Raw genomic sequence first — 143041 nt, forward strand, 5'->3', positions numbered from 1 at the left:
TTCCCCAGGGAACAAGTATTTGAGGAAGTGGTGAGCAGCAAGTAGCAATTTAGGGTGTTTGCAGCCAATCACACCAACTGCTTAATTAGATTTGTTTTCTTCATTGATTCACCGTTTCAAGCATGTCTGCCCCCACCATCTCATGTGTATTTTTAACTTAAAAATAATTTCCTCTGTGCTCAGGCTCTTTTTTTAAGAAACAAAGCAAACCACAAACCAAACTCGTTCTTTGGTGATTAAAAATTATCACTCTCACGGTAACGTTGACACTAAAATGTAATATCAGAGGGGAGAAGGAGGCTCCTGCTCTCAGCCAACTTCTTCCTGAAACTGTTCAATCTAAGAGAAAAGGGAAATAACTGTGTTTTTTTTTTTTTAAGTTATTATGGTCTGGATCCTCATTTTGCATAAAAAAAGCAAAGCTCTGTGATTTCAGTTGACAGCGTCAATTTGACTCTTTTATTTTTCTAACCCAACCCATGAGCTGCAATTAACAAAAATACTGGATTAACAATTTATTCTTGGCAGCTTTATTCCTTAATTAGGGAAAAATCTGGGAACTATTTGCCTTCAACCTGATGAGACTGTTGGGATCTGATGCAGCTCAAAGTGAAGGCAAGGGAAAGACTTGACATAGATCAAGTCTAAATTTAGGACAAAACCCTGGAGTGACTTAAACACACACTAATGAGCAGCAATGGAGTGAAAGTGAAGCAGCAATTGTTTTGTACCCTTAATTTCTCAATTAAAAATTTAAAAGGAACACATTTTTATTCTTTCCCCGCCCCCCTAAATAAACCTTACCAACATAAGACAACACAAAACCCCAAAGAGAAATCAAAATGCTAGAAGAAAATAAGATTTTTTTCTTTCTTTCTTGACACCTAGTTCGAGACAAGACTACAATTGTCAAAATACTTTCCCAAACATCAAAAAATATACTTTTTTTTTTTCTTTAAGAAGAGAGTATTTTACCACTACCTTCTCCAACAGAACATTCTTCTATATCACTATATGCAAAGAGCAGCTTGTACACTATTCAAATTGTGCACTCAGGTTTTGTTCCCTCTCTGTTTCATGCTTCTGCTTAAAAAAAAAAACCACTTCTTTTAATGTCACTTAACTGCAGCAGGGCCTGAGCAGCCTCCACTGCTTTGTACAGGCAATAAATACTATAATATAATGATTTTATTGCCTCCACTGCTTTGTACAGGCAATAGATATTATAATATACTACTATTTATTGCCCAAATTACATCTGGCTGGCCCCCAGCATGAAACAAAAAGCAATCTGGAGAATTCCACATCAGGAACCAAATTTCTTTTGGTGTGATTGTCAACTACTTAGTTTTTAAGCGTGGAGGAAAACAAGCCAGAAATGCTCTTCAGGATGTCTTTGCACAGCCCAAACCAGTTTAAATTACAATTAAAAATTAAACCTGACAGTGATAAACCTGCCCAGGAGCAGTTTGCTCTGTCATCCCATGAATTATCTCCCTGACTTTGCAGTTACATCCCTGGGATAATAATGCACTTACAAGTGGCCCAGGGTGTGTTACACGGGCAGAAAGGTCCAAATCCCAGAATATTCCTGTGGGTGGTGACAGTGGACAGGATTTTGCACAGGATGAGCTCTGTGCTGGCTGGAAATAGGTACAGAATCTGGTGGTCAAGCTCAATTAAACCCAGAGACAAGCTGAGCTTGTCTGAGTCTGGTGACATCTGAGTCTGGTGCATCCCGGTTTTGCCTCATTTAGGAAAAGGGAATTGCAGTTTGTGACTCCTGCTTCGTTCTGGCTGCTGGAAAGGCAGCTTGGGTGTGTCCTGGTGGAGGTGGGACCAGTCCTGCTGAAGGCTGGATGGCTTAAAATAAATCAACACGAAGGCAACTCTGAGCTAGGAATATTAAACCTACATCAAATTGACCCATGTGCCGTTCACACATTTCAAATGAGGGCTCTGACACTTTCTGCAGAGGAAAAGCAGGACAGAAGGATGCTGGAATGTCTCCCTGGTACATCTGAATGTGCCTTTGATGCTATTTTTTTTATTGTTACCTTGTTTTTACCCTTTGTTGCCCAGTGAAATTGTTGATGCCCCGTCCCTGGGAGTGTCCAAGGCCAGGCTGGATGTTGGTCCAGTGGAAGGTGTCTCTGCCCATGGCAGGGGGGTGGAATGAGATGAGCTTTAAGGTCCCTTCCAACCCAAACCATTCTGGGATGATTCTGTTTCTGGGAATACTCAGATTTATGGCTCAAACCAAGACAGGGCTATGCCTAAATAGCCTAAATCTCTATCATCCCACTTCAACACATTTTTAAGTACCTTCTGACAGTGATGAGATCCATACAAGTGTCTGCAGCAACATTTTCATCCAAGGCTGATGATTTAGATAATTCTAATCCAACAACCCCCCGCTCTGATGCCACTTTATTCTCTAAACTACCCACTGTGGTGTATTTTGCTTCTCCTGTGACACAGCTGGCACTGGCATCCTGCAGGCCCTTGCACCAGGAGGACTCCTCTTGTGATTCCAAAGATTTTAGTTAAAGATGGAAACTCTCCTCTTCCCCTTCTCCCAAAATCCTAACCCTTCCCCCACTGGATAAATAGCATCTTCATAGGCCAAAGCATGTTGCTCCTAAATTTAAGTGTACTGGGTTTATTTTTTTTTCAGCTGCTTTGTCTTTATGACAGATGGCACTTGGGAATTAAGGATAAGGAAGCAAAGCACTGAATTCCAGCATCTTTTTGAGTTTCATCATTCCCTCCTGGAGAGAGCTGCTTACTGCAGAATCTCACCAGGGCTGGCAAAAAAAAAAAAAAATAGCTTCCAGGGGACAGAAAGCCACCCCTGTGTGAATGACCAGTACAAAATCTCAGTAGAAAAGGGAAACCCCTTTTCTGAAGGGAATTGAAATGGCACAGATGCTTTAGGCTGTGTCTGTGCACAGGGATGGGTTTCAATAACCAAAGTAAAGGGAAAAAAACACCCAACCCTGAACTTTGTAAATCCTCCAGGTTTGGTTGAAATAGGTTTATTTTATCTCCCCTTAAAAGAAACTGCTCCCAGTCTTTGTTCACAACAACTTTTGATGCTCAAACTTCACCTGTAACTGATGGGAAATTCGGGATTGTCCTGTGGTGCAGGTCAACATCCCTCAACCTCTGCATCCAGCACAACACCCACCACAGTGCTCAGACACAGGAGAGGAACAACCTGCTGCTGGACCCTCCTTTGCAGCTGGGGGTGATGAAAAGGTGCTGAGAATTTGGGGGCTGTGAGCGCAGCCCCTGCTCACACGTGGGGCTGGAGGAGCCTGCTAATGCTCTGCAAAAATAGTAGTGGAAAAAAACCAGCCCCAGCCTCCTGAATGCTCCAGTGACACAGTGCTGGGTGTTCCTAACGGGGTGCAGATGGCAGTGAAAGTGTCACCAGGGCTCCCTCTGAGGTGGGAACGTGGCTCAGCACAGACTCTGTGCTGTGCAAGACCTTCAAACCTGTATTTTAATATATTTTTTCCCCCTGAAATCAGTCCCTTTCTGTATTTTAGTCGTAGGTGAGACTCTTTGCGTGACTGTGGCTGTGTGAGATACACCAGGACAGCTGCTTGGGTGACCCCCTGGGCATGGGATGACTGTTTTTCCACTGTCAATAAAACACAAGAGAGAAGAGACATTCTCCAACGCTTCCAAAGGCCATGGGTTGGGTTTTCCTGGCTGGGGTGGCTTTGCCTATTCCTGCAGTAAGGTTTCTCTCCAGTTAAAGCCTCCAGTTGGTCCATGTGTGAGAGGGAGGATGGGGGGGTCTGTGAGCTGCCAAACACCCGTGTCTCCCAGTTCTTCACAGGAGCAAAACCCCAGGTATGGAATCTGTGGGAAGAGAGATGGAAAGAGAGGTAATAACAAGCAGGGATTGAGCTGAGCTGCCTTCAGGGGTGAAGTCCTGCTGTGCTGCTGAATCATTTCACCACCTTCTCTCTTTCTCTCTCCCCAAAGCCCTTTTTCAGAAGGGGATTGTAGGACTCAGGTGTGACAGACACTGTGCATCTTTGTGTGTGCAAAACTCTGGGAAAGACAGATTATAGCCTTGTATCTTTGGTTTAAATATGGGCCAGAAATCAGCTGTGATTGACTGTGCACCTTTTTATGTGCAAAACTCGGGGAAAGACAGATTATAGCCTTGTATCTTGGTTTAAATACAGGCCAGTTCACACCAAAGGTGTTGGCTGACGTGGTTCCCAAACCCTGAAGGCCAGCACAGCTCTGCAGGGAAATATGGATCCTGCAGATCAGCTCAGGATACCCCAGTGGGGCCTGGCAGTGGGCAGTGCCCTCTCCCTGGGCAGGGCTGGAAGAAAGGAGTGAAGGTGATAAAAAAACTCATCATAGTTTTCAGTCCTTTCCTACGGCAGTGAGCGAGATGAGAAGGGGGAGTGCAGGTCAGAAGTGCCCTGGCCACTGTGGTGAGAGTGTTCTGGGCACTGTGGGAGTCTCTGCACAGCCCCTGGTCCCCAGAAAACCAGGGCAGAGTCACTGCCAGCCCACCTGGAGCTGGGCACCTGATCCCACAGTGACAGCAGGGATGCTCTCAGACCATCAGCCTCTTAAATCAACCTTCTGCACTCCCCTGACTGCTGAAAGGAGTGAAACTCGGGCAGAACAAAGTGTCTCTGTCTGGCAGAGCAGATTTCAAACTGCTTCTCCTCCTTGCAAAGCCAGAGCTTTGCCCCTTGGTGGGAATTACCTTTCGGACCATCTGCACGAAGTCCTTGGAGTTCTGTGGGGACAGCCCTTGGAGCTGGCAGGTACAGGCCTCCAGGGAGGATGCATGGGCCACTATCAGGATGTTATTTCCTGAAATAAAGGGAGAAAAACAGGTTAAAGAGGGAGATGAAGCCAAATTCAGGCACTGGTGCACAAGATCAAGCAGACCATTAAAAAAACCAGTTTCAACTTATCACGTAACAACACATCAAGCTGTGTATTAGGGAGGAAAAATGTGATTTATTAACATATTTAAAGCATTTCTCAATTTTCAGGATGATGGTTAACTCAGTGCTACTTAGTTTTTGATGCTTTCTGAAGAAAACAAGAATTGCAGTGAGATTTCATCTGTCTTGGGAAGCAGGTGCTTTTTGCCTACACAAACATCAATTCCTGTTCCAACAAACACTTTAATTCCTCTTGCTGTTTTTCCACTGTGGTAATTTCACATTTCCATTTCCAAGCTCCTTTACAACCAATGCCCCACTGTGCTATTGAAGTTTTGTGTGCAAACTATTAAAGCAAAAGCTTAGAGACAGATCAGTGAAATGAAATGAGTAGAAACACCAGACCTTAGAAACATCCCATTTCTATGTTGTGAATGAAAAATAACAACTAGAGGTTTGTTGTTTTTTTTTTTAAATCTCAATATTGTGCTTGGAGAAACGTTTTAAGGTCTTTCTGGGGGATATATTTCAGAGGAGGAGCTCAGCTAGAGGAGGGATGATGCCCCATCTGATGCTGGGAAGACAGCAGAGTGCAAAAATAGCTCATTTATTCCCTTGGGTTGGGCAGCAATCCCTAAAATACCTTGTTATTTAAGTTTATGGACCTTTCTCATAAGGTGAATGCATTTCAACTCATAGTTCTGACACTTGCAGGAGTTTCCAGTGTCTCTGGGAGAGGGATGAGAGATCCATGTATGGGAATTCCCCCCCTTAAGAGGGAAAGGCTGGTCAGGAATATTGGCATTCACATCCCAGCCAGCCTGGCTTGTTTTTTCAGCCCCTCTGCAGCACTTACCTTTGCCTTTACATTCACTGATGATTTCCTTTGTTACTTGGTAGCTTCTGCTTATGTAGGTGTCATAAGATTCAGAAACCACCAACTTGCTGACAGGAATATGAGGTCTGTGAGCAGAAAAACACACACAGTAAACTGGAAGAAGCAATATAAGTTCTAAGTGCAGGTTATGATTCATCTCAAGGTATCTGTTCTTTAACTCTCCTCTTTCCCTCAGTCCCCAGAACTTGTGCCAGGACCGCTGTGATGATTTTTAAACTTCAAGAAGGAATAATTGGGGAAAATGATAATTGTTTCCTCTGATGGGGATCACTTAGTGAAGGCAGCTGGGTGTGCTTGTGTTCCTCCTGCAGTAGAGATGCTCCTTTGTGTTTCTTTAGGCAGGTGTGTGGAAAAAATTTGGTTTATAATGAGCCATTTTCACGTCATGTTCAGCCCAGCAGCCTGGAACCTGCTCTGAGTTTATTTTGGGAGCCTCAGCAGCTCTTCCAGGCACTGCCTAAACTTGAAAAACACCCTTTCCCCTCCCTTTTTCTGCTACCTGTAGGTTGTATCAACGCTTAGAGTAGCTGCAGCTAAATCCACAGGGGGGATCCAGGCAGGTAGTGTGTTCCCAGAGACCCACTTGGTCCACTCGAACAAGCCTGGCTCTATCCGGATTTTCAGGTTGTTCTCCTGTTGCATACCTGGAAGAGGGAGAGAAGAGGCCAGGGATCAATGGAAGCAGCTGGAGAGGGAGGCAGCAAGACTTGGCAGCTTTAACAGTTCAGTTTGATTGTTTGTGAATTGTTTTAATCAGTTGATCGATGGCAGGTATGGAAGATGAAATATTTAATATATAAGGTAGGATGTGCCAGGGAATGTAAACCTCTGGCTGGCAGCTACATTAAAATTAAATGGCAATTAAAAAAGGGTTCTTTTGTGCTAATATAAAATATATTCCCACAGAGATAATCCTCACCCTGAATTCCCCTTCCCCTGGGTCTCCCATATCAGTGTTTTACCCAGAAAGTGAGAGGAATGTTGTGTGTTCTCACCTTTCAGGATGTTGTGTGCTGTCTGCACACACCTCAGGGATGGGGAGCTGTAGATGTAGTCTACAATGGTATTAGTTTCTAGCAAGGCTTCACCTGCAAGGAAGTTTTACCTCCTGTGAGTAAAATCAGACAAGTGGCACTGCAATATCAACAACAACAACCCGCAGCCACCCAGCAAGGAGCTGCTCAGGTCCTGCATCCCCTGGGTCCAGCCAAAAAGCAACCAGTGTGCTCAGAAAAACTGGGGAGGGCTTGGATTTGATTTGATTTCATTTATAAGCTGTAAATCAGAGCGATTCAACAAAACTCAACCCAACTTAATTCAATTGGCTCAACTCTAGTATAAATTACCATTTCATTACACAGGTGGGAGATCACTGAAAATTAGATAAGAATCAGCTCCACTCTCAGGGTTATTAATATTCTTGCAATGCCTCAGGGAACCAAAGGAGAACAGGGATGTGCACAGGCTTGTAGGAAGCAAGAATTACATTTTTGCTCTGTTTGAAGAGGCAGGACAAAGGAGTGGGAGCAAGAAGGGGTCGTTAACCCTGGCTCCATGTCAAGGTCTGTAAATCTCTTGAGAGAAGTGGGGTAATTTAGAAGGAGAAGGGTAATTTAGGAGGGATCTACCACCCCTCCCTCACAGGGAAGCTGCTCTTTGGCTTCAGTCATCAGAGGAATTCTGGCTCCAGCACCACAAGGTCACACTTGCAGCTGCAGTTGTGTCCTCAGCCCCCTCCAGTGCCACCAGCAAAGTGTGCTCAGACTGCCCTGCTGTCATGGGCATATTGCAAACCCTGGTGCCATGTGGAGCCCGAGCATCCTGCTGCTGCACGGGGATTTATTTCTGTTTAAAGAAGCAAGTGTAATTTTAGCTGCCCTACTTTGGCTGTGACCAAGGGGAAGGATCTGAAGGATCTGAGTCTGAGGAAATGCTGAGTGCTGAGGCTCGTGTCTTTGTGGGGCTGGGCTCCTCTAATCACAGCACTCTTGGGCCACCAAATGGTTTTCTGTCTATGCACAGAGAGGCTCAGAATTCAGGGACAATGATGGGGGGTGTGGGAGAACACTGGAAATAATTTTGACTTGATAATTTATGGTTTTGATGACATAAAGCCAGGCAGCTCGAGAAAAGAATATTGGGGAGGCAAAGGAAGATGGTGAAAATCAAGGCAGGAGCATATTTTGCATGAGGTGACTGTCACCCTGCTGGTAATAACAGTGTATTCCAAAGGCACCCACCCTGCTGATGGCTCCCATTTCATCCCATGCCCCAGATTTCCTGCTTTGCCTTTTCCCTCAGCTGCAGCAGCTGAAGGAGAAAAGGTTTCCTTTGAAAGAGGGAAAAATTGCTGGGGAAGGTGAAGGGACTTTGTAAAGCTCCTGGAAACGTCAAAATCTCCTTTGTTCAGGGCACCCAATTCATTTTTTATTGCCTTGCACTTTATCTTTCTCTTGGCTGAGTGTGTGGGAGGAAGACAGCAAAGCTTCCTGGGTAAGATCTCCACAGGATCTTGGAATGGTTTGTGTTGGAAGGGACCTCAAAGCTCATCCAGTCCCACCCCCCGCCATGGGCAGGGACACCTTCCACCAGCCCAGGTTGCTCCAAGCCCTGTCCAACCTGACCTTGGACACTTCCAGGGATGGGGCAGCCACAGCTTCTCTGGGAATTCCATCCCAGTCCCTCACCATCCTTGCAGGGAAGATTCCTTCCCAATATCCCATCTCTCCCTGCCCTCTGGCAGTGGGAAGCCATTCCCTGTGTCCTGTCCCTCCATCCCTTGTCCCGAGTCCCTCCTCAGCTCTCCTGGAGCCCCTTTAGGCACTGGAAGGGGGTCTCAGGTGTACCTGGAGCCTTCTGCCACCCCCAGCTCTCCCAGCCTGTCCCCACAGCAGAGCAGCTCCAGCCCCCAGAGCATCCTCAGGATCCAACAGGTCCACTTGACCCTCTTGTGCTTAAACTGGAAGGAGCTCGAGGCAGAAGAGTCGCACCCCAAAATTTCCACCTCAATCCTTGTGTTTCTGCATCCCTCTAAGCCCTCTCCAGCCCACTCTCCACCCTCACAGGGAAGAATTCCTTCCTAATATCCAATCCAAGCCTCCCCTGCTTCAGCTCAGACCCCTTTTCTGAGGAGGACTTACCAACCAGCCTGGCCTGCGTGCAGCCCAGCACGGTGATGGGAGCGTCCTTCTCGTAATCCCTGAACCCACCACTTCTCTGAGGTAAATTGTGAGGCATGTTCAGGTTGCTGCGCATGTACCTTCCTGGAGGGAAAGGTTCCAAGCTGGAATTAGTTCCTTCAGAGAGACACAGAAGCATCACACCTTCTCCTACCCTCTTCCACCACCCACGTCCTGCGGGCGCTGCCCAGCCCTGGCTCTTGAGCAGTTTTCCCCCCGTAAAAACCACCAGGAATCTCCCAAAATGAAGTGAAATGGCTTTCAGCGGTTCAAAAGCAGCAAAGGACGCTGCTGATGCTTTTAAAAGTTATCTTTAGGGCAGTTTACTCCATGGGAAAACGATTTCTGTCCCACAACAAAAGAAACCCCGAAGGTCACGCTCTCCCAGGAGGTCGAAATGTCAGAGCTCTTCTGCCAGAAGTTAGAAAGAAGGCAGTTGTGAAATCATCCTTTGGCTGCAAGATATTGCTTATGTTTTAAATATAAAAAAGACTTTTGGGACAAATTTCTGATTAGTTCTAATGCCAACAGAGCCTGGAGTTACAGTTCGTTAACTATAGTCTGAAACTCAAGCATATTACTGGGTTGAAAACACCAAAAAGCCACCCTGAGCTGTACTTTTAGTGGGGTTATTTTCACTTAGCACTGCGAGCCAGCTGTGCAAAATAAATTCCTGATGGCAGTAAGTGTTTTCACTGAACACTGATTACTAACATCATGACTACATTTGTTCTTTGGCCACGTAACTACAGCATAATCACTCCTGCAACAGCTTCCCAAATATTAGCAAACAAACATTTCCTCCCTGGCTTGTGTTTCTGCTTCTGACTGCAGCCCTGCCACCACAAAAAGCATCAATTTGTGTTAGGAAACCACAGGTTCTATGTAAGATTTGCCCCTCTCCTTCCTCCCTCTAAACCTGGGAGACCCCAGAGCAGACTCACCTTTGGCATCGAAACACTGGGACAACCAGTACTTCCCAAAAACCACATCCATCCTTTCCCCGTGCCTGCAGACAAACAGGCAGCGTTTCTGAGGCCCTGGCTGGCTGGTTATCCTCAGGGGCTGGAAGGGAAATCACAGGGTGTTTGACCTTCATCAGAGTGCAAAGGGTTGGCTGAGCTCTGGGAGTCAAGACCAGGCACTTCTTGCTTTACCCACTACAGGAAAGCCTTCTGTATTTATGATTTTTATGGATTTCTGGAACTCTTTATGAATTTTATAATGTTGGTAAATTTATGGTGGTACAAAAGTGCTGAAGGGAGCAGAGGATGGGGCTCTGCCACCCCCTCTTAAGAGCCAGTTTGGGGACAGCAATGTCTGCAATGCCTGTGGTTAATCGTGTCATTCAGAAGCTTGCAGAGAACTTTACCTTGTAACTGTGGTGAAAAGAGACCAGGGGATAAGTTTTTGGGGAAAAGCCAGTGGCTGGCAGCTTGTCCCTAAGGCTGTGTGGATTTAGGGGTGTGGGGGTCCCCACCTGCACGTTCTGGCAGATGATGGTGAGTGGCCCTGCATCCCCAGGTCCTTGGTCTTCCTGCTGTCTTCTCTCCAGAGCTCCATCAGTGAAGCCTTGAAGGGATGGGGAGGATGTAGTATTCAGGATTGAGTAGGACCTGCCAAAACCAGAAAGGTGTTGTTGGCTTTGGGAATGCTTTGTGTGCCCAGGCATTTCTGCAGCCTTCGGGAGCTGGGGAGAATTCCTGTTGTAATGTTATTTTATTATTATTTGTGTTTTATTATTATTTGTGATCTACACACGTGAAGAGACAAATTCCACCTCAACAGGCTGTTTCCTTGGAAACAGTTTAGGGAACAACAGTTCCCAAACTTTGGTCTGTGAGGCTCTGAATATTCTCATGGAAGTGCCACAACCTTCCTCACCACCACAGGATGCTCCCTACCATCATCTGGGGACCAGCTGCATGTCACTGACTGTGGTCTTGTGGACCAAAATTTGGGGACTAAAGCCTGCAGGGAGCTTTCCCTCACTTTTGCAGCACAAGCTGTTGCTGGGGCTCAGCCCTGCCTCTCCCCCTGGGCACAAAACAGCTCCTACCCCCTGGTAGGGACCTGGCACTATCAGCTTGGGTGGTTGTGTCTACATTTTTCAGTGCTGATTATTCTGTTTCTCACCTCCATGGGAATTTATTCTCACCAGTGCTCCCAGTTAAGTGCAGCCAAATGGATGGAATAGGTCCCACTCTGCCTCAAGGGGTTTATCTAATGATGGTGCCTCTGAATAAAGCCCAGACATGCAAGGACTTTGACCAAAACCCTTGGGACTAAACCCTGACAGGCAGTTACAGAAGCTGCAGTGCCTCTCTGCTGACTCAGCACATTGGGTGGGTTACCTTTGCTTAGTCATTAAAAAAACCCCCATTATCAGATAATGTACGTGGTCATTTGCTTTGACAGAAATAGTTGCTAGTGATTGCACTTTTCAGTGCCTTAAATATGCCAGCACTTGCTTCCTGATGGCATTTAGTTAGGATAAAATCTCAGAGGGGCTCCACAGCTGTTGAAATAACACTGAGTGCCTCTGCCAGAGGAACAAAAATAGGTCACCTGCGTTTTTGTTAAGAGCTGATTTGTGAGATCACACCATTTTCACCAGTTCAAAGGAGGAAAAAAGCCACCTTGTTGGTCCTGATAGTTTCTGCAGCCTCCTGCCCTCACTTCAGACCTGACCTTCTAGTTTATTTTAACTGTGTTTGTTTTATTCATGGTGAGTTTTCCCAACAAGGGCTGGCCCTGCTCCAGGGAACTTTTCCTCTCAGGCAAAGGTTCAACACAGATCCATCCTCCCTGACCCCAAAACTTGGTATCTTAATATGAGAAGAATCTCAATTTCTTAGCCAGACCCATCTCTACTGCTGCACAAAGTGAATCTTCTTCCAGCTTCCAGCCCCTCATCCTGTCTCAGCCCTTTCCTGCTTTGCCCATGTGACAGTTTTTTAAGGACACTGCCTGGAGAACACTAAGGAGTTTTTGGTTACCCCTCTTCCCTTTGCCCCCAGGAGCTGCCACACAATTTCTGAGACTTTCTTTCTCTCTAAGCCCTTATTCCAAGGCACCTATTTACAGATGGGAATGATGATGAGGCAAAGGCACCCTATGTTGCTGTGTCTGGAGAAGAGCCACCAGCTTGTCTTCTACCTCCTTCATGCTGCTGGAAAACAGAAACCACTGAAGCTATTTCAGCTTAGTCATCCTCTAAGCACAGGTCATTGTTTGGAAGCTTTTCCCAAAGGGGAAAAAAGAGGCAAACAGAGGCTGAAGGCAGAGAACAACATCCACTGTGTTCTGGATGCTGCCTCGTCCTCACTGCTCTCTCAGGGGTATCTCTGTGGCCCTGGAGGGAAAGGTTCCTTGGAGAGTGGGGATGGTTTAAGCAGAGGATGGAGAAAGGGTCTCTGTCACAACTGGTCCTGAGCTCTGGGTGGGAAAAGACCCCTCTGCCACATCCCTCATCATTATCCAGAGGAGAGGGATCGCTGTGGAAAATGAACCAGCCCTTGCTGCAGAACAGGAGGAAGAAAGGGTGGGGAAAAAACCTCCTCAGGTCCAAATATAGCTGGAAAAATTAGGGCTGTTTTCCCTCCCCTGGCACTTGTGCCAAGTCTGATTTCTCAGGGTTATTAAAGGGGCAGGGAATGGCTTTGGCATCTCACGAAGAGCTGAAATAGCCTGTGGTGGAACATCCACAGCACTCCTGTCCATTCTGGGGCAGAGGAGGTGACTATTTCTGGCTTTGCTGGGAATGAAAAAGCAGTGCAGGGAACCACCCTACCATGAGTGCCGTGGTAGGCTGTCCTTAGTTTGCTGTATGGCTTTGACCACATGACATTCCATTACCTGATATTCCCTGTGGGAAGCCCCTGTGTAAAACGAGACCGTTTCTGGGTGTGTCACAATGGTTTTGGTAAATGCTCCACATTTCATGCTCCAATTCCTGATTTATAGCCTTCAGTGGTAACAAGGGAAGGGGCACTTCCTTTCTTTGCTTGCCTGGAGGCAGAGGTGCTGGAGTTAGAGAACATTTGGCTTCCCTTTTAGTTGCTGCTGCTGCAACAGTAATTCTTGCTCATGCTACTCCCTGGGCATCAAAACTCTTGCAGGCACTGTAAGAATAAAAAGCAGGCTCCACTAGAGCAGAATGTGCAGTGTGAGTGGACCTGAGAGTATTTTTTTTAGGAGAAGGAAGGGTGGTCTTGCTGGATTGCAGATTGGAGGGTCTGAATTGAGTCCTGCCTTCACACAGACAGTGCAGGCAGAGGGGCAGCAGGCAGGATGTGCCTCTCCCCTCTCCTTACATACAAACTATTCCCTGTGCTCCAGGTTTGTCAAAGGCATTTGGCTGCTTAGATATCAACCCACTCCTCAAGCACTACTTTTTTTTGTCACTGTTTAGCTAATTCCCACCAAAATCAAGGGGCATAAGGCATAATCTCATTCAAAAGGTGAGGGCTGCCTTCTCCCTGAAGCCTTCTGAAAAATCTTGCTTAAGTATCTTAAGAAATGTTGCTGATCCCAAGCCCTTTTCCACAGAAGATGTCTCTTCCCGAATTAATGCTCAGATTTAAACCTTCCTGATCCTGGTCCCACCACAGAGATGTCTCCCCAGCAGTGTCTGCAGCAGCCATCTGCTCCAGCAGTGATCCTATGAGTGAGAAATAGCTGCTGGAACATCTCAGCTAAAAAAGTCACACTGTCCTCTAACCCCATGCCCGGGGGCAGCATCTGCTCTTCTTGGCTCAGGAGATGGGGCTTGGTGTGCCAGTTCCTTTCCCCCAGAGACCTTCTCAGCAGCACTGAGGAAATGATTCTGCCCCTGGACTCAGCACTGGTGAGGCCACCCCTGGAGTGCTGTGTCCAGTTCTGGGCCCTCAGCTCAGGAAGGATATTGAGGTCCTGGAGCAGGTCCAGAGGAGAGCAACGAGGCTGGAGAAGGGACTGGAGCACAAGTGCTGTGAGGAGAGGCTGAGGGAGCTGGGGGGGCTCAGCCTGGAGAAGAGGAGGCTCAGGGGAGACCTCCTCACTCTCTGCAACTCCCTGACAGGAGGGGGGAGCCGGGGGGGGTTGGTCTCTTTTCCCAGGCAACCATCAGCAAGACAAGAGGGCTGGGTCTTCAGCTGTGCCAGGGGAGGTTTAGGTTGGATATTAGAAAGAATTTCTTTCCAGAGAAGGTGCTCAGCCATTGGAATGGGCTGCCCAGGGAAGTGGGGGATTCTCCATCCCTGGAGGTTTTTAAGATGAGACTGGATGTGGCATCAGTGCCATGGGCTGGGAACCACAGCGGGGTTGGATCAAGGGTTGGACTGGATGATGTCGGAGGTCCCTCCCAACCCAGCTGATTCTGTGATTCTATGGTTCTGTGATTCTATAATTCTATGATTCTCAGCAGCCCTGGGAGACTCCTCACCCACCCAGGTGAAATCCCAGCTGCTGAGCCCCTTTTCCCAGCCCTGGGGAGTGGACTGAGCAGGTTTTCACCTACCCATGGAACACCCAGGTGCCACATTCGTCTGCCTTGGTGATGTAGTTCTCGGGCAGCAGCCCCGAGCAGCCGGTTGCAAGGGAAATGCCGTAAATCCAGCCCTCACTTGTGCTGGTTTGTTCCACTGGGGACATGAAGATGAAATCCCCCGGGACCAGCTCCAGTTCATCGTCGTTCTGGGGGGTGTAGGGGTAGATCACCTGCAGAGTCTGGGGGAGAAATAAAAGCACAAATGAACGAGAGGGTTGTTAAGGGAAGGGAACCTCTGGCAGAGTGGGGCAGGAACAGCCCCACACCACACCTTTAACCTCAGCAAGGTGTGAACAGCTCTCCTTGTGCTCTATCCAGGAAAGCTTCCCTTCAGGGAATTCCTGCTGCTTCCCCCTCTTTGCTGTTGGAAGGCTTTTCTAGGTATTTGCTCCTTCTTCCCTCTTTGATTCCAGTGGCATCTTTGACAACCAGGAGGGGAAGGGGGGATGATTTTTTAAATTGAGCAAAATCATGACTGTGTGCTTAGACCTGTTTAAAATGGAACTGAGTTCTTGTTGGGACCTGGAATTTAGACAGCCCTAGTGGTCAGTCACCATTTTTGATTTACCTACACGTTTGATCTGAAAGGGCAGTTCTTGTTGCTGTTGCTTTTGAATTCAGGGCAGAGACACTGCTGGGAGGGCAACAGGTTTGAATCTGTGACCTGCTGCTCTCAAAGCTGTTCATGGGAATGCACAGGAAAAAACACAGGTGATGAGAAATTGTGGCCACATTGTTTTCTTTGTATTTCCTGACACGAACAGGATTAAGTTAAAAGGTGGGAGAAAGATGAGTGAGTGTAGTTCTGTGACCTTCACCTGAGCATGAGGAATCCACATGTATTAAATGTCTATACCATTAAAGTTCCTTGGGAATGGCTACAAGAGTCCCCAGTTTAAAAGGGGAACAGATGTATTCTTGTCCCCTGGCCACAAATAACTTCTGGATTGTTGCAGAAAAGAAGGAAACCCCTCATGTGCTGAGCAGCTCTGCTCTCCTGGTGGTGTCAGCCCTCACCAGTCCTTCTAGACTATGTGTGGCATCTTCAAAGGAAGGTGGAAACAAGTCACTGTCACCTGATACCACATGGCCCAAACTTTCTCAGGTGGCTGCCTGAAGTGAGATATGCAAAGCTGGAGCTGGGTTTCAGCAGCAACTGCCTTTGCCAGCAGCAGGAGTGTTGACTGTGTGAAGCTTCTGAAGGTCACAAGGATGCTCTGGATAGGAAAGGAGGCTGTCACACAGCCTGGGCTGGCTCAGAGAGATGTCAGCTCTCCAGGAGCCTTGGCATTTGTGTGAAAAATTGCCTTTTCCCACTCGGCCACAGGTTTTGTGTGTCTGGTTCTGGGCAATGCACCTCGGTGGGGTTCATCACCCCAACCTTAGGAGCTGAGTTAAACACCCGAGCTGAGCAAGCACCCTCTGGAAGTTCCCTCCTCCAGACACTGATTCATCCTGAGATAGACATCTCAGATGGGTCAGATGTCTCGTGTTCTGGAGGTGCCTGTTTCTCTGCACTGAGCCTCAGACTACAGGTCTAACTCGGGTATTTACAGTGAGGTCAGATGAATCTCACCTTTGGTTTCTCAATGCCCAAGATCCCAATCTGTGAAATGGAATTAATATTGTTTTTCTGTGTGTTATGTGGAAAACAACACTATTAAGGAAACTATCTTAAAGGACTTAAATACTGCAGTTACAGAACCCATATGAGTAATTGAAATATATGAGGGTAAATGTTTCTTACATGATGGAACTAAGTGCTGTGGTTAATAATAAAGTCAAGGCTGTACAGCAAAACTGGATACTGGTCAGGTTAAAATACTGGTCTGGTTCTGGAGAGATCAGACCAGTTTATGTTGAGCTCAGAGGAGAGTCATTATTAGAATTAATTACTCCAGCAGGACACTGTTGCTGCAAGAAGCAAGGGATGAGGGGGGTGAAACAGCAAGTCTGGACAGCAGGAGTAAAAAGAAAAAAGAAAGGCAGTAAGGACTGTTTGTTAAGATGACTGGTTAGTTTGGGGTGGGTTTTTTTTTCTGAGACAAGCTCCAAACTTTACCTCGTGGTTGACGAAGCGAATGTCTCGGGAGAAGATCGCGGCCACCCAGTCACAGCCCAGCTTGACATCAATGTTCTGGGCCAGCTTCTCCAGCGTGGGCAGGTGGCTGCTCTGGAAGTGATAGGCCAGTGTCACGTGGAGCTGCTTCTTGTGGGGCTCCACGTGAACATCTGCAAGGAGAAGACGGGGGTGAGCAACCCCTGGCTGTGAGATGGGAGGTGAGACGTGCTGGGAGGGCAAATGTCACCTCTGCCAGGAGCCAGGAGATGGTGGGCTTTGAGAGACAGTCAGGAGGAACAAACTGCAGGGTAGTTTGAACAGGCTCGGAGGAAGGCAAATGTGAGTTCTCTGCATTGCACCTTGGATCAAATTATTAGAGGTTTGTGGTCTGGTTCAGCCCTGAGTCACCCCAGGGTGGGAGACGAGGCTTCCCTGCCCAACTGCCAAACGACTTGTTTCTGGGTGGTGTGATAACGGTTATTGCCATTCCGAACACACTGCCAAAAAAAGACACTTTTCCAGGTAACTGGTAGGCTTTCGTGAGCAGCCCAGGATCTCTCCAAAATAAGCAAGTTAAAAAGCACAATTTTTCCTCTCCCTCCTTTGTTCTCTCTGCTACACCAGCAATTACAAATCCATGGAATTTACAGGTTCATGCAAGGTGATTTAATGTTTTCCCTTGGGCATTAGTTGGATTACCAGTTTAGCCACTGAGGGTGTGAGGTATTCCCAGATTGTGGAAACAGACACTGATATAATAATGATTCAAAAATGATCCTGCAGGAAAAAAAAAAAAAAGAACCTGCATTAGGAAAAGATTCCAGGAAGCAGAAAGGTGAAGGTGTGTGGAATATTGGGACTCTTCCAGTAGATGTGGAAATCATAGGATACATTGTTTGCATGTAATTTATTCTTGCTTATTCAACCAAAAATTGCTATTAAATTTTACTGATTATTCAGTCAAAATTGCAGCTATTCAGAGACTTGGCTCCAAGTGCCAGCCAGGGGTAGCTTTGCAAGCTTATCCATCTTTTTTTCTTACTTTTCTTTGCTGATCAAAAAAAAAATGTTTTGAAAAAGCCCCAGAGGCTTTAATGTGATAACCTGCCCAAGCTGTGGGGGCTGCAATGCAGCAACTGCCTTCCCCTAAAAGAACCAGTTCGGTCTGAATTGGAGCAGTCACAGGGGCAGAAGTTTGTAGGAAGCCGTGGGTGCTTCCTTCTTCTGGGTCAGTGGTTTTTTTTTGGGGTAAGAATTGCCCCTCTGACTGTGCTGGTTTGGAGGGTGTGTCTGGGGAACACTCTGGAGGGGAACATTTGTCCCTCTCTCACGTGGCTGCAGCGTCCTTGGACCTGCCCAATGTCTCTGTGCCTGTCACTGCCTAAAAATGTGCATTTTTAAGGATAACATTCCCTCCCTCTTCCAAAGGGAAGGAAAATTCTAGGTCATTGTTGAGTGAAAGCAATGAATTTCAGAGGTGTGGTGAACCCACAGCACATCTGGATCTCTCCTCTGTACCAGGGGCAGAGACTTGTAGCTGTTGTGGATGGTTATGAGATGCCTGTCTAGCAGGGAAACACCCCAGGGATGCAGAATTTGCTGTATCTTGATGCATTTAAGCTCCACATTAAGCCTGTGACAGTGAAAGGCTAAACCAGTTGTGCTGTGACTAGTCCAGGCTGAGCCCTCCAGTGATGGAGGGTGGGAGGATTAGTCAGGGAGCTGTTCCAGTGCTCCCATGCTGTTCTGAGTTTGGGGGTCACTGGAGGACACCCAAAGAGCCTATTCAGCAGTGGGAGCACGGGGTGCTCTGGGTACTTCCCCCTCCACAAGCAGCAGAGGAGCAGACAACAGAGCCAGAGGTGTGAGCACCGAGGTTTGAAAAGGTTCTCCCCTGGGTTGCCAGGGGTCTTGGCAGAGTCCTCTTCACACCTCAGAAATGCAGTGACAAAACAAGCACGGCCTTGAAATGGTCAAGGGAAGTTTTGTGGTGGTGGCTTGAGGCAGGGAGAGGAGCAGGAAACACTCAGCAGACAGAGAGAAAGGTTAAGGAACCACCAAATGTCAACTTCCCTTTCGGGAGATGACACTCGAGATTGAGGTGATCTTTGAGCTGAAAACACTGAAACCCAAAGCACCTGATGGGGTGTTCCTCTCGAGGCTTTCAGTTTTCACTTAAAAAATCAACCACTGGCTTTATGAGCTTTGTTCCTTCGTGGCACCCAAAGTGAAAAGGCCCCAAATGCTGGAGCTCTTTGCAGCTCCAGCACAGCCACTCACCTGCCTTCGAAGCCGCCTCCGCAGCAAAGTCTGCAGCAAACTTCTTGAGCACCTCAGCACTCTCCTCCTTGACGAAAAGCCCGATGAAGTTGGAGGATGTGTAGAGCTCCAGGGGCAGGGGGGCAGGGAATTTGCATTTCCAGCGCATCACGGTGGCCTGCAGGGCTTCTGTGAGAGCATCCACCTTGCTGTCCTCACACTGCCGAGGCAAGGACAGGCACTTGTCAGGCAGGGAAAGGAAAGGAGTGGGTGGGTGGGTGTGAATGGCCTACCTTGGCTATAACACAGTGAGAAAAAGCACGGGGGGGGGGCACAGAAAAATCCCAGTTTAGAAATCCCCTGCCCCTCCCTCGGCCTCAAAGCGGGATCAGCTATCCCCAAGTGACCTTCCCAACCTCCCCCCTCATCCATTCTCGTGTTAACCATCACTTGGGATGATGAGAATTTGGTCCTCTGCTGCTGCTCTTGGCTGAAAACAACAGCTTAAAACCCAATTACCTCCTCAACAAACCCAGGCATCAGGCAAACCCCCCCAGCTCCCCAAACCCTCGTGCAGGGAGCGAGGGAAGCGTGCAGAGCTCCATCCTGAGCCTGGCCAGGGCTGCCCAGGAATTCATGCACAAAGGCAGAGAGGGAGCTGGGCTTTACCATGAAGAACTGGCACAGGGTGATATGTGGGAAAATGTTGTGAGCTTTGTTCTTCCCACAGATCTGCTTCGACTGCTGCCAGAAGTCAGAGAGCTTCTGAGCCAGGGGGCCCGTGGGGCGCAGGTACAGGACGTACTCCCGGGGCAGGGGGTCGTCCAGGAACGGGTCACCCACGTGGGAGAAGAGCCTGGGAGGGAGAAACAACTGTTAGATTGTCAGATAGTGGCATATTTTCTCCCAGCAAAACCAGCTTTCCCTCGTCCTCGCTCTTGTTCATTCTCCCTCCATGGGAAGAATCCCCTCTGGCAGGTCAGGCAGGGCTGCACTGTCTCCCTCCCAGCCCATCTCCACTCAGTAACACAGAAAATCAGGGCTTGGTTTCAGGCTGACGCTCTGAAGATCTAACCTGGGTCACTGCTTCTGCCTTCCTGCCTTTTCAGAGTGCAAAACACAGGGGGGAGAGCACTGGAAATGGCTCAGCATCTTTGAAAAGGCAGCTCTCAGCTTTCTGTTCATCAGCTGCAGATAGGGGGGGGTTCTTTCTCTCATCTGTTTCTGCTTTTACTCGAGACCACAAACTCTCTCAGACAAGGCTCGGTGCTGGATTGCTTATTTACAGCACCTAAATGGCATTCCACTAATTCTGCAGGTGCTTCTCAGATAATGCCCCTGTTTTACACTCCCCGTTCTAATGGCTAAAATCTTAAATTCCCTAATTTTCTTTTACTTTTTCGCATTTATTCATACCAACCAGTCGCATGCTGCTTGAACACTTCTTCCACCTGTCGATGCCAGTGCTTTTTGTCTGAGGAGAGAGCAAAATAAAGAGCATTTTAGTGTTGCTGGGTCATGTGGCTCCTGTCACAGATATTCCTTGGACCTTCCCTGTGGGAAGGGCTGTAACAGTGTGTTTGGAAACCTGTGGGATACCCTTTCCAGGCTGATTCTCTCAGCCCTGGGGCTTTTTTTTTTTTTTTTTGGTTGTGCCTCCTGCCAAATTGCTGCAAACTGTTTAAAGGGCAAAGTCTTTCAGCCAGGGCAAAGTATGAGACATGGACCCCTGGGCTTTCCCTGCTTCCCCAGTTTTATGGACAGTGAAACACCGGATATTGGCATTCAGTGACCTCTTTGCTGGTCATTTCACCATGAAAACCGAAAGGTTTGGGTCTGAAAGTGCAGACGTCGCACTGAGGACAAGAAAAATTCAACTGCCACGAGAGGGCACAAACCAGAGATTTTCAAGGTTAGAACAGTTCCCTTCAGCCCTTGCTACACGGACAGAGCTCTTCTGCTTTTTTTCCCCCTTCAAGATACCTCTAAATCTCTTTTCACTCCAGCTGGGAAGACCCAGGTCTCCTGTTCTGCAAGTTTTCCAGTTGCAGGACAGATTTAACACAGTGCTGTTTAACTCCTAGACGTGGAATTGTGCTTTCCAAATGCTCCACATCAGCACTGAAATGCAGCTGGGGATCAGGGAGGAACTCACTCAGAATCCACACGGCAGAAATGCTGAGGGGAAAAATGATGAGTGGAGGAGGCAGAAAAGGACAGAAACGTTGGGGTGGTGGGGTAGCAAACAAGCTTTCAGTTGGGTAAGGGCAAAATTCCCAATGAATGGGTGATTTTAAGGCTTCTTGCTTAAGTGAAGAAGGGCAGAGTCCAGGTGGGTCTGAGATCAGGGCAGTTTGGACCCTCCAGCACTTGTTGGTGTGTGACTGTGCTTCTGTCTCTCTTTGTGTTTGCAGCAATAACTCTCCAAAGCACCCTGATAACCATGGAGAATGTTCATGCCATGTCACCCACCAGTCCTAGACATGTGCTGTTGACTCAGCTGTGTTTCAGCTCTGCCCTTGCCTTCCCCACCCCTTGAATATACATATTTTTGCTCGTTTTGAAAGCAAGAGGAAGGCAGAAAGATAAGGCTGCTGCTGTAAAAAAAAAAAAGAGGGGCAAGGGGGGTGCTGTGTTGCAAATGTGTGATTATGAAAATACTTCCTCCTGAAGGGTTTTGCTGCCCTTATCTGCCAGGGGTCACTTGAGGGTACCTGCCTTCTGAAGGACAGATCTTGGGTGGTGAACACTGGAGGTTGGGGTGCTCATCTTGCTGACCCTGCCTCAGCTGGGCTATGCAAAGCAGCCACTGCTTTGCTTTGAAAAGTAGCTCAGGGAAAGAGCAAAAGAGCGAAAAAAAAAACCCCCAAAAAGCTCTTCCCAGCAACTTGCAGAGGGTGGGAACCTCTCAGGGAGGCTGGATGTTCCCTGCCCTGGTTTCTCACCCGTTTCTGTTGCGTTGCCTTTGCTCAGCTCACCTCCCCTCTTGCCTGGGTTGCTCTTTGCAACACAGGGAAATGTGTTTGAAGCGTCCAAACCATCCCTCTGCAACGTGTCTGTGTCAAACCCAGGGCAGTGAATTCCAGCTGCCCTCCCAGTAAAGCTCTGGCTTGGAAATGAGCAGTTGCTACTGTTGCCAAGCAGGCTCTCCCTCGGGATTCCCTCTCCCCAGATCCCCAGCATGGATTTCTGGAGGAGCCATCCAAAATCCAGCAGGACACACTGTCCTGCCACCCACCCTTGGTGACTTGTTCCCTTAATGAACTGATGTTTCCTTGGAACAAACCACACAGTGGGAGCTCTGCTGGAATAAACTGCAGCTCCTGCAGTGCTTGGGGACCACAAAGGGCACCACAGAACATCAGGCTGGACCCTCAGACGTTTGTTCATCCCTGATTTCCAAAGTTGCCTCTTTCATCCACAGGGACAACAAACTCCCTTTTCAATTTAATTTTCAGTGTGAGCAGGAAATGCTGCAGAAAGCAACCAAAAACCAAAGTATATTTTTATCCCAGGACCTGAAACTAAGATGCTCTTCTCTTTTTTTGTCCTTATTTTTTAATTTAGAGCAGGGAATGGTGATGGTGACTGATGGCCTCTCCATCCCTCCCCTGCAACCAGAACTTGGAGAGGGCTCATCTTCCACCTCCCAGGCCGAGATTAACTTTTTATAAGTTGAGTACTCAAAACTAGTCACAGCTTATACAAAACTGGCCTGGTTTTCACAACTGCTGAGTGCAGTGGGAGCTGGGAGACATATTCTGCTCCTGAGAAAATCAGGTCACTTAATTAGGTGACTGGGGGCTCAGATTTACTCATGCTGGGTAGCAAATGTTGGCTGTAGCATTGTAGCAAGTGATAGAAAAAGTGGGTTTGTGACTCAGATGAACCAGAAAAAAAAAAAAAAAAGAAAAAGGGAGAAAATAACTTATTTTTCGGAATCTACCAAATGGCATCGCACAGTAACCACTTCTGGTCATGCAAAAATGGCAGCTGTGTTCAGGGAGCACATGAAAAGCTTTGTGCAGAATTACCAGTCCCTTGAGCCACCCCAATTCCTGCATCTCTTGACTTCTGCTGCCTCTGAGATGAAGTGCAGGGAAATCATTTACCAGCAACACGTAACAACCCTTTGGAACAGACAGCAGGGGAGATGCTCTGTTCAGCTGCAGGTGGAGACTTTAGGGCAGGGCAAAGAAAATCCTGGTAGCAGTGTCTTCCAGTGCACAGCAACATTTTGGCCACCACAAAAAATGAGATTTATTTGATTCTTCAGCCTCTCTGTGACTCTCTTCAATGCCAAGTCACAAGGAAAGTCTTTCTCTACTCCCTGGTTAAACAGGACCAAAATATTGCTGGGAAGCACATCCCAGCTAAACAGTTGACCCCTTGGCACAGAACATTCCAGCAAATTGGTGTTGCTGCCCTGGTTTCCATGTTAATGTGTGAGTGGTGCCCATGTTAACCCCAACCCACCAAGGGGAGAGCACAGAGTTCTGTGTGCTGCCCAACTTAACTCCTCACCCTTGAAGGATTTTTGGCTTCCTGCAATTTCAGGGTAGGAAATAATAAAAAAAAAAGGCACAGGGGAATGTCAATTCAGCATGGAGATATATATATCAATAAACAGAAAGTATAATGGCCAAATCCCATTTACTTCAGAGGAAATGGCTGTAAAGGGGAATGATGCATTAACCAGAAAGAGAACCTTCAGTCTCAGAAGCACCACACAGAAACCCTCCCTCTGCTCAGTGCTCAGCTTTCTGATTTTAGTCCAGCACTTCAAAAAGGGCTCAGCTTTATTCAAGCCCAGTTTAAAAAAGGAAGGTGTGTGTGGCTGCCAGAGGCAATGAAATACTGCGTGGGAAAGTTAATGCAAACAGGGAATTAAAAGTTAATGCCAACAGTGCAAGAGCAAGGGATGGGAGGGAACTAATTTTTAAGATATTTCTTTATCTGCATTATATTTTATCACTAAAAAAGTATGCAAACTTCAGGGGGTCGATGCCCCCAGCAGGGATTTCCTTTGGCTCTTCCTTTACTTTGCCAAGCAGAGACTCCAGTTCTGCCCTGGGCAGAGCTGAGCTTTGTGTCTTTAAGGAGGACCTTGTTCTGCTGTGAGTTGCTGCTCTCAGAGGCAGCAGAAAATGCCAACATCTCTACCTCAGACCCACCTACAAACTGCCTGCAGAGGCACCAGGGGATTTGTGAATGAGCAATGGAAGGATGGAGGCAGCCTGTGAAAAAAAAAAAAAAGGGAATGACTAAATCTTCCCTTTCGTTCTCAAGCCCAGACAAACTTACCCAGGAACAAAAACCCCTTGGAGGGATGAATTCATCATCTTCAGTAGCCCTCAATCTCTGGCCCATAAAATATTTAGCTGAGTAAATACTGATTTTTTTTGGAAATGGCATTAAACATGATGGAATATTTGGCTCTCCTCGTTAGGTTCTGTTCAAAGGCCTGCCTGACATGATAAGATAGGAATTACAGATCATAATTTATGCCAAGGGAGTTTGAAAGAAGGATGCTGTCACACAGAGCTTTTTTCTTACAAATATAAAATAGGCACCTTTATTTTTGCTTGTTTGTGTGTATAAAATATGTATTTACGTAAATATGTACTTAAATAGGTATATGTATCTATTTAAAGCTTGACTTTTTCCGTCTTTGTTGGTTTATGGTAAAAGAATAGACAGCAAAATGCTTGTTGGCTCCAGGGAATGGGAAAAAATAGAGATTTTCTAGATGTGAAGCACGTGTGTCAGTCCAGGTACAGGTCAGAAGCTCAATATTTAACTCCTCCCTTAGTTTTTGTGTCAAGCTCAGCCATGGTGTGAGAGGTCCTAAATTCAAACCCAGCAATACCTCCAGGGAAACTGTTCTAAATCCTTCATAAACAGTAAAAATTCCCAGATTTTTCTGCGTGTTTGTTTCCAAATTGTTTCCAAATTGCCCATCTAAGTGACCTTTACAGACTCCTGAATTTTTGCAGTTTTCCTCAATTGTTTGTGCCACTATCAGTGCAAGAACAGAAACGTGGCTATTTTAGGCTTTCAATCAACAATTGCACGTTGAAGAAAAGTTCTGCCAGTGAAATTTCTGTCCATCTCATGACCTGACTGGGGAAAGACACCCGAATTCCAAAGAGCTGACTGAATTCCATAGTTTTCCTCCCCATAAAAATGGCCCCAGTGAGGTGTCCTTCCCAAAGGGTTTTCAGTGTGGGCTGTGCCCCTCGGAATTCTCCATGTGCAGGATTCAGCTGGTCACCAAAAAATCACGTGATACCATTTCTGTTCTTATTTGGGTGACCTTCCTTCTATAAATAGGGACAGCACAGGAAGATATCACCAGGGATCCAGTTCCTGTTTAGGGCAGGGGGTTGGGTATGTTCCTTTTCTGCAGGGGAAAAAAAAAACAACCAACCAAACCCTGTGTGTTTTTGTGAGACAAACAATTCTAATGCAAGTGTGTGGCAGAATAATGAATTTTTCTCCCTTCACTGAGCTTTGCTCGATCCTTAGAGCCCCAACTCTGGTTCTCCTTCTGTGGTTCTCATGCTTGATGATGGACATAAAGCCCTTCTCATCTTTACACTGAGTGGCTCTAATTGCAGCTCTACCCCAAGATCCCCTTTGGAACAGCCCTTTCTGTACCACATCCCTAATTTAGGCCAGGCCTATGAGTTGTGGAAAGACCCAGGTCTTGCCTGAAATACAGGAACTTTCAGAGGGGGCTGGGGAAGTGTCTGAGTGCAAGATCTCAAACTGGGCCGTGTCCTGGAGGTCATGTCAGTGTTGTGGGAGGTGCTGGGGAGGGGTTCCCTTCCTCCTCCTTCCCAAGTTTATTCCCAGCTAGTGGATATCAAACTCTGGTAACAGGAAAGAGAAAGAGAGAAATGGGAAATGTAATCACACACTGCTGTGTCTTCCTAGTCTCCATAATTTAAATATTCATTTTTTTTCGGGCACAGCCCAGCTGGCAAACTGCAGCCACAGGATGATGATGATGATGATGATGATTTTTAAGTGCAAACAGTGAGGGCCTGGGTGTGCCTCTGGTTTCCATGTTTGTTTTTGACAGTTATGTAAGATTCTGAAGGCGGATTTCTTTCCCCCCCTCCTTCTTTAGCACATGTGCACTAAGTCATCCCCCTAATCCTGTGCTCAGCCAGCCTGTTAAAGCAGAAGGAGAGGGAAGTACAGGCTCGTAAAAAGTGTTTGGGATAAAGGCAGGAATGTAGCAGCCATTTAACGTTTTTTAAAGAGATACACAGTTTAAAGAGGAAGCAGGATATTATTTTCCTTAAAACAATAACAGCCCAGCTTTTATGAGACGTGGGCTTAGATGGCCAAGTCCTGAGCTCACAGTTGTCACTCCACATCCCCGTGGGATGGAGGAGGAATGAGGTGCAGGTATTTGGGTTGATCACACCCCATCAAAATTCCTCTGTCCTTTTAATTTCCCCTTCATATGCAAAACCCTTTACTTTTGCTTATTATTGCTTATAAACATGATATCGGTTTTCTTTTTAATTTTTTGCTGTTGATTCCATTTGTTGCCTGGCTTTCTACTTCACTTCCTTAAGCTTTTCTCCCTGTGTGCTGATCTAGAAATGTATTGCCCAAACACAGAGCAGCAGTGTCTGAAAATAACAGGAGTCCTGAGGCTGGAAATTTAAGAAAACCATGCCTCACAATTCCCTAATAAAACCATAAAAGTTGGCAGCACCTCAGCTGGCTGGTTCAGAAAGCTCCAAAACTGTCATGCAGGGCAATCACTGGAAAATGAGGTCAGGGTTAAGGAAGATGGGGAATAAATGGTGCTGTTAAAGGGTTTGGAGAATTCTGACCATTAGCAACACAGTCCAACAAATAAATTCAAATGGAAGGTGGATATAACTGGAGCACATTGGTCTTGTCCCCTTCAGACCCCTGAATGCTGCAGAATGGCCACGATTTATTCCTGCAGGGAGCAGGAGCTTCCATCCCAACACCATTAATACATCTTTAGCTAACCAGGGAGACAATGTCTTTGTGAGGAGCCAAGTTAGAGGTTTAAGTAGGCTCGAATGTACCATCTGGAGGCCCAGTGATAGCCAGAAAAGGAAGCAGTTGTCACGCTGATTGCAAATAAATAAGTCCCTGGCAGCGCTGGAGACAAACACGGCGCTTTCTTCTTTCTAACTGCTCTTCTTCCTACACAGGGACGGGCTGGGACGGGACAGAGATTTGCTGCAGCTGTGTTTTTGGGATGTTATTCCTCTTTCTCTGCTCGTGGGTGGGTTTGGGGCAGTGTGGAGCTGCCACACGAGCAGGAGGCAGGGCACAGGAGTGGTGGTTGTCCCGCTGCCCCTCCATCTGTCACCTCGTGTGGCACAGCCCCTCTGCAGGGCCCAGCACAGCTCTGCCACCCAGAAGCAGAGAGCCACAGGGATGGATCACGCCCCACACCCCCCAGTTTGGTGTCTGATGTCACACAGGTGCTGTGCCAAGCCTGGCTTAAAGCTCCCTGGAGGGACATGAGCTGCTTTGCTGTCCCCGAGTCCTTAAGGCAGCCCCACTTCACTCCTCTGCAAGTAGAACTTTTTACTATCATTGTAGATCTTTAGGAAGGAGGAAAAAAAAAAAAAAAAAAAAGAAAAGCCACAACTAGCACTTTAAAGTGTCAGTGTTAACATTTTCCAGCTCCTTGGGGTTTCAAAACAGGAAGTTTGGGGGCGGTGCAGTTGCACAATTTGCCAGAGAGCTGCTGTTCTGTGAAGCTGGTGATGCTGGGCTGTACCAGGAACTTGAGCCCTGATGGCCACCAAGGCCCTCACTTTCTGGGCCCCCTTCTCAGTGAGTTTTCATGTGCTGCTCCTGTTAGTAGGAGCCTTGTTTTAGCTCCTCAGTGGAGAGCTGACCTGTTCTCCAGAGGCACAGCAAAGCCCAGAGCTAAGGGGAAATTTTCCCAGCCTGGCAGAGGTAACACAGCCCAAAGCCAACGTGGTGATGCTTAAGCCTGAAAACAAAGCATTGAGCTGTTTGGTTTGGATCTTGTGATGAAACCTGTGATGCAAAACTTCCTTCTAGGTCAGAGTCCAGGTCTTTGTATCGTGCACATCCTCAGAGGGAGAGCTGGAGTGTCTGCACCTGCTCTGCTGGACAGGGATGGGATTTGGATTGTATTGTCCATTAAGGTCCAAACAACAGATACCCCCAAAGTTTGTTCAGAGGGTGAAACATCAGGTTGGGTCCTGCAGAGCCAAATCACAGAATCACAGATTGGTTTGGGTTGGAAGGCACATAAAAGATCATCTTGTTCCACCCCCTTCCACTAGCCCAGGTTGCTCCAAGCCTTGTCCAACCTGGCCTTGGACACTACCAGGGACAGGGCAGCCACAGCTTCTTTGGGAATTCCATTCCAACCCTCATAGGGAGGAACTTCTTCCATAAACCCATTCACTGGTTCAGTCCCTTTCATCTAGTAGAGGAAGTATCTTGTATTTGCCAAAGACAGATGAGCTAAAACACCCTTCTCAAAAAGCTTAATCTGGTATTCTTTGCACAATTTTTGCATTATCTCCTGCATTTGGAAGAGCCTGTGTTCATTCTGACCCCTTCTTTTCTTCTCAAGCAGTGATTTTCTCTTCTTTGTGGGCACTGTCTCTCTACCCCGAGGAATCCTCCAGGTTGTGTGTGCCAATGGCCTCACAACTTTGCTGAAAAGGCAAACCCCAGAGATGGAAAATGGGAAGTGGATGCCCAGGGAGGAGCCAACCACGATCTCACACCCAAAATAGGCTCAAGCAAAGCAACAAGAAGGAAGTCTAAGAAATTAAGGAAGGTGGAAGGAAGAAGGGTGGGGTGCTGAAAGGGTTGGGTTAAAGGCAAAAAGAGAGACTCAAAATAGCCTCCTGCTCTAGACAGCTCTGTTCAGGAAATTTTTGAAGCCCTGCTGTTTTCAATAATACACATATTTCACAGTATTCCAAATAAGTATTCTTGGCTTAGTGTTTCTTGCCATCCAGGTAAGACCAGGTTATGTCAGTATTTGTTATGTCAAAATTCGTATGGGAGAACCCCTAAGTGCTGCAGGAAAAGGGGGAAAGGAGGGTTAAAGCAGCAGCTGATGAGGCATGTTTGCCACTGACTCAAGGCTAAAAGACCTCCCTGAAGAGTCTTGGGAGTGGGAGTCCCGTGGTACTCAAAGCTCCATTTTGGGGTGAGAAAACACACACACAGTTCTCAGTCTCTTGCCTCAGAGACTCTGAGGTGTGTGGTTAAAGCAGCCAGCGAAAGCTCAAGTCAAAGTTTCCATCAGGGGAAGGAGAAAACAAGTTAGTTTGCAAGCTCTGGTCTGAATTTCAACTTGGGTGTCTGTATTTCAGACCACTTTGTAGTCCTTGGGTGATACAAGTGATGGAAGCTGTAAAAATGCACAATACAATTATTTTGCTGTTCCAACAATGATAAGTCATAAACTCATGGCCAGACTTTAAACTTTAATACCAGATTACATGTTAAAAATGGCCTTGTGGTGTCTGGCTCAGTAATCTGGAGTTTGTACACGAGGTCTAGCCAAGAGACTCCAAAAGGTTTAAATCCTTACTAGAGAAGGGTTAAAAAAAAAGCCATATCAAAAATAAATATGTTTGAAGTCTAAAAGGGAACAGGAAATGAAGAACTGTGATAAACTGAGAAACAATGAGATAAAGAAGGATCTTAAGAATGTAATGAGAAAACTTTACCACAGACTGGGAATATTTCCTTGCCTACTTTCCTGATTTTGTTATGGCCTGTCAGCTCTGACTGTGGAGTCTTTATTCCTGGAGCTGATCATATTCCTGCAGAATATGTAAGTGAATTACAAAAAAAAGGAAGACTTTAATGAGACCTGGATTTAGTAATTATCCCTACACCAAAGAGTACTTCTGCATCTATTTAACTTCAAGCATGTACTTACAGACTTCACTGAGGCAGAAGCACACGCCAGCTGCTCTTATGCAAAGCATGTGCTGAAAGGTTATTGCAAATCAGGGCTTTGGGTCTATTCTTCCTTCCAACAGCATTTCTAAGGGCTTTAAAACAAGTGTTTGAGGTGATAAAAGGAACTTTGTTCAGCCTGCTGAAAACCTGGGGGGATTTGGTGCTGCTAAGTAACAAATGGATGTGTATTTGCTGGAGTATTTGCTCCCAAAAAGCCCCCGAAGCAGCACTACCTGAGCAAAGATCTGTCACAACCCTCAGCACCTGCACAGTCCTGCTCCATCCCCTCACCATGGGATTTTCCTTGACCCCATTCATAGCCTTTAATTTAACTTAAGCACAAACTTAGCAGGTATCACGATGCACTGTTTGCTCCAGTGCTTAGTTCTCGTGTTTGTGGAGGAATAACTTCACCTTCCTGTGCTCTTTTGCATTTTCACTTGCAAAATGCTCCTGCAGCTGCAGCATCTCCAGTACCTGGCACAAAGCATGTCAGAGACCTCAACAGGGCACAACCACAGCACAGACCATAAAATACCAGCTCAGCAGGATCCCTCAACCATTCCAGTCCCTTCTGAGCCACCTGGGTAAACACAAGGCTTAAAAAGTGCTCAGCACACGGTTCCATCCGACCACAAGGGATGGGAATTCCCAGGGGATGAGCCCAGCTGAGATCCTGCCAACTTCCCAGCACTGACCATAAAGGTGCTGGGCTCCAGCTCCATGTTTCCACATCCAGAATCGATGGGATGTGGGTCCCGTGCTCTAGTTAAGTCTCCTTCCTTCCCTTTCTCTCATCATTATCCTTTGAATTTCTGACACCTAAAAGGTGGGAGCAATGGGGTGGGAATAAGTAAGGAGGTAGTTCTCGCTCCTTTTGCCTGAGGATCAGAGACACAGTGTGGCCTGTCTCTGACTCTCTCCTTGTGTTCTTGGCCAATACACCTCCTGATGTTTTGTGACTGCTTGGCCATCCAAATAGTGGGAGATCTGGGGCTTTATTTAAGTTTTTAATTAAGTCAAGTCGTTAGCTGAGACTTTTGACCACAGGGATTCTCAGATGAGATGTGTTGGGAGTAAGAAGTGGTTCTTCCCACGGTTTTTCCCTCCCCGGTCCCCAAACACAGCCAACACCTCATCTTAGCACCTCACACTGGCAGGGTTGTGTAGGAGGCCTGGTCTCAGATGCTTCCCTTGCAGACCTTGTTATCCAGAATGATCTTTCCAGGCAGGTATTGTCAGACAGACACACACGAGCATCACCTCATTCCCACAGCCTCGCTCTCCCCCGCGCCGAGAGCGAAGTGCTGCTGTGGGGGTGTGTTTCTAAAATTACTCAGGATGAAAATCTTTTACAACTAAGCCCCATCTTCTTTGGGTTTGTTTTTTTTTTATGTGTGTCTGGTACCTTGAAAGCATCCTAAGAACTGTTTTGGGTTTGTTTTTTTTTTTTCCTGTTAAATGCAGGAGGAGTAGTGGTAATACTGCAGCCTTTCTTGCCGTGGGATGGAAGTCACTGATCCAGTGATCCAGTGACACTTCCAGCCAGGCAGGATTAGCAAGTGGTACCCAGGAATAACACCTTGTACTGTTGGTACAGCAAGACCCCTCTCTGCACCTGTCAGAGTGGGATCTTGGGAGAAACAACAAGGAAGAGCCATAAATTAATTCAGTGCTTAGTGTGGAGAAGGATTGGTTGTAAAGTCCTCTTGGTTTTTACAGACTGGTTTGTTCTTCAGGCTCCTGTGGTTGTGGCAGAGGATCCAGACTGGTGTGAGCTTCCCCCTTGGTAAATATTTAAGAGCTGCCTTGTGAAAAGTAGGCAAGAAAGGAGAATACTTGGTGTCAGTGCAGAATAATTCTTTGCAGTAAATTCCAGAGTCTGATGGCAAGGCATGTATAGAAGTCATAGGATCACGGAATCATGGAATGGTTTGGCTTGGAAGGGATCTTAAAGCCCATCTCATTCCACTCCCTGCTATGGGCAGGGACACCTTCCACTAGCCCAGGTTGCTCCAACCTGGCCTTGGACACTTTCAGGGATCCAGGGGCAGCCACAGCTTCTCTGGGCAACCTGTGCCAGGGCCTCCCCATCCTCACAGGGAACTCTTCTTCCCATTATCCCACCTAACCCTACTCTGTCAGTGTGAAGCCATTCCCCCTTGTCCTGTCCCTCTGTGCTCTTGTAAGTCGTGCATGTGTTTTGGAAGAGGTGGGAGAGCCCTTCTGGAGTCCAGGATCCCCTTCTTCCAAGAGACAAACTCATTCCAGTGTGTTCCACAGGAGCAGAAAGCTGCAGCCTTGCTTTTCTCCCTGCCCAGCACTGCCTGGTCTGCAGCCAGGGTCAGGCTTGGCATCACCACACCAGGAGACAGGATGAGAGACCCTCAGACTAACACAAACCCAGAAAATACAAAATTTTAAGAGGAAGGAGTTGAGGATATCCTGGGAACAACCTTTCAAGCTTTTCTCTTCAGTGAGGCCTCTCTTTAGTCTGGTTCTCAAAGGAGCTGAGGTTTATAGGACTGTGCTGCATCTGTGTGTGTGTCTGTGGGTCTCACCAACCTCCCACAATAATTTCTGAGCCTACTGGTTTATTTAAACCCAGTGTGACAGAGGTGTAGAGCTATCGAGGCTATTTCATGTCTTGCAGCTTCTGTGTAATATAACAAAATAAAGAATAAAAATAGGTTTTTGGACGGCTTTAAGAGTGAACCATCTGGAAAAGGCTGGGAGGTGAGCTTTTCTCCTTATTAGCCATCAGAGGATCCCCACAGAAGCAAGGCCCTAAAACATGCTGCAGTCAGAAGGAAAGCATCAGCCAGCAGACAGATGTGCACAAAACCAGCCTTTGTGAGTTGTTCTGGCACTCCCAGAGCTGGTTGTTCAAAGCCAGGGCAGGTTCAAAGGCACTACAGACACGCTCTCCACGTTTCTGTGCCGTGGATTCATCGGGGCTGTTGCTCAGACAGGGGAGGACAAGGCTCAGATCTGAGAGTGCAGGAACTGCACCAACACGAGCACTTTGATACTGCCACAGCTGCACAGGGGTTGGGAGTGTTTTGTAGGAATTGCTGCCCTGGGAAAGCCAAAAGAGCACAATGTGTGGCTGGTACAGGAGCTGAGGCTTTGAGAAATCCCAGCCACCCTGCAGGTAAAGGCCCCCCAGCTGCAGCTCTGCAGGACCCTGCACTCCCCTCCAGCAGCTGCTGGGTGGTGTGTGCACAGACCCAGGAACCAGCACAGCCCTTCCTCAGCCCTTCCCTGCTCTCTCCACAGCCCTGCTTTGCTTGGCCCTCACAGCAATTCCACAGCCCCCCCTTGGGAAGCAGAGATAAGGAGGCTGCAGGAAATGAGAACTGGGGTGTGTGTGTGTGCAGGGGTCTCCCCTGCCTCCCCATGTGACAATACAGGATTTCAGGCTGCAGCTGAAAACAGACCTTCCTTCAGTGCATTCCTCTTTTGTTCTGCAGTTTAACATTTAAAGCTTTATCTCTGCAAGGCACGTTGGCGGGCAGGGTGTAAATAAAGTGTGTGGAGTGAGGCTGAACCAAATATCAGAGTAAATTCTGTAGGTAGGAGACCACTGGGACCATTTTCTAAGCACAACTCTTCCCTGCCATTAAGGTTTTGGGATGTTTAGGGATGCTAAGCCCAGTTCTGCATAGATTCCTGTGTGGAAATTACTCTCCATCCTGCAAGACAGGTAAACGTGCTCTGTGCTAAACTGCATCAAGACAAGGCTTTCAGAAGAGCTCAGCATTAGCCTAATTTTGCTCCCAGTGGTATTGAATGAGGCAGAATTAGGCTGGAGCTGAGCTTCTGAAAGCTGCATCCTATCTTCCTACTGCCTAAAAATAAGGAGTCCAATTAAATCTACAGCAGCACAGAGTATGAGGGAATGTATAATTAATTAAAAAAATCAAAGGCTGTCTTGCAGTGCTGATCAGCATTTAGCAATCCTGCCACCAGCTCTCACTCTTCTCATTCTTCCTTTTTAATCAGTGATTATTGTTGTAGCTCCTGACATTGTGATCACATACTCTGGTAGTATTTCAATATGACTGCGTTCCCTGGGAGCAGTAAACCTGCTCACAGGAGGAAAATGAGAAACTCCATTAAATGAGGAAGGGAAAAATTTATTATCCCTTCCAGCCCTGGCCCTGATGCCTCACTGGAGCCCTGATATTGGAGAAGGATAAAAATTTGCTCCCTGTGACAGTCAAGGCTTTCATTTTTGCAGCACAGCCCTGATGAGAAACTAAAGGCTGAGGGATAAGAAATTGTGTGTCCAAGGTCATCTCTCAGAGCTATTGCTCTCTCTTATTGCTGTTTTCTTGTATCCAGCACTCCCAAAAATAAAAAGGGGGTTTTTTTTGGTCTACCAAGGGGGCATAAGGCAGCCACCTGTGAGCCCAGGGCTTTGTCACCTCCCAAACAAGTGTTTCACACTTGTACTCTCCCAGTGCAGAGTGAAGGGAGCTGGAGAGGATGTGCTCTTCACAGTTATCCTGGCAGGAATCCCCAGGAACTGGGCTGGATTCACAGCAAATCTGGAGTGACTCCATCTGGGTCCCCAGGAGCAGAATCTGGCTGATATTTTGAGTGCCAGCTGTTAGTGGGAAACAGTAAGACAGCAGCAAAGGAGGGTTTGTGTCATCCCACTCTGGTGGCTCTTGGTGGGGTTGTGCCTGGATCTGCCTCGTGGAATTCCAGGTTGGATCTATTCCTTTGAGTCAAATTTCAGGTGGAAACCGTTCCTCTGAGTGGAATTTCAGGTTGAATCTGGTCCTTTGTGGCAGCAAATGTGGGCAGTTAAAGAACCTCATGATGAGTAAGGACAGACTTCGCCCTCAGGGGAAGGCTGAGGGGAAATCACCCCAAAACCCAGCAGTGATGGCACCAATTGCTCACCCCGTGGGCCATTCCAGTGAGGTGAATGAATCTTGTGGTGGCATCACTCCTTTTAAACACAAGCACCTGCCTCTGGGCTTGTCCTGCCCTCAGTGGAGGCACTTGCAGGGCATGGTGTGGGCAGGATTTCAGACGGGGCTGGTGACTCACAGCCTGCAAGTGCCTCTTTCTCCCCCACTGCCTGCAAAAAGGGTGAGATGACCCCAGGCATCACCTCCTGCCACGACAGGTGATGTGAAAGCACTCCTGCCCTCTCTTTTCCTCTGCCTCTTGGGGTGCTCTGCCCTTTCCCCCTGGACATTCAGGCTGTGAACTCCTGACATCAGGGTGACGTTACCCCGGGTCCCTTCAGCAGCAACAGGGCAAAAATAACAGCACAGGACCTTCTAATTAGTACATGCAGACAGCCAAAAAATCAGCTGTGAGAGACAAACTATTCATAGTGTGGTCTCTATGCTCTGGAGGGGGAGGATCTTTTACCTTAAGCCATGAAAGCAGCTTTTACGTGTGACTCATAATTTCTTGATCAACTCCGGTAAAAAAGCCTGATAAAAATTATTAATAAAGGACCAGTCATCTCTAGGTTCAGTGAAATTCAGTAGGAAGTTATATCCTGCTGTGGGTTGGTGTGGAACAGCTCAAAGAGGATGAAAAGGGATCTCAAGAGACTCATATTTGTACAAACATCAGCCCCAGGGCTGCATTATAGTGGTGTGTCTGTTAAACAGAATTCTTTTCAGTCTGAAATACAATTTCAGATAGTTCCTGCACTATTTTGATATTTTATTTAGTGTATTCCTGAAGGAAAAGCCCCCTCCCAATGGATTCAGGGTTCCAGGAGCCAACTCTGCTGGTGCCAGATTTAAAAATAAAGATCCCTCCCAGGTTTTTTTTTTTTAATGTAAGGAAGAGCAATTTTTACTTCTCTGCTGCCTTTGCTGACTGGGCACTCGTTTCCAGCCATAGGCTGCTGCTCTGAGCCACGCATTTGAAGTTATTTTTGAAATGCATTATTACCCTGAAGTTGCATCTCTCCCTTTTTGATGCATAATTCAGATTTCAGCCTCTCATAAATTACAAGCCTAAGGAACTGCTGATGCTTCTGAGAAAAAAAACCAAACAACTCAACAACAACACAACAGAAATAAAACTGTACAAAGTATTCTTTGTGGAGACTGTTCTGCATAGAAACACATTTGTGCTTCTCTGAGTTATCCTTATTTTTGTCTCTGGGACGTTTACAGGGATACAGAACCTCTGTTGTTTGGTAATTTCCCACTGTATCAATGAGATCTCATGAATTCCCACTGCAAATCCTGAAATCACAGTTCTTGGTGGCGCTCAGAGGGATGGATGCATGGAATAGGGATGGAAAAGAACTCGGAAAAGAAACTCAGATAGGGGTTTTTTCCCCTCCATTGCAGAACTGGAAGACCAACAAAAACTCAGGGAGAAACATGACTTTGAAAATCATGAAGGGGCTTGAGTAGCTACATCTCAAAAGCTGGATCTCGTTCTCTTCTGCTGGTTGATGTTGACAAATCCATTTATTTCTGGGTGCATTTTATCCTGTGCCCAAAACAGAGGTAGTGAGGTCTCTGCCTGTCGCTGTCATTCTTTAGGTTATCACAGATTTCTTCCCAAAAATCTGCTGAAGAAAATCCCAGTGGCTGCCACAAATGTCTTTGGCTTTAATATTTCTAATTAAAGGGTGTAGGTATTTTGGACAAGATCCCACAGAATATGAAATGCCACAGCTCCCTACTGAACTTGGCTTAAAATTAGTAAGACCGAGCCTGAAGTTAATTAAAATCAGGGAAAAATAAACCTTCTGCTGCAAAACAACCAGAAGGGCAGAAGATTTAAGATGGCTCTGCCTTGTGTGTGATAGATAATTATAACTGAGTTCATCTGTGCTGCTCCTGAGGTTAAAAAGAAGAAGAAATTATTGCCTGAAAGGAATAAATATATGCAAGTAAAACTGAGATTCAGCAGGGGGGGCAGGGAAAAAAAAGTCTAAAATGGGATGTTTTTCTAAGTATTGGAGGCAACACATCAGCAGGTTTTTAAGTGTTTCATTTGTCAGGGAAGTAATGATGCACTTTTAAAAATCAGCAGAGTGTTGAGGACGTAATAACCTTTGAAGAATTTAAAAAGCCATTTCATATTCATATTATCAGAGTTCCTCAATCCCGTAATTTTACTTTTTTTGTTGTTTTGTTTTGTTTTAATGGCACAGCTCCTAATATCAAGTGATTATTTCGGAATCAAGGAGTCTCATTAAAAATCAATCCATATCCTTCCTATCTGGGGAGAAAAGCTCAAGAAAACAAGTGTATCCTAAATCCCTAGAGATTGTGATAAAAATAAAAATCTCAAGTTTTAATGTTCTGGTAATTAAATCTTACTGTCTTTAAACCAGTCCCATGAACTTCTGTCCTTAGTCATAAGCCTTGAGTTCTCTCCTGGAGAAGGTGGAGGATGGAGAGAAAAAAAAAAGCATCAGAAACTCCAACCCTTAAACTCTGTTCCCCCCAGGAATTAAAAATACATGGCAGTTTATGGTGAGGATAAGGCTATTTTTCTATATTCCATTAATAGGAAGACCTGCAAGAGAATTTTTGGGGGCAATCCGTTACCATTGAAAAATCTACACACTCTGTGAGTCCCCATCGTTTTCCTCCTCTCAGATCAAGGTGGCTCGAATTACTTTAGATATTTTTCACTCTGAAAAGTCTTCCTTGAGGTTTTTTTTCGAGCCTTTTGCCTCCTGCACCAGCCGTGGGATGCAGCAAATGTGCAAATGGTACCTGAGCCCATCAGAGTAAGACATCAAGGAGCTACAAATCCATGGGGGACTTTTGCTAAAAGCCAAATCAATGACAGCCTCGTCCCATTCCACGAGGATTAAACACTTTATGTAGCCTAAAAACCAACTTTTTTCCTCTCTGAGAGCCACGTGTTTGCAAAGCAAAAATGTCATTTTTTTTTTTGTCATTGTTGAGAAGAGATGAAAGTTTATTCAACTTGGATTTATTTTTAGGGACCGGCTTTTCTGATGGAAATAGAAAGTTCTGACAAACACCTCTCCTGAATATTTCAGCCCTTTGTAGTGGAAATTATGGTTTGGCAGGGGGGGGTTCTGGAGGGTCACCTGGAGGCAGGTTGGTTTTATTAAGGGAACAGCACTGCACAAAGTCCTCTCTGCCTCTGACCCAAAAGATTGCAGACACCCCTCGCAAAGGGGCTGGGATTTGCTTCAAAAGGAGTCAAACAATAACCTTTCAATGGATTCCATCACTTCCTCCATCAACAAAACATGATTCCCTCTCCAGCTTCCCCGAGTGCCAAGTTCTGGGGCTGCAGCACAATGGCTGCATTGTTCCCCCCGTGCTCCAGGCTAAAATGTATTTTGGTAACTGCTGCTCTTTATAACACAATTGTCTGCTGACAGTTATTCCAGCAAGCCATTAACTCCTTCAATCCACGGGAACCTCTGTTCCAAGCAGGATAAGCCTGGAGGAGTCGATTTTTCCCCGCTGGATAGAGCAGAGAGTAACCTAAACCTGGGACTCTCAGTGTTAGATAACATGTAAATGATGGTGACTCACAGTGGAAAATCGTAGATAAAAATTGCACAAAGGCTTATTTAACCACCATCTTGTGATTTCTTTCCCTGTGCTTGAGAGTGTGAGATAAACTCACACACGCTCCAGAATAATGCTGCTGTTTGTCCATCCCTCTGCCCTGCAGCTGCCTTGGAAGATATGAGAGACAGAATAAAAATGGCCATGCATATTCATCTGCATCTCACATTCCCCACCGAGGCATGAATGAACCCTCCAACAGCTTTGATTTGTGACAAATACCCCGATTCCCACAGCTACACTCCCATGGAAAAGCTTGCTGGATTACTAATGGGATATTCTCATTTTACAGCCTGGAAAACAGGCATAGGGGAAAACCAAAGAAGTTGGTGGGTGATCCTAAGCACCCAAAGACTGGGGAGGGATTTCAAGTGATGGTTTCCCAGACTTCCTTCCTTGGATTAAACTACAGGAACCACACAAGCCTGGAAAGAAGGTTGGAATAGGCAGAATACCTGACTTGTCATGGCAGGAAACATTGAGAACAAGGTGTTGGTTTTTTTTTTTCAGTGTGTGCATGTGGTATTTTTGTAATTCAAGTTCAAGTCACAGCCAAGCTCTGAAAACAAACCAAAAAGAAGAGTCAAATATTGAGCTGGGGACCAATTCCAGCAGTGACTGAGATATTCTTGAATCACTAAACCTGAGTAATGTCCTGTGCTGAGGGAACATCCCATGAGGAGAGAGAAAACAGCTGGGCCAGAACAACAGAAGAAGATCTGAATTTCTGAAGGACACAGGTTCATAAAGAAGTGCCAGAAACTGTGGCTGGATTTCCAGAGAAGGGCTGAAGAAGTGCATTAAGGAGTTTCCATATTACTCATCCTGCCCATCTCCCCAAGAGCACAGGATTGTTCCCAGGAGGATTGTTTCATTCCTTTCCCCAGCCCAGTGCTCAGAGGCTGAAGGAACAGGGCCAGGCGACCTCACAATTAGAAATGTTCTCCCTGATGTTCCCCTGCAATTTGTCTTTGCTCATTTTCACGCATTAGCCTTTATGAGCTCCACAAGCCAACCTTAATTGCATTCCCTGCTGTCTGCTTAAGGAAGGACTGGGTTTTTTTTTTTTGCCTGGATTGAAAGCAGGGTTTGGAGCCAGTGTCCTTGGAGAGCTTTGGCACTGAGTCACTCCAAGGGGCCGTGTCCACTCAGGGGTGACAGCTCTGGGTGCCAGTCCCACGTCCCAGGCACTGCCCCAGCACGTGATGCTCCATCCAGGGCATGAGATCCACAGCCCTGTCACTCTGACAATGCCCATTTCATTCCTTTCATCCCTTCTCTGCTGCTTTGCTCTGGATTTCCAGCTCTCCCCTCTAGGTACCTCAAGCACAACAAAGCCTTTGATGGTTCTTTTCTCCCTGGAGCACCTCAGCTCAGGGATTTTTACAGGCACCTTGAAGTGAGGGCTTCCTAAAATCAAAATCACCTTGCTTTGCCAAGAGCTGAATTGCTTAACTTCTGACAAGCCCACCCCTGAAAGGATTCCTGAGTCAGAGCTCATCTATATGGTCCCTGCTGGAACAGAGCTCAGCGTGGGGTCAGTGACTTCCAGAGGGAAATACACAGTGTTTTATGTGAAAAGAGCTAATATTCCTGGCTTTTTGGGAAGCTCTAGGTGCAGTCCTGCCAGGCAAAACCCACTCTGGGTGCAGGACAATGAAGCAGCCAATTCCTCCTGCACCTTCCCACCTTTCCTTGCCCTGTCTGTACTCACACGATGTTGCCTCTCCAGTTCTTAGGTGGAGGGTTTTTTATTAGCAAAGAGCATCAATATATGTATGAACAGTGCTCAGTAGCTTGTGACCTTGATGTCAGAGGGAGGCTTTTTGGTTCTGCCAGCACATGCATTATTAATGCAAATATCATAACTACTTGTGAGGAACCAGAATTCTCTTCCTTTGTGCTTTGGTGTATAAAGCTCTGTGAGGATGGATCAAGCTGCTTCATCTATATTTGCTGTGTCTAAGCTAGAGCTCCTTAAAAACAAAACAAAGAGAGCTCCTTAAATAACAGAAGTTATTTTCCCAACTTCCATAGGTTTTCTTATTAACTTGAGAAATTGCTTTTAAAACAGTGAGCGTTTTTTATAAGGAGGCAACAAAACCTGATTGTGGTCATGCTGGATGGTTCCCCAGAATCAGCAGATTGGGGGGAAAGGCAGAAAATGTATGCCAGGCTCATTTTAGGTTTGAGGGAGGCAACTCATCAACAAACACACATGAAGAGCCATTTGCAGGAATGATACACTCAGCTTTCAGTGTGTGACAGTGATGTGGCTGTTCTTGGTGCTAAGTCTCAGTTCCTTCTCAATCCAGATCTTAACCAACTGCAACTGTATTTTTCAATCCTGTAGGAACCTTTCTGATCAGTTTTTTTTTCAGGGCCTCCTTGCTTTCCATCTTCCAGCATTGCTACTTGCCTGATTCTCCCTGTAACTAAATCCTACTCATCCTGAATCCAGGGGTGGAACTTTGGTTGGTTTGTTTGTTTAAAAGAATCCTAGAATGGTTTGAGTTGGAAGGGAACTTGAAGATCATCTCATTCCACCCCCTGCCATGGGCAGGGACACCTCCCACTAGCCCAGGTTGCTCCAACCTGGCCTTGGACACTTCCAGGGATGGGGCAGCCACAGCTTCTCTGGGCAACCTGTGCCAGGGCCTCCCCACCCTCCCAGGGAAGAATCCTCCCTAATATCTGACCTAAATCTCCCCTTTTCCAGTTGGAAAAAAGTCCAATTGTCTGCTAAGAAATCTTCCTAACACTTTTAATTCCCAACAATTTTCAGAAGAGGAGACAGGAGGCAAAGAAGGGTGGGAAAATGGAGAAGTCAGGACTGTGAGGTTTATGTGATTCTCTCCCTCTCCTGCAGTGGGAAGGTTTGTACCTGAGATGTGTGATGGATGGGGAGGGAAATGGGCAGTGAACTTTGGGTTCATTTGGGAACATTCACAGGGCTGTAATTCAGGAGTGGTTTTTGAGTTTTGGTTGCAGACAGACGAAGTTTCACGAGAAAAAGAAAAAAAAAAGCCACGGGAATGATCTGGTTTAATACTTAAATAAAAAGGATGGAAGCCAAGAGTCTGAGAAGCTGCCTGAAGTGTGAGGAGTCCTTCCTGGGCTCTCATCACCTCACCAGCTTTTGTAGTGTCACAAAGTGACATTTCCAAGGTGCCTGACTTTGATCAGAACCAGCCCAATTGTTGTCTCTGACAAAGGAGTTAAAAAGCCCCCAAAAAAGTGCTTGTGCAGAAGCGGGGAGGGATGGAAAGGCTAAAGGCTGCTCTAACCACCAAGTATCAACTTCAGCGCCCACCCACCTCCCACACACGACTAGAAATAACCTTAAATAATTTATTTAAGCGTGCCTCTATTGCAGTTACATATTTAATGACTTAAAGGGACGGCGTCTCACTCAGGAACACATCTGAATTTCCCAGAATTTGAAGGGAAGCACCACTCCTGCACCCAGTTTTCTGAGAATTTCGGGATGTCTCACAGTGGATTAAACTCCAGGTTGCTGCCTCAGGTTGTCACTACCCTTATTAACAGGGAGAAAACCACAGCAGCTAAACTTAGAACGTGGTAATTCAGTGAGACAACAAGGTAATTCTCCTGTCCCGCTCGCTGAATATTAGAAGGAAAAAATACATCTCATCTTCCTCCTGCTCCTATTGTTTGTTGCCTCAGGCATTGTCTTTTTGTAGATAATAATATATTCAAGGACTTGAGGGCAAAAAAGTTAGGTAGGAATGTTAATGTTGGGGACATAATTTAGAAAGGGAGAATAAAAGGAAGCACACAGAGTAAAACTTCATGTTGGAATTATCTGAGGGCATTGGAGATGAAAGCATCTGAGTCAGGTTATAATTATGGTGAATAGTTCACGTCTCTGGAATTGTCTGTCCTTTTCTGTAAAGACCTTTGCCTTGACAATGGTCACATTTGGCCAAGCTACTTCCAGGAAATTCTAATTTTCCTGTGTTTAGCATACTGGTACATTTGTAGAATTAATTTGGTTTTATCAGCAGAGGAATAGTCCTGAATGTGAGAGGGTTTTTTTAACAGGCTCCATTCATTTTGACCTTGCAAATGGGCAGGAGAGCTGATAAAACCAAGTTGTGGAGTTCTTGCTTTTTCCCCCCCCACTGTGTTGACTGATTTGGAAGAGAGAAAAAGAGCTGAAAGACCCAACAAGCTTGTTTGGTCATTTCTGGGCTGACAGCTTGGTAGGGACAGCACATCCCAGAGAAGGGAGAGGACTTCAATTTATACTTCAGACATCATTTCCCCATCCTCCTGGAAGAGCTCAGTGCCCTTCCAACCCAAACCATTCCGTGTTTCTATGACTGTGGGGAATTAATTTGGTTTTATCAGCAGAGGAATATTCCTGAATGTGTTTTTTTTTGTTTATTTGTTTTTTTTTAACGGGCTCCAGTCATTTTGACCTTGCAAATGGGCAGGAGGGCTGATAAAACCAAGTTGTGGAGTTCTTGCTTTTTCCCCCCACACTGTGATGACTGATTTGGAAGTCATTTATTTCCCCATCCCCCTGAAAGATCTCGGTGCCTTTCCATCCCAAACCATTCCATGTTTCTATGACTGTGGAGAAAGCACTGCCTTGGCTGAGGGCTGGGATATCTTGAGGGAATATAATCCCCCTGAGCCTTGAGGTCTGGACGTGGAGTGGGACATTTGGGGAGTGTCCTGCCTTAGGAGGGTTCCCTTCTTGTAGGTGAGTAGGAAATATCAGAGAACCACTTCCTGTGCTGCCAGTGGGGTGAGGTGAAGGGCACTGCTGGTTTTGAATCCATCTGAGCCCCCAGAGAGCACCCAGCATGTGGCACAAGCCCTCTGTTTGCACAGGGAAAGCTCTGATCTCTAAAGCACCATTTTCCCCTGTATAGATACACGGTACAGAAAAGCTAATTATAGCCCCAAGGCTGACAACTATCAGGGACAAACACAAACCCCCCAAACCAACCCGAGAGCTTCTCATTTTCAAGGAGTTCCAGAAATGCTCTTTTAATGGCACAACACCTGAACTGGGTGGCAGCTTTCTTCTGCCTGGAACAAAGCAGAAAGCGGGGAGGCAGTGAAGCCCTGGCAGCTGCCTGAATCTCAGCATCCTGCTTTAATTTCCCTTTCAGGGTGGCAGATGGCAGCTTTGCAGGGGTGTTAAAATCTGCTCAGAACTAATAGGAGGCTGTTTCTTCGAATGCTCCATCTATTTCCACAGGAACAAACCATCCATTTTCACTATAACACAGCACAGCCCAACAGTCAAGAGACTGTAATGTGACTGGGGGTGAAAAAAATTAAAAAAAAATCACACCACCCACGTCCCTTAAAACCTCTCTCAAACAAACAGCATAACCAGGGTTGTTTACTACACTTTCTCATGTATTCTGTCAGTCTAAGAGCTGAACCCCGTGTGCTGCTCACAGCCAGGCTGCCCAGGCTTGCTAAAATATGCAGGCTGAGAGATGCTCTGACTTCCTCCAGGCCCAGAGCTGCTGTTTGTTCAGAGGATGAGACACAATCCCTGCCCTGGAGTACTCACAGCTTAAACAGAGGATGGAATAAACAGTATCTCATCCCTGGGACCTCCCAGACCACAGAGGGAGCAGGTCAGATGTGTTGAGTAGGTCTCAGCCCCTGTTTTATTAAGCTTTCCACTCCCAAAGCAGTGTGGTTTCTGCACTGTTATTTTGGATTTTCCCCTTTCACGTAAGTTTAGCACCTATCACAGAGGGTCCAGCTGCCCAAAAAGAGGGGTTTTTCTGGAGGTAAATCCATAATAGCTCAAGTTGTTACATGGAATTGAAAGCAAAGCTTGAACCAGCACTCTCAGGGACGGGCTTGGGGGGCAACTCCTGTGCCTGGAAAGCAGCTTTTACACAGGACACCCCGTTCCTCACACTCCAGGTGCCCCCTGACACCCTCATCCTGCACTACTGTAAAATGCTCTGTGGGTTTTGCATAAAGAAAACTGCATTATGCCAGTGCAATCATTCTTAACAACAGGCAGAGGGGCTCGATACGGCAAATATTGAGAATTACACCCCCAAAGACGTGCAGGATGTGTGACTGGGGGCTGGGGGGGAAGGCAGTGGTTATAAAACTGCCCAGTATTTGGTCATTCACGTGACTGTCACCTCTGCCCCAGAGCTGCACAGTGACCTGGGTTTGTGGGCAGCTTTTTCCACCCCGTCAGCAGCTGAACCTCCCGTCATCCCCAACCCCTGCTCGGGGCAGAGCCACCAGAGAGCACAGCAAAGCAGCTCCAACCCTGCTGAGCTCCAGTGGCCACGTTTAGGTGAGACTGTTTAAAAGAATCATGGAATGGTTTGGGTTGGAAGGGAACTTAAAGATCACCTCATTCCACCCCCTGCCATGGGCAGGGACACCTCCCACTAGCCCAGGTTGCTCCAATCTGGCCTTGGACCCTTCCAGGGAAGAATCCTCCCTAATATCTGACCTAAATCTCCCCTTTTCCAGTTGGAAAAAAGTCCAGTTGTCTGCTAAGAAATCTTCCTAACACTTTTAATTCCCAACAATTTTCAGAAGAGGAGACAGGAGGTGAAGAAGGGTGGGAAAATGGAGAAGTCAGGACTGTGAGGTTTATGTGATTCTCTCCCTTCCCTGCAGTGGTGAGGTTGTACCTGAGATGTGTGATGGATGGGGAGGGAAATGGGCACTGAAATTTGGGTTCATTTGGGTTCATTAAGGAACATTCACAGGGCTATAATTCAGAGCCACCAGAGAGCACAGCAAAGCAGCTCCCAAAGCTGCTGAGCCTCCAGTGGCCCACGTTTAGGTGAGGCTCTGCCTGCCCAGGGCTGCAGGGAAAGGTTTCAGTTCCAATCCCAGCCCCTGGTGAGAGTTTGGGTGCAGAATGAAGGTTCATTCCCACCACCCTGCAGATCTCAGCCTCCGCTGTCCAAGTGCTCCTGCCCAAACTCATCTGGGTGGAGTCCTGATCTCTGTAGCCCTGCAGTTGTCCCTGAACTTTTTGGCCTCTCCTCCTCTTTTTTCTTGGTCAGGGAAAATCCTCCTGCAGTTGAAGTGATGTGCTCTGAGGAAGGAGGGGCAGAAGGTGGCCTGAAGTCACTGGTGGTCACAGCAGGACCTCGTGGCTCCCCCGTGCCAGGGACCAGCCACAGCTTTGAGAAAAGCTCCCTTATCAAGTGTCACCACGAAGGAATTAAACAAAAGAGGCACCAACTCGAAGCAAGGGGCTCTCCCACCCACGGAGCAGATACAGTGACACCTTCTGCTGCTCCCAACAGACAGCCCAGATGTTCATGACTCTCAGTCACTTCTAAAATGTGACCTCCCCACCGAGGCCGAAGGAAATGGAATGGCAGGGATCCCAGGGATTGCACAGCTTGGCTCCTGTTCAGGTTTTGGGCTACACTAACTGCAGGGCTGACTCTGAGCTCCCTCCAGCTCCTGGGCTGTGCAGATGTGAGCCCACATGGGGCTACTTTCTTCGGGATCAAGGGGCACACTTTGCTTCCAACTATTCCTGTATCGTTTCCCCTCCACCTCCAATTAACTATCATCCATCCAATAATAAGCTCAGCTCAGAATCAAAGGTGTCAGGGCACTGGGATTTGCTTATATCCCACTTTTCTGTGCTTCTGGAAACTGGTTTGTAGTTGTGCTCATCCCAGAGCTGGCTCAGAGCAGGCACATGACTGCTGTGCCTGACAATGGCTCGCTCCTGTTCCTGCTGACTAATTTCTGGGGTGTTCCACCTCAGCTGAGCTCAGACTCATCCACAGTGAAGTGTCACACAGCCCTGGTTGCAGGAGGGAGAGCAGGGGAATACCACACCAGCACATCAGATTCTCACACTGAAACGTAAAGCTCATTTTTTTAATCTAAAAGGCAGAAGAGAGATTTCCCACTTCTACTGAGTGCCTTTGGCTTCCCATTAAAAGGGAATGAAGCTAAATAATACCCACCAGCCTCTGTCTGTCTGGACCCTTGTGTTGTATCCTTAGTTCTTTCCTTTTCCTTCAAGAATCAGTAAATTGGACTCTTCTAAACTGTATTGGCTATGATTTGATTGCAGGTCAGAACTGGGCTCCCACTGATTTTATGTGTCTTTGCAGCATTGTCTTTGAAATCTTTAACATGCTCGTGTCCTCAGCGTGCACTTGATGGGGTTACAGCAAACAGGTGAACTGAGGATCTGTTAAAACCCAGGGAGGGCCAGGATTAAAATCTGTCTGACCCATCACTTGCTGTGCTGCCAAATTAATAACTGAGTTCTGCCCCAGGCATTTAGAAGAGCTAAGGGCACATCTGTGCTTTTTCCCAGGTTTGTCCATTTAAAAAATATAAAAGCAGGACCCCTATGAGTGGCTGAAGAATAGAGGGCTCAGGGATCTTTGGGGAGAGAGGGAAGGAAGATGTTTGACTTTTTTTTTTAACCAGTAAAACTTAGTCCTCCTCTGCTGAATCATTTGCTAAACTCAGGTTTGGATGCTTCTAGACATGTTTTAAAATATCACCTAAAGGAGCCTTGGGCATCCTCTGGAGTTGGTTTAGATGGGTATTCAGACAACCTAAAACCTGAGCTTAGAGGAGTCAACAGCTTTTGTGCTTAAAAACACGAGCAAACACACTGGAGTTCTTTTAAGAAGATGCTCTGAGTGGTGGAAGTTACCGGCACAAAGTCTTGTGGCTGAAGTATAAATGCATCAAGAAAAGGGAATTTCAGTTAGGATTGGCTTAATGGTGGCTTTCAAGCATTTTGGGCCAAATGCAAAGTTTGGCTCAGGAAATCTCCTGAGCACAGATTAAGAAGAAAAGAACTCCTTAGTGGTGTATTCAGCTAAATCTAATAAATAATAAATCTCTAACGGGCCGGGCAGGTCCTGTATGTTCATGTGTGCACATTAGAGGAAGGACAAGCTGTTATTCTTTATGGGCTGGCTGGCTGATTGCTGACATCTGTGGCACTGCAGCAGGGCAGGACTGGTGGCTGCTGAGAGTGGCAGAGCCCCACTGGCACCGGGGGACTTGGGCTGCTCGTTTGTCACCGCGGTCAGAGCGGAGCCCGTTCACCTCCCAAAACCACCAGCTCACATCCTGCGTGTGCTCAGCCAGGCAGTGCTGGGAACCTTGGAGGTGAACCCACACAGACACACTCTCCATCTCCACAAGGCTCTTTTTAAACCCTGCTCTATGTATGGTTTGACAACAGCCCGCTGGTGATCCAGGCCACAACTTGCAAGGCGAGGGTGGAACAGCAACAGAATAAACTGTGCAAAGGTTAAGATTTCATTCACCAGGCATCAAATTCCTACAGAGTGTGGCTGGGCAGGCAAACCTCATCAGGACAAATATGTTGTAGGACAGGTTTTTAGTGCCAGCCCTTGCACATTCTTTGTGTCTGAACCGTTTCACCCCCCAGACCCTCCACAGCAGCTCCTGGGTGGTTGGGATGTGGGTTTACTTTTAATAGGTGACGTTTGTCATCAGTCTTCAGGTTCTTTTCCAAACCAACAAGCTCTCCTGGCTTCTGCTGCTAAATCTGATGGTTTGGTTTGCATTGTGGAGAGGGGAAAAAAAAATAAAGAAGAAAGCAAACCTGCCTCATTTCAACTGTCCATCCCCTGAATACTTCAATGTATGTATTGTAGGAACATATGCTTGTGCACATGCATATAAATGTGTGCATATGCCTGCCTATATAGAGTAAATAGGTTTATCTGTGTATTTTTACAGCCCTAAGGAATGTCAGGGATTTTCAGCTGTATTTGAATAGATTCCCAATTCCCTCAAGATGTTTTGGGCGAGCTGGATAGTTGCAGAAGGGCTGTAGAGATGGAAAAAGCCCTTTTCCTTTCCCTTCCCAGATTCAGAAACACACAGGAGACAAACTGCAGGGAGGAAAGCCCAGTACCAGTGTTTGGATGGACCTCCACTATCTCCTAGATCCTCTCTGCTTGTGTCATGGCTTGTAAAGGTTATGGAGACACGTCAAAGAAGTGCTCCAGGGCCTGCACTGGCCTGGGCAAGAAACCACAAGACTTATAAAAAGTCAGAGCAGCTTTAAAACTTGCCCAGTTCAGGGGGGAGAATTATTATTTCTCTCCTTTGAGTGCGTCATCAAGAGGAGGGGAGAGGAAGACATAAAAATCCCGTATTTCAACATTTCTTTTCACCTTAAGTGGGCCTGTAAAAATCACCTGTCACCAGAGCGTGTTTCTGTAACCAGACCTACACCCAGAAATAGCCACTGTTGGCAGATTTACAGCTCCACATTTCTGACCTTTGTTTCCTGCCCAGAGCAAGAACAGTTGTGTCTGACACGCTCCTGGGAGAGGGAAGGGATGCAGTGGGAGCCAGGGATGGTGTCTCTGGGATGTGTTCAGTGCTGCTCTGCTGGGAGCTGTCACATCATGGACAATACAAGTGGAGACCCTGAGAAGGGAAAAAATATGCTGCAGAGCTGCTGGTGGAGCACGGCTGGGAAGGGCTGGGGAGGAAAGGTTGGTCGTGTGTCTAGTGCTGAGCAACCTCAGTGGGGAGGGATGTGCTCTGCAGCTGGGTGGGAGCTCATCATGGCCATGCCCTGCTCCACAGCTGCTCTTCTTGTTTCCCCCAACACCACCCACAGAGGCAACCCTCTGCAAAGGTGTCCCCTGGCACGGTGGGTGACACTGGCAGCGAGCTGGGTGCTCAGAAACCTCCTAAAACTGAAACCCACCAGTTACTTTCTGCAAACTCTGACCAGTGTCGGTGAAGCACAGCACTCTGGGGCCTGGAGGGTTGGGTTTCCTACAGCCCTCTGCTGTCTGGAACCATTCTGAACACATGCAAAGTTGGGAAATGACTGCCCTGTGCTCAGCTGGCACAGGGAGGCAGAGAGCAAAATATTCCCCTACCTCAGTCAGAGAGCAAAATATTCCCCTACCTCAGTCAGAGAGCAAAATATTCCCCTACCTCAGTCCATCCCAAATCACTGACACGGGGTGTAAACAAGTGTTTAGGGCTTTCTTAAATCAGAACCTTAGAAGTCTTTGTGCGTTTTAACAGATCCCATTCAGCCACCAGCATGTAAGATTAATTTTCTCCAATTATTGCAAATATTTCTCTTCTCAGCCTGGTCTCCTGACCAGCTGAAGCCATTCCAACCTCGCTGGCCAGGCTTATCACACTTCCTGCCTGGAGTGGGGTTGGAGTTGACTTGGATATCACCAGCACACGAGTGAGGCAGGAAAATCAATGCTTACAAAGGCTGCTGAATCCAAGGGAATGATTCCTCTTCAAGCCAGCGTGCTCTGAATGAGGCTGGACAAAGGAAAGCTTTGATAGCCATTGATTTCTGAGGCAAAGGAGCTGCATCTTTGCTGGGCTTGAAAATGAGTTGCTTAAAAGTAAAGGCAAAAAAATCCATGCTGGCTCGGGGAAGGTGATTGGGGCTGTGCACAGGTTGTGATGATGAGAGGCAGGCAGGCTCCAGGCTCTAATGAAGAGAATTGAGAGGGGCTGTGCTGGAGATACAGAAGTGCTCTACTGTGAGAAACGAGCTGATAATGAGAATGAAGAACTTCCTTTGATTATTGCTTCTCATTTCCTATAATGCAATCTGCATCTTTAAAGAAGGCTCTTGTGTTAGATGTTAGATCCCCTTGCCTCCTCTGCCTGGTTAGAAGACCTTAAGCTGCAGTGTTGAAAAAGAAAGGTTAACCTGAATCAGGTAGAATATAAGCCTGTTTTTCTCCTGAATTATGTGCAGTGTAACAGCACAGGTATGAGTGGAGCCATTTTCAGATATGCAGCAAAATCTGGCAGGCAGGAAAGTGCAGGGCTTGGCTGTGGTAGCAGCCAAGACAGTGCTGAGAGAATCGAACAGGAGGTGATGGAATTGTGTGTCTAGATGCCTGAATTCTTCTAAAAATCTAGCCCCAAATCACCACTGAAAATAACTCCTGAATTCACAGGCTATGTCAGGCATCTCCTCTCAGGTTCTATATTCACACTGGACTGGTGGTTTGGAGAAATGTCTCAGTTTGCCACGAGCAGGTGCAGATTTTGGATGTTTCCCTCTCAGCTGTGCAAGGGTTTCCAGAGACGGTGCTGAGCTGCATCTGGGGCTGGAGGTGTGAGCGCTCACACATGCCTGCTTTTACATGGCTAAACCCCCAAAACTGACAGCCAGGTTTGAAAACAGCAGCTGAATCCTTCTGTACTTGCAGTTTCCCTCTCTGTGATAACACTTCTCACCTTGCTGATGGCCAAGGAAGCTGCTGGAGACCTCTCTGCCTTCCCCACGCCACAGTGGGAGGCAGAACAGTCACAGCTGTCACAGGGCAATGCCTGTCCTTGAAATCCTCTTCCAAGTAGGAGCTGAGGGACATGGGCAGTGGGCAGAGCAACGAGCAGAGCCAGAGGGTGCAATTGCACGTTTGAGAACAAACAGGATGCACAGACACGAGAGAAAACCCTTCTCGATGAACACCCAAGAGGAAATGAAATTAGAGACACTAATCCAGATAACCAAATCGAGCAGCTCTAATGTGGGGTGGCAGTTAGGCAATGGCAAGAACAACAGCACAGGGCCATCAGCAGACTCCACCCTGCACCACAGCACTGAAAAACAAAATTGTTTCAAGGCTGTGCATTCACCCGCCTGAGTAATCTCAGCTTAAACCAAAGGAACCACTCATGTGTTTGAACTTGAGCAGCACGTTTGAATCCCTTGCCAGGCTGGCACTGAGACCCATCCTGGTTTCCTCCTCGGAGCTGGGAGAGCCTGTGGAAACCTGTGTGGTTCCTCAGAGTGCACTGTTCAGAGGACGACATTGCCTCTGCTTAACGTGCTGCTGCAGAGCTCAGTCCTGCCTTAAACCTTCAAAAGCCACAGGGATGTTGTACCTTAAATACTCTTTTCAGGAGTGGAACCAACTCCCAAGCCTTGCTGGGATGCTGCTGACACTCCCTGCTTGTTTTCCCACCAATAACAATAACAAGAAAGCCACGGCTTTCAGGAATTTTCATTCCAACCAAAAACCCGTCTCTGCTTTGACTCATACCTCGAAGCAAAGGGACAATTATCTAATCACAACATTCAATCCCATTTGCATAATCTCATCTAAATTGTTCAACTGCTTCAGGTATTTTTGTGATTAGAAAGATACTCCACAAATAAACTGCCTGCGTGTTCCTGACACTCAGAACAGGGGTTGCAAGTAAGGGGAAGATAAAGCAGCGTGGAAAAAGGATTCCTTCCTTAGCAGCACTCACACCCAGCCTAAGAAACCACAAAATTTCATGTCTGTTACTGAAATGAAAGTCCCATCAAAGGCCCTGGAAGACTCGGGGATATTCTGCAGCAAAACTGAAATAATATTTAGTAGGTGGAAGGTTGAGCTCGATGCCTGGAACAGGAGCTAAGTGCCACCTAAGAGCACATTTTTGGCTTATTTATGGCCTGATGGCAAATCTAAATTACTGAGCTCCAAACCCAGTGCTGCAAGAGACTGTCTTTGTGTCCTCAGGCAAATACCTTAAAGTGCTTTCATGCTCATTAGGAGCTGCTTCACTTGCAGACACACTGAGCATCAGCTGGCCAAGGTTCTCCAAAGTGGCTGCTGACTTTGGGTCATTTTGGACTTCCAAAAAGGGTTTGGTTTCCACCCACTGCAAGGCCTTTGGGTTTCACAGTTTCTTTCAGTGAATAAACCCCAAACCCAGCAATACAACTTTCTCCCATGTTATATTTTTGAGAACATGGTTAAGATTTTCACATATTTAGATACTACTGGCTCTTAGTAAGAATTGTGAAGGAGAGGAGAGGAAGAACTTAAGAAGTTGCTTTTGGCCTTGTTACCATCTTGGATAACTGAATATTTGGAGGGGGGTTTGGCTTTTGGTGATCCAAGGGGGAATCGTGCCCTTTTTGTGGTCCGTACACAACTCCTGTGCCCCATAATTGTCATAGCTTGAACCTTTAATGTATTTATCCTCCAAAATATCTGTGAGACAGGGAGTTACTGTGCTCTTGGAGCCAAGGCACCTTGCCCTGGGAGCTGTTTGTGGCTCAAGGAACCTACTTCCAAATGTAGTTCTGCTAATCTGGCCTCAGGCTCTTTGGGAATGACACATCCTAAAGGACTTATTCACTTTTTCCCTCCTGTTGTCCAATTTTCTCTGGGCAGCCTTGGCTTTACCCTTTCAAAGTCGACTTTGCAGCAGATGGGCCTATTTGAAGACCAAAAGCAAGCACAGAAATCAGCAGCTGGTCACCAGAGATTCCCAGGAGGAGATGGAAGGGATCCCAGCAGGCTGCCCAGCACTCTGGCTCAGGCTGACTCACACAAGGAGCCTGGCAAGACACATTTCCTGGGCACTAAGACACAGCCAAGGCTAAAATCACACCAGCAGAAGTTCCTCTGTGTGGGATGCACTTCCAGAGGAGCTAAAGGCTGTGCCAGTGACTGCTGGCAAATGTTGGGAGGGATATCGGAATCCAACAGAACTCCAGGCACGCTGTGCACTTCTGACGTGCCATTCTCCCCCTTGGAATTCCCAAGGGCTGAAGCTGCTTTGATCTCAAGGAGGATCAGCAGCTCTGGGGCAGGAAGTGGAGGAAGCTGGGAAGATAAATTGACCCCCAAAGTCAGGGTCTTCCTAGGGAGTTAAGTCCTCTCTCTGAGATAACATCTATGAGCTTTTTTGGGAAGCTGGATGATGAAATGCGGCGTCCTTATAAAGGCTGATCTTCCCATGCAAGTAGAAACTATTACCTTAGGGAGAAAAGAGGAAATACCACAGGGAAGTGGGTCATTATCCCCCTCCAAGCTGCACTATTCTTACCCAGTCAAAGTGAGACTTTAAACACCCCCCAGACAGTTGTTTCAGGTTGGTGTGAGGGGTTTTAGTCGTGCAAGGCACCCCACACAGGAGAGCTCCTGGCAGAGGCTGAGAAGGGATGGTTAAACAGGATGGACAATGGATTCTCCTGCAAAAGTAAACCTGGAATTGCTGTGCTGCTGAAGGGAAGCAGCACCAGCTGCCCTGAGCCAGCCCAGCCCAGCCTCTCGTGCACCACTCGGGTCTCTGCGGAGCCATCCTGACTCATCCTCTGCCCAGCCTTGGCTGACGTGTTTCAGGCCCAAATAATCAGGGTATCCAGGGACCAAAATGCACCCCAGCTGCCTGGGAAAACATCATTACGTGCCCCAGCTCCAGGCACAGAGCTGGAGTCACTATTTATAAAATCCTCTGTGGCCCCAACATATAAATGTGCTGCAAACAGGCGAGAAACACCTGAGGTTTATATTTTTCTCCCAGAGGCTTTGGTACTGAGTCTTATTTATGAACAGGCTCTGAATGGCATAAAACCCCCTCATTTCTCTAAAGGAAGCTTTTTTTTGGGTTATTTCTGGGTAAGATGCTCAAAGCTGGTGTGCATTAGCATCACTCCAAGAAAGTAAATGGTGCTGGGCTGATTTACACTGCTGGAAGGCTTTGCCTCTCAGAGCATGAATGCATTTATGACACAGTTACACAGAGACTGTAAAGGGAATATAAATGTGTTTTCTAAGGTGCAGCTGTAAGCTGCATTTACTCCAAGGCTTGTTTCTGTTGCCCGTGGACAGTGTGAATATGAACCAGATCCAATTCTTGGTTAGGTTGAGATTTCTTTGAATGGGGCCTGGGAGAACTGACTGCAACTTATCCATGGCTGATACGTTGTGATTTGACACCTACTAGGCCTTGGCAGCTCCTCTCAGAAAGAAATATTGATTGGGAAGAAAAAATTCGATATAATTGTAGAACAAGGGAGCGGGACATCATTGACACCACTTAGAGCCTGCAGTTCTGGAGAGCCCTTTGTCTCAAGTGGATGGCAAATGTTAATTAAGGTGCCCTCTCTGGCATCAAGTGACTTGATGTATTGTCTCACGGTAAATTTTTCTGTCTGTAAAATGAGAATGATAGTTATTTGGAAGTGGCTGTTCCTGCCAGTGCCATTCTCATGCAGCTGTGAATTCTACCCATCAATCTAACTCTGCTGTAACTATGGGAAACACAGGGAGTGAGGGATTTTGGAGGCAATGCTGGGATCAGTGTGTGTGAGCAGGAGATGATCCTGTCTGGCCTCTCCCCATCCTCCTCTCCGGAGGAATTTGCTCTTTCTGCCTCCTGGAGCAGGGAGGGTGTTTGCCTTTTCTCTTTGCACAGCACAGCAGGACTGTGGGACATGAAAATCAGGCTTCTGCTCGCTGGGGAAAAAAATGATATTAGTGTTTCGTGTCAGCACAAACTCGGGGCTTGAAATTTGCATCCTGAAACTGCTTCAGTCGCTCTCGATAAAATGGGGAACAGCTCGGAAGAAAAACAGCCCCACCTTGTCCATGCCAGGTGTCCCCAGTGCCGCTCCACTTGGGAGAAATGTTTGGAACATCCTGGTCTCAGCCATTTTCCAGCACGTGCTCAAGGGCTTTGCTGAATCAGAGCATTAATGGGATCTGTGTCGTGTGAGAACTTGCTGTTATTTCATTAAGCAGAGGAGAAGGAAAAGAGTCAATTTAAAAATCGGGAGATGGAAAATCTCCCTGAAACGCGCCCGCCCCTACACTGGAATTGTGTCACAGTCACCAGCCTGGAGGGATTAATTCTGCACTGTCATGAAAGGGGGGACAAGTGGCACTTGCCCTGTGTTTGATAATAGCAGGGGGGTGATGGGTGTGAGTGAAATACAGTTTAAAACCTCTTTCCACGTCAAGTTCCCAGACTTGGGAACTTGAGTTCCCAGAGCTCTCAGTTTTTGGGTTTGCCTCTGCATTTCTAGCACACAAGGCAGACATCCCATGGTTTGCTCAGCCATAACCTTTCTCCAGCATTTCCATGCTGATCTCCTGCTGGCAGGGACAGGAGAATTCACCCTCAGGGACATGAATTTGGTGCCTGGGGAAAGCAAAGCCATCAAACACATCTCCTCTCACTCGTTCCATGTTCCAGTTCCTGATTGTTTGCTTTCTGTTTAAATTTTACACCAGTGGTGGGTGACACAAACCACCCAGGGCATTGTCACACCTGCATGTGCCACTCTGCTCTCTGTGCCCACCTTTATTCTTTTGGGAATCTGTGGGAAAAATGGGAAGGCTGAGGCTTCCCAGGGAAAGGAGGAGCTGCTCTCTGATTGTGGGAGGTTGATGTACCAGGAGTTGTGGGTATTCAGGAGGACCTTAAACAGCATCTTTTGCTGCTGGGGCTTGCCAAAGCTTGAGGAGAAATATCAGGGAGAGTGGATTTGAAGGGACAGCACCTTATGAACACAGACAGGAGGTACAAGGTGTCTAAAACTCTGTTTGTGTAGGTTGTCAGCTGCTTTGTTACGGTGACTTCAGCAATTCCCTCAGCCCGCTCTACTATTTCTTGTTGGTTTTCATTTTTTTTCCCCCTCCACTTTTTGCTGCTCTCTGGATTCATCTTTGTGCACAACACAGAATATGGTGGGGAACAGAATAATGCCAAGCAAAGCCCTGGCCTATTCTTTTTGGGTCTGTTTATAGAGGGGCTGAGTAAGACACAGGCTCGGCAGTGCACCCCATTGTACTGCACAAAGCCTGCAGAGAGTCTTGGTGATGGAATCCAAAACCCTGTCAGCTGCTGAACTACAGCTCTTTTGATGACTCTGCTTGTTGAGGATAATTAGACTGGTGCAGCACAGACACACACACGGATGTCTCTATTCTTCCTGCAATTGCAGAGCACATGCTGTGAATCCACTATGAGCTCTGGTGAAAACCCAGGGCAACGTTTCCGAGCGGGAGCAAGATTTGGGAGGCCAGGATTTGCTTTCAAAGGTGACTTAAAAACACGAGGGTCATCAGGAGCCAGCAGGGTTAGCACTTGATGTTGAAAAGCACTAAATTTTTAGTGTTTTGGGTTTTTTTCCAAATTTTCGCTCGTGACCTTTCAAAGGATGGAATTCCCCCCTGACTTGTGTCAGCGTAGTTATCCAGGAGGTGCTGAGGACTGGCAGCATCCTTTGAGCATGGGCTCCACAGCAAAGTGGGAGCAATAATTTAGGGATAAACTACCTTTATAAGGGGCATTGTGCAGAATTCTGCAGGAACAGGCTGACCTGCTGCCACTGCCACCGAGCCTCCAAGGGGGGGAAGGATAATCAGCATTTAATGCAAACAAGGCTCCATTCAAAGAGTCTGGATATCTGAAATCATGAGTTTCTCTAGCGAGCCTTTGTCTTGAGAATCTCATCAGTAAATTTAAACTGGCTCCTGACAGTGGTATCAGGTCTGTGAGGAGAGAGAAAAAGGGACAGGAAAGATAACACTGGTATCTGTATCACTCCAGACTGATATGAAGCCTGAAAGGGAATTGCATGCTAAGGATCAAGTTATTAACTGCCTGGGGGTTTGACACAGAAGGCACAGAGCAATTTTTCAGGCTCTCTCAGTGACATGGGAGGTCTGGGTTGCACTCTCTGAAGCTCCTCTCCTTCCCAGTGCAGAGAGTAGGATCAAGTTCAGGACCTTGGCTCCGAGACAAAAAACTCATCAGAGACACAGAAGCACAAGCAAATGTTTTCTTGTCACCATGTAATTTTAATACCCAAACAAACCAAGTACTCGGGGACTGGGAAACTTTCTGACATCTCCTCCAGCGTTTGCCAAAGTTAGAGAGCCCTGAAAACCACATCCCAGCAATCCAGGGATTGCTGGCTTCTGGCTGACTTGCCACTGAACTGGGGATTCACTGCACGTGGTGATGCTACTCAGACATTTAAATCTGAGCTCCCACTGCAGCCCGGTGTGTGCAGGCACTGGAAAGGGCTTGGGGTGTGTTCTCCTCCCTGCACACACCCAGCCTGTTCTCTGGCACTTATCCAGCCAGTACTGCAGTGACCTTGGCTGTCCTGGGAGCAATCTTTGTGTAGGGAGGCTCTGGCCTTAAACTGTTTGTGGCAGAAGCATTTTCTTTGCCCATATCAGACCTGAATATCTGATTGTTCCACTTCCCCCCCCCCCCCCCAGATATGATTAATGGCAGTTGTGTCCAGTATCCTGAGTCACTGAGGTAACACAGGGCACTGCTGCTGCCATTAGCATGTCAGGGGGTGATCTTATCACAGGAATGGCTTCTCCTGCCTCTGATAAGGAATGTCCCTCCATCTGAGAATTCTGTACAACGCCATGGAAATAGCTGTTCCATTTAGACCAGGCATCTGAGTCTTGTCATTAAGCTGTTGGGCTGAAACTCTCCAGATTTAGGAAGAATATCAAGTATCAGATTTAGGTGGGTGCAAGTATCAGCCTAACTATAGATCTGATGTATATATTTAAGCCTCTCTGTGCTTCAGTTTCCAGACTCTACAGTGGAAATAAAGAGCCCTGTATGGTTTATCACTTTAGATCTTTAAAGTTAGGATGGAGATCCCCCCACCCCCAAACCCAGCGGAGCCACTGGCACGGAACAGTCTGAATCCTGCAGGAATCATCTCCTGGCCCCAACAGCAGAAAACTGCAATAAAGCCAATGAAAAAAAAAAAATAAATCCATGTCCAGAACAGCCATGGGACTCAGCCCCAAATGCCTGTTTGCTCCAGCCTTCCTCCAGTGCACCTTCCTGGCAGCTGCTAATTCCATTGCACTCCCCGTGTCCCACTGCTCCGTGCAGACCTGCTGGATCCCTGCCAGCACAGATGTACAAAATTGTTCTGAGGCCTCAGTGCTGAGCCCAGGAATTGCAATAGTGAACTGGAGCAGTTAATTGCTCAAACTATTGCTCAAGTTACGATCTCATCTGTTAAACCCCGGCGTGGGCTGAGCTCAAAGGTCAGAGCTTAGACGGGCACGTGGAAAGGGAGGGTCATGTAGGGGAAGGGGGGGTCTCTTCCAAGCACTTCCAGCAGCTTCTTCCTCTTTCACTATTTGTAAACAGGTCACAAACTCTTGCTGTGAAGCTCCTGCTCACAAATGTCCATGGGCCTGATGGTTTTTATGCAGTACTGGAAGTATTTTGCTTAGGTGGTTTCTCTGTCACACAATCCACGGCTCCATCCAAGCCCAAAACTCACTGTCCCGAGTGATGAGCACAGGCAGAGCTTTAGGGGAAGCTTCTCCCTAATCCAACACCTGGATTTTCTGTTCAACAGCTGAAGCTGTTGTTAAAACTTGGAAATCCCCCTTCAGTGGAGCCTTCCAAGCTGCTGCTTCCAGAAACGTTTCTATGCATCAACTTCTTCCCTTGGGATGGGGTTTCCCTCCACACCTGGGCCAACACAAGTCCCTACAACTCATGAAAACCCTTCTAAGACTTGGGCTCAGTTGGAGCTTTGGGTATGCCCATGTTTTGGGCTGGTTCTTTGTAGCAGGATGAATTTCAGCCAAGAGCATTTGCAGAAAACTAACACCCTGAAGGCAAGGCCATGAAGGAAGAGAAACCACTTCAAAAGGGAAAGATCATCTGCCACACTTCTTTTTCCATGCTGTATTTTCCCAAACCCTAGAGGAAGGAGAGAGACTTCCAGCCTTGCTGTGTTGCTAAGTCTGTTACCAGGCAAAACATGTTGTAGCAGGCTAGAAAACGTTTTCAAAACACAGGAGAAGATTTTATTGTTTGTAAACTGGGTCTGAGCTGCTTTTCTTTGACAATAATGGAACCCTTAATACCCCTACATTCTCACAGCCACTGGGAAAGCAAATCCAAATCAGACTGCCTTGGTTTTATCCAGGGCCAGGGGAGCTGACACAGAGTTAAACCAGGTGGTCTTTTGTGGGAGGGAAGAAGGAGGAAATGTGCAGCACAGGGGAAGTGATGAAGCTGAATCACTGTAAATTGTCCAATATTCCTGTCTGTCCCATTTTTATGGGGGGGAAATGTTTGCAGTTGTGCTCAGATCCACCCAGGAACACAGCATTACACATTAAACCAATATTATCCACCTGTCTGCAGGAGATAATTCCCCTTTTCCAGGCTGAGATGATGGGAAGGAACATCCATTTATTTTTGGGAAGCTTTGCCACCCGTGTTATCCTTCACTCTTATCACAGAGAACACAGTGACTGAAAAAGCACAGTACCTCTAATTGAAGTGTTCTGGTTATGAACAGTGATTTACCCAGCTTGAGTAATGACAGGGGCCAGGGAATTATCTTCATTTTTCTAGGCCTGGATCTCTTCTGAAACAACATCTCAGGGCTGTGGCTTGAATTCAGAGTTGTATGAAACTGAAGTAACATTTTAAATGTTATGTATTTATATATTCCTGCACATATGTGCACTCAGAATTAAAAAAAAAAAAAAAGAAAGCAGGATTTTTTTTTTTTTTTTTTTTTGGTCTCATGCTAGAATTTTAACTTTCTGGTTTCGAGGATGTTTTGGAGGAGTTTAAAGTCTAACATGAAACTTTTAAAACTGTGAATCACTGAAGTTGCAGATTCTGGAGGTACATTGATTTCTGTACCGTGCAGGCCAGAATAGTTTCAATAATTTAAATTTGGTCAAAGGTCTTCTTCCATCCTGAAAGAAACTGCAGTCCATCACTAAATTTTCCTGTGTTTAGCATTTTATAGACACAGGTTATAGATTTTTTTTTAGTTGCTTGGACCTACATAATAGTTTTAAGTGATCCCCCTGTGGTTTTGATGGCCTGTAAACTGCATTGTGCTTCTCTCCTTTCACAAAGAATATCAGCACATATATAGGGATTATACACAATAGTTGTATTTAGTTGTAGTTAGATCAGAATTAGGTGCAACAGGAGATCCAGAATGAGATGCTAAACAATATTTTGGGGCAACTGGGAAATAACAGTTGTGTGAAATCCTTTTGTAGAGGAAGCCTGTTGTGTTTAGGACCTTGAGGCATTGGGGATCTGGTCAGGATTTGGGTAAAATGCTTGTCTTGGCACCCAAACTGCAAAATGGGAATTGTGACATCACCTTTGCCTTCCTTCCTTGTTTAAATCAGGAACTCCTTGGGGTAGGGGAAGCAGACAGCACTTAATGGGATGGGCTAATTGCAAAAGAAAGAAATAATGGTTGTGTGCTGGCAAAACCAGGCAAGGTAGAACTGCAGCTGCTGGTACCACTTCAAAGGGGTGACACACTGCAGTGGTTTGAGCAGCTGCCATGCACAGGTAAAGGCATCCAAAGGTGGTTTGGGCATCACTGTGTAATTTGGAGTAGCTCAGATGAATTGAAGCTGTTGCTGGGAAGGAAGACAGGCAGACCTGTGCCAACAAGGACTTTAGAGGTGAATGGGTATGTCCTTTGATGGACCTTTTATCCCCACAACCCACACTCAGGATGGAAAAAACCAGGCTTATTTAATAACACCTTGATCTGAACACAAGATCCACTTGATACCCGACAGCCTCTCTTGGTTCCTGCCTGGCTCACACGTTTTCTGCCCTTAACTGAGCTGGTCTGTACTAAGTTAGTCTGGACTAACCATCCTAGTAACACTTGGAAACCATATTTAGCCTTTCACCTTTGATTATTTCATCATACACTGGGTGGAAGTGGCTTGCCCAAAGTAACACAGAAGCAGGGAAATAAAAGGAATGTGAGACTCCTCAGCTCCTGTCAGCAGTGCAAGCCCAGGGTCATCCCGGCCATCTGAGCTTTTAAAATGTAGGCACAGAGAAACACTGTCAAATAACGAACAATATCAGTTTAGAAGAGACAAAAGGTGTTCTTTATCAGGGGGGTGGGATACATGAAGTTGCTCGAGCTGAATTAGAAGCTGAAAGTACTCCCCAGGATCTCAGTACTGGCTCGATACCAAACCCAAACCCTGTGTTTTCCAGCTAACTCCTGTGCCTCTGATCATGTCTCCAGGGGTCCCCTCTGTCCCCTGCCCCAATCAATCCCCCCCAGCTCTAACAGAAAGCCAGGAGGCCTCTGATGCCAACAGAGATGGCATTCTGTGACATGCCTGACAGACTCGTCTGACAACTTGGAGCTTTGTTTTGCATAAACCACCCAAACAGATGGTCACCACTTTTAAGTACCAGCCTGGCTTGTGTTTGTAGGCAGGATCTACAAGCACAGAACTGAAATTTCACTGAATTCCCTGTCTCCTGCTGTAACTGTGGCTTTGGGGTAGAAAACAGAGGAGGGAGAGTTTGGGGGGAAAACTCAAAAGGGCTTTAAGGGGACTTCTCAGTGCTATATTTGAGAGTGAGACGGTGGTTTTACCTCCTTGCCATCTCGGTATTCTCTTTCATTCACACTTACAGAGTCATCTTCTGTGAGTTAAAAAGCATTTTCTAGGGAGCAGTGACCTTTAGGGAATGTCCTGTGGCCACACAGTCCTGTCTCTCAGGCTTCCAAACCTGTGCTGTTCCTTGGTGGCACTACTGAGATGTCTGATTTCCGTTTTGCTTCCCGTCTGAATTTTAATGATGAATTATTTGTAGCATTTCCAGCAGGCTGGAACAGGGGCACTAATTGCTACTTCAGATGGGGAAAGTGGTCCCTCTCCCAGCAGAGAGCTGAGCTGTCAAGCAGGGTTATGTCACATTATCCTGAATTTAGTATCATGACAGCTTCACCCATCTGGCTGGTTAGATTTGCAATGAATAGTTTTTGCAGTTGGGGATATTTTACCCCTTTCTCTGGCTTGCTCCCCATGTTTAACCTTCTCTGGCTTGTCTGACGAAACTCTGAGTGCATTTTTATCAAATGTCAGTGTTTTCTTGGGCAAGAACATGACCCATAGACACAGTTCCTCAGCGAGGTAAGAGCAGGGCTGCCTGTCAGCCTTGATGGCACTGTTGTGCAGGTAATAACTAGTTTCATTCATAGGATCAGGCTGCTTTTTTTCTCTAGCTAGTCTGAAAGATGCACATCTGTTTTTCCAGCCGAGCAGAGCATGAAGTCACCAGTCTCCTCTGATCTGCATTTGCATTCACTGTATATAAATGCTGTGTGCTGATCTCAACAGACAACTATAGATCACTGACAGCCCTCAGGAATGCAAGGAGGACTGTGGAAAACACAAGATTTCCTGCGTGTGCTAGTGGATCCATGAATCCACAGATAACATATGTCCTTAAACTGCATCTGTCTGTCTGTATATTTAGAAAAAAACCTGCCCAAAGACAGGCTGCAAAACCACGGAGATCTGACCGGTACAAACGGGAAAACTTAAGGAGATCAAGGAACCATCCCGATCCTCCCTGGTTTCATTTGCATCCTAAAGCGCCGGGTCCCACTTCAGGAGTCACTCCGTTTCATCATTAAGTTCCCTTTACGTTGCTGCCTAATTAATTAAATGCATAAGCACGTGTAGGGAGATGACACCAGGGCATAAACCGGACAAGAAAACCCGAACCACTTCGGGCTACGCACGGAAATTTTCTTGCATTGCTCCGTCCCTTTTTGGGTGACTTGTACAGGGATTAAAGAAAATCCCCGGGGTGACCGAGCTAAAGTACTCGCGCCAGGGACTTCTTATTTTCACGGCGCGGGAGCGACGGGCTCTGATTTCAATTCAGGGGTGCAAAAACTGCCTCCGTGGCCATCCCCAACTTCCCGGCGGTGCGGGGGCCCTTCAGCACCGCGGCGGGTGGGGAGGGAGCCCGGGACGGCACCTGCCTCTCTCTCCCCGGCACCTCGGAGCCAGGCTGGGATGCGACCCGGAGCATCCCTCGGGTCCTACGGCACCGCCGGGCAGCTCCGGGAGCGCATCCCCCTGGCTCCGGGAGGGCATCCCCCTACTCCGGGAGGGCATCACCCTACTCCGGGATAGCATCCCCGCACTGCCAGGAGAGTATTCCCCGCTGCCCCGGCCTTTCCCAGAAGGCATCCCAGGGCCACTCCGAGAGCGTATTCCCTCGCTGCCCAGCAGAGCATCCTCTCTCTGCCCCGGCCGGCCGGCAGCGCATCCCCCCCGGCTCCGGGAGCGCATCCCTCCGCTGCCGGGAGAACATTCCCCGCTGCCCCGAGCGTTCCGGGAAGGCATCTCCGGGGCGCTCCGGGAGCGTATCCCATCGCAGCCGGGAGAGCATTCCTGCGCTGCCGGGAGAGCATCCCCGCTGCCGGGAGAGCATTCCCAGCGCCCGGGAGAGAATCCCCCGCTGCCCCAGCCGCTCCGGGAGCGCACCCCCCCCCGGCTCCGGGAGCGCATCCCTCTTCCCCGGGAGCGCATCCCTCTTCCCCGGGAGCGCATCCCCGCGCCCCGGCAGTGCATCCCCCCTCTCCTGCAGCTCATCCCTCGCCTCCGGACTGCATCCCCGCGCCCCGGCAGCGCATCCCCCCTGCTCCGGCAGAGCATCCCCCCGCTCCGGGACCTCATCCCCGCGCCCCGGCAGCGCATCCCCGCCTGGATCCCCGGATCCCCGGCGCTCCCTCCCGCCGGTCCGGAGCAGCGCCCGCCGCTTCCCTCCGCCGTAAAGCGAAAAGGGAAGGGAGGGGGAAGGGGCCGCTCGGGAGACTTACGCCCGTGCTTTCGGGAAGCCCATGGAGAGCAGGATCTCGAGCGAGGAGCCGTGTTTGATGGTCCCGGCGCGGTGCTGGCGGTTCCGCCGGGGGATGACTTTGCTGTACAGCTCGTCTCTGGCAGCCATGGCGAGCGGCGCGGGCTGGGCCATCAGCGCGCAGCCATCGCGGGCCGCGCAGGGCCATCCACGCACCCGCCGCGGGAGCGCTGCCGCTGCCCCGGCCCCGCGCGGAGCGACCCGCCCACCCCGCGCAGCCCCCGCGGAGCCTCCGCGGCCGAGCCGCCGCCTCCGGGTGGGGGAGAGGGAGGGAGGGAGGGAGGGAGAGGGAGAGGGAGAGGGAGGGAGGGAGAGAGGGTGGGGGGGGGTGGCCACGGGGGCGTGGGAGGGGAGGATGGGGGGAGCCCACCCGGGAGCCGGGGATGAGACACCCGGGGGGCGGATGCAGGAGAAAGGAAGGTTCCTTTAAAAAAAAACAAAACAAAAAAAACCCACCCAAAAACCCCAAAGAACACAAAAAAAGACCCACAAAGCACGTGCACGCGCGATTATTTCCATTTATTTATTTTTTTTATTTTTTTGTTAGATTTTTCTGCTTATTTGTAATTTCTATTATTATTTCTATTTCTTTGTCAAATTTTCCATTTATTTATCTGTCATTTCTATTATTATATTTATTTATTTATTATATTTATTTAATTTATTTATTCATTATGTTTTCCATTTATTTATCTATCTCTCATTTCCATTATTATTTCTATTATTTATTATATTTTCCATTTATCTCTCTGTCATTTCCATTATTATTTCTATTTATTTGTTTATTATATTTTTGATTTATTTATCTGTCATTTCTGTTATTATATTTATTTATTTATTATATTTTTGACTTATTCATCTGTCATTTCTATTATTATATTTATTTATTTATTATATTTTCGACTTATTTTTCTGTAATTTCTATTATTATTTCTATTTCTTTATTTGTTTATCATATTTTCCATTTATTTATCTGTCATTTCTATTATTACATTTATTTATTACATTTTCTATTTTTATCTGTAATTTCTACTATCATTTCTATTTATTTGTTCATCATCATCATGGCTGGGCTTTGCGAATGAAGATTTGGGAAATTTATTTGTTATATTTGCTATTTATTTATCTATAATTTCTATCATTACTTCTATTTATCTATATATTATATTTTTCTATTTATTTGTATTTATTTGTATTTCTATTATTATTTCTATTTATTTATTATATTTTCCATTTATTTATCTGTAATTTCTATTATTTCTATTATTATTCCCTGCTTTCTTCCCTGCTGTATTTCAGTTCATCCTTCTCACTGTCTTTTTTTTTTTCCCCTTCTTCCCTCTTTTCCCTTCACTTTTAAACACAAGCAGACCCCGCTCCTGATCACAGCCTGGAATCACAGCCCTGCAAGCAAAGAAAACCCATTAAGAGGCGTTTTTAAAAATAGTTTATGTCGGGGAAGGAAATCAATATTGGCAGTGACAAATCTATCACTACATTTGGGAAAACAAAGAGCCCATTTCCATTTTGCTGTATCAATGAAGGGAAAGAAAAAAAAAACCAAACCCTCCCATCTCCCTGCTCGTTCCCCTCTTGTGCCAGTTGATTTTCTGCCTCTTGATCCGAAGGCAGGAGGAGAACCAGCCCCTTGCTTTTCCCTTCCCACGGGGAAAGGCCGTGCCTGTACTGCCTGAACTAAGGATGCCACAAAAATTCAGGGGCCAGGAGGACGTGGCACAAAACACTGCTTGTTTTAATAGGTAAAAAGTTAAAAGGAGACACTTTTAACTCCTCTGGTGTTGCTGAGGCACCGGCTCTGTCCTTTACCCCCGCTGTTAATTGGCAAGGCCTTCATTAAAGTCAGTGGGTGAAACCGAGGGGTGTTCAGTCATGGATTTTAGCCCTAAATCAGGATCAGGCATCCAATCCACTCCATTTTAACAGAGGAGGAGACTTAAGGGTTATTAATAAGAATATTTGCACTGGAACATGGATTGCCAGAGCCCCCAGAAGGGTTTGTCCCCCATGAACTCATTGCAGCCATGCTGGGAGCACCATGAACGTGCTGGACCTGCCAGAGGGGAAGATGAAAATCCCAAATTAACACCAGCCCCACCTTCCCACCTCCCAGCCAAGCACTGCAGGCAATTCCCAGGGGAATGTGATCCCTGCCCAGGGATCTGCAGCCAGCAGAAATCTGGGAGGATTGCTGTGGTTTGACTTAAGTCACTGTGCCCAAATTAGGCGGGTTTTTGTGCTCCAGCTGTATTTCTCAATCAGGAAATAACAATAAAACCTTAATTTGCTGTGGAAGTGGCTCCCAGGGACTTTGCCCAGATGGGAATCTCTTCCCTGTAGCTGTGACAGATTCATAGAATCAATTAAAAAACCTAAATCCACGTTATAGAAGTTGCAATGTTGAAGTTTTGTTGGTTGGATGAGTTGCTGCAGCAACTCCACTGGAAGCATCAAAGATGTTACAACCAACAAGAAGGAACAGAAATAGGATTTCACACATCTAGGCTGTGTACAATTCCCAATCCATAGGTGAGACTGGCTGGGAATGATTTTCCCAAGAGACCACCTCATGTCCTTGTAACTTCTGTGTCTCTGTGTTTGATCTGGCTCTGCTTCTTTACATGGAAACCCTTTCCTTGGGAAGCAATTCCTTTTTTTTTCCCCTCAACAATCAAACATATTCCTGGAAATAAAGCTTCCTCCCACCTTTTCTTTTTTTTTGATGGAAGGCTGAAAACGAAAGCTGTCTCAGTGAGAAAATAGGGAAAGGAAAGAGAGTAAAAGCAGAAAGGAAATTTTTAAAAGAGCAAACACAGAGAAAACTGTGTTGCAGTCACCCAAATGAACAGTAATTTTCGTGAAAAAAATGGAAATCTATGAAAGGATTTGGCCTGTATGAAATCTGTGATATTCAGTTTATTTAAAATGCTGTCAGATTTTTACAGAAAACCTGTTGTTTTCTTTGTTTTGTTTTGTTTTTTTTTTTTTCACATGGCTATCCTGTTGCTGGTCTGACCCTGGATGTGCTCACTTACTGCTGCTGCTCACCATTTTCCTGAGCCAGGGCACCAGTTTTTGGGTGCCCAAAGGGTTCAAGTTCCTGCAGCAAAAGCCTCCTCTCTGTGCCCTCTGTGCTCCCCTACTATTTTCCCCAGTGAACTGAAAATATTCTCCTTTTACCTACAGGAAAATGCATTCTGAGGGGATTATTTTTATCACTTCCTTCAATGCAACACGGAATTAATTGAGGGGGGAGTGTTTAAAAATGTGCTGCTGGACAGTGAGTGGGAGTGTTGCTCCAGGCTTCAATAGGAAGAGGTCAGGCTCCTGAGGAATTGGAGCCAAATTTAGCCCTCTCCCCAGCCTGATGCTCCCTCCTTGCTGGCATGCAAAGGGTTTGCTCTCTGACAATGGAAATATTCTGGAATAACCAGCACAACAGCAGGAAACGGAGCAGGGGGTTTGCTTTCCTCCTCCTTTAAAAAAGAAAAAAGGGGTCAGATGCCTTCAGAAAGTCCTTGTTCCAGACTCTGCTTTTGAATTATTACCAGCTGAATTGTGGTGTTGCCCCCGGGGGGGAAGGAGGGAGGGACAGGGACAGGATGCAGAGCCCCTCCTGGGCCAGGAGGAGCAGAGGGAATGTTGTCCCTGCTCCCCCCTGCTCCCAGGGAGGAGAGAAAGGAGTCTGCCACAAGGCAAACATTGAGCCCAAGCTGAACAATGAAGGCAGGATTGCTGTCTCCTAGACTTTGGGCCTGATCTTGCAATAATTTGCATGCTTTAAGCCATTTTACACACTCGGATATTCCACATGGCAACTTCAGGCCCATGGGGGAGGGAGGGCTCCAGCCCCTCATCCCTTATCCATCCTTGGCAAATCCATCCTCCAGTTATTTCCCTGCACGTTGAAGTGGTGTCAACACTCAGCCTTTGGGGCTGAGCAGCTGAAGGTGCTAAAAAATTAAAAATAAAACTGACTCCACCCTCAGCACTTCTCCCCCCCCCCCTTTTTTTTTTTTCCCAGTCTCCTGAGTTTCCAAGTGTCAAGAAAGGGTGATTTATCGCTGAGAAAAATGAACAGCTGCCTCACACTTGATTCAAACCAGCATGAAAAAGGGAGGTAAAATTATTAGTCAGAGTTTTTACAAAGCTAAGACTAAAGAAACAGCAAAGTCCAGCCCACTTCCTATGCTACTGGTAACTGCTCCTGTTGGGAACAACTGCTGAGCCTTGCTGAAAAGTGGAAGAACAACATTCCTTAAAGCCTAAAACACCTTTGTCCAGCTATTTTACCTGTTTGGGCTGGATAATGGGGTCGGAATGAGCATTTATTCCTGGTCCCATCCCACAGGGATAGTTCCCTTCCTTTGCTAAGCATCCATCTGCCAAGGTACTTACATGAGCCTCCTCTCCTCTCATCACTGCAATATTTGAGTCCCTCCAGAGTGTTTAAAAAAGGAAAGAGCAGCTGGTTTGTAGAAGGGATCCTGTGCTTTGTCCAGAAAGCTGTGAAAGGACTTTCTCACCCTTCACCGTATCCACCTCACCTCAAACCTCTGCCACGAGGTTTGGGCTCTGGGAGAGTTATTAGGGCTGCAGAGCACTCCTGAAGGACCAGGGATTTTTTTTATCCATCTCCAGCTTCTATTGCTTCGGGGTTTTAACTCCAAATTCTGCTGCAGATGTGGAATTGTGGGGTGGGTTCGTGCTGGGCTTCATTAGAGAGCAGCAGGATGTTGGGCCATGGGCACAGGAGAATTTGCTTTTCCAGCTCGGGTTTCCTTCAAATTCGAAATGTATTTTCCTCATTTAAAAAGAAAAATCACTTTAATTTCATCACAATCCCTCTATTTGGGCACGGAGCTGTGGAGTCGAGCAGGAATAAGACAAGAGGCAAAACATCCTCCAGATATTCCAGGGCAGGGGATGACATCCAGTGCAGCTTGCTGAGCCTGCAAGTGAAAGGAAAACAAGATAACATATGTATTTTAAACCTCTTGGAGCTATTTTTGGTTAGGAGGCAATAGGGGATGCTGTGTGAGGAAGGATGGCAGCTTCCCTGGGCAGCTTTAGCAGGATGGCCTTTCATGGGTCATTAGAAACTGAACCAGGGGAGTAGCTGAGGCTTTGCAAAGAGAGATTCCACCTTCTCCTAACTGTGCAGAGCTGAGTTTTTTCCTATATATATATATGTATGAAATCAGTTGCATTCAGCAAATATCCCTTTGAATTTCTCCTGCAGACTTGTTGGAACAGCAGCACAGACTGGGAGAACTCCAGTGTGCTCTGAACACTTCCAGTCCCTGCTCAGTAACACAGGTGGGATTTGACTAAAACCACTGGTAAATCAGCACACTGGTGTGAAATCCACTTTTTCTGGGCTGGAGAAGCCTGGTTTGGCTGGTTCTGCTCTCTCTAAGCCTGGTCTCTGTCAGCAGAAGAACAGTTGAGCAAAAAAAAACCCAAAAACAACATTAACAGGCCCCCAACTTCCAGCCCATGTGCAAGAAACATCTTGATCCTTGGCTGTCTTATCTCTCAGATTCCATGTCTGTGTTCCTGCTGCACTTGCATGAATCCAGTTTATTGCCATGATTATTTATTTGCTGGGGAACGAGCCAGGGAATAACGTGATACAATAGAAAGCTGCTGGGATTTCCCCAGCTCCCCCACACAGGCAAATATGCTGAGCTGCAGGAGGTTGTGCAAAGTCTGCAGCCCTTTCTGCAAAGCCCTTTCTCTTTGACTTTTGCTTGGGTTGTAATTATTATTTTTGCTGGGATTTGTTTAGCTGCATTCCTGGGCCCTTGTCAGAGTCCCCGAAGGAAAAAAAATGCTTTTGTTTGGTGGAATATTGAAAGGGAAGGGAAGAAGGGGGTGTTTGTGGTCACTTGAAATCTTCCCAATTCCTTTGTGGAATTGTTTGAAATAATACAAGGATGGATGATTTTGTTTAGTCTCAAAAGCAGGAATGAACTGACCAAAATCAGAGGAGTGATACTAAGAATTGCTCTGGTTCCTTTTCTCATTTTTCTTTAGTTAGTTTTTGCTTTTTAACTTTCCTCTCTTTGGATACAACCACAGCCTTTGAATGGAGAAGAGAATGAAAGTGCTTCCAAACAGAAGTGGAAATGATCAGTCAGGTTCCACAAAGTTCATTGAAATAGAAATAATAAAACAGCAATAAGGCCAAAATTTGAAAAAAGTGTTGTTAATGCAGTCATCAAACATGCATAAGAGACCAATTTTTAATGTTTATGACAAGAACTTTATCTGGAAAGCAGCAGTTTAATAATGCACATCTTTTTATTAGAGCAGGGGATTATTTCACATGTCCGTGTGTGTCTGTTAGAGATATATTTATGTAGCTTGAGAGGAACTTAAAGATGTAATTTCAATATGAATGAACATCATCCAACATCCTGCTTCAGCTGGAAGTGCCTGCGATTTATTTCATATTTAAATCTTCATTAGATGAATGGCTAAAAGATAGAGGCTGCTCCCTGTAAATTAAATTCCCCCATCTGTGGCTCCACGTGTAACTCTTTGCAATCATTTACTCCAGTGTCACATCCCTACTTGGAGCATAAATTTCCGTGGTGCTTGGATTTCAGCTGCTCTTCATCTGAGTGATGTGGCGAGTTAAACACACTCAGTTCCAAACTGATCTCTTCTAATCATTCTGAGCATAAACCTTCTGCAAAACAGAGAATAATTAAGATTTACTGGTGAAGGCCACGGTCCTAAAAGTGCACCCACGTGTTTAACTTTGCTCTTTGCATTCCCAGCAGTGAAATGAAGTCCCTGGATCGGCATTTGCTGGGCTTGGAGCCCCAGGTGAGACTCGATGCCTTACCCAACACATCACTTAAAAAATAAATGCTTTGTCAGTGCTTCGTGGTTCTGTTCCTGCAGCTCTGCCGGGATGAAGCGGCCCTTGAAGTTGGATTATCCTGCTTGTGCTCCTTGTTAGGATTATGAGGGATAAACAAAACAGGGGAGGCAAACAAGGGAAGAAAAGAGTTCCTGTTTGCAAATCGTTTCCCATCTGTTTCTCGTTCTGTTTGACTCCGGGGAACGTTTGCACGCTGTGGATGTCTCCTTTGAAAGCTCACAGAGCCTGGGGGAGGCTTTGAGCTGCCTCCTCCCGGGCTGCATCCCTGTTTTCCCGGGGTCTGTGTGGATGGTTCCCGGCCCTGCAGGAATCCGGGGTGTTACAGGAGCTAAAAACAGCCCCGGGGGAGTGAAAACTGAGCTCTGAGCTGCTGCTTGAGGGAGGAGATGGTCCCTGGGGCACGGCCAGGGAAGGACAGACCTGCTCAGGAAGGGGATGGAGGTGTGGTGGCCACCAAAGGGATCGTCTGTCAGCCCAGCATCGCCCTGGCCAGGCAGACTGGGCTGCTTCGTGGTAATGAAGCATGAGGGACTTTCCTCTTCTGAGAAAACATCTTCTGACAACTCCTGGAGCTCCTGGGGCACAGTTGTCCCCCGAGTTTTCTGGCAGTTCCGAGGCATCCTGCAGGAATCCTCGGTACATCCCAAAACCAAATAATTTTTAAAAATTTTCATTTGACAAAGAGTTTTTGGACTATTCTGGAGCACCATTGAGATGGAGAATTGTTGTGGTTGTGCTCAAAGCACAGGCTGAAAGCTCATTATCCCCATTAAATCTGGTAGGATTTCCTATGTCAACCTCTGAAATGCTGAAGAAAAAGTCCTAAAGTGGCTGGATTTAGATTCCTGCTCCAGGGACTGGTCAGATTGTCATTTTAGAGGCATTGTGGCAAAGAGTAGCTGATGGAATAGTTGAATTTAACGAGAAAAAACACGGATAATTACAAATGGGGCTTCATGCAATCCAACTGAAGTTGAGCCTGGGTTTAAATGACAGCATTTTCTAAAGTATTGGGAGTAAAGTCAGAGGGCTCAGGGATTAGTGCAAGGGGAGGGGGAAATGTCCCAGGGTGTGAGCCCAGAGCTGGAAGCCCAGACCGAGGCCTGTTGCTCTTTCCCTGCAAAAAGCTGGATTTTGGTGCTGCACTTCCCTCTTGTGTTGGCTGATAATACTGTATTTCCTCTGTTTGCAAGAGCCTCACTCTGGAGTGTCCCCCTCACGTGATGCTGAGCAGCTTTAGTTTGCCCTTCTTCGATTTTCCCCTTTCCTAAGAGTTTCTGCAATAATCCAATAACTCCCCATGCCATTTTTGATTTTTCCCCCTGTTTTTGTGCACTGAATAACATGAGATGATCCTGGCCAGTTTGTCAACCCCGTGGCTGAGCACACAGAGGAGGAGTTGCCCCAGGACAGTGAGATTTTGACTTTTTTATGCACAAAAAGTCCATGTCAGGGAACAGAGATTTCTCCCAAGAGGGCAAGGTCCTGCCTGTCCTTCCACACTCCAACCCATGGAGTTTAAACCAGCCTGGAAACAATGGCAGAATCAGGGTCTGTCCCAGAGATATTAAATCTAAAGTATAATTGTATCCCCTGATTTTTTGCAGGCAAGAGATGGAGTGAGGAGACTTTCCATTGGCTGTTGTGTTCCAGCCCTTGTTTCTAATTTTTGCTGTGAAGAAAAACCACGTAATGGTAGAAAAATAATGAAAATTCCAATCAATTATTTCTCACTGGGATGAATAAGGAGGTTGAAGCTGCTTAATTAGAGTGTGACCAATAATGGCTTTTTTCCTGCTTCTGCTGTTCCTGAGCTTTTTTTGCTGGAGTCTCAGACCAGCAATATTCCTACAGAAATATTTCAAAATGTGGCATATATGGCATATATGGAAGTTCTGCTTTATTGCTGCAAGATTTCACTCCGTTCTGCACCATATTTGGGTACTTCTTTGACAAATCCCAAATGCCCAACACATCCAAACACGTGGTTTTTGTGGCAGATGGGGTGTACAGGACCAGACATCCTTGCAGCACATACACACAGATGCCTGTCTTCCTCCCTCAGCTCTGGAGGTGACACCATAAGGAAGCCAGACATGGATTGGGATCAGCTTCCCCTCACTTAACTCTGTATTCTGAATATTGTACAGAAATGTTTGCCAGGCCTGTCCTCAAAATGCTGGGACTTGCTCTGCTGAGGTTTAATCTGTCTCCGTGCTGAGGTGCAGTTGCTTTTGCTTGGCAAAAGTTCTCCACAGGTGTTTAAATGTGGAATTTCTTCCTGTCCTCCCCAGACAAAGTGGGTTTTCTCAGTGCTCTTTGGTGTGCACCCTGCTGCTCTCAGCTATTGATTTGGAAGGAAGTTTCCAGCAGGTCAGGTAGAGAGAGATGAGAGCACTTGATTTTAATGCAGACCTCAAATGACTTGTTTCCATTTATCCTCCTCCTTGAGAGCCTGGCAATTATTTATTACAAAACAAGGAGTGGGGGGGGGAAAAAACGAATCAGGGTCCAGTCTGTGGCCAAGTGTGGGATGTGTGATTGAAGATGAGGTTTGCAGGCATGACTTGAGACCTTTAATGGGGCTGCATTAGGATGTTTAGCTGGAATGGGATCATGAGCCTCTTAGAGGAGTGCAAGGTGCTCTGGCAGTGGTGGAGAAAGGGTTGAGGCTCATTAGTAATGAATTTCCCATCCTTGGAGTGGCCCCAGAGCTCTCAGCATGGAAATAAGAAACCCAAGGCACAGGCAAGGCAAAAGAAATGCTCTGATTGCACTCATCTGTGCTCTGCTTCAGCCTGGGAGGAACATCCAGCCTGGAGATTCTTATTCCCTGCCTTAAACTTAGCCTGCTCAGACCTCAGTGTCCTTCTGGTCAGGAGCAGCTGCATTTCAGTTGTACAGGATTATAGGGAGCTGACTCGGGTTTTGGGGGGCTCAATCAGGCTTTTCTGTGCCCTTCCTGGGGGTTTTCAAGAAGTCTCATGGATGAATCCCTGCAGGAGGGAGGGGAGCAAAGGCTGTGCCAGGCTTTGCACAGGTGTTGGGTATAACAATGATTAGGTGATCAGGCAGAGCTGGGCTTTAAAAACACCTCCAGAGACACCAGAGCTCTTTTGCTCAGTCAGACCTCCCTGGTTTCAGGGAGTGGAAGTTCCCAGTCAAACTGAGGGTTTCTTTTTTTTTTGTTTTATTTTCTGTGGAGCTTCACCACTTCTTATTTCGTTTCTTGTCCCGTGGTCTCGTAAAGCACAAAGAAGAGAAGAAGCCTTTTGAGGTGGGAGAATTTCATTTATCAGCTGCTAATTCTGGGTGTGGAGAGGAGGCTGTGGTGTGGTGGTTAGAAAGCTCGTTTTGGTGTGTGCTTACAGCAAATAACTGACATTATTTTGGTCTGTACTGGGGTCTAATGTGCACTCCAGTCTTGCAGGGATTGCTTGGAGGACAGATGTGGGATGAGTGTGCCTGTAAATCCTTGGTTTCTGTGTACTGAGCTGGTCTGGGATGGTGGGATTTGGATCAGAGTGCAATTGGTAACAGGGTTTCAGCCTGAAAAACCCCCACGTGTTTTCTGGGAAGATTTTGAGAAAGGACCATCCCAGTGTGTCAGCAACTTTGAGTTTCTCTTGTTTTCAATTCTCACACATTTCTAAAAGACCTTCTCTGTAGTCAGGGCCGGGTGAAGCTCTGAAAGGAGCTTTTTAATCAGAGTGTAGCTTTTTTGCCCCATCTAGTGGGTACACCCTGTATTGAGCCTGGAGTTTGTTGTGGTGTTTTAATTCTCGAAGTCCCTGGTTTCTGTTTTGCCTTCTGGCTGTTGGAGTAACAATTGTATGGGGGAAGTACACAGAGAAGAGTTGGTTATAAAAGTGCAAACTACTCTTATTTTCTTGGTTGGGAAAGAAAGCAATTACTTGTAGACCCTGTAATTCTCTTTTTCTATTTTATCCTTGCAAGTGCATGTGAATAGAGGTGGGCAGCAATTACACTGATAGGATGGGAAAAGGCTTTTCCAGTTTCTTTTGGAATATCTGTTATTTTTATTTTATATTCTCTTTGAATTCCCTTTGAGGTGGCAAGTTTAGTTTTAACCTGGTGTAACTTCTGTGTGAGAAAATCCCTGAAGTCAGGGGCTGTTTTCCTGGACTGGAAGTTTGAAGAGGGAAAGGAAGTTTTGTCCTGTTTTAACATTTTTGGGCTGTAGCTGCTGGTCCCTGACTGTGTTAATAAACTGCTCCCACATAGTGGAATTGCAAATCATCTGTTGGAAAAGGTGATCAGCTTCTGTTGTTGGATGGAATTCAACAGGGACAGGTTGCTTAAAAAAAAAAGCCTGTGGGCTTATCACTTTGCTCTATCCAGATGTAAGGCCCAGCTGTGATTTTTAGAGAACTTCCACAGGGAAATGATATTCCTTGAACATATTCCTGGGCTGCTGGTCCAGGGGGCCAAGTTCTGGGATGGGAAAGGCTCCTGTCTAAGTCTGGGTCAGAAAATAAATCTGAGCCTAAATGTGGCATTTTCATGGAATCCCAGAATGGTTTCGGTTGGAAAGGACCTTAAACCTCACCTAATTCCACCCCCCTACCATGGGCAGGGACACTTCCCACAATCCCAGGTTACTCCAAGCCCAGCCTGGCCTTTTTGAACAGCCTCAATCCAAGGTTATTGGGCTGGAAGGGCTCAGTGTCTCCATGATCCATCCTGTGGTTTGATCCCAACAGAAAATATCTGACCCAACATCCTCCACTACTTTTTATTCTTTTTTTTTTTTTTTTTTTTTTTGAGTTCTGACAAAATATTTCTCAATGGAAGTGTAAAAAAAAAAATAAAAAATTCAGAGCAGCTGCAATATCTCCTGCCAACCCCAAATTGCTTTGCTGGGTTTGATGATAGGAACACAGCTGCTAACAGGAAAAATAAATAAATCCACGAGGGAAGAGACTCTTGATTTGCATTTAAGTGGAGTCATTCTGGATTTGGACCAACCCTCTTACATTGGTGGACAATGGGACTCAGGTCACTGGATTTTTCTGTTGGGATTCACCAAGTGTTTGCTGTGGCTTTTTTGTCCTTAAACATCCTGGTGAAGCTGCTTCCAGCAGTTGCAGGGGGTACGAAACCAGATAGTAAAGAAGGTTACAATAATAATAACAACACCCTCTCTGTCTCATGGGCTGATCAAACATACAAGACTCAAGGGATCTCCTTGGTCAAAGTTCAGTTCCTCACACAGTCAGCTCTAGGACAGAGGGCTGATTTAGAATATCTGGTTTATTCTTCAGCAGTCACAAAATATCCAGTTACACACTGGAGAACTGCAGGAAAGATGTGAAAAGTCACAATCTTTAAAAAAAAAGCCAAACAAAAAGGAGGAAATCCGTGTTATTGCCAGTGTCTGAAGGCATTTCCATGGTTGGGATATGCATTAAATAATGTTCCCAGGTTTTCACAAGGACTGGGGGGTGGCCTGAGCTGCAGAGATGTGATTAACACACTAACACTGGGGACAGAATACATCTCGCCTCAGCTCTGTGGAAAGCTGCAAACTCACAGAAAACAACAGAAACAGTGGAAAAGAAACAATAAATCCTCTTCCTCAGAGCAGGACAGATGGGTCACCTCTGCTGCAGGACATGGCTCAGGTCTGTGGCCTCAGCAGTGTCAGGGTGAGGTGGCTGTGAAGCTGCTGTGATGCCAAAATTGGCAGAAATGAGGCTGCTCAGAGACAGTTTTGAGTCTTTAAGCAGCAAAGGTATTTATTTTGAGCAACGCTGGGGAGTGTAGCCAGCTCGTGCTGGACAAACTAGCTCCGAAGTTCTCAGTGAAAAGCCGGGTAATTTATGCAGTTTTTATGAGTGATTACAACAGCTATACATGCATATTCATTTAATTTCACAATCTAATTATCATATTCATAACAGGCGGAGTCTAGGCGGAGCTTGAGACAGAGTTGTCATTTTAGGGAGTCCTCTGGTGGTCTTTTTGCTCCTTCAGCTTCAAGAGGGTCCTCTTTGTCATGAACTTTTCCTGACTACGTACTGGGAGCTGGCAAAAAACCCCCCCTGCTTCAGCTTGCTTATCTCCCTGGATGTCCATTCTATCTAATTCATGACTAATAAGTTGTCCTTTCTTATGTTATCTTTTCATTAGTACAGAACATCCGTAGGCAGAGCTCTTGGAGCAGGGTGCCACTTGTCCCTTTAACATTAAAGTTGTATTCCTCAGGGCGAGGGTCTGTAACACCCCCTCAGAACAGAATTCCAGCAGCTCAGAACTCTTGCTCGGTTTCAGCTGCGTGGAATCACAAGTTCTTTTGTCACAAATGCTTCAGCCCTTGGTGCTGTCTGTCTGTCACCTGGGATGGGAGATCCTCTGTGCCAGGGTTTCTGGCAGGAGATGCCGCCTGTTCTTAGGGAGCTGGGTATAAATAGCCCTGCAGGAGCGACAGCCTCGGGTTGCTGGTGGATGGATGAGGAACACAGGGGTGGCTGAGGGTTGCCACTTGAAAGATGGAACTGTAGCCACCTTTAAAGCCTGTTCCTCTGGGATTTATTCAAGGTCATGCAAGGAGTTTGTAGCAGAGCCAGGACCTGCATCGGGCTCTGCCGGCTCCCAGCGTGATGCCTCGAGAATAAAGGCTATCTTTCATCTAAATTAAACCCCCACGATTTTACAGAAGCTTCAGGGCCTCTGTCTAATCTATTCACACAGCATTCATCACCATGGCATCTAGGTGCCACTCTCCTCATCTCTTAACCTTGCCAGAGTCTATCATGAATATTCTGAGCATCTCTCTGGGTTTCCAAATGAGGTGAACACGCTCTTCCACTCTCTCTGCCTCCACTTCCACTTTGCTGATAAACAACCCGCCCGTTATAGCCTGAAAAATATATGTAAAAAAAAAAAAAGGAGGGGAAAAAAAAAAAAGACAAAACACCAAGAGGATGTCCAATTAGCAAATCTCACACTTTGCCATATTTTGGAGCTCCTTTCCCCATTAGAACCTGTGCACTATAACAACATGGCCTGTCACTGCACAGCCTGCCAGCTGCATAAAATCAAGGCATCAGGCTTTTTTAATTGAATGCATAATGAGGTGACTGGCAGGTTTAATTAACAAAACTCATCCTGTGTATGCACCTGGAGGTGAAAATAAGTTTAATCAAGAAGAGTTGGCAAGTGCCAACAGCTCTGTCGTGGCTCCCCCCAACCCCCTCTTATTTTGGTTTGTTTCAGCCAGGCTTTGTATTTGCAAAAATGGCTCTGGGTGCTGATTAATTATCTTTAGCCCAAGATTGATGAGTTGTTGCAGCCTGCCTGTAATGAGAACCACTACTCCTGGAAAAGCTGCACTGGAAGCTTTAATAATCAGGCTGCCTTAGATAAACTACTTATGGCAAACATTCAAGGTGTCTGGACGTGGTCTTATTTACAGTAACCCTTGAGGACCTAATCCATGGGAGGAAAATGTGTCCTTAAAATGCGTTGCCTGGTTTTATTGCTAAGAGAAGGTGGGTTCCTGGTGAGGAGGAGGGTGTGGAGCTTTCTCAGAAGGAGATTTCTCAACCTCTTGATCGAGGCAGAAGCCACAAGGAATGTGGTTACTTAGGTTGAATTATTTCTGGTTTGAAATGGCAATTAGGCCACCTTTGGAGGGACCTCATGTTCATAGAATCATAGAATCAGCTGGGTTGGAAGGGACCTCCGAGATCATCAAGTCCAACCTTTGATCCAACCCCGCTGTGGTTCCCAGCCCATGGCACTGATGCCACATCCAGTCCCATCTTAAAAACCTCCAGGGATGGAGAATCCACCCTTTCCCTGGGCAACCCATTCCAATGGCTGAGCACCCTCTCTGCAAAGAAATTCTTTCTAATGTCCAACCTAACCCTCCCCTGGCACAGCTGCAGACCCAGCCCTCTTGTCTTGCTGATGGTTGCCTGGGAAAAGAGACCAACCCCCCCCGGCTCCCTCCTCTTGTCAGGGAGTTGCAGAGAGTGAGGAGGTCTCCCCTGAGCCTCCTCTTCTCCAGGCTGAACAGCCCCAGCTCCCTCAGCCTCTCCTCACAGCACTTGTGCTCCAGTCCCTTCCCCAGCCTCGTTGCTCTCCTCTGGACCTGCTCCAGAGGTTGAGAGTCACAGCTCTAGAAGGTAAAAAATGCCTTCAGAAGGCAAGGCTAGAGGATGTATCCCCATGTGTAAGGTCAGCCTGGGCCATCATTCCCTCCCTCCACAAGACAGGACACCCACACTGCATCCAACACCCACTTTGGCCCTGGTGACTCCAAGCTGAGAGTGCAAAGCTGGGGCTGGAGAGGTGACCCCAGAGGTGACCATGTGTGAGTGCATCTGCCCTGCCCACCACACGTGCCCCTGGGCAGCTGCTGGCTCTGGGGGTGCCCGAGCTGGAGCTGCTGGATCCCCCCCTGCTCAGCCAGCCTGGGGAAAGTGTCACCCAGCCAAGTTGTAGCAGAGGTTGTGGGCGTTCTCCGGGGAGGTTAATGCATTCAAGCTGTCAAAATATTCTTCCTGCTATTCACCCAGTTAACATGCCCTCTCTTTCTTTTTCTTTGAAAAGGCATTTGCTATGGTATTCTAATACATGGTCTGTGTTCAAGATGTTACTGACAGCTGTTGTATGACTACAGGAAGGAAATTATGACTCCCTAATGATAACATGTCACGGCGTGTCTCTCTGCTTTTCTCTTCCTTTGGCTGTGCATTTCTCCTGCCAGTGTCTCCTCACTGCACCCTTGCACTGCATTGTGCAGCAGTGACATGTGTGCCATGTGCTTTCTTAAAAAAAAAACAAACACAAAAAAAAAGGATGTTCTGATGGCTTCTACCTTGCCTTTAAATAATGTGGATAAATTTTGTTCACTCTGTTCTGCTCTTGTGAGACCCCACCTGGAACACTGTGCACAGTTGTGGGGTCCCCAACATAAGGAAGGCTGTGGAACTGTTGGAGCAAGTCCAAAGGGGGACTGGGGCACCTCCTCTGGGACAGCTGGGGCTGCCCAGCCTGGAGAAGAGAAGGTGGTGTGGAGACCTCACAGCACCTTCCAGGGTCTGAAGGGGCTACAGGGAAGACAGAGAGGGACTGGAGTGACAGGAAAAGGGGGAATGGCTTCAAACTGAAAGGCAGGAAATTTTAGTTGTATATATGGAAGAAATTCCTCCCTGTGAGGGTGGGGAGGCCCTGGCACAGGTTGCCCAGAGAAGCTGTGGCTGCCCTATCCCTGGAAGTGTCCAAGGCCAGGTTGGATGGGTCTTGGAGCAACCTGGGCTAGTGGAAGGTGTCCCTGCCCGTGGCAGGGGGTGGAATGAGATGAGCTTTTAGTTTCCTTCCAAGCCCAACCATTCTGGGATTCTGTGGAGCTGGCAGAGGAGATGCCCCATGTGGTGACTTTTTGTACTTTGGGATGCTTCATATCCCAACATCAGCATTGCCATCCAGCTTCCTGAGAGGTGGTGGAGCTCCAGTATGCTCAGTTCAGGCTCAGGTGTTCAGGGTAAGGAATGTTGTACTCAGGTGTACTGTCAGTTTAATCTCTTGGATGACTTTAAGGCTTTTCCCTGATAATCTCTGGAAGGGCTGGTGGCTGTTGGATAAGGAGCCTGTTAAACACATGGAGGTGGCTGACTGATTGGGCCACCACAAGCCCCTCTCTGCTGTGTTTCAGCTGTGATCTAACACCCCCAGCCTTTGGAGGGAATCTTGTCATGAATCTCTAATGAGAAGTGACCAAAAAAAAAAAAAAGTCTTTTGCATCTGCTTTAAGGAACTTAGTGGAGTGACAAGTCTGTCTAACCTAGTTTTTAATTCCCTTGATATGGGAAAGTTTCTGTGCCCAGGCAGAAGGCCCAGAAGGGTTATGCATCATTTACAACCCAGTGTTCAAAACGAGGGGCAAGATGGGGGCAGGTGGGAGTGAAAATGTAGGTTTATAATTCTCAGCTCAGCAGGAGCCACTGTTCTGTACAGGGGCAAACCCCAACTGATTAACAGCTCCTGGCAAGGGCAGGAGTTCCTGGTTCCCTCCTGCTTCCTGCTGGCACGACAGAGAAAGTGTCCTTTCACTGTGCCAAGTCACAGCTCTTGGCTGAGTGTACCCTCTGCACACCCCCCAGGCCGTGTCTGAAGGACTTTGGCAGGTTTTGGGGTCCCCAGAGAACCCAAGAGTAATGATTTCACTCTGTTGGACACCTTGGTCCCTGCTGATTTCCCATTTAGGAGGCAGCTGTTTGTCTTTGAGGGGTGTGCTGCTGCTGTTTAGTGTAAAAGTCTCCTAATGCCAGGCTGTTTTAAAGAAAACCCTAAAATATTTGGTATCTGGAGATCATAGGCTCTGTGGATAGTCAAACTGGGATTACTGGGATCATGAGTGTGGCTCCTGGGAGTCAGGCAATACAGGGCTGGGTGCTGCTGAGCATCCCAGAGGGTACCCGAGCTGCTTGTTCTGTATCCAGGTTTAACACAGTCCTAAATGGACAAATTCCCAGAGGGATCTGCTGTCACCTTCCTCCTGCAAGGTGATCCCAGAGCCCTCTTCATTTTGGGCTCTCAGAGAGCTGACACACTTCTCTGGCAAATTTTTTGAATAGGACTTGGATTTTTAAAAGTCTTCACCATGGTGACCTTCTAGAAGCACTTGAATTTTGCTGTGGGATTCCTTGTTTCTGTGGGATTCCTTGTTTCTGTGGGATTCCTTGTTTCTGTGGGATTCCTTGTTTCTGTGGGATTCCTTGTTTCTGTGGGATTCCTTGTTTCTGTGGGATTCCTTGTTTCTGTGGGATTCCTTGTTTCTGTGGGATTCCTTGTTTCTGTGGGATTCCTTGTTTCTGTGGGATTCCTTGTTTCTGTGGGATTCCTTGTTTCTGTGGGATTCCTTGTTTCTGTGGGATTCCTTGTTTCTGTGGGATTCCTTGTTTCTGTGGGATTCCTTGTTTCTGTGGGATGCCTTGTTTCTGTGGGCTCTGAGCTGTACTGATTCCTGCAGGATTTCTCAGGTAGAAACTCCTGGACAACCTACCTTTGTCTCCTAGAAGGGATTTCCATATTTCCTGTGGTATAAGAGCAGAAGCTTGCAGGAGGGGAAAACACCCTGTGGAAGTTGTTTCAGCACCTGGGAGCTGGGACAACCATAAAACCCTGAACAAACTGCACTTCCCACTCTATTGCTCAGAGTGGTATCTGTGGGAATGACTGGACATCCTCGTGTCCCCAAGACCCCTTTCCAACACAGGCAAGATGTCACTTCTTTTTGAGTTGAGGCAGCCATGAGAATAAACAGAAATCACTTTACCATTGCCACTGGTGGTGGAATGGATGGGTGGAATCCAACTGTAGGTAGGTGATGTCACAAGAACCCTGCATAGCACGAGCCTTGTTTTGTAGGAATAAGTGTCTTTTTCCCACTGAAGGGAATAGTTTGACATCCTAAAGGTTGGTTTTCTTTGGGACTGGTGCCAGGAGTGGAGGAAAGGCAAGTTTTCCTTCATCCTCTCTCTGCTGATAGACACACGGACGGTCACACGAGTAGAGTGAAGGGCACAGAGGAGGGGTGTTTTTCAGCCCGTTTTGCCCAGAATAACCTAAATATTGCTCAGCTGGGTGGGGAGAAGAGCAGAGCTGCCGTGGGGCCGTGGCTGAGGAGCGGCAGCCGCAGGAGGTCAGTGTTGCACTGTGGATGCGGCAGCGAAAAGTCAGCGTGGCCTTGGAGGAAAACTTGACTCAGGAGGGAGGTTAATTCCTCTTGGACACCTCTGGGTAGTTTGCTGAACACAGAAGCAAACCAGTGTGGCAAACCCCGGTGCTAGGGAAGAACACGTTCCTGGAAGGAGCGAGGATCTGCCACAAAGGAGCGCGGTGCGGGTTTCACGCCCGGGAGCTGGGAGCAGACACTAGATGGCTTGGATCTGGATGGATCCTGGGAGCCGCAGGCTTTCACCTCCAAATCCTTGCCCTGTCTGTGGCCCAGGGGTGCCCTGGCAGGCGCAGAGAGCCGTGTGCTGGAGGTTCGGGGGCAGCTGGAGCGGAGCGTGGCGGTGGCCGCGGCGCAGGTGGCCGGGTTTGTTGGCAGCTTCGCTCCACTTATCAAGGCTGAAAAGCCCTTCTATGCCTGCTCTCAAATCCCTCTCTGCCTGCAATTTATCCTCTCAGGGTGGTCCGGGGGCAGGTTGGAGCAGGAGGCGTGAGGGATGCTACTGTCAGGGCCGGGGCTGGCTGCTGAAAGAAGATTTGCATTCCAGGAGATTCCAAGATTTGCGTCCAGCCACTGCCTTCCCCCAGGGCTCAGTGCTCTGAAACGTGTTTTAAGGCCCATTCCTAGGGAGCTCTGGCAGCTGTTTGATGTGGTGGCAGCGCTCTTAGAGAATGGCTGGGACAATGACAGAAGTGAAACTCGAATATTCTCCAGTAGGCTCTGTGGTTCCTTCATTAAAAACAGACAGATAAACAAACAAATTACAGCCCATTATGAGCGTGGCCTTCAGTTCCTCTTCAAACAGCTTTTTGCTGCTTTAAAAAGCCTTAAATAAGGACACAGCCTCCCCAGTCCAGGCCATAAACTGTTGGATTTAAGCTTTCCTTGTGCCTCCAGGTCCGTTGCCTTTGCTGTCTTCTGACTGTCTGATGTGAGCTTTTAATTCATTTGGCTTTTCCTGGTGAGAGGCTTCAGAACAAGATTCCTTGTGTGCAGTCTTTGATGTTACACCACAAAGAATCCCCCCACCCCCCCTTTTTCCAAATGCTCTGCTGAACCCCCATTAAAAAAAAAAAAAAGAAAAAAGAAAAAAAAAAGAAAAAGAAAAGTTTCATGTAACTAGGTTGAGAGGAAGTGGGGTGACCCATGCAAATAGTTTTTGTGTCGCTTACAAAGGCTCAGATTCTATGGTGATGGGCTCAGCAAAAAGATCTGAACTCATTTAGGCAGGGCTGGGCTGAGTTGTCTTTGCATTGCACTGCCTGAAAGGCAGAGGATGCAGAGGGGTCCCTGCCAAGCCAGGCTGATACAGCCCAATATTTGCTGTCTCTTCTCATGGCTCTGCCCTGGTAACACTCATTTTCACAACGCAAAAGACCTCCAGCCCTAAGCCTTGAAATCAGAGGGTGAAACACGCTGTGGAAATTCAGCCAGAATTTTACTTCCTCTGAAAGTAGATAAATCACTGGTTTGCTTCATTTGACTCTTAGTGACTTCTGCCTTATTGCTTTGTTGCCACCAAGCTCCCGATACAAAACTCTGTCCCTGTTCTCAGTGTCTCCCATCCCTGCCTTTGGGCACCTGGGATTCTTCCCCTTCTTGGAGCTGAGGGAGAGGGAAAACGATTGTCTGTGCCACAGGTTGGAACAAAGCTCTCCATTTTGCCATTCAGTGCCTGTGCAGTCTGGCTGGCTGGCTGAGGGTGTGGGGCCTGGGGACTGTTTTGTTTTTAGGCTGCAGGCGGGGGCCCAAACAGAACAGGTGCCCCGGGTGCAGAATGTGAATCCTCAGCTTCATGAAAGGCCTTTGTCACCAGTGTGATTTTTGGAGAGGAGAAACCTATGCACTGACCCTTTTCAGTAGCATCTGATGCGTGCACCGTGATTAGAAAGAGTAGGGGAAGTTAAAAATAACCTGTGGAGGAGGCATTCTAATGAGCAATTATCATTCCTTTCCATTGACTTTTGCAGCAAGACTCTCCATGTGTTTAGTCTTCTCGAAAGAACATGCCAGATGTTAGAGTGAGTGACTTGTTAAGTCCCTCAATACTGTTCTCACTGGTGTACTGAACCATTGTCAGGGTGGGTGTGTTTTTTTCTTCTTTTTTTTTTTTTTTTCTGTAACTATTAAAATAATTGGGCCCCGAACATTCTGACCTGATAAAGCAAAAGAATCTTGGCTGGCTTTCCTTGGGGTCACGTTTGTGAATAGAAAACTCGGGGAGTGCTTGCCAGAACAAAGAAATGTTTCTGCATGCAAAGATCTTCAATAACTTAATCTGAGGTGGAATCATCTGGCTTCAGCAATCGTGCCTCCTGGCAAAAATCTGACTTTTGCATTTCAACATCCTGAACTTTAGTCTTCAAGGAGTCTTTTGTGCTTGTGGGGCTCTGCTGCTCTCCCCAAAGGGAGCTCTTTAGAAATGATTGACGACAAGGCCAGTTCTACCTTTGCAAAAAATTTTTAATATGGGGAGAGCAACCAGGAAAGCAGATCTCACTTTACAAAGCCACTGAAGCCCTTTTTTTTTTTTTTTTTGTGTCCCTGCTCCCATGTAGGAATCTTAATTGGATTAAAATACGAATCTGTATATTGTGATTTTGCATGCCATGGATCCCACCCTCTTGTTTTTAGCCACATTGGCCAAACTCAATGAAGTGCACGGTCAATGTTTGAGCTCTGCCTTTGGTGTCCCTCGGTTGGAGCTCATTAAGCATTCGGGGGAATAATAATTCTGGGACTTGAACTTTGATCTGAGGAATCTGGGAAAGAAAGGGCCGGAAATTGCAGCAGCCTGATTAGCTACCCCAAGTTGATCAACTTTTCTGCCAGATGCAGGCAGAGCTCCCAGAGGCTGGAAGACAATGGTGGGGGTGAGGCAGAGCCGCCTCCGCCGTGTTGTGTCTGCGCTCCCATCACATCCCATTACTGTCTCCAGTGCAGATGGCACTTTGAACCACTCCACACACCCACAGCCAACCAGGAGCTTTGTCCAAAACATCTGCTTGGCAAAAAAAAAATTAAATAAAATATATATATATATATATTTAACCTTAAGTATTTGCTGATTTTCACGCATTTGGGAATCGTGGCGTTTTATCTGGGACTGGAAACATTGAATTATCTTGAGAAAACTCATCCTTTCCCCCTGAGTTCCGTCTGTCTTGAGTCTGACTCTGTCCTGCTGAAATTCCCACAAGTCCAATGTGAATTACAGCATGTACCAGAGTTCTGCACAATGAGTTCTCCGCCCCTCAGGAGGAAATTTGGGTTGGGGTGTGAAACCTGAAATGCTCACGTTTGGGATGAGGCAGGGTTTGTTGTGTATTTTCATTTTCCCAAAAATGCCGTGAGAATTTCAACTCGAATTCGAGTCCATGTTGTGACAACCTGAACCAGCTTCAGGGCTCTGCTGTGCCTGACTGGGGATTTCCTGACACTGGGATTGAAAAATCCCAGCTGTAACAGAGAGGAGGGAACTCGAGTTGCTCCTCACAGAGCAGAGCTCGAGACTTGGGTATCTTCCTCCTTGTAAAGCAGATGTACCTGCCACCACGAGAATAACCCTGAATTATTGAACCCTCCACCTCTGGAAAGCTTTGCTTATTTTGTTGCTTTCCCTTAAAACTTTGGACACTTTCAATTTCTGTCAAGAGACGCATCAAATGTCTCCCTCAATAAATACCCACAAGCAACTGCTGCCTAGTGCCATGTTTCTGGATGCTTGGCCAGCTGGCAAAGGAGGAATGGGATGTGGAGCTTTTCCAGAAGAGCTTCTGAGGAAGACAAAATTCTTTTTTTTTTTTTTTCCTCGTTCCTGCTAGAAATCAAATACTAAATATTGTAGTTGAAACCCCAAATGGTTTGGGTTCCAGAAATAAGACACGGGCTGCAGTTGCCATATTTCTCGGTCCCTCTTTTTCTGGGAGGAGCTTTGGTCCCTCTCCTGTCTCAGACACGGGGTGATGGCAGTGGTCTGTCACATGGAAATGTGCTCAGGATGTTTTCCAGGAGGAAAATCGCCGAATAATGTTGTTTGAAAGAAAGTTTCCTTTTCAAACGAAAAAACATAATAGAATTTTGGCAAACTCCCACTCCCGCCTCCCGTCGCAGACACCCCGTGTTATGGTTGTGTGGAGCATCAGAAACTGCCTTTAATATGGTTTGGGAAATTCGATGTTGAGTGACTGGGTCTCAGTTTTCATGATGGAGAGGTGTCTCCTTGTCAAAGAGCCAAACGCTCTGCCAAGATTCCGAGTGTTCTGTCCCTATATAAAGCTGAGGTTTAGTTTCAGGCACAGTGACTGAGGAAGCTGACACTATTCCAACATGTTGTTCATATCCTGAAGTCTTTTAATTTCCCCTGGCTGCTGTTGCAACAGCCCCGTTTCACTGAATAAATTAATCAGAACATAAGATTTGTTGAATATGAAGCCTCAAAAAAAACCCCCCCAGGTTCCACTTGTGACTTTGACAAAGCTGTTCTAGTGGGTGGTTAGTCATTATTTTTCCCCTCTATGGGTGAAATGGTTACAAGAACCTCTGCTATTGTTGCTAGAAAAAGTGGCTTCCTGTGATATAAAGTAATTTTTTTAAATAGGAAACATATGGCTGGTCCTTAACAACAAAGTAATATTCAGGTGCTGATGGCATATGCCTCCAGTCCTATTACAGGAAGCTATCTTGGAAATCTGGTGGCAGAGGCTTAGACACTAATTTTCAGGAAGTGGGGTTGGGGGGGATGGAACCTGAAACTGATATCAGAAGTACATTTACATTTTTAATTTCACTGGAAGTTCTTTGCTGTTCCTGCTTTAGAAGTCTCTGATATTCACTCCCTGTTAGCTACAGTAAACAAATGCTGTGTGAGGTCTGTGCTGCTCTGTTTAATTCTCATTTGAGGGAAAAAAAACACCCCAGTAAATTCATCCTGAGAGCTCCTCTCAGGGGTTGGTGTCTCACGTGGGAGCACGGAGTGACAGGGCAAGGGGGGAATGGCTTCAGACTGAAAGAAAGGAGGTTTAGGTTGGATATTAGGAGGAAATTCTTGGCTGTGAGGGTGGAGAGGCCCTGGCTCAGGTTGCCCAGAGAAGCTGTGGCTGCCCCATCCCTGGAAGTGTCCAAGGCCAGGCTGGAGCAACCTGGGCTAGTGGGAGGTGTCCCTGCCCAGGGCAGGGGGTGGGATGAGAGGATCTTTAATGTCCCTCCCAACCCAACCCATCTATGATTTCACTTGACTGTTCCAAGGTTGGCCACCTGAAGCTGGGATTGAACATGGCTTTATGATCCTCAGGTTGGGGAGGATGCCCTGTGGTCCAACCCCATTCTCCACTTCAGGATCACAAGACCCAGATTGTCCCTTAACAGATGTTTTTCCACTTCGATTTTTTTTCTCCTGAACCCCTTGGTGAGCAAATTCCTCGTGCCTTGTACTGAGAATAAGAAACCTCTTGCTCTTAATCATCATTTTTCTCTTCTTTTTCGTGCCTGAAGTTGTGGAACTGCTGTGCATTAGCTCTTGCTTTGCATTTCCCTGCCTCTTGTGTGGCTTTCTGGGACCTCCAAGGGCTGGTGGGGGTCACCATGTGCTCACTAAATTACATTGCTTTTGTTGTTGTTGTCGTTCTTGCATTACCAGAGCCAGGCTTGGACTGAACCATAGCTGGGATTTTATTTTTATCCCCCACTGCTGGCATTTTTGCCTACCTGCTTCTAATAATTAATAATATTTACTTTTGTTTCCTTAGCACTGAGACACGAGCCAAACTACTTTTTTTTTTTTTTTTCTCCCCCTGGGTTTTGGCTGAAAACTTTTAATTTTTAATTAAAAATCCGAGTGTTGTTCATCATGCCCCGATATTCAGGCCGCTTCTCAGCTGGAGCTTGGGTTGGACTCAGTGCTGGTCAGGAGGTTTGCTGTCCATGTGCTTTTGGGAGTGGCAAACAAACCAGGGATGTGTGGAATCAGCCTCACTGGTGGCACAGCTCTGTGGGCATCACACACTTTTGGTGTGGGGCACTGGCAAGCCACTAAAATCCATTGTGGTTTTTATCTTCTCTGGCAGAAACTCGTGCTTAGGGTTGCTCAGCCCACTGCAAAAGCCCCTTCCCACCATCCCAGCTCTCGCATTCCTTATTTCTCAGCTCCCAATTAGTGCTCTCACACCTGCACCTTCATCCACAAACATGTTTTAACCCTTGGGAGGGCTGGAAAAACACGTCAGGAAAAATCTCTGCATGTGGAGTGACTTCTGTGTCAAGAAGGGACGTTTGAGTTTGTTTTATCCCTGTACTCCAGGAGTCAACACCTGAGCAAAGTAGGGAGTGATTTTTTTTGTTTGGCAATGAGCTCTTAGGGGGCAAATGGCACTGTGGAATGTCTTAACTTCCAGCAGGAGGAAATAAATAGGCAAGTGGGAGCGCCAAGGTTTTCTAGTGAGGATTCTGAATCGTGTAGGAATCTTCTCCAGAGTTTCAGCAGGTTGCAAAGAGGCACAACAGCTCAGCAGGACTGATTAAGTGTCTGCAACTCTGAGTCTAAGATAGTGCTATAATAAAAGTGACAAATGAGGAAGAGTGGTGTGTCTGCTGGAAACTTAGCATGACTGAATGAAAAAAGTGCACAGGGTAATGTATTGTCAATGAAGAACCATCAGCAGGAGAGAGGGAACCTAATTCATCCCACTTAATTAGGTGTGGGACTTAAACCTTGGGCTTGCACAGCTCCAGCCAGAGAGTCACTTGGGCTCTCGGAGGACTTTGACTACAAAACCTTGAAATGAGTTTTAATTGTTGATTCAAATGGCTGCCTGAACAATAACCGAGAAAAAACCCTCTGGATCAGCCTTGGCTGGGAATGTCACCACTATCAGCAGCTTCCAGAGGCTTCACCTGGGTGTTTTCCTGCATGTCCGGAGCTATTTTACTAAAAACTGTGGTTTTCAAGAGCGTGTGCTGTTCAAAGCAGCCACATGGGGTGGCACAGCTTTGTGTCACCCTGCCTGGGCAGGTGGGCTTGGACTAAAAGATCTCCCTTTGTGTGTCCCTTCTGTGCTGTGGCTGTGCCCACCCAGACCCTCAGCAGCCCCCCCAAAACCTGCAGGTAGTTTAACACCCACCCTCCCCTCCCCAGCCCAACAAACACAGCGTCCTGCTGCTAAAAACGACATCTCTAGTCATTCCCCAGGGAATCTTCCCTTCTCCCAAGCCTTAGGAAGCACTGAATCCATGGAGAGGGGAACAGCAGCACCTTTTGCATGCGTGGCCAGAGAGCACATTTGGAGGGATAAAGCACATTTGGAGGGATAAAGCACAAAGATGGTGTTTTTTACGGGGCTGGGTGAGGCTGCTGAGCAACAAAGGGATCCCACCGCGCTGAGAGAGGGAGAATTCCATGGGATGTAATTCCCAACACGAAGCTCCAGGCAGAACCAGTGTGGTCAGCTCGAGGTTGGAGTGGCTGAGGGGGAGCAGGGAGGAGGAGGAGGGTATCCCAGACCGGGAATGTTTCTGCAAATAAAGGAACAACGACACAAAAAGGCACTGGAGCTCTTCCTCCCCTGCCGGCAGAGCTGGGCTGGGTGTGCGATCCACATGAGCCGGGCTTGTCCTACAAAAATGATTTGTTAGACAAGTCGAGCCGGGGCTGGGAGCAGGGGGAGGTGGAAGGAGTCGGGGCGGAGGGGGAACCTTGGAATGGATTCAGGAATGACTGATGGGCTCGAGTGAAAATTTTATCCGACTACTACCTCGTGGAGGGGTGGGGGCTGAGAAGTGGAAGGGGGGGAGAAGTGAGAAAAGGCGAATGGAGAAAGGCTGGGCTGTCTGCTGGAGCATTGTGATGTTTTATTTTTCGCTGCTAAATGCAAAATTGATTTTTTTTTTTTTAAGATGCATTAAAAAAAAAAAAAAAAAAGGCAAGCAGCCTCTACCTCTCTCTTATAATTCCCAGACAAAGGAAGCTGAAGCAGACACCCCAGACAATGGATAGTCCTGTCTCCCTTAAGCATTTGCCTTTCTCAGCAGTTAAGGTGCAGGGGGAAAAAAAAAGAGAACCAGAAAAACCTAATTGAAGGAATGAATTAAAGAGATGACCCCGGAAAACGTGGCAGCCTTTTTATTTGATGAGGAATCAAGTTCACAGTGTGTCAGCAGAGGTGCTGCGATTCAGTCTTTTATTTGTTTCCTGGCAATAAGAACATTCCTTTTTAGTCTGATATCATCCTCTCATCTTCTCCCTCCCTCTTTCTATCCTTCCCTTCCTCGTCTCGCATCCTTTTTCCTTCCTCCCTTTTTTCTCTCTCTCACCCCTCGCCCTTTTTTTCTCTTCGCTTGCCAGTTCAGGCATTCTCACATACATTACCCCTTCCTTTCATCTCCAGAATGACCTGAAATGACCTTTTGCCTGGCACTAGACGTGACTTAACTGATAATAGCAGATACTTGGGGGCCTCAAGCGGTGGCTTGTCTCGGCACGTAGAGGGAGGGGAGAAAAAAAAAAATCCCTATTTTTTTTCTTTTTTTTCATAGGGAAAGCATGGCTTTCTCTTTGTGGCAGCATTTCCTGCAAGGTAGCAATTAATGACACTTATTGCCCGCTGGATAAAATCCTTCAAAAGGCTTTCCTGAGACCCAAAGCTGTTACGGAGAGAGGGAGGGGAAGGGGGAGAAATCTGTCTGCAAGTGGTTAAAAACTCCCCAGCAGAATCCTGATGCCACTGGCTACTTGTGCTCTGCATTGCGTCTTCCCTGTCTTTGTGCTCCCGGCTCAGCCAAATACTTGTTGGAACAGCACAAATGTCCTTCTGTCTCCAATAATCGACACTTTTAGGTGACTAATCTGGGCAAAAGGTTATTATTTGGCTTCTTAGCGTCCCTCGAAGCCATCGTGGGGAAGATAAGATTGCAGCCAGACCCAGTGGGTCTCTGATTTTTTAATTTTCACTATTTATTTGGATACTCGGTGAGGCTGGGTGAGTTACCACAGCAACGACTCTGAGTCTTGAACATGAAAGGGCTCTTATTGTGCCATGTGGTGCCTCAGAGATACAGAGAAAGAAGGAGGCGGGGAGGAGAATTCCTCTTTAGAGAAACAATAGCCAGACATTATGTGAACTTTTGGGGCTTTATTATAAAGTTTGAAGGGGAGGGGGGAGAGGAGAAAAGGAGCTACAACAGTCTGCCGTGAAAAAATGTGCTGACTTCCAGAACTTTGGGGAGAGAGGTGCATATGTTTATGGAAATATTAATTAATTAACTGCGAAATAAAAAGCTTAATCTGTAGACACGTATTTAGTTCTTTTTCACTGACAGGTCGTTTAGCTGGTGGGGCTGTGGGACTGCCCAGGCAGATCAGAGCTCAGGGTCAGAACCCGAGATAGGGGGATTTTTTTTTTTTTTTATTATTTAATTTTATTTTTTGAACTTTGTTCTGCCCTTTCTTCGGAGAGAAAGGAAAAGGGGTGGGTGTTAAAATGTCAAGAAAGGTACCACAGTGCAGTCTGGTTTTCATTGTCCACAGGAACGGAGCGGCTGGAACTCCAGACAATGGGAAAACATGGATAATAGGGTTACTAAAGGATGCAGGGCAGGAATACTCAGTGAATGGCTGCTCGTGGGAGCAGGTTGGGTGCAGGGGAGCTCATTAGTTCAGATTTTCCTCTTCTTTGACCAGTTCCAGTCTGGGACTGAGCAGGGTGACACTGCAGTGTCCCTGTGTCCCACAGGGGTTTATTGCTGGTCCCACACCTGTGGTTGGATTTATCCTGTGCTGGTGTGGGGCAGTTCAGGGTGTCCCTGCTCCACCAAATAACCGCCTTGTATCAAACTGGGGGTGACTGTGTCCTATCCCTAAATATTCAGGTGTTAATTTAAGTTCTATGCCCATTTTGGTTGGGCTGAACCCCTGTGTGTTTTTTGGTGTGACTGTGCCCTGCAGAACTCCTGAGCTCTGGCACCTGCTATAACTCAGAGATAACCCATTTCCTTCCCAAACACCCATTTGCAAGTCAATTTCGATTTTTTTTTTCCTCCCAAATATTCTCTCCAGCTCCAGGCACGGCCAGGATTTGGGGTGAGGGCAAAGCAGGAATCTGTGATGGGCCTGCTCAAGGTGACACTTGAGCAGCTTCCTCTGCTCTTTCAGAGGAAAGAGCTTGGCAAGAGTGGGCAGTGAGATGTGAACCACTGTGCCGTGGTTTTCCAGGACATCTTGGCACTGGACAATCCCCAAAACTCCGTGTGAAACTCATCCCTATCTCCCGTGCTTTGATGTCATTTATTTGGAGTGATCATGCCCTGAAATTCCACTCTTCTGTCATCACAACTGAACAAAGTTCTCGGAGTTCCCCTAAGATTTCACAGAAATGTCACCTTTTGACAAGGGAAAAAGGAGTCAGGGATTTCACCCTGGCATTACTTTAGGAATTTTAAACAACCACGTGTCACTTGTGCAGTGCTTCCCGTTCCTCTCTGCTCTGTGATATGCAAATCTTGGTGTATTAATTGTCAGTAAAATTAACATCAGACATAAAGGTATAAAAAAAAAAGGCTAAATTAGTATTGTGGGGGTTACCATCTCTCTGTGGAGTCTTTGACTCCAAAGTGCTCAATCTCATCATCTTGTTACGTGTTTGTACATGTTTGGTGTATACATTGAATATTTGCTGTCCTTGGAATATTTTTATACCACTTTCCCCCCCATCATTGCAGAGCTTGTAGTTTAGACACTTGAAATTTTGAATAATATTGTCTAACTACTTAGGATTGCTTTCCCTCTCCAGTACAAGTTCAAACTCTTTTCTTAATGAGTAACCTGGGTTCCCAGCTCTTCTTTTTAGAGGGCTGTTGCTAAATTGAGTGAAGTGGATTAAATTACTGTTACAGGTGAAGGACAAGGCAAATCATGGTTTAGTGGAGGCAAATCATGGTTTAGTGAAGGCAAATCATAGTTTATTGCCTGAAAAGCTTGACTGCCTGAAGTGATGATGATTGTATATTCCTGAGGATGTGCAAGTGTCAGCTGTCTAAATGTCTCCGGTATCATAAAAGATTTCTGGTTTCTTTAATATGCAGGATGCTTGGAAGTTAGGCTGAGATCTGTCAGGATAATACTGGCACTAAACCTTCCTCTAATTCTCAAACTACACGTGAGGGTGAGATTAAGGAAAAAAAAAATTTGGTTTAAATCTCTAATCTCTTTATCAATAAGAAAACACGATGCAGTGGAAAAGTGATTTGCCTTTGATGGCTGGTGTGCCTGTAACTCCAGGTGAAGTAATTCCATGATGGAATTACTGGAACTCAAGTGTGATGGGCTCTGCAGAGTGTTTTGGGTTCAAAGGCTTTAAAAGGTGCAGGGAAGAGCCACAACACAAGAGAATCTGTGCTGCAAAGTCTCCCCTGTGTTTCCCCAGTGCCCATCACACAGATATGATCCAGGCAATGAAGCAGCATTTTCCTGACTGTTCCCTGTGCCACTTAACCCTTTAAATATGTTGCCATCATCTTTGCCTTCCCTGTTTTCATTCTGGTTAAACTAAAGGCCACATCTAGTCCCCAAAATCCCTGCTTTCTGTTGGCACAGGTTGCTCTGAACACCTGAAGGCAGAAAGTGGATATGAGTCCATGGGAATGACTGGGAGTCTTTTCTCCAAAACCTCCCAGTCTGTGTATAATTCTGTATTTCTCCCATGGTAGGATAATGGACTCTATGCAGGAGGAGTAATAGCAGCATATATTATATGTCAGAAATGGTTATAAGCAATAAATTACCAGGATAAACTCTTTACTGCTTGAAAGCTGTGTGGATGTGGCACTTGGGGACATGGCTTAGGGTTGGACTTGATGGTCTTGGAGGGCTTTTTCAAGCTAAATGATTCTGTGGTTTAATATAGAGATGCTCATGTATTTATAACTGTTCCAGTCACGTATGAACTCATCCCACCTTATAAATGGAGCTGTTCCCTGGCCTCAGAATGGAAAGGGAAAGGAGCACAAACTGCCAGGAGCCCAACACTCCAACCATCCTCCCTGTCTGCCCAAGCCATGGCCTCTCTGTGGGGACCACAAAAAACCTGCTGCTCACTTGTTTTCTGATGTGGACAGGAACTCACTCGGTCCTTTTAGATGTGGAAGCTCATTTCATATCAGACACCCACCAGTTGTTTCCTCTTTAATCAATTGCTCAACTTCTGCATGTTAACAACACCACCAGCAAGTGATTTAGATAAGCTTGGGTTGTTAGGAAATCTTTTTAGAGACTGTGGAGTACATCAAGCGTGTGGAAATGGCTGCTAAAAGCATTTCTATTGCTCAGCAGATTGAAAATAGAGAAAGGCAGAAAGGAAATGATGTCCACGGTGAGCTGGATGGTGTTTGTGCACCTCAGGAGATGGGAGCTGGAAACTGGAGTGTTACTTAAGAGTCCAGACCCATGAAACTTGTGTCTCCTTCCAGCTGGCAAGTGAGCAGCACTGACTGCAGCAGCACTGGCTCTGCCTTGCTGAGCTTTTGATGGAGAGAAGAGAGGGGAAGCTTTGGATCCCTCTGTCTCTTCCCTTCCCACCTGTCCTGCCCTGACTCTGTGTCCTGTCTGACATCCTGTACAAGTGATGCCATGTGGGGTTTTGGGGCCTGGCTGCTCTTGGCAGTTGGGATTCCTGATTGATGTTCTCATCTCTTCCACTGATTTCCAAGTATGACCTTGAGCAGGTAACTGCAAACCCTCATTTGTGAGTGGGAGGGATTTGGGATGTCAGGAAGTGAAGGCTCCCAGCTGTCTGTGCATCCCTGTATTCCAGCCCTGTGGAATTCAGGCTCTCCCTGCTGAACCCCTCCAGTTCCCAGCAGTGTTGAAAGGCTCTGATGCAAGAAGGGACATTTCAACACCTGAGCATCCCCAGGACCTGGAAAATTCAGGCTACAGGTGCTTTATTTATCCGGCTGGAGATGCCAAGTGTTTAGGGAACACTTTGTTAACTGAGGGTTATGGAGCAGGCTGGGATGTGCAAACTGCAGGTACAACCTCAGGGCAAAATTTGTGTTGTATGTGAGAGCTCTGCATCACTCTGGGCTGCACTGAGGGTCTGCTCCTGTGACCCAGGGGCATTCAGGTGGAAGGAGGCTCTTCAGTTATTGTCCCCTGGAAGTTTCAAGCAGAAGGAAGATAAGCTGCTACTAAAGGAGAGCAGAGATTTGAGATTTACTCCTGAAATTATTATTTTTTTTTCTTTTTTTTTTAACAAGTTGTTTGCAATGAGAGCTTCTGGTTTGAGTTGAGCACTCAGTGCTCTGCAGAAGAGATTTTTAAAGGTTGCTACTCCAGTGAGAGGAAATGTGACTCTGGATCCAAGTGCTGTGACACTCCCTTGGTGAGGGGGAATGCAGGTGCCTGTTCCAAGCAGGGTTTTGTCCCATGGCTAATTAATGCAAAATATAAAGAAGTATTGTTGCATTAAGCCTACTCTGTTTTCAAATATATGCGTGGTAAATATCTGTCTTTAAAGACGCTGCATTTAAAATGTCTGTTCACTCTTTGAGTTATGAATTTCTGCTGAAGTTCATAGTGAAAATCTCTTTTAAGCCCCCCAGGTGTGCAGTGCTGTGCCCTTTGCAACTTATTCTTTCTTTCTTTGACATATTTGCTCTGAGATACCTTCAGTGTTTTGGTGGGTCAGCAGCCTGGTAAATAAGCAAGTGTAATCCAGCATCTCCTTGTGCCACGGAGCAGGAATGGCAAAACACCATTTATTACTCCTGCTTTGTTATGTTCAAATTGCATCTGAAGCAGCTGGGCTTTTTCTCCTGATGTATAGCTTTTATTCAGTAATGATTATAATTTAATTGCATAAATTTCTTGCATGCTGATAGAAGAGTAGGCCCCCTGTGTAAGCATCTGGAGTGGTTTTATCTCCCCTGCTCTCTGGGTATTGTGACTCGTTTCTCTCCACGTTGTTTGTATGTAATTGTTTGTTTAAATGTCAAAAAAAAGCTACAAATCCTGCAAACATTTACCACTAGGTGTAGCACTCAATACCAAGAGTTTTAGTCCTGCTGACTCTTTTACAATTATGTATTTATGGCAGGAACACGTTTTAAAGTGGTTTGCAAGTAAACACAAGACAAAGCTCTGCTTGCATGAAAGCTTTATGGAGAGATGTGTATTTATATATATGTATTTATTGCATTTACCTCCATAACAAGTGAAAAGCTTTCACTTCCCTGGTAGGCACTGAGGTTGTTACTCCGAGGTCTGGAGTGATGTGGAGCTGTGTGAATTCACCCAGACACCTTAAAAACTACTAAATCACTAAAAGGGCTGATGAAAAGGGAAAAGGATGATGTGCAGTGGTGTGGGGCGCAGTTAAAGGGGTGATGTAGCCACATAAATAGACAACAGCACTTGCAAGACAAGGTACTTTTAAATTCATGGGATATGAGACAAACATCCCCTGACACTCGCTGTGACCCTGCAAACTACTTCAACAGGATAAGCCAAGACAAGTTACCAACAGGCAAAGAAAGGATAAGGGAGATATTAAGAAGACAGGAGAGTTCTTGGAATAAATCAGCTATCAGGAAGTGGTTGGAAAGGGATGGGGAAAAAAAAAATCCTCACCAAACTGTAGATGTTTTCAGGTGAAAGTTAAAAATCAGCTGGTGCAAGATAAAGCTGCCTGGGGATTTCTGGATAAGGAAATTTGGGTAGTGAAGTGCCAATATATCCAAAATCAAAGCGTTAGTTTTAATGACCTTTCCCATGAGCTCTTTCAGAGGGGATGATGAACAATCATGCTTTGATTTTACAATCTTTTTCAGTCTTGTCAGATAAAATAGTTGCATTATACCATGGTTGTTCAAACCAAGGTGATCACACTTAAAATACTCCATCTGGGATCCCCTGGCTCGTGGGGATGCTCATGGCTACTTGGGGAACCCCTAAATCCCAGCAGCTCCTTGGGGGAAGCCTGTTGACTTCCCACGTTGTTCCAAGTCCTTGCAAAGTGCTTGGGGAACCCTTAGCAGAGCAATGACATCCTCAGAGAGAGGCTTTTATATTCCTGGAGGTGTGGAAACCTCAGCAAAATCCCCTGCAGAAATCAAGCGCTTGATCTCTGCCGCTGTAAATCCCAAAAAAGCGAAGCGAGAAAATGAAACCGTCACCTTTGTCCCCCTCTGTGCCCCGGCCTGCTGCGAGCTGAACACCACGTCACGCACAGAAATGCCACCTGAAATCCAGAGGTGAAGCTCAGCCATCCTCTCAGTGCTGCAAAACTCGCTTTAGAAATGAGTTTCCACTGCTCTCACCTCGCTGTGCTCCCAGAGCCCTGCGCACGCTGGCAGCGGAGGCTCCTTTTGTTGGAGTGCCAAAGTTGAACTCACCAGCGACTTGAAGTGGAAAAAATGAAATGGATCCATTTGATTCATGGGGATGATGTGTATCCTGTGAAGAGCACTCGGAGCTGAAATTTAAGGCAGCCTGTTCTGACTTTCAGCTGAGGGAGATGATTAAGGAGATGGATATTATTGCCTTTTTAAATCTGTCTTGGCTCTGTTGTTGTGCAGGCAGACAGTTGTCATTTTTCTCTGAGATGTTTATGGACTTGCCTTTGCTGCTTCCCCCTGGGAAGTGCTAAGTCTGGAGGTTTCCATGTGGGAATGGGGAGGCTGAGGTTCTAATTCTGACCAGTTACAGGGTAGGGTGTTAGGGGAACGCTGGAAGTTTAATTTATGTGTTTAATTTACATTGCAAGAGCCCATCAGAGAAAGGCAGCAGCTGACTTTCAAAAAACTCCTCCATCTTTGCTAAGGTTGTATGATCAAGGTGACCAGAAAGGCAAACAGCTGACCTGGTCTGGGTTGTGTAGGAGCTATGGTTGGTTTTGGGGTCCAGCTTCATTCTGGGTTCTGTAGGAGCTGTGGTGGGTTTTGGGGTCCACCTTTGTTCCTGTGCCACTGTGATGCTGGAAAAGTCCTGCCTTTTGCCCTGTCCCCTGTGATGCTCCTGGTGGTTTCTGTCTGCTCTTAACTGTATGTTCAGATCTGATGTTCCCTGCACTGTGTTCTGCTCAACTGAGGCATCTTGAGCAGACTGGGATTAGATACCAGCAAACTCATTAATCCTGGAGGGATTGATATCTGGCAATAGGGATTGATATCTGGCAATAGGGATTGATATCTGGCAATAGGGATTGATATCTGGCAATAGGGATTGGTATCTTTTGTGCTGGTAAAGACACATCCAGTACAATACAGTGGCTTTTAGCTCTACTTGATCAGAAGCAAAACCCTAAACCTCTTTGCCTTATATCAGAAATTACTAACAAATCTTGATTTTTCTTTCCCTTTTTTTCTTCTTTTCTTTCTTCTTTTCAAGTATCATGTCTTATTGAAGTTGAGCTGTTTTCAGGTCAGAAACACAGCACAGATGAGGTAGTTCAGCTCCTTCTGAAGAATTGCACTTTAGCATCTCTCTACTAGTGTTTATCACAGGTACCTATGCACACAAACATTTAGCCTTGAGACAACTCTCTCCTGTGAGAGGGGAAAAACTAAATTCCCTGAGCTCAATACTTGTGCAGTTTGTTTCTTCTCCTCCTTCAATCAACTCTATTTTGCCTGGAATATAAAACCATGGGAAGTGCCTGCTGCCATTTATTATCCCACAATAAGACACGGAAAAATTATAGCTAATCTAATTAGTGGAATCAAAAAGTGTGACGGGTCAGGAAGAAGAAAAGCAGCCCAAATTTCTGAGCAAGGCAAAAGCAAAGTCAGCAGGTGCTTCACAGTACCTGGTCTGTCCTGGCACCATCTTCAACGTTAAAACTTCTGGTGGTTTAACTTTTAACATGTCTAGATTACCTGCTGCACCCTGGAAAACAAGCCAGCCACTCATATTTAGTATTTCATCAAAAATAAATGCACTAACTCCTTCTCTAGATCCTAAAGTTGGAAGAGATGTATAGTCAGCATGGTGAATTTTTGTATACAATCCCACAGTTTCACTCAGTCTCTTCCCTCTGATTGTGGCTCCTGGGGTGTGCCCAAAGTATCTCTCGAGCAGGATATGTTGTCTTAATTTCCTTAATTGAATTACCAGCAGTAACAGTCCCCAGGTTTCTCTGAGATGAACTGCTTTGCCTCTGGTACCAGCTCTGAAGTTCCTCCTTAGCATCCTTTGCTCTCTTCTCTGATACCTCCTGTCCAGTGCCATGATCTCCTGGAGGCTCCTCTCTTGGGGACATTTGGGGACACAGCATTCTCTAAAATCTGGCTGAGTTATTCCACCCGTCTATAGGAATAAGGTCTCCTGGGTCTCGTTTTTTCTCACTGCAAGGCAGGAATAAGCTTTGCTGGAGGAAATGGGCAGCAAGGCAAGGTCACAAAAGGCTCCAAAAGTCATCTATAAACCCCACCAGGCAGCCCAGAGCCTCTGCTGGGACTGTTAAATGAGAGCAGAAAGGCCTGGATGTTTCTCCAGACACTCACAGGCAGAACATGCCTTTCTGCAGTTCCAGCAGGAGCCAAGGAGCCCAACTCCCGCTGAAAACCAAGAGATTTGAGGCTTCTGAGTCACTGAAGTCCTTTTGAAAAGCTTTTCTGTAGCCAAAAGCAAACACTAGAGTTCAGAGGACCAGAAACCCAACCCCACCCTTTGCAGCCTTTCTTTAATTTGTCCTTTCCCACTAAGAATTCAAGGATGGATGCACCGCTGAGAACAATGGAGATGAGAGCCAGCAGACAGCATCCCTCGGGAAATCCACTTCTTTCCCTCTCTGGTGCTTCCAGGGCCCACGAGGCCGCCTGGACAGGTAGAGCTGAGCTCACCACGGAGCTGTGCTGGCACAGGCAGCAGCTCCTGCTGCCTGCATATGGTGGAAAAATCCGGATGCGTCTCCAATCCCTCCGGGCAGGGAAGATGCTGTAAATAGCACGGCCAAGTTTCAAGCTCTCACAGCACAATGGGAAGCAGGCCAGGCTTTTCTGGTGTCGGGAAGGAGAGAGCAAGAACGCGGTTTATGCGTCCTGGGGGGAAAAGAGAGAGGCAAAGGCGTCCCAGCTGGAGCTGGGAGCGCCGGGAGGGGCAGGGTTTGGCTCCCAGGAAAAGTGGCAGTGACAATAGTCCCCCTTGGGTTGGGTGATGGGGCCTTGGTGGGCTCTGGCAAGGATTGATGCCACGCCAGGGCTGTGCCAGGGCTGTGCCCTGGGGCCCGGCTCTGCTGGTTGGACAGGATCTGTGGGCAGCAGCCCAAACCCCAGGCGGTTTCTCTGGCCAAAGTTTGTGCTGCTCTCCGTAGGGTTTTCACTTCTCCAGGCTTTCCCCAGCCCTCGTCCTGACTCACGGATGCCTGGAGGAGTCTGTGTTCTCCTCTCTCCGGGCTCACATTCCAGCTGGGAGTCACCAAACAGCTCCTGGGCACGGGCCATGGCTCTCTTCTAATGCTCCTTTCAGTCCTGCCCAACTTTTTACCGTTTAAAGGCCTTAATTGCACGTTATTCCTTATTGCATCTTGTGCCTTAAGCACCTTATTCCTACTTAAAATAAGCTTGGACTTACCTGGGATGTTATCCAGTCACAGGTAGGGCTGATCCCACTTGGAAATGAAATTATTCAAAACAATCCATGCAATCCTGTGTCAGAAAAGAATATGAATATATATATATCAGAATATATATTTTAGTATATATAACAAACATATATTTTTATGTACAAAATATTTATAAAAATATGTTTGAGAGATATATATTATATATCTAAATATATGTATATATGTTATATATAAAATATGTGTTATTATATAAATACATGATCTGATATACATCAGATCATATATTTCATATTTTTAGATCAGATTCTATAATTTACATATATTTATATTTTTGTCATATAAAAATATACATATGTTATATAAACATATAATCTCATATATATCAGGTCATATATTTTATGTTTTCAGATAGTTTTATATTTTTGTTATATATATAAATATATGGATGTTATATATAAATATATACTCTGATCTATATCAGTTTATATATTTTACATTTTGAAATCAGATTGTATTATTTATATATATTTCTATATTTTCATTACCCATATATGTGTGCTATATATAAATACATAATCTGATTATATAAGAATATATATTTTTATATTTTATATCAGAGGATATAATTTTTATATATTTATACTTTCTATTTTTGTTTTATATATAATGAACATATTTATATATATGTAATATATAAAAATATATAAATATATAATATATAAAAATATATAAACATATAAAATATAAATATATAATATATAAATATATAAAATACATAAATATATAAATATGTAAAATACATAAATATATAAATATATAACAATATAACAATATAAAAATATATAATATATAATATATAATATATATAAATATATAAATATATAAAATACATAAATATATAAATATATATAAAATATAACAATATATATAAAATAAATACATAAAAAAATATAAAAATATAAAATATATATAAAATATATAAATATATAAAAATATATAAAAATATAAATGTATAATATATATAAAATATATAAATATCTAAATATATGTAAAATAAATAAATATATAAAAATATATAAAAATATAAAATATATAAATATATATAATATATAAATATATGTAAAATAGATAAATATATAAAAATATATAAAAATATAAAATATATAAAAATATATAAAATATAAAAAATATATAAAATATACAAAAATATAAAATATTTAAAAATATATTAAATATACATACATATATATACACATACATATATATACAAATACACATATATATACATACACATATATATACATACATATATATATACATACATATATATATATAAATATCTCAGGCCCTGTATGTTTTGCATACATTGGTCCATAGAGTTTTCCTATGAGTGCCAGGACAGAACAGCTCTGTGGCCTTGAATGCCCTGCCTGGTTTTCCCTTCCCTTCTGCAGGAGCAAAGTGGAGGTGGCAGCGTGTTTTCCACTTGGCGCCCGGGCCCGTCTGAGCGCTGGGCCAGCGCTGTGCTGGGTAAACCCCCGTGCCAAGAGCTCCTGGCTAATTGGGCATGAAGGGAATGAGCGGTTGGGACTCGCAGCCGGCGGGTTTGCAGTGTGCCTGCAGCTCCCGTGCTGGGAAAATGCATCCCGGGCATCCAGCAGCCTGGATTTGGGAGGAGGTGCTTTGTGGCACAGGCTGAGTACCTGCAGCAGTGCTGGCTGTGCCAGGAGGGCTGGCACGCTTGGTTTGGGTTGTGTCTTGCCGCCCCTCTGCCGTCCCGGAGTCACAGCCACGATGCTCCCAAGGAGCTTCGTGTCCATTGGTTTGGCTCCTGCTCCTGGTGGCAATTCCAGCTCCAAGGATGCAGTGCCCTGTTCATCCTCCTGGGCTGCAGAAATGGGGGGGAGTGGTGATGTGAGCATGAAATTCTGTACTCAGAGGGTGCTGAGGCCCTGGCACAGGTTGCCCAGAGAAGCTGTGGCTGCCCCATCCCTGCAAGTGTCCAAGGCCAGGTTGGAGCAGCCTGGGCTAGTGGAAAGTGCCCATGGCAGGGAAAGAGGTGATCTTTAAAGTCCCTTCCAACCCAAACCTTTCTGTGATTTTATGAATAAACGAGGGGCACAGAGATGTCTAAAATCCCCACAACTCTTTGCTGAGAGTAAAGCCTTGTGTGTAAGCCTTGGATCCATCAGTTCAGAGCTTTAGGATAATTCCTCTTAGTTGTGCATGACATGCACTGTCCACCTGCTTTCCATGGCTCGGGTTCAATAAACACCTGATAGTTTTAGTTCTTGGCACAGCCAAGAAAAGTGTCTGAGAGGCAGTCCAGAGGAGATAATATTCCAATTTAGCTGCCTCTTAGGAAAGTCCCCTGTTAGGGACTTTCCTGACCACACAAAATCTTTGGGATATGAAGTGGAAAACTCTTTTGGTGGGTGCATTTGGGTTTAATTAGCTGGCCATGGCTGCTTCTCCAAATCCACACAAAACTTTCTCTGGGGGTTTCCAAAACCTCTTCAAACTCTCTACGCTAGAAATACAGCAGGGCTTGGTTTTCCCATGTAGTTTTGGGATTTTCCTTTCATGATTTTGAATGAAATCAGGACGACTGGGGATGTGTGGCCAAGGAAACTATTTTTTAAAGAAATTACATCACTGGGTTGCACTTTGGAGCAAAGGACCCGCAGTGGTTCTGAAACACATTAGTGTGAACATATTCCCACTGTGCACTGTCAAAACTTGCAGTCTAAATTGGGTCTGTATTCTAAAGGTCTGGGCCATTTGGAATTCAGGGATTTAATGTCTTCCATGGTTTTGTCGTGTTCAAATCAGGGCCCACAGCCCTGTGAAGTCTGGGGTTCCTCAGACACTGAGGTCGTGACAGAGCTTTAACCTATTTTAAAATTTAGAGCTATATTCATTATCTTAGGGGGTAATGTCCCATCCAGTTGGGGTTGTGATTAGACAATATTATGGCTTTCCTTATTTCCCTCTGATTCTCACACTTGGTGTTTCTCTGAAGGCTGTGATGGGGCAGAGACTTCCCAACAAAATAGGACCATTTCTGGTCCTATTGTGGAGGAGAATTGAGACGTGAGAGCTCAGAGTAACCCCCGGGAAAAAACTGGAAAGCTTGAAATGTAATGAAAAGCTTTAAAAATAACACATGCAACTTTGCAGAATGGCTTTCCCTCGGCGGCCCCCGTGAGTTTGGGGAGGAGGGGGGGTCTGAAGGCTCGGGCACAGCAACGGTGTAAATTGCAAATTGAAGTGCCAAAACCAGTCTGGCCTGTGCAGGTCACTGGAGTAGACACAGCTCTTGCCTGAAAGCATTTGTAATCTAAAACCCTGTGCTATTCCCATTGGAGGTAATGACAAAACTCCATGTGATTGCAAACGGAACAGGATTAGACCTTAACTAAATAAAAGGACCTTTTTTTTTCCCTCCTTTCCCCCCCCCCCCCTTTTTTTTTTTTGTGGTCACCAGATACTCGTTGCCCACGACACATTCAAACAGCTTTTGTTCAGGGATCTTAACAACCGAATTTAGTCTGGAATAAAACTTCTTTTCCTCACTTTAAGGCAGGTTTGGAAAGACAAGATTTGAAAAGAGAATTCCCATCTGTTATTGAAGCATTTAATCATTCTTTAAAAGCCAGCACAGTTTTATTTTCTCTGGGGAGCGAGCAGCATTAGCTGAGGCATAAAGCAAACTACACCAAGTGCAGAAAAAACTCACCCTGATGTCCTGTTTGACAAACTGACCTGCGGGTCACAACCTGAGTTTATTGATCTGTGGGGCCTTGTCTGGGTGTCGGGCATGTTTTCTGGACTTTGGTTTCAGCTGCATTCCTGACTTCTGAAAGAGTAGGGGGTGTGGATTTCTACTAGGAGTAACCACTGGGAAGGAAGTAATGTTCATTAAGTGTGCAGGCAGTGCAGGACTAAGCATGCTCAGTGAAAAAGCTTTTTCTCCTTTGCCTGTCAAGCCCCAGGTTTGAACTCATTCCAGAATGCCGGATTTACTTTTCTTCGGGAAGAAACAGTACCTGCCTGGGCTGCATTTTTTCCTTCCCTCCTCAGAAGACTGGAAACAATATTCTTTTGATGCCGGGTGCGCTCCCAGTAACGTGCCTGCCTGCAAGTGGGAATCTTGCCCTGGAGAAGGAGACAAACTTTGGTACCTGTGAAACGAAGACTCCTTAGGTCAGTAAGAGGCTCAGAGGGACTTTGTGAGCAGCTCTTGGCTTTTTAACCACAGCTTTTGTCCCTGCTCTCCTCTCTCCCTTCCCATCCTCAGCCAGGGCTGAACTTTTTCCCCCAAAAGTTTAGCAGCTTTCTGGTTGTTCCTTCTCTGTGCTAAGGTAAAACTTGGTTTAAGTGAAACCAGCCTGAGATTGCTCAGCTTAAAAACCTGAGTTGCTGGGAGCGTGGAGGTTTATTTTCTTTACTTTTTCCTCTTCTTTTTTTCTTTTCTTTCTCCTTTTTTTTTTAGTGGTTCCTATAAATGCAAGCCTGTGCTTCCAGCTTGTGTTTTAAAAGCCTGTTCCCCCTTCTCTCCCCACCCTCTCCCTTAGAGCTGAAAATGAGACTCGTTCTTGAATAATAAACTGTATGTTATCAAGCAAATCTTGTGGCTTGTTCATGTGATCGTTTCCAGCCCCAGCATCAATGGGTTTTTTTTGCCTTTTAATCCTTTTCCAGTCCTTTCTGGAAAATGAATTGCAAAACTCTTAGCAGAGAGGTGAGAGAAAGCAATTTTACTTGATAACTAAATTTTACTTGATGGCTAAATTTTTCAGCTTTTAAATTTTTAAGTGCTCTCTACTTTGGGGGTTTAAAAGCATATTTAGAACTCCTGTCTCTTGAGGATTCAAAATATTCCCAACCTTGAAGTGGGGAAGGAAAATAATTCCCTTTTTTTTTGAGACTTTGTGCTGCCTAATGGAGATTTTTCTGAACACAGGCCAAATGGTCAAGAAACAAAATGCTCACTGAATAAGAAATGAAATGGGCTCAAATAATTAGAAACTGCCTGTAGTTAATGATTGTTTGAAGTAGGTCAGAAACATTTGGCAGCTTCTGGTGTTAAATTTTGTCCTCTGCTATACTTTGGAATGGTCATATTGTTTGTCAGAAGTTAGGACTGAAGTTTGTGTATGCAAGGAGTAGGTACAGCCTCTGATATTTGAATTCTATGAACTTTAGAAACTGGAGATAACTGAAGAAATAACTTTGATGCGTGCCAATGTAAAATCCTTGTGTGTAACAGCTTTATATTTATATTTATTATTTGGTTTTTGTGAGCTGGAAGTTGACAAAGGATCTCAGGAGGAAAAAAGGGGGTAGCAGGTTAGTCCTGATTCATGCTCAGAGGGTTGGAAGTGCAGAATATCTTTGCAAACTACACCAGTGGTGCTGCTGCTCAGCCCTCTCAGCTGGAAACTGGGCAGAAAACCCCCTCAGCTCCTCTTCTGTGCCAAGGAGCACAGAGAAGGGAGTGGGGTTTGTGGGATCCCACTGGGATTACCTGCCCTGTGTCCGTGGAGGGACAGGGAGCAGCCAGGCCAAGCAGAAGGAATCTGCAAATACCCAAAGCTGGAGCTCTCTGATCTTTCCCTGCATTTATCCCCCTGAGATCCAAGGAAGCTTTTGATGAGGGCAGGCTGGGCAATACCTTTGTGTTTTTCCTCCTCTTTGATTTAGGAACCTGGTGGGGGTTGTGGTGCTGCAGAGGGACACGGTGTGGCCACAGGGGTCTGTCCCCTCTGTGCCTCCCACACCTCCATTTCCTCGGCTGGGAAATGGGGAGGCTCCTTTGGGAGGGACTTTGCGTATTTATGGAAGAAAAAAAAATGCCTTGTTCTTACAGAGGAGTGATAAATCCAGGCTGGAAAACTGCATATCCTCTTTTGAGTTTTGAACATTAACTTCTGGAGGTTCCCCAGGTCCCCTCAGGGGATTTCTCCTCGATCCAATGGCAGTGGAAAGGCAAAGTATTGTCCTTACCCAGGCACAAACAACGTGGCCTCCCCCATTGTTCATTTTCAGGTATCCATGCTGGAGGAATCCAGCTCTGTACAAACCCACCTCACGTGCAAAATAATAATCAGGGGCAGGAAATGTTTGGGGATTGTTCCATTTCCCCTCCTAAGGGTTGAGATTTCGTAATTTACAGGATTGCAGAAGTGGAAAACAGCTTTTAGTCTATGGAGCCCAGACTGTACCCACCCTACCTGTGATGTACAATTGTCATGTCTACTAAATAAATATCCCCCAGATTTTGGCCCATAAACTATTTAGCCTCATGCCCATCTTTATTTTCATCCTTTTATGTTTATATACAATCCTCCTATCTATATATTTATCTGTATATAGATATCTTCCTTCACCTTCCCAGGTATTCCCAAGGCAAGTCTACTCCTGTTCCGTGGTTGGATTTAAATCCTTCTGTATTTTTAAAACAAGAGAGGGGAATTCCACAGTTCCTGGAAAAGCCCAGGTCTTTCTAAGGTTTCATTTACCTCCAGAGTGGAGCAAGCCATAGCAAATGTGTGGAGCCTTGTTTTCTCTCTTTCATTTGTGTGCTGAATCCTGTTTTTTTTTGGGAAAAACTTAAAATGTGTGTGTCCTGAGCTCCACGTGTGATTTTGCTCTTTGAAATGGAGATCTGGGTTCTGAAACCAGCCCTAATCCATAGGCAGGGGTGAAACTGGGGTGGAGGAAGCAGGATGGGAGGAATGGGTTGGATCCCATCACCTGGAGCCCCCTTTGCTGTGAGGCTGTTCCTGCCCTGGGATGTGCAGAGCCAGGAGCCCAGGGGGTTTTTGGGAGAGTTCATCCAGGCAGCTTCCTTGTTTCAGTGCTTACATATCTCTTTTTTTTTTGGAGATGGTGATTGCTCAGAGCCTTTGGAATATCAGGATGTCAAGACCCATCTGAAACACCCTGGATAAGTCCCTGGGAAAAGGGAGCCAGCTGGTCCAGCCCCCACATGGGTGTATCTCTGATGGGTCATTCTTGACCTACAGATGCTAAATGTGATCTGTGCAGATAAAGTCCCCTTGTGATTGTTGGAATGTCCTCCAAAAGTGGGCAGGGAAGTGTAAAATGAGCAGGGGATGATTTATTTTGGAGAGAACTGTGCTGCATGACATTGAAGGCACTGATGTCAGAATGCCCAACTGGATTTTTTCATGTCTGACACAGAGAAGTGCAAGGCAAAAACTGATAATGGGACCTCAGGCTGGATTTTAGGGCATCACAGGCAGCACTGTGCATTATCACCCTGGGCTTTTGTCCTTGGGAAGAGCCAAGGAACAGCAGGGCAAGTCACTGCAGGCTGTTCTGTCTAATGTTTGACCAGGATCATGTACCTCAAAACACTCCTGGGAAACATCTTGGAAGTGTCTCTCTGCCCGTTTTCCCTGTCCCCAAGACTAGCACATGGAATTAGTTGCAGGGAATGAGCCATGTAGGAGCTGGAAGCCTGTGGTCTGCCTGAAATCATCTCTACAAGTTCATGGTAAAACACTTTCCCTCAAAGTGCTGACTTTACTCTAATTTTTCCCAAAAGGCAGGGAGTTGCTGCAGGTGTTGCTGCATCATTTGAGATGTGGGACAGTGATTGTAAGCAAAAGACAACCCTCTAGTGCAGCACTGGTATTAATGGTGAATTAATTTATTTTACAGGTAGCAGAGGAAAGGAAAGCAATTCTATTTACCATATTGCTCACAGACTCCACAAATGTAAGTACAAATACAGTTATTTTGCATAGGTGGAAGTGTGAGTCTAATGATCAAAGCACAATGCAGATACAAATGTTGTGTGGGTTTTAAAACAAACAAACAAACAAGGAGGTCAGGGGAAAGGTACTTATTTGACATTTTCTTGCTGGCTTTGCAGAAAATCAGGGTTCATTTGGATTTAGATCCTGCTGCTTTTGGGCCAGAGTTGTCTCTGGAGAAGTCTGGGAGGGACAGAAGAGGAGAAAAGCTTTTAGCTCTGTCTGTTGAGAAACCTCCTGGGTAGCAATTTCAAAAACTCCTGCGGGACTGAGAAGTTAAACTCCTATTTTTAGAAGTATTGGGGGAACTTAAATCAGGCTTTAAAGCTTTCAGGAACCTGGAAAGGCAGGTGGGAACCCTGTGGGATCTGTGAAGTGTCTGCACAGGTTATGTGCCTCACTTTGAGAGTTAATACTTAACTCACCACAGGGACATTTAGTAAAAACCACTCGACTCCTGCATGAATCTTCATATATCCATATCCTTATAAATCTTATATCTCCTCCTTTCAGAGGAACTGGGATTCATAAATGCTAAAACCCGAGTTTAAGGTTCTCAATGGATGTAAGTGATTTTTTGAATATATTATCCACTGCATTTAAAATTACAAGTGAGAGTAATGAAAGCAACACACACATGAATGTCTGTTGGTGCCTCCTGGACTTGTTTCTGAGTTCATTGAAGTTCAGGGGATTTTTTTTTTTTTGGTTTGAGGTAGCCACTTGAGAGGCTGCAAAATTCAAGCTGAAGTTTTGTGCAGGTTCTGCTCGCTGAGAAAAAGTTTTTAGAGTTGCAACCTGGGCCAGAGTTCAGCCTCTGGGTCTCCTTCCCGGGCAGGGATGCAAGGAGACAGAATTTTCTGCCTCGATATGCAAATTCCCCATAGAAATGGGGCTTTTCTGAGTCGCCTCTTGGGGTTCAGGTGGTTGAAAAAACGAGCTTTGTGTTCCCAAGGCAGCAGGGACTGGGGTTTCTCCAAAGTGCCTTTGTCTGGGGATATGCAAAGCCATCAATGCGTCATTCTTTCTGCTTCAGCTGGTAGAGACTCCCATCTTCTCTATTGATTTTACCCAGAATTCTTCCTGCCCTTGAAGGTGTGACCTGTACCTCAGGCTAATTTATTTCTGTCATGGCTGCAGCATATTTTAGAGGGCAGAGGGGGTAGGAGAGAGAACAATGAATTCAACATGGAATATAAATCCCAAGTCTGTAGCCTTCAGACATTCCAGTACATCCCCTGCTCCATTCTCCCCTTTGGCATTCTGCATGCTCTTGGATTAAAAAGGGGGAGAAAAAAAAAAAAAGGGGGGGTGTAGGCATTTGTATAACTAATCAGGTGAGCCATTCTGGGTAATCCCTTTGGTCACACATCCTGCCATGTATATTAAAATTTGCTGGGCTTCCAAACCGTTTACAACAACATCCCAGTTTGTGAGCTGCAAAGTCTCACCTTGGTGGCCCATAAGTGTCTCGGATCTGAGGACTGAAAATCTGTGTTGTGGGATGTGGATGGACAAAGGCTTCAGTTTTGTGCTGAGAACTCATTTTGGGCCCTGGCCGTGGGGAGTGTGATGGATTATTTTCCTTTTCTTTAATTGTATCTTTTGTTGCGTCACATGTTCTTTCCTGCTCAGTTTTTATAGACTTAAATATAAACTTGGGTGATGTGTGAGCACAGAAGTTTGAACTCCACAAAGCACCTGGCCCCTCTCATTATTCTGCTGAACTCACTGGGGTTTGCTCTCATGACCTTTCCCTCCTGCCCCAGGATTTCCCTGGGGAAAAACATGTTGCTTCCACATTCCCCTGGAGGAACGGGGTGGCCTGGGCTGTGGAAAACTCTGCTGGAAAACTTTGTTGGACTGGTGTGGTGTCCTTGGGATGCCTGGTGTTTTATGGACTCCTTCCTCCCACCTAGCCTGGGTTTTTGACCAAATTGGAGGCACAAAGCAGTGACCCCTGGATCACCAATGGTGATGTTGGGGCTCGTTGAGTTCTGCAGCAGAGCAGAGGCAGCTTTAAGGAGTTCACAAAAAGCAAAGTCACTGCTTTGCTTGGAAATTTAGGGCTCATTCTTCAAGGACTGTTGACCCAGGAGTACCTGGGCTGGGGTCACTGCTGTGGGTCAGGGCAGAGAGGCTGGGAAGGTCAGGCTTCAGAGGGATGCCCAGAGCTCTGGACCTGAAGTGTGAGAGATTTCCAGGTGATTTGCTGGGAGCTGCTGCCACAGAAAGCACTAAATTAGCCTGGGATGACTGAGTTTAGTGAAACTTCAACCAGTCTGCCCTGAATTCAGAGTTTACAGTTAAATCTTGTTACTTGCTGTGTGATTTGTTTTCTGAGTGGGTTTGTGCTGTGCAGCCATAAATGTTTGTTTTCCTTCCCCCAAAGATTTTGTGCAGGGAATCACTCAGAGACATTTCTGTAGAGGGGAAAAGTAGAACAGAAGGTATCAATTCAGAGTGGAAATGAGAATAAAAATAAGGTTTATGATTTCTTCAAGGGGCAAAGAGATGTTGTACCATAGGCAATTAAATGGTCCGTTGGTGTCTTTCCCCACCTTCACTTTCTTCATTGTGGCAAAGATATATAAATATATATTTGTATGTGACCTCCACCAAGATACTGGTTATTCTCAGGGAACAAAGCAGCCAGGGCTGGGCATTGAAGCATGTAGTCTCCTTGTATCTTGGCATCTTTGTGTTTATGGGTCTCACTCTTTTCACTTTGCCCCCAACAGCAATAAAGTCAAACAAGATCCGGTCTTTTCAGAGCATTGCCACTCTCCTAAAACAGAGGGAGGGAGGGAGGGAAAGGCAGTCCCAGCACAGAAAAGACCCTGTGCTTCTGTAAATTATTTCTTGGACCTCCAAGGAAAACCTGAAGGAGAGGGGGAGAAATGCCAACATTTGACTGATACCTGGTACCAGCTCCCCTTGAGATCCAGCACCTCACCTGGGATCCAATTTGTCTCTCTGATAACACCAGTCCTGGCTAGAACCCACCTCATGGGGTTTTTTTGGGAGCATATTGCTGGAAAAGAGTTGCCCAAAATATCTTTTCCCCAGTTTTTCCATGGGGGTCCCATGTTTAGTTGAAATGGGAAAATATTGGGTGGTTTATAACTCGGAGGGAAACCTGAAGATCTTGGTGTTTGTTTCTTCCACTCTCCTGTCGCCACTACCAAAATATTTTTGTGCTTTAGGCATAAATTGATGTGAGTGGCTCAGTGACTTTTATGTATCCCTGTATTTTTTTGTGCATCCCTGTGTATTTTGTGCAAGAAACTCAGGTTTTGGCAGAGCTCTTCAGCTCTCAGTGCAGAGGGGGTCGTGGGACAGCAGGAAGGTTCCTGCTCTGGGCACTTTGGCTCCTTCTGAGTCTCAGTTTCACCTTCACATCGTTATGGCCTTTCCTTCAGTTTGCCTTTTCTCCCTGCCGTGTGGGATGGCCCCCACTGGATGGGTTTGGAAATTCAGAAGGAAAAATACAACAATTAAAACTGCCCTCAAGTGCCTTCCTGAGGAGCTGCTGGGCTTGGGTTTGTTTTAGACCCCTCAGCGTGTCTGAATCCAGTTCACATTTGCTCCATGTCCTGTTGCTGTCCTAGAAGTCTTAGAAATAAGTCCTAGAAAAAAGGATTTTTCCTCCTTTGCTGTCTGTCCCACAGAGGTATCTGTGTGCTCACTTTTAACCCCAGAGGCAACCACGTGTCAGTGATGGGAGAAACGAGTCCCAGGGCTGATGGCAGGAGCAGAGAGTTCCAGCACTGCAAAGAAATGCTGGAGGTAAGATGCACAAGGTGTAGAGGGAGATTTTTAGCAGTGAAAAGCATTCCAGTAATGCAGCTGAGAGGTTATTATTTAATATCTCACAACCCAAAAACATCTCTCAAGTTTTCTGGCGTGGAAAGGGAGAACCACCCAAAGCTGGGTCTGAGAAGGGATGGTTGCAAAATAATTTAATATGTGAGATGGCCTCTCGTGTGCTCCCCAGATGTCCAATCCCATATGTCTGTCCTGTTAGGCTGATTATGGAATACATGCATTTATAGCTCAGAGCAAAGGGAGGATTGATTTCTTTCTAGAGTGGTGTGGATGTCACTGTGTTCAAGATAATTAGACATTAGAACTGAGCTGAAAGGGAGCATTATTGCACATGGAGATGTAAAGAACTGTGGGCTTGTCTACACTGGGATGGGCAGAAGTTAATTCATATTAAACTGGTGATGAATGGATAAAATGCATTAAACTGCACTGAGCCCCTTTGTGGTCACTCTTGTTCATGGTGGAAAGTGATTTGGTTTCAATTTGACTCGCTTCCAAACTAAATTTAGTGAAATCTAATTCAGGGCACTCTGATTGTGAAGTGAACCATCTAAACAGGGATTTAAGTAGTGCTCGACTAACTTACCTCAAAAATTAACATGGTTTGATTATTCTGAGTGCTCTGGTGTAGACATTCTGTGCTTTGTCCACTTTTCATTTTATTATTCGCTCCTTGTAGTATTTGGACTTTTTGCCTTCAAGGACGAGCTCCAAGACAGTGTGCTAATTTCAGCTTTCATAAAATAAAAAAGGCATGATTTGTTGCACAGAACATCTTGGAGAATGTTAACCCCAAAGGTGTCAGTGTGTAAATTCAAGTAATTTTAGACTAATTTTCAAGGTGTACTTTTGAAAGTTGGGGTTTGTTAATGCTGAAGATGATTCTGTATCCTGGGGGGAGTGATGGATATTGAATTTTAGTCGGTGTTATAACTGGAAATCTGACCTCTGTGAAGTCCAGCTCAGGGCTTAGCACTGAATTATTCCATACAAAGAGGGAAAACAACTTGGCTGAGGGATATCCATGGGATGAAATTCAGTTGTGTGTGATTTTTGGACTTAGAGAATCATGGAATGATTTGGGTTGGAAGGGACATCAAAGATCATCCCATTCCACCCCCTGCCATGGGCAGGGACACCTTTCACTATCCCATGTTGCTCCAAACCCCGTCCAACCTGGCCTTGGACACTTCCAGGGATGGACACAACCTGTCCAAGTCCGGCTGAAACTCCCAAAGATGAGCACATGCAGGGAATTCAGGTCAGTGTGTTTGGAAGCTCAGCCTAAATGTAAAAATCTGGGTCAGACTATGTGGCTGAATGTGAAAACAAGCTCAGTTCCACTCCGAGTACAGCTCTGGGGCTGCAGAGAGCAGGTGAGATGGAGCCAGGAACACTCACCCTGAACTTTGGAGGCCCCTTGAACCCAACTCACAGGTGACAGCACAGACTGAAGGCACCCAGGACGTGGTGATGAGAGTTCCTTGGTTCCTTAAACCAGAGAAATGTGTAAACCTATGTGACTGACACCTAAAACTTTGCTATTAGTCTGTTTAGAAGTGGAGGCATTTGACAGACCTGTGTTGGGTGGAGGCATAATAATTTTATATAGATTGGGACCAGGGAAAACAGGAGCCTGTTGGGTTTCACTTCCACTTGTGTTGCTGGATTCCTCTGTAAGCTGGAGGGGCAAGTAATTTAAGAGCTCTGTGTGTCTCAGTTTCTTCACCTGTCAGTTGGGGGAATTACTTCACAGGGGACTGGTAGTATCATTATAATGATACTTGCAATGAGCTTTCATATGCTGGGTAGAAGAGTGGGAGCGTTAACATGTACAAGAGAAAAAGAAAAAAGTAGGTTAGCCTGTCTGAGCTTGTCATGCTTCTCCTGTGTCAGCAGACTCGGGGAGACAAGAGAAAGGAGAGGAAGAGAGATCAAAAGAATACATTAAATTAAAAAGTAAACAGAGAAAGTTAAACTTGAAGCAGCGAGGAAGGAGTTGCACGGGGCCTGTTCTGGGCTTGGCTGCGTTAACTTCCCTTCCTCATCGTGGGCCAGGATCTTTGTCATCAACAACCCACCTCCAAAAATCACCAGGCAGCCCCTGTGTCCTCCCTTCAGGGACTCCCTAAAGCACAGGCTGCACCTGGAGCTCCTAATGCTGGACTCCAACGCTGAGCTTGAAGTAATGCAAGGCTGACGTTGGACTTTACATGTTCTCCCTTCTCCCACAGACACCAGAGAGTTAATTCACCTCTCCGTGCCTGCAGTGGTGCTCCTCTGAAGGCTGCTGCAGCCACACAAAGCAGCAGTGCTGGCAAACAGCTTTCAGAGCCTGCTTTTCTCCCCTCCCTCTCTGTTGGGGTGGGAGCAAGAGGTGTCTGTGCAGGACAGTTGCTTCCCCTGGGCTTTGTCACCACCGGGCTGGGCTGGCTGCACCACTGCTCCACTGCTCCCTCAGCTGCCAGGGCAAGGAGGCAGCTCTGCCCAAGTGTTCCAGACCACGTTGGACAAGGCTTGGAGCAACCTGCTCCAGGGAAAAGTGCCCCTGCCCGTGGCAATTTGTCAGAACCCAAAGATCTTTAAGGTCCCTCCCAACCCAAACCCTCCTGTGATTCTGTGACCAGAGGTAGTTTTGAGCCGTTGGTTGTGTTCTGTTGAGTTTAATCTGTTCTGTCTGTTCGTGAAATAGGCCAAGGAATCTTTATATGCACATCTATAATATGGTAAGTTTTCCATATAAAATAGGCCGAGAAGAACAAAAAGCACATGGGGGGAAAATTCCTGACAGTCAATATCTGAAGGGTTAGTTATATTTTTACAGAATTATAGGTCAAACACTAGGCTGCCAAAAGCAATCATACCAGCTGTAATCTTCTTTAACTGTATCCAGTCAGAAAAGATGAAAAATTGTTTTTCTGCCTTTGAAGAATGGAAATATCTTTTCCCATATCCACTCTGACCTGTTTTACTGTAACAGATTCTGGATCCACTCAGCTAAATCATCATAAGCAGGGTGTGATGGAAACAAATTGCACCACAAAGCTTATCCTAAAACTCTGCCTTTTGCACCTTCAGCAGCTGGGTAGTTTTTGAAGAAAAAGTGCTCAATTTGCATCCTTAAGCCTCCTCCATCTGCCTTATCTGTGGCAAAGCTGGGCTACTTGGAACCGTGGGCCGTGCTGTATAATCTTATTTTTACACATGGTCAGGCTGTTTTGCTGCGTGTCATCCGAAATGCAGCCTTCCTTTTTGGAAAGCCACAGAGCGACCACGAGCTTCCCCCGAGGTGCCCCGAGAACAGGGAGCTTTTCAAACGGCCCCGAGGAGGAAAAATAAGAGGGGTTAGAATGTGGCAGCAACAGGAAACAAAAAGGGGGAGATGGAATCTCTCAGGGCCTGTGCCCCCGGCCAGCTGAGCTGGTAGAACACCTGTGGTGAGGTAGCAAGAGCCTGAGAGAGGCAAAGCAGCTGCTTGAACGGGATGAGGTTCAACCAGGCCACGTGCCGGGTCCTGCACTTTGGCCACAACAACCCCCAGCAGGGCTACAGGCTGGGACAGAGGGGCTGGAGAGCAGCCAGGCAGGAAGGGACCTGGGATTTGGGATGGACAGGGAGCTGAACAGGAGCCAGAGTGTGCCCAGGTGGCCAAGAGGGACAATGGATCCTGGCCTGGCTCAGGAACAGGGTGGCCAACAGGAGCAGGGAAGTGATTCTGCCCCTGGACTCAGCGCTGGGGAGGCCACCCCTGGAGTGCTGTGTCCAGTTCTGGGCCCTCAGCTCAGGAAGGACATGGAGGGGCTGGAGCAGGTCCAGAGAAGAGCAGCTAGGCTGGGGAAGGGACTGGAGCACAAGTGCTGTGAGGAGAGGCTGAGGGAGCTGGGGGGGCTCAGCCTGGAGAAGAGGAGGCTCAGGGGAGACCTCCTCACTCTCTGCAACTCCCTGACAGGAGGGGGGAGCCGGGGGGGGTTGGTCTCTTTTCCCAGGCAACCATCAGCAAGACAAGAGGGCTGGGTCTTCAGCTGTGCCAGGGGAGGTTTAGGTTGGATATTAGGAAGAATTTCTTTGCAGAGAGGGTGCTCAGCCATTGGAATGGGCTGCCCAGGGAAGTGGTGGATTCTCCATCCCTGGAGGTATTTAAGAAGAGACTGGATGTGGCATCAGTGCCATGGGCTGGGAACCACGGCGGGGTTGGATCAAGGGTTGGACTTGATGATCTGAGAGGTCCCTTCCAACTTGGGTTCCTCAGCAGGGCAAGCAAAATTCAGGTGAGGTTTGTAAGTCCTAGTTTGAAGTGTTAGCAAATGTGAGATGTACCAGAGAAGATTATTTAGCTTTTAATTCAGAACTGCAGATGGCAAGTGAGTAGTATCTGCTGTAGAAAATAAGGGTTATTGAGTCATTCCCTTAGCCTCTTTATTTTTTTGACTTCATTCACTATACTCTGCTTATCTGGTGGATGGTCAGTGATGCCATAAAATAGAGGCCACCTCTGGTATTTACAGACTCCTGCTTGTTTTCATGGTTCCCTGATTGTCCTGTGTCTCTGCTTACCCTCTGTGCCATCCTCTGAGGGCGTCAGACAGTTGAACAGCCTGGTTCTTGTTCCTCTTAAAGGACTTCCCCCCTCCCCTTCTTCTGTGCTTTTGTGCAAGCCAAGTAGCAGCCACTTTCCATTTTCCTAGTGGTACCTAAGCAGTAAGGAAGGCTGGCCACTGGCCAATTCATTTAAACCTCTAGAATAATAGTTTGCTCTCTAATGAATAGTCTGGCTTTAAATCTCTCCATTCAGTCGTGGTGGCACTCCTGAAGTTGACAGGTACTTATGAGACGCCGAGGAAAGGTCATTTGTTGGGTGTTACTTTCATTGATTTGTCCAGAGAACCTTCCAGTCATTCCTCTCAGCTCTTCAAAGGCAATAAAAAGAGACAAAACCCAGGCAGAAAATTCATTCATTTTCTCATATTTGCTTCAGAAGTCACAAATAACCCATTTTAAGGAAGTAGTTTTCTGTTTTCTGGCGAATATCCCAGGATTCAGCTTCACAGTTGTCATTATCTTATTGTGATGAGGGAAACTGAGGCACAGAGGGAGGGGAGGGTTTGTGCAGAACATCAGCCCTGGGTGCTGATCTTGGACTGGAATTTGGGGGCTCCCTGGGACTGGCTTGCAGAGAGCTGGAGCAACACTGCTGTAACTGGATTTATTGCTGACTTCATCCTCCTTCCCCTGTACCCATAAATCAAACGCTACCATTTTCTTCCTGAGCTGGAACTTAATGAACCTAAAAGCAATCTGAGGAAGCAGCACAAAAACTGGCTGTGCTGAAGCCCTGTTCCATTTGCAAAGGAAAACCAAGAGCATTGCCAAAGTTAATTTTGCTGTAACTTTAATTTACTTTACACAGGGGTTGCCAGTCATATATTTCAAGAACTTGATGCCCGAGAGGATAAAGTTTGGAGTGACTTGGACATCTCTCAGACCTTGCTGGGAGGGAATGGCTGACCTCTGGGTTGATGGTTGGACTTGATAGTCTTTTCCAACTGTAATGATTCTTTTATCTGCTTACAGTGGACAAGAATGGGCTTAAATCACAGTTTTGGACCTCATTCTGAATTTTCCTCTGGGAACTTAGGTGGTTGGAGGAGATAAATGTGATCAATGTTTGTGCAGGACCTCTCAAAATGCTGTAAGGGAAGAGTAGAAACCTGCCTGTGGATGTGGAGCTCCAGCCACTGCTCACAAGTCACTGCAATTGCTCTTGGAAAGCTGAATGTGTGTGAGAAGAGGATGGAGAACTGTTAGAAATTAGGCCCTACAGCATTAAAAATGGGAGACTGAGTAAAAGATCCTTTATCAGAACAGATCACCCCAGCAGAGTCACAGAGATCTGGGGATCAGCCATCATGGGTGGCACAGAAGACAGGGAAATTGGGGTAGGAGAAGGGGACAAAGGGGTTTGGTGCTGTAGAATTAAAACCAAAGTGAGAGGGAGTAGGAAGGTACCAGAAAAAGGGTTTGTGTGGACCTGCAGGTGGGGCTGGGAAGTTGGAACCTGTTAAGATAATGCAGGAGAAAGTCAGTGGAGCAAGGAGTGCTGTGGCCAGGGCAGAGCATGGCATGAACAGGAACATTTCCAGCTGCAGATAAGAGCAGAGCACGCCCCAGGTGAAGAGTTCTCAGCCCAGGGAAGTTATTAAGTGTCTGAATTCCTGGCCCCTGGCCTGAGGATATTGTTAAGAGAGGAATGAAGGCAAGCGTGGACCCCCACTATGACTTGGCTGGATGATATTTAATATTTAAGCCTTTAAAAGTGGAGTGAACTGTGTGGGAGCTCCTCTTAAAGAAGGAGTCCCTGGTGATGGGCTGTGAGCATTCTCCATGACTTCTGTTCGAGCAAACCAGCAAATGAGCTTGGTGTGAAAAGAAGCTTTGGAGAATTGATGCTTTTCAGTGATTCCCCAATCCTAATTACTCCTCCTCTGTCCTTTTTGCTTTGGTTTGGTTGCAGCCAAGGGTGGCAGAGTTTGTGGCTCTCAGGTGATGCAGCATGAAGCTGCTCAAAAGCAAAATAATGCCTGGTTTGGTTTTTCCTGTAGCAGTTGTACTTTCCAGAGGACAAAACATTCTGTGTTATCCCTGTTGGATTGAGGGGAGTGGAGGGTTGGGGAAAGGAAGTGACTCGACCCCCGGCAAAATGATTTTGTGTGGACAAAAATGAAACCCAGGGTCTTCTCTTGATGGAGAGAAATTGGTCAGACTGGAGCTTTTTCTCCAGGGTACAGGATGGAAAATCTGGTTTAGAAATTGGCCATTTTGCAGATCAGACCGTCCCAGGAAATGAAGGTTATTTGGGAAGGAAACAAAGTGTTAGTCCAAAGATGACTGAAGTCGCTGGAATTCTTTCCATGGGAGCAAATCTTTGTGTAACAGGCAAGATAACACTCAATGAACTATTTCCCAGCTCAGTCCTCAGGCTCTGAAATAAATAATAAATAAACAGTGCCCTTCTTTCGCAGCAGGGTCACCTGTTGGGTTTCCATATGGAAAATGGTCCTTATTGGTGATAAGGAGGGGTCAGACTCTGTGATCTATACATACCCCTGAATTCTTTCCTAGGGTCAGTTGACTCCTGCTTGGAGCAGGAGGGAAGGGGAAAAAAAACGGAGGTGAGGTGGAATTGCAGCAACAAAAGCGAAAAAGAGAGGAAGCAGAAGGTATTTACTTCTCACCTGCCTCAAATTACCCTGCAGCAGAGAGCAGGGAGGAGGAGGAGGAGGAGTGGTGCTGGGAACAAAAGGCTTTTCTGAGGTGCCACGCACCAAGGTGGGAGCTCTGTGCTCCTCAGCAGTTTGGTTTCCCCATCCTATGGAAGGGCTGGGAAAGGGGCTCCCTGGTGACACTGAGGCTCTGTCCTGTGGCTGGTCAGCGTTTTGCTGGCAGGGTAATGTTACAGTTGTCCCCCAGCTCGTTCCATATTGGCGTTTGATCCTGGCAGAACGGGAAAAAGCTGGTCAATGCGGTTCTCATTAGCCAAAAAAGCTGGGCCATGCTGGAGTCATTAGTAGTTTGTTGATTGAGTTAACTGTGCAAGGAGGGCTGTGACTGATCATCTGCATTCTCATTAAATATCCCTCAGTCCCGGGGAGTTTGTTAGGGAACTGCTTGGAAGACACGAGGAATCTTGGTTTCAGCCAAGAGCACCAGTTTTAAAATATCTCTGGGCTTTAAAGCTCCAAGTGTATAATTAATATCAGAGATGGGACGGAGGTGTAACACAAAAATAATCTTTCACTGGAGCGTTGCTGCTCAGGGTCGTGTTTTGGCCCGACACAGGGGCTGAAACTTGAATCCAAATCTAAACTTTGTTAGTGCTGCAACAGGGAAGTGGTGAGGGCCTGTGGCTGGAGGATTTCCACTTGGAACTCTCTAGTAGGTATTGGGAGGAAGGAAGCATTGCTGTGCTTCGTTTAAAGATAATGAGCTACAGCAAACCCCCAACCAAAAGTCAAATTCACTTCATCTTTGCCTTGCTCATGAGCGAGTCAATAACTTAAAAAGATCTATATAGAGAGAGGTGATATAATTTCACTTTCAAGAAATGGGTGAACAGGAGTTGCTGAGGAGTGTTACCTTGAAAATACATCATGATCACTTTAAACCTTGTCTATGTCTTTCAGCTTTTGAAATGCTGAAGATCACATCTTGAGGGAATTTGTTCGAGCCTTTGAAGTATTTTTATGTTAGGCCCCTATGGCAGAAGATTGTATAGATCAAGAAAGCACCGGGTAGATTTATTCACAGAAAATGCATTTAAATTACCCAGCTATACGGGCTCACATTCTTCATTTATAGCCTGGTGTCTGGTCTCTGAAATCCTCCCAAGAATCGAGGTCACAGAATTTGAAAATGAGCTTCTGTACACCATATTTCTGGCCTTTGGGATGTAATGGAGCCTGCCCTGTGTGGTAAATTGGATGGAATTCAGAGAAGAGCAACAAAAACAATTAAGGGCGGAGAGGAACTGACTTACATGGAAAGATTAAAGCGTTACAAATTTGTGGCTTGGTGGAGCAGAGGCTACTGCAAGTCATTGGAAGGTTCTGGAGGCAGGAATGTAGCTTCAAAATCCCTGGTCTTGTCTAAACCTGTTTTTGTTTGTGTGTTTGTTTTAAAGCGAAATCTTTTCGGAGCAATATCCTCATCTGGTGCAACTTAGAACAGTCCCAGTGAAAACAATGGAGCAAAGGGATCTGGGCCAAATTATGCTGTCTGAGAGTGCTCCTTTAAAACTGGCACAGCAGGAGTGCAAGTGGTAGTTTAAGGAGGCAACTGGTGTTTTAACCTCCTGCGAGGTAATTCCTGATATATTTGGAATACAAAGAGGTTAAAGGCAGATAATATTTGGACATCTTCCTTCTGTAGCACCTCTGCCTCGGTGATGTCTGTTCTGGGGCAAAATGCTGGCAAAGCAGAGCTGGCAAAGCTTAAAATTTCGTTTAATGCTTCGGCTGAGTATTGGCAAAAGGATGGACTGAAAGGACATTTCTTTCGCCTGGTTCTTCATGTGCTGTTGCAGAAATGCAGGCAGCTTTTAAGGCAGTAGAGAAAAGTCTAATACAGTCCCAGAAAACGTGGGATGTTGCCATGAGAGGCACTGAGGAGCTGCAGGTGTAACCCACTCCTGGGTGTACGTGGCACTTGCACAGAGGAGCAGCCTATAAATACCCCAACTACTCAGTGTAGCTGCTCGGAGTAGGTGTAGCAGCTCATGTTTTCAGCCTTCCAAACCCTTAGTTCTGTCCTTGCTGAGTTGATCAGGGTGGTGGCAGCTCTGCAGACACAAGGAAGGAATTGTTCCCAGTGGTCCACGGGGATTGAATTACAGTGAGGCTGAGCAATTAAACACGTGGGCTGACTCGGAGGAAAATTAAGTGTGAAGCCCATTGTACTGAGAAACAGTCTCAGAAGGGAAGTGATGGAGGCCCTGTTGCTTGGGATGTGGTACTTTTCCTAAGGATGGAGTGTTAATTGAAGCATCATGGCCAAATTTTAACGGGGAAGTTAATTTCTGGCTCCCTTGCCTGCTCCTTGTTCCAGCTGGGGAGGGAGTGATTCCATCCTGGGGCTGAAGTCTGGCGTGTCTTGGCTGTACTTGGAGAGGAGCTGCCACCTTTCACATAAGGGATTGCTTTTATGGGATGGGTGAAGCTGCCAGGGAGCAGAGGAAGGAGGTGGGAAGGTGGCAGCTACTTCATGGAAGTTGCTACAGATCCCAGTTTCCTTTGGAATTCATGCGAGATCTTCACTGAGGGAAGAAAGTGGCCAAACTTCTCAACCATCATTAGGACTAATTTTCAGTCTTGCCAGTTGCACCAAAAAGCCAAAAGCTGTGTGGGGACTGTGCTGCCCACCCTGATTCCTCTGGGTCAGGAGTGGGGCACAGTGACCTGCCAGGTACATCCTCCCAGTGATATCCAGCTCAATGGAGGAAGAGGAGGGAGAAGAAAACCCCACCCTCCCGAAATGAGTGTTTGGAAAACAGGGATTTTTGAGTGTGTGAATGAGACAGTGGCAGGAATACGGAATGTGGACCGAGGATGCCGGGGGAATTGTTTCCATAGAAACCCAACCACGGAGGCTCACATGGCTCCCCCATCTCAGATTTACAAATTCATGTGATTACCTTAATGGTCAGCATAATGGATTGTAAAAAAGGGGTTGGGTGAGGAGTAAAATTCGCTCTGAGTTGGTGGCAGATGTGGGGAGCCTTGTGCTGGAGCCCTGAGTGAGGGCAGCTCAGAGTGGCTCCTGTGCTGGGGGTGTGTGACTGAGGGGCTGCAGTAAGTCAGGACTAACTCCTGAGGACTCAGTGGCATCCTACTGGTGTCAAACAGAGGGAATCAGGCCTGGTTTCTTTTAATTAATTTGGGGGGGGGGAGGGGGAAGCTCTACATTTGTTTTCTCGGTGCATTGTTCTCCCACCTTTGTTACCTGGTCCTTTTGCAGGGCTGGAGACAAAATCTTGTGCACGTGAATCAATAGAGTTCAGAAATGCCCCAGGAAATGCTGGTCTGAAATGTTCTCACATGCCAGATTTTATGAGGGGCCCCTGGGAGTCTGTTTTCTTCATTTGCTCGTGGAAACATCTCTTCTTGGAAAAGCCAAGGTGTTTAGGGCTAATTTATGTTCCTCCAGCCCCTTCAAAGAAACCAACACCTAAAAGTGGTGTGGTTTTGGATGATGGGCTTAAATGGCTGAGCTTTAACAATAACAAAGGGCATTTAACTTTTGGGTTTAGGAAGTGAGGGTGTTCTGGGCTTTTATGGGTGGCATTTCTAGGGTCTGGGCACAATCCTGGGTGAGCTCCCAGTGATGCCAGCTGAGGTTTTTGTGGAATACTGTTGGCCAGTCCTGCACAGGCACAAGCAGAACAGGTTGCTGTGATACCTCAGCAGCAGCTGGTAAGGTGGTACTTGTGATCCCCTGGGAATCAGGAAGGGTGAGACACAACCTGTGGGAATACCAATTATCAGGGATATGCATCCCAATAGCTCCCATAAACCCCCAAATGCAACATCCACATAGGAGACAAATTTTGCATGGGAGAAGAGGCTGAACTAGGTCAGAGAACCCCAAATAAAACACGGAGTTTCAAGTCCTAGTGCAGATGTGTGGCTTGGGCTGCTCTGACCATCTCCTGTGATCCTCTGCTTTGATTTGGGCTGAGCTGACTTACTCTGTCTGATTTTATTTATTTTATTTTTTTTTGAAGCTTCACAACCCACAAACTTCATCTTTAATGACAGTAGTTTGTGCTCTATTTAGAAGATACTCTGTGTGGAGGGGGAGAGAAGGGCTGGAAATGGAGACAGGACAATTTTCCACGTGTTTTGCAGTAACATGTTTGTGAGCCACTGCCCTGTTATCCAAGAAATGGCTCCAGAGCCAGAAGTTTATGTGATGTTATTTTTCCAGGTGCATTTCTGGGGGGGGGGGGGGGAAGGAAAATAAAGGCTAAAATGATGGAGGAAATGGCTCCCATCTCTCCTCCTGGTTCCCCCAACCTCTCAGAGCTGTCAAAAAGTTGCTGAAGGCCCTGAAAGGCTTAGGAGTAACCCAGGTCCAGGCTGGTTTGTTGGCAAGCTCCTGCAGCTCTGAGAGGAAAACATCTGGGCTTTGGGAAGGTCAGCCAGGAATGACATAGCTGCAGATATGCAAGGCAATCAAAGAGCTGCAGGGTCCCACCCAGGAGAGAGGAGAACCCCAGAGGCAGCTGGGCCAGAACTGAGACAGGATTAACAAGGAGAAGCATTTCCCCCCTCAGACTCTGTGTGTGAGTTCAGTGCTGACCCCCAACCCATGTTTGCCTGGTTTTGAAACGTCCTCCCTGGGACTAAGGGGTGAGATTGGTCTTCCATGGCTCCTAAATTACACGGTTTTTTGTGGTGAATTGAGTAATGTTTGACATTTTTCTAAGGACCTGGGCTGTGGAGTGTGTCAGTAGCCTTGAGGTGCCTTAATTCCAGATGGAACCTCTGAATGGTGCTAAAATCAAAATGTTGGCTGGTTGATTTTCTTCCTAGTGGCCAGCATGGGGCTGGATTTGGGGTCTGTGATGAACACAGGGGTGATCACACGGGGATGTTTTATTTACTGCTGCACAGAGGCTTCTCCTGCTCCTCACCCCACCAGTGTGGGTGCACAGGGAGCTGAGAGGGGACACAGCCAGGACAGGTGACCCCAGCTGACCACAAGGATATTCCAGACCATGATCAACATATAAATCTGAGTAGCCACTCCCGACTTCCCAAAACAAGGAGAGAAAAGGTGCAACCTGTCCCCAAACCCTCCCTCTGTGCTCTGCCCTGAGCACTGCTGGAAGTAGAAGGTTGTTGGTTTACTGATGGTTTTCCCCCATCAGTTAGTGAGAAGTGCAGCTTGAACCAACTTTGTCAAGGTTTTTAATCCTGGGGAGACTTTTTGCTGAACTGCCTGTGCATAGGAAATGTAATTGGTTGCCAGCTCACACTTCCCTGACCCGTTTCCAAAGCTATTTCATTTGATTGTGTTGGGTGATCTTCCTGAAATTATTTCTTGACTTTTATCTGAAATCCATTGATAATGGTTATTTAAGCTCCTTCTGTGCTATCTGGTTGTTTTAATTTCAGGCAGTACATCGAGGAGTTTAAGTGTGTATTAGTTATCATATTGATGGATCAGCCAAGCAGGGAACATTTGCAAATTCACATATTCCTTTTCACTGACCTGTGATAGTTGAAAGATAAGCCTCTTGCATGCCATTAGCAGTTGGAGCATCCATAAACATTTCTTGGTGTGTTTTGACGTTGTTTTGGAATAGTTGGGAGTATTTACATGTAGATTTTTTTTTTCCCCTTGAATCCATCCTAAAATACTAATTGCCTGTTTGGTTTGCTGTTTAATGCTTTTATTTAATGCATTTATTTCATGCTTTGCCTTTAAAATAGCAATGATTTAGTTTGGGCTCAGTAGACTTAGTGCTCAACTTCTGCAAAAGCAACCCCACTGATGTTATTTTGGTGTGAAATAACACCCAGAGGAAGCACAAACAGCACCAATACCCTGCTTGGGGTTGATAGAAGGAGAGAAGGAAAAGGAAGAAGTAAGAGATTAGAATCACCAGAACTAGAGGTGCAAAAACTTCAGTGTTTTGTGTTACTTTTTTCTCCCTGTGGAACCAAGGCAGTGTTGGATCCTCCAGCAAATGTGATACCAAATTTTTGGAGTCACTGATAGATCTGAAAATGGAATGAGTTTGGGTGAAGTCAACAGGCTTTGAGAATGGTTGTTGGAAAGAGTTTGGCCCCTGGAATGATCCTGAGGGGTTTTGTGGTGTGGCACTTGCTGCTCGAGGACAAATGAATCCGTGTGTCTGTGGGTTTTCCATAGGAACATCCTCAGGAAACAGGGTGGGTCAGCTCCTGCTTGGCTTCTGAACTGTAGGTCTGTGCTCAGCTGCTGCCAAAATTTGGTTCCTGTGGTCAGGTGTACTCTGAGTTTAGTGTCTGATGATCCTTTGACTGTCTTTTTGCAGTATATGTGATTTTCCCACTGATTCACCCCAGCTTCTTTCAGCTGTAACTCTGTTAAAATCTCTTAAAACTGGTTAAAACTTGGTAACTTGATTGAAGGAGATCCCTTCAATCTTTAATTCAGCTGACCCAGATGTGGAATCAACAGAATTATATTTATACCCTCTCCAGTAGTGTTGTGAGGCTTCACTCACTCAAGTGTGCAAATCCCTTCATGAGTCTCGGATAAAAAATATAAAATGAAGAGCACAGGCTGCAGGAGTGGTAAAGAATATTCTCCTGTTTAAAATGTCACAAGCATCCTTAGGTCTGTCCCACAGCACCTCTCTGGATTCCTGGTAACTGCACCAGGAGTTAGATCTGGTCCTTAGGCAGGGAATTAATCTGGATTATTCTTACAAAACACATCTCAAGTGAAACTTTTGCCTATATTTTTCCCAGAAGATTCTTCTCTTTCAGTCCAGAATTTTATCAGCAATTCTTATGCTAACAGGGGTCAGGAGATGAGATGTTTCTCACGTTACACTTGAAGCTTCTCATGAATAATGGCCTGTATCACCTCTATTGTCTGTCCAAAACATAAGCAACCAGACATAAGGCCAGAGGAGAAATTTAAAGAGTGCTGAATAAACCAGCAGGACAGACCAAGAACTAAGATAGTCACAGAGTGAAACAAATACAAGGTGGAGCAGATGGTTATTTGGGGAAATATCCAAGCAGATTAACTACTAGGCAGCTAGAGAATGAGTCAGTCCCTGGTTAAAAACTACCCTGAAATCTTCAGAGCAAGAGGAACAGAAGCACAGATGAACATCACTGTAGCCAAAATAAATTAGAGGTCATTATTCCCCAGTGAATTTTCTTAAGAGTTAAGTAGAGCACATCAGGCTTTTCAAAGAAATCTGAGGGGGGTTGCCACACTTAAGACCATCACTTGCTCCTGTGCAAGGGCAATCTGTCCATTTGGAAGCAATTTTTCCCATTAGTATTGTCCTTTTTCCTCTTCTTCTTCTTCTAATTAATTTCTTTGCCTTTTTTGTTCTCATATATATGTATGTGTATGGGGAAAAAAAAAAATAGCTGCAGTTTGGGCAGGATGAGAATCCCAAAATGCGTGGGGCTGGAAATTGCCATCATGGAAATTTTAGTTCCCCCCTCCCTCCAAAGCCCTTCAGTCTTTTCCTTCAGTGAGACTGCAGCTGCCATCTGATTTGTATTTATATATGCTCTTTATAGATATTAATGCAATAACAGATTAAACCTAAAGTAACTGTTACTACACAGAGACATCTCAGGGGGCTGATCTTGCAAACACTAATGCCTCTGAATAACTTTAATCTTGTGCATTGTATATTTGAATTTAATGGGGACTTCTTGCATGCCAAAGTTTCTCACATTTGTGAATGTTTGCTGCAACTTCAGACTTCCCCCATATGTTGATGTCAATTTGTTTTTGCAACCTCAATACGGTTTAGAAACCTAAGGCTCTGATCACGGTTTGTATATGTTTTTCTTCCCCACTTCTTCAGGCTTCTTTGGGCCAGATTTTCAGCTGGAAAAATGGGCTAAAACCTCACTGCTGAACCCACTTATTTTTACCAGGCTAAACCTGCCTTACAAGGGGTGTTTTTTGGGGTCTGAGCAAGCTCATAGGTAATCTGAGTTATAGGGGGGTAACGCTGTTTTTACGGCATCAGCTTCTCAAAACACTTTCTGAAGGTGAATTCCTAAAAGAAACTGGATTAAAAAACTTGGAAAAGGATCTGATAACCCAGTAGTGTTTGTATAAATAGCTGGAAGTGTCCAGGACACAGACAGGGCAGGTGTATCAAACTTGCCCGGTGCAGTTGGTCTCTGATCTCTCTGTAAGGTAAACTCAGAGTTCAGACTCCTTTTGTTCTGCAGGATCATCCATTCTGTGGTTTTTAGGTGCCAAAATATGCTTAGAGGATATTAATTTTCCCAGATTCCTACAAAATGAAAAGCTTTGATAAAACCACTTCAGACCAAACAAAGCTGATCTTGGAATTCTTTTTGGGGGGGAACCAAAAATCTGATCCTCTTGGACTCTCACAGGTGTTCAAACTCATGTGCCTCCTCCAGTGAGCCAAAGCAGTGTCTAATCCTGATATTCTGCCTTGGAATCACACTCCCAGTGCACACTCAGCCTGTTGTGTTCCCCTGCAGAAAGCTGAGCCCAAACACCAGTGGTGAGTTCGGAGTTCAATAATAATGGTAATTTTCCAGGCTAATGGAAGGGGAATAAACTCTTCCACGAGGCAACTACTGTGACCATCAGCAAAGTCTTATTCCTCCAGGTTCAATAGTTTATGTGGGACTGATGTACCCTTGGAGAAGAGGTGAATTCCCTTTAGAAATGCAGCAGCTGACTAAAAGAACACTGATGTGCCTGTGTTTGCAGTTAAGGCTCAATAACTCTTGGCATAAATCTGAGAGGCATCTGATAGGACCTCAAATTATCCCAACTCTCAGCTTTTGAGGGAATAAGACTTATTTCTTGGCACACAGAAATGTAAATAGATTTTCTTTATTCCTTTGTCTTGACAATATTTAAAATTAGGCTGATTTTCAGAAGAGTTATCTCTGTATCTGTCAAAACTAAATATATATATAAATATATATACAAGTGTAGGAGAGGTAGGAGAACAATAAGAAGGTGAGAACCAAGGTAACAAACCCAAGAAAATCATTAGGCACTTGAATTAATGAGATATTTGCTTAAGTAGCACAAATAACATTGTCCATAACCTTTTCATCACAAATTCCAACTCCCGAGGTATTAAAGGAATGCACAAGACTTATCAGTCTGAACAACAAAAAGTCATGGGGGACGGTTAAAATACTGGCTGGGGCTTTTCAAATGTGATATTTTTCATATTTCATAGGATATTCAAGAGTTTTATCAGTTTTAGGCTGCTTCATCCATGTAGGAAATCCCAGTGTTAGTCATCCAAGGGCTCAGACAGTTTGGAGAGGTCTGGTTTTAAATATGTAAAAATTAGGAATTTGGGGTCGTGCTGGTCAGTCAGGATCTCTTTGTAACCAATGGAGAGAAGGGGGGCTTGTCCAAAGAGTGAATAACTTTAAATATTTTAGATCCTGTGGTAGGAAGAAGTGAGTTGTCTGTTGGAATTGTTGCTCTTTCCATTCCTCACGGAGGGAGACTGTGAATAGTTGTGATAACTGATATTTTTACATCAAAACTTATGAGTATAATGTCAGCCCTGAACATGTAATGCCTGTATTTTAAAGTTTAGTTGTTGGGAGATGCAGATAAAGGCCCTGTGAGGGTCTTTTGTTGGTTGGTTTTAAGTAGAGTCCCCATCCATGGGCTATTCCTGAAAATCTTCTCAGCATCTGTGGGCACTTACACAAGTCTTGAAGGGAAAACCAAGAAAACAAGTTCTTTAAAAACAACTAAAATAATTTTGTTAATTTAATGCCTGAGAAAAACCAGCCCTGGTGAGGGACCAGGAGCTAATTGCTGCTCTCTGGGTGACAGTGGGCTCTGGGTGGCACCCATGGGTGCCCAGGGTAGTGCTTCCTTCTCTCTTTGGTGGAGCAACCTCCAAATTCCACTGCCTGGTGGAGCTGGGAGTCCTGCTGGGGTTTAGTCTTCCGAGGTTACACCTCCAGGAGGTGCAGTGGGGAAATAAATCCACTGTAGGGCTGTTCTTACCAAGCCCTGTGGCTTTGAGATGAGAGGCCAGTTAATAAACTCCTCTCTGTGCCTTCTCCCTCCCTCCATGTGTGTTCTTAGCCCATCTCAGACGGGCCTGAGGGTTGGAGCTTGTCCTCAGAGCCCCACATATCGTGGGAGCTGCATTTCTGTGTAAATTGGGAGCAGAAGTGGCCCCCAGAGCTCAGGAGTGTGGCAGGCAGAGCTGGTCAGACACGCTCAGAGGAGCCACAGTTCCGCTGCCGGGCACCCCTCGGGCTGGCAGGGGAAAACAAAGCTCAGGGCTGCCAAGGTTTGTATATGGGAGTCTAGTGTTTGATCAGGGGGTGAGATCAGCCAGTGGAGAGAGCCCAGAACAAGACTGAAGTGCTCTTTTTAAGTCTGGGGCATCCTGAGGAATGGGAAGCTGGGATCAACCCCCACCCTGGGCTGTGACTCCTAACCCAGTGCTCCTCAACCCTGGGTCAGTCCTTTCCACAGGACCCTGTGGCCCCTCTCTCTCATTTGGGTGCCTAGGAAATATAAAATTTTCCCCATTTCCCCTGCCTCTTGTGGAAATCCCTCCCCTTTCTTCAGATCTTACACCATGTCCAACCTCTTCCAGCCTTTCAGTCCCATCCACATCCTCAGAATATTTTAGCACCTTAATGCCATTGAAGGTCCCTTCCAACCCATCCCATCCTATGATCTCACTTCAGGTTTTCCTCTGATTTTCTTCTCTGCCTTTTAAGAATATTGTGCTGTCAGATAATGATCTGTAAAAGGCAGGTGCTGAAATACTGAAATACCTGTTTTTATTGGGATGGAAAGGAGGTGATTGCAGCGCTGTGGATTTGGAAGAAGCTGAGGTGGGATTCCAAGATAAGGAGACACAAGGGAGATTTTATAGGTGGTGGCTGGGTAGCAGCATCCTTGTTGAATTGATTGTGTTAATGCCGAGCTGTAATTGTGGTATTAATCATGTGCTTGAGCACCAGGAGCATCGGGAAGATGTCTTTTTAGTTACAGTAAAAAGCAGGAAAATGAATAATGGCTATTTAAAATGTGGGGATTGAACCCAGGACCTTGGTAGCTGAATTCCCAGAAATGTGGGACTCCCAAAGCTTAGATCTGGCCATGACTTTGAGCAGTCCAGGTGGCTACTTTTTGTGTCCTGTCTGCTGGCAGGGGCTGAGTGAGGCCCCACAGCTTTTGCAGACAGATGCATTTCCAGGAGCCCAGATGCTGCCGTTGCCCAGCCACCAGACAAGGCAAACAATCAGAGAAGCCTCCTCTCCATCAAATCCACTTGCAGTGGTCGCTCCCAAAGCTCCTCTGAGAGAGATGAGGAAAAGGAGCCCGGGAGTTCCTGCTGAAAGCTTGTCCAAACCCATTTTAAATTTAAAAAAATGAAGAAAATAGCAGTGTGTGAGCCTGTCTGCAGCCACAGCAGAGGGGAGCAGATGTAAGCAAGCCTGCCTGTGCCTTCTGAAGCTCTGTGAGCTCCTGGAAGGCAGCCAGTGCTGAAATAATGGCTGGAGGCAGCACCCTTGTCTCCCCTCTGCCTGACCTGCTCTCAGACAAGACATTTGTAGGTTATTAAGCTGTGGGCACACACTGTGCCTCACAACTGGGCAGAGCAGGGCACTGTTCAGGGCTGCAAACCTCCAGTCACGCTGGGGGAACCTTGTGTTGTGTCAGCAGTGCCACCTGCCCCAGCTCCTGGGCTCAGGGACTGCGTGGAGCTGCTGAATGTGAGTTATTAAATGCCCAAAACTACCTGGGGGTGCTGGGAGAGGGCCTTGGAGGTCACTGAGGGGTGTGTTGGTGCTGCCACTGTGCTCAAAGCCTGCTCTTCCTGCCACACCTACAGTGGTGTGCCTTTATGTCCCCTGCACAGAAAGGACAAGAGGCAGTGATGTGCAGTATAAATGTTTTGCATTCAGCTTCCTATTCAAAGTTCCCTTTTCTCAGTCTTACCACTTCTCCCCCTAGATTCCTTTTCTCCTATTTCTTTAGCTCAACTCTCCCATGCTTTATTGTGAATGAATTGTCTTTGCTTGGGCACGATTTATTTATTTATTGTCCTTTGTCTGGGCATCTCTCACTGTGCTTTAGTTGCAATTATTTGGCAAGTCAGCTTGTGGGCATCATCCCATTTGCCCTGGTGTTTTCAGTTCCCATCCTGGGTGCTGGAACTTGCAGCCTGTGTCTGGCTCCACATGTGCCATGGATGGGCACATTCAGCTGCAGGAATAACAAGGCTGGGTTTTGCGTTTTTGGGGTTTTTTTTGGTGTTGTTTTTTTTTTTTTTTTTTTTTAAGGGTGCTGCTGAAATTTGAAATTGCTGAAATCTGAGCATAAAAGACATTTAGAGGCAAAGGCAGAAATGATCCTTTAAGAGCACTCCTTGATATTTGGTGAAGTGAACCTTGAAAAACCTCCCTTGTTTCCTGTTGTTCCATTCCTTGTTTTCTCTCATAAAGGCTTTTTTTCCCCTTTCCAAAATACACAACCTCCCTGGAAGTCTATTGCTCCCAAAAGAAGGTCTTGTTGTAGGTTTTGACCCAGGTCCATCTCCTATCACAGCTGCAGCTCCTTCCCTTTGAGGTAAAGCCAAAGCTGCTGAAATAATGTCAGTGCTGGAGATCAGGACCTTCATCTGCCCCAGAGGAAGGGTTAATGCTGGGGGGGGGGAACTTCTCCTCTGGTTTCCTGCCCAAGGCAACACGAGGGGATCTTTCAGGAGGTAAAATCTGTCCCTCATCACTGCTGCCCCCCTCTTGTCTCCTGCAAGGTCCTCCAGATCACTCCTTCCTCCCAAGCTGCTTGTCAGGTGGCAAAACCTGTCGGTTTGAGCTCAACGCTCAAAAAGAAGGTTTGGGTCTTTTTTTTTTTAAGGCACAAAACCTGCCTTTTAAAAGAAAGGCAGTTCCAACTGAAATCCTTTTACCAGTGGCCATGTTCTGGTTAACTGCAGTTTTCCCTTTCCCGTCGTGTTCAGCTCCTCCAAACAATCCCCCCGGCGCCCGCAGTGAGGGAATTGAAATGTGCTTGGCAGCTCCAGCCTGCAAAGCCTCGATAATTTTTTGTCATCGATCCAAAAATCTTATGCCAGTTCACTGACGTGAGGTCACTCTAATTTCATCCCAGGGCTGCTGGTAGAGGGTGGTTTTTTTTCTTTTCTGTGTGTGTGTGTGTCCCGACTGCCCTCACCCCCTGCCCAGCTCTCTGCCCCCACCTCGTTTTGTTGGAGGTTAATCACTGCGTGAGGTAACTCCATCCTTGGCATGTGTTGTGAGCTGGAAATCTGGTGGCTAATTACTGCCTTCAGAGCAGAGGAGGAGGCTGCAGAGTCCTGCCCTGGGAGGGACTGTGCTCACATGGCAGGGAGGACATCCCTGGCTCACACCAGGCTGAGCCTGGATGAAAAACAGGCTCCTCTTTATAATCTAGAGCATCTACCCGGTGCTTAACAGCAGAAAATACCTGTGTGGAAGGGAGACTGTCCTGCTTTTAAACACAAAAATAATTCCTGTGTGATTTCTGCTTTGAGCATTCAGGGCTTGGGGTGAAACCGAGGCTTGAACGTCCCCAAAAATCTCGCTGGGAGGATGAAATTTTCTTTTCTTTTCTCCCTTTCTGGTCACGTTTTACCACTGGAGTTACTCAGCGAATTAATAGGTATAGAAATGCAAAGCTCTTTTCTTATTACACGCCATCGATCTGATTGCAGTGTCATTAATTGAAAGACTTGGGAAATGTGATGGATGGTTCAGTTCAGGATTCCACATTCGTTTTGGCATAGCCCTGCAGGAGAAAAGCTGCATGAAGCTGATTGAAGGGCTCTTTTTGTCTGACATGAATTATTCTTTCATTGTCAAACCTTGTAACAGCATTCAGACATAGGGAGATTTACAATGTGAAATCCTAAATGGGGTCTATTCTTAAAATAAAATTAGAAAAAAAAAAAAAAGAAAGAAAGAAAGAGAGAGCTTTATCTCGCGACGTCGAAAATAGCTACGTTAAAAAAAAAAAATAAAACAACCCACAACTATTCCTACAAATTAAATATCTTCTGCAAAACCCAAGGGGCTGATGTTTCTCACTTAATTTTAAATTATTCCAATGGCAAGGCCTTAAATGAATAAAACAATTGCTTTAATCACATAACGGTTGTCAACATTTTTATTACGTTCAAATATATTTGTTTGTCTGAGAGGGTTTGTTTGTTCTCCCCACTGCTGTCATTTCCCCAACAGAACCATTAGCTGGGAATCCTGCTCGTCCTGCAAAATGAGACCAGGTTTGCTTTTTTTTCCTTTCGGGGAAAACCTGGCTGGACGTTGCCGAAATGCTTATTTAAGGAAATCGTTCTGCGTTCTAGAAAACATTACCAAAAAAAAACCCCAAAAAAACCCATCTTAGTGTTGTGTGCAGGGTTTCAGCTTCTCCCAGCTGCTGTCTGCAGGCAGATCTTGGCAAATGGCTTGGTGGGGTTTATTTTTTTGCTGTCGATCCTGGGCCAGTCCCGTGGTTAAATTCTTGTTCTTTTTGCGGGTCGTAAAATTTTTTTTCCAGAAACTCCGAGAAATTGCCTGCCAGTGATGGGAGACACAACTCTTAAAAAGCAGCAGAGGGGCTCAGCCCCGTGGCCTTTGCAAAGTCGAGGACGAGTTTTTGAATGCCAAGTAGCCACCCAACTTGTAGCCTCATTTAGGAATAAAATACTGAAATAACATTATCCGAGATGGGAATCAATGTCATGCCTCTTACAAATGCTGGGGCTGGGAGAATAGCTAGATTACACAGAGCAGGCAGATTAGATGAAGAAGAGTATTCGATTACATTCCATCTGATTAGTGGTGTCTATTCATCTGCGTGGGGCTTCTTTCTTTTTTTTTTTTTTTTCTTGAAAGAAAGCTGACTTATTTTATCTGAACCGGGAGCGTTTGAAGGAGTGATGGTGCAGACTAAGAGTGAGAAGAACAGGGCATTAAATAGTGGTAAAAATACGCATTTCTCTGCTTTAACCACCTTCCTCCCTCAGCCCCCACGGCTCTGGGCACCCAAGTGTGTTATAGCAGGCTGAGAACTACAGGAACGAGCACTTTTAATATAATTTAACTACTTTTCAACCCTAGATAAGCGTGGAGTGGTTACTCTCTGATCGAACCCCTAAACCCCTTTTCCACCTGAGCTGTGCACTTGCAGGCGATGACTCCGGCCCCACGAACGAGATGAGTAATTCCCATTAAAAAGGGGGGGGGAAACCAGCCTTTCCAGAGCCTAAGAAATAAACGGCGTCGATGGGAAATGTTGTTCTCATCCCCCGCCCCCTCCCCCCTGCCTATCTGCGTGTAATACCCTCCCCAACGTGGATTTTTTTAAGGTCTCATTGTTCGGCGAAGGGGCGAGAATTATTTTGGGTTGTGTGTTTTGTTGTTTTTTTTTTTTTTTTCACGAGGGGTTTTTCCTGCCCTGGCGCCGGTGCCACCCGCTCTCCTCGCTCTGGAAACCCTCCTTGTGCTCCTGCAATTCCCAAGCAGCTAAGTTTGGAAATGAAACTGCCTGGTGGGTCAGCACAACCCCCCCCCCCCCCCCCCCGCCTCCTTGAGCTTTTTGGAGCCCGTTATTTGCTTTATTTTTGGCTGTACACCCAGCTCTGGGACGCTCACACCCAGGGCTCCTCGAGGGGGCAAAACCGGTGTGAAACTGCAGCTTTCCTTCAACCTTCCAGCCACTAGACTGGTCCTAAAAAAAAAAAAAAAAAAGGTGAGGGAGCTGGGGAGGGATTTCTTTAAGGAGGTGTTAGTTATATTTTAAATTTATTTATTAATTTTTTTATTTTTTTCCCCCCCCTTGTGCCGTCTAAAACTGAATAAACCCGACAGTTTCTCCGAGCCCCCAAAAATCAGGAGGAATATTTTTCCTTTGGTGTCACTAATTAGCCTCCCACGGAAGCTGATATAAGTAGAAAGGGAGCTAACGAGAGGGTTGTGCAGCCTTGCAGGACTCTGAGCATATTGCACGTGAGGAGGGGGGGGAAAAAAAAAAAAAGGCTTCATCTCAGCAACAAACTCCTAATTTTCGGAGTTCCCCGCACTTGGAAGCGCGGGGTATGTAATTTCTGCAAATTAAATTAGAGTTGGGAGCCGTGGTCGCTCTGATCAGATCTGTGTAAATAACGTTGTCCACAGCCTGTGTAGTCACCTCTGAAATGCTCTCTGGATATCAGCCTTTTCCTGTGCTCGAGTCAGGGTGGTGGTGCTGGATTTCGGAGCCTTTTCCATTTTATTCGTTTTGATTTTGTTCAGGGGCTTTTTTTTTTTTTTTTTCTTTTTTTTTTTTAAATTTGTTTTATTTTTATTTTTATTTTTTTGGTAGCCCATTTTGACTCTGACAGTTTTTAAAGGTGAGGCTCATTTTTGTGAGGTTAAGAAGAAGGAGAGAGTCAAAGGTACCGTATCTTTCTTCTTAATTGTTTGCCTTAAGTCTAAAACATCTGAAAAACACCCTTAAAACGGTCTTAGAAGTAACAGTCGCTTAATTAATAAAAATAGTAACAGATTTAGCTTACCCTCTTTATGGACTTAACTTCAGGAAATTAGGCATCCACTCTGTCTCCTCTGGAATAATCAGCTTCTTATCTAATATATATGAAATGACCAAATACATCTTACATCATTTGCATCTTTAACTCAGGAACAATTGCTGAGAAAAATGGAAGCAACTGCCACAAGAGCAGAGAATCTTGTCGTTTTTAAAGCCTTTAAGCCACCCTTTATTTCCCTCTAGTTTGGCTTAATTTCCTTTTATTGTGTCGTTGGGGGGACGAGAATATACAATGCCATGGCTAATTGTGTTACTCTTCCCATTAATAACCTGCAACTTTCCATCACGATGGGCGAGAAGCACGGAAAAGGCAGAAACAGATGCAATTATTTGGTGCTGGCTAAGTTACTGTACGTGACCCAGGTGCTGGAGTACTATTTGCATGTGTTTCTCACCTTTGTTCACCCAGACACATGGGGATCTCGAGCTATTGCTGACTAATTGATAGTTGTAGTAACTGCTATAGGCTCCTTAGATTAGAAATGCATGCAGACGTGTGTCTTGATTCAAACATTAAGGAACACACACACTCTCACTTACTTACATGGGCAGAAAGTCTTCATACTATTAGAGGTGTGTGATGGAGATAGCAGGACATAAAACAGAAGAGAGAGAGACACAGAGGGAGAGAGAGAGACAGAGACAGAGAGATGGCATGCAGCATATATACCCCTACAAATAGTTCTAAAATGCGTTTGCAAATGCAGAAGTCTTCAGAACCATCCAACAGTTCAGCACACCCTTTTTATCTCTTCTCTGCGGGACGTCTCCATCCAGATTACTCGAAAAAAAGCGGAAAAGGTGAGAGCTCTGCCATCTTAGCTCTGAATTCATCTGATTTCCTTTTTTTTTTTTTTTTTTTTTTTATATATATATCCCCCCCCCTCTCCCTTGTATTCCTCATGCCATTGTCCATTCTTATGATGGCAGCCGCCCTTGCTCTTGAATGCAAGTGTCACAGCGGGAGCAAAAAGGGTTCAGGGCTGCATTGTCAAAGCCATGGTTGCCTATTGTTTCTTAGCCTTTCACTGCTCTGCTTTTCCGAGCCTCTTTCCCTATCAGTGGCCCCTGTCAAGGGGAGGAGTAGGGAGAAAATTGCAAGAGTTAGTCGTCCTTTTTATTGCACACTGTTATGATAAACAGCCCAGCAATACATCCCACAAAATTAGGAATTATAACGACGGGACGGGGGGGGGGGGGAAGAAAAAAATATTCTTTGTAAGGTTTTTTTTTTTTTGCGTTTTGTCGCTGCCCTTATGTGTCAAAAGCTTGGTTTTTCTTAGGAAAGACTTTTGTTATTGGTGTTTTGCCCAGCAAAAAATAGAGGCAGCTGCAAAGTGAACAGTGAGCTATTTAGCCACAAGGTAAAAATTTCCTGTTGCTATTTGGATACTGATGCTTTTCAATTTTAAGGGTGTGGGGGGGGAGGAAGCATGACTGAAAGCATTTCTCTAGCTGTCCATTCATTCATCCATCCATCCATCCATTCATCTGTATTTCATGTTTTAAAGGAGATTGCAAATGATTTTTTGAAAAAAGGCCGGAGAGGCTGCTTTGCGAGTTGGTTTGGTTGGGAAAAAATATCTCAGGGTAGGATGAGGTTTGTGTTTCAGGTGCTCGAATCTTGTGCTGGGGAAAGGAAGGGGGAACGACTGTCCTGCTCGTGCCAGAACGTGCTGGTTTGTCAGGTCATCTAAAAGTAAAATCTTGTCACAATTTCTTCCTTTCATTGGGGGGAAAAAAAACCCCAACAATATAGACAGGACTTTAAGTGACATTTAAGCATGTGTTTGATTGTCTTGTGTGCACCAGGCCAGCTTTTCCCGTGTTCCAAACTTCAGGGAGGTTACAAAGTCGTGGCCTCAGAAGTTTTTTTTTGTTTGTTTGTTTTGCTGCGTTTGATATTAAATTGTGTAGAGAATAAAATGATTTCTAAAATATGGCTTCCAAGGAGGGTGCAAACATATTTACGTGTTCAAGTTGGAAATACTCTACTGATTTCACTTTCAGTATTTTTTTTTCCTGCTTTAAGAAAAATCTAACAAAGTGAAAGAGAAACAAATGCGATTTCGTTTGTGCTTTTAACTGTTTCCGTAAATAGGAGCATCTTTTCAACCCTTAAATTTATACTTACTGTCCTCAGTATATTTGGAAGTCAGGGGATTTATTTTTTAGAGGTCTATTATTACGTTATTTTGACCGAACTATTATGTGATCACAAATTATTAAAAGAAAACGCTAGAGACCGTTGAAATATGTGCTTCTTGAGCCTGAATATCTAAGTCATTGCAAATGTCTAGTGCTATTTTGTCTTGTCTAATAATACCAGGCAGAGTGCTTTCACAGATGTAAATATGGTTTAAGAAGCTTGCAGAGAAATACTCCTTAAACTGCTGGACAGTTGGGCTCTTGTTTTGGTTGCATTTCAGAATATCGAGTTGTCCGAGCCTCCCAAATGATCGTTGTGAATTTAGTTGGAAAGAGAGGGGCAAGATATTTCACCTGAATTCACTCTTAACTCTCAGAACGCCGAAACAGGAGCGATTTGACGATTAAATTCTCTCATTCCATCCCCCAGACAACTTGCCTTTCAATGTTTTTTACACGTATATATCGTCCTGCACCGCCACGTTCTAGGTCAAGTGTGTGTCTGTTTGGAAGATCTTTAGGTTTGAAACTTTTTGAAGAAACGATGAAAGAACTCCTGGCCTTGTTTTAAATCAAGCTCTGAATGCAGCCCAGGCCACCCTGGGAGCACAATGTTTAATTTCCATTCGACATCTGCCTTATATTTCCCATCGCAGGCCGGGCTCGGCGTGGAAGGAGAGCGCTTATCGTTGATAAAAAGTTTGGCATCTCTTTTGTCAGGGGTTGTAATTTCTGTTCTCTCAATCTGGACTGTCATTTTGTAAAAAAAAAAAAAAAAAAAAGTCTTTTGTCACCGGGGGAGCTGAATGGAAAACCTGGAATGTGTAAGAGATTAAAGAAATGGGGGAAGAGGATTGGAACGTGTGGAGCGATTCTGAGCGCTCTTGGCTCTCTGAGACAGATGGTGCCTAATCCTGATTTTTCCTTATTCCAGTGTAAATTCCGAGCTGTCCCACTGAATCCACTGCTGAATACTGATGAATCAGAATCAGGCCTGGCTCATTTCTTTGCTTTTTTTGAGACTGTGGGCTTATCTGGCAGTGCTTTATGCATGCACAGCTCTCATTTTACACTCCTGATGAGAGATGCCCACTGAGTGACTTGGTGCTGATTGCAAACACAGGGGTGTAAATCCTGGCATTCACTCATTCCTCCTCCTTTAGACGTGCTATCAATCTGACCTTCCAGGATCTAGGAATAAATATTTGAATAACTTGATGTGTTTTCTTTAGGTAGGTCTGGGGAGGGGAAATATTATCCTCTCCAAAGGACAGGGGTGGAATTTTGCATGTCTGGACATTCCACAGGGGCAGTGGGAATGGTGGTGGTGGTGGCTGAGATGTCAGGTCTACCCTGGGAGAAAAAGAAGTTTATTCAGCCCAAAGGCAGAAACATTTGGCCCCACAGACTTATTTTTGCTGCAAAAAAAGGGTGATCCAGGGGGATTGACTGTTACAGCCTGGGGATTGAGAGAACTGTTTCAGGTAGAGAAGGGAAAACTTCACTCTGTGTTTAATTTTTTTAAGTGGATTTTTATCTCCTTATTAATCAAACCTACTTGTGTTCATGTTGATTTTAATGTAGGAAAATAAAAAGGCTTTTCCCCCCCCCTAGATCCATCCTGTAATCTGATGATGAAATGCTCTGTGTGCAGTGTCAGCTCAGGTCCCAGGCACCTATTTAACTTTTCCTTGTGGGCTTTCAGTGAAGCACAACCCTCATAGTCCTGCTCTACATAGGAATAAATGCATCTCTTTTTTTCTTCCCCCCCCCATAGGAGTAATTTGATGACTTCAGTGGGAATTGCTCTTAAACAAGAGAGAGAAAGGGTCACCTGGATTCTCCTGGAGATGGGAGTCAGGGGCACAAGTCTCCAGGAAGGCACAAGAAGAGGATCTCAAATGCTGCCTCTTCTCCATCCCACATCGAGGTCCAGGCAAGTATTGTTTCCCCTGGTTGGAGCTTCACTGGTGAGTCCTTACAAGGGTTTGCTTCTCCCACAGGGAAATGGTGTCACTGAAGATTTGTTTCATAAAAATTTGAGGAGAATTTGCTTCATTAAGCAGAGGGTGGGTTCTTGTGCCCCACTGGCCAGTGTGGCATTGCACTCTTAGGGAGAGTTTATATGGCCCTAGCCAGGAAAAGCTGAACCACTGGATTATTAAGCTTTTGGTAATTCCAAATCCGTGTCCTGTTACCAGCTGAGACACACAGAGGTAGAGCAATCTCACTTGAAGTCACTGGTTAGGTGACCCTCTGCATTTCCAGGCCTTTTGGGTTTTACAAAGCACCAGAACCAGGCCATTGGAGTGAATTTTGTGTCCAGGTGGGCTCTGCATGCCATGGGTGGCATCTCCCCCAGGGATTGTCACTGGTTTCCATACCACTGGTTATAGAATTAGGTATTATTTGAGAGGAGCAAAGCAATTCCAGCTTGACAGGTAGAAAAGAGGTTGGTTAGAGCCCTGTTCGAAGTGGAGGAGTCTGAAATAAGCCATGAAAGGACATATTATCTTCCACTGGGAAAAGCCTGCATGGAGAGACTCATTTAGCCATGGCAAGCTGGGGGAGAAGTGTGGAGTGAGAGACCAACCAGGCAATTACTCTACTAATGGGTGAGATGAGGTTGGATTTCAGCAAATCAGTGCAAATTTGTGGTTAACTATGTCTGTTGAAAAGATTCTGAATGCAGAGTATGTGAGGGGACGTTTTCCTTTGCTGATGGAAAATGCTCCAGTGTTTAACATCAATTGGATGTTGAGCTTTGTCAACATCCTGGATGCTCCAGGTGCAGGCTGTGAGATGGAAGTTCTTGTCAGGGACTCTGTCCTGCTTGGGCTGGTCTTCCCTGAGCTTGAGAGAGTTTTGTGCTGGCAGTTTTCACTCCTCCTTATTCAAAATGTGACTTAGAGTTTAAGCAAACCAGAACTTTGAAAGTCCTTGTGTGAGCACAGCAGAAAACTTTCATGTGAGAATGTTGGCAAGAAAGAGAAGGGGGAATTTTAAATAATTGTTGTTTCCTTTCTAACTTGGGGCAGTTGCTTTATTTTGGTGCTGTGTGTCAGAAGTGCCTCATATGCTAAAATGTGTCTTAATTCAGATTTCAGAACATCACTTCAGCTTTGCAGGATATCCCTTTCCCACGAGGTGATTTGGGTAGGAAAGCTATTTGTGGTATAACTTCAGTTTTATTCAGACACTTGAAATCTTCTCAATTGCCTTCTCCAACCTGTGCATGGAACTCCCACATTTATTTACATGAATGCACTTTTCTGAACCAGAGCAGTCAGTGTGGAATTGTTGTGCATGTTCTGAAAGTTGTGGACACTGCTTTATCTCTTTACATTGACTTTGACTGTGATGAAAAACTCGACCTGAGTGTGAGTCACAGGTGTAAAAAGGGCAAGTCTCACAGGCTGTGTTTTTAGCTGCCACTTGTTCCTTTGGTTTTGCAACGGTTTTTTGTCCATGGTTTGAGAAGGGAGTGATATCTAATGTCATTTAGAGAGTTTTGGATTAGATATCAGGAAGAAGTTCTTGGCTGTGAGGGTGGGGAGGCCCTGGCACAGGTTGCCCCATCCCTGGAAGTGTCCAAGGCCAGGTTGCAGCAAGCTGGGATGGTGGAAGGTGTCCCTGCCCATGGCAGGGGGTGGCACTGGATGATCTTATCCCTTCCAACCCAAACCATTCTGGGATTTCTGTAAGGTGCAGAGGCCTGTTCAGGGCTTTATCAAAGGGAAATGGAGCTCTGCACTGTCAGGATTTCCCATCCTTCACAGGTTCTTGTTATCTTGTCCAGCCTCATCCTGTTCTTCCGTGGCAAAAGGGGGAAGGAATGAGATTAGAGGTTCCATGGTTTGCTGGGTGAAGGGGGGGCATCAGCAGCCCTGGCAACACTGAGCACGGGGGTGATGGAGCCCCAAGCACCTGAGGAATGTGTTGGGTTGGGTTCAGGTGCTGAGAGAGCAACAAACAGTTGCCAGTCATGTTCTTTTTCCTGCAGAATTCACCTCAGGCTTTGTTCCTGGTTATATCTCCCCCCGTTCTGCTGTTGGTAACTACCTTGATACCCAGCTCTGGTTCACGTTCCTGCCTGTGCCTGGAAAATCCTTCCAGCTTCTGCCAAGTCATCACCTTCTCAACATGCAAATCCCTCCTGAAACCTCCCTTCTTCGGTATTGACCACATGAGATGATTTATTCTTCTAATATATCTGCATATTTGTCAAGGCTGGAGATAGATGAGCTGGACAGTGGGCAGGGATCTAAATGAGCTGTGTGGTATTTTCACTGCAAGCAGGGTTCTTTTTTCCTCATTTATTTGACTTTCTCGTTTTGTTGTGAAATAAGCTGATAAACTGCTT

General features: G+C 46.0%; 1 protein-coding gene across 1 annotated transcript; it reads right to left on the reverse strand.

Moving 5' to 3' along the window:
* Nucleotides 1-388: 388 nt before the first annotated feature.
* UBASH3B (ubiquitin associated and SH3 domain containing B) lies at nucleotides 389-64090 on the reverse strand. The gene is made up of 14 exons (XM_027721019.2): nucleotides 63839-64090; nucleotides 20283-20336; nucleotides 19532-19718; nucleotides 18884-19082; nucleotides 16604-16773; nucleotides 14512-14720; nucleotides 10492-10627; nucleotides 9956-10076; nucleotides 8973-9095; nucleotides 6828-6920; nucleotides 6332-6476; nucleotides 5791-5897; nucleotides 4748-4857; nucleotides 389-3873 (listed from the first exon to the last, which is right to left on the reverse strand). The coding sequence occupies exons 1-14, from the start codon at nucleotides 63988-63990 to the stop codon at nucleotides 3736-3738; spliced, it is 1944 nt and encodes a 647-aa protein (XP_027576820.1). The 5' UTR covers nucleotides 63991-64090; the 3' UTR covers nucleotides 389-3735.
* Between the last annotated feature and the right edge of the window lie 78951 nt (nucleotides 64091-143041).

Source organism: Pipra filicauda, unplaced genomic scaffold (assembly GCF_003945595.2).
Source record: "Pipra filicauda isolate LSUMZ 115617 unplaced genomic scaffold, ASM394559v2 scaffold182_size1470994_pilon, whole genome shotgun sequence".
NCBI classification, from domain to species: Eukaryota; Metazoa; Chordata; class Aves; order Passeriformes; family Pipridae; genus Pipra; species Pipra filicauda.

What these genes read in the sequence shown, in the direction of transcription:
- UBASH3B (XM_027721019.2), bottom strand. Translation starts at nt 63,990, where the DNA reads ATGGCCCAGCCCGCGCCGCTCGCCATGGCTGCCAGAGACGAGCTGTAC. An exon ending in TTCGCTTCGTCAACCACGAG is followed by an intron (nt 14,721 to 16,603) that starts GTAAAGTTTGGA and finishes TTTCTCCCCCAG; the next exon opens with ACTCTGCAGGTGATCTACCC. An exon ending in GGCACCTGGGTGTTCCATGG is followed by an intron (nt 10,628 to 14,511) that starts GTAGGTGAAAAC and finishes TGGTTTTGGCAG; the next exon opens with GTCCTACTCAATCCTGAATA.